The sequence below is a fragment of the Aquarana catesbeiana genome, linkage group LG04 (assembly GCF_042186555.1).
Source record: "Aquarana catesbeiana isolate 2022-GZ linkage group LG04, ASM4218655v1, whole genome shotgun sequence".
In the NCBI taxonomy this organism is placed as follows: domain Eukaryota; kingdom Metazoa; phylum Chordata; class Amphibia; order Anura; family Ranidae; genus Aquarana; species Aquarana catesbeiana.
The window spans coordinates 620,847,479-620,991,657 of record NC_133327.1 but is presented as its reverse complement, the minus strand read 5'-3'; the positions used below and the strand labels follow the sequence as shown (position 1 = coordinate 620,991,657).

The 144,179-nt window shown below is 43.5% G+C and overlaps 2 protein-coding genes across 2 annotated transcripts; one reads left to right on the top strand and one right to left on the bottom strand.

The window, feature by feature from the left end:
- Positions 1 to 39,344: 39,344 nt before the first annotated feature.
- On the bottom strand, positions 39,345 to 92,439 carry ACBD3 (acyl-CoA binding domain containing 3). The gene is made up of 8 exons (XM_073628308.1): positions 92,158 to 92,439; positions 63,811 to 63,952; positions 56,719 to 56,859; positions 56,359 to 56,517; positions 53,685 to 53,859; positions 52,898 to 53,096; positions 49,830 to 50,114; positions 39,345 to 40,467 (listed from the first exon to the last, which is right to left on the bottom strand). The coding sequence occupies exons 1-8, from the start codon at positions 92,366 to 92,368 to the stop codon at positions 40,256 to 40,258; spliced, it is 1,524 nt and encodes a 507-aa protein (XP_073484409.1). The 5' UTR covers positions 92,369 to 92,439; the 3' UTR covers positions 39,345 to 40,255.
- A 36,253-nt stretch (positions 92,440 to 128,692) lies between these two features.
- Positions 128,693 to 132,057, top strand: LOC141141295 (homeobox protein Mix.1-like). The gene is made up of 3 exons (XM_073628970.1): positions 128,693 to 128,831; positions 130,295 to 130,560; positions 131,374 to 132,057. The coding sequence occupies exons 1-3, from the start codon at positions 128,693 to 128,695 to the stop codon at positions 132,055 to 132,057; spliced, it is 1,089 nt and encodes a 362-aa protein (XP_073485071.1).
- The last annotated feature ends 12,122 nt before the right edge of the window (positions 132,058 to 144,179 follow it).

Genomic DNA, 144,179 nt, shown 5'->3' with positions numbered 1-144,179 from the left:
CAAAGCCCTCTTAACAATGAAAGGGTGCCCTCACTCCTAGGAGTGGGGGGGACATCTGTTACAGTTTGCATCTCCCTGGGTTACAGATGGCCCAGACGTGTGTTCAATCAGTGTTTTCAAAAGGGTACAAAATAAGTTCACACAGCTTTTTACTCAAATCAGCCAAAAACTGCAGGGCAAGGGCATTTAGATTTGCACATACCTGCAATCATCTTTTGTCCCAGGGAATATATGTACCAGTATCTCCACAAGACTGGTCCAAAAGATTCTATTCAAATCTGTTCACAGCACCAAAGCCAACAGAGATTGGGCTGAGTTTAATACCAGAATCCAATTTAAGTATTAAACTCTTAACAAATACCTTCAAACTCTAAAATGTTGCATGTAATCCACATGGTAATTGTTTTCCTGAGATGGGGAATAACTGACATCCATAGGCATCCAAGATACCTGTCTGCATATTCCCATCTGTCCACCTCATCAGCAATTTCTGCACTGTACAGTGGCAGACAGCCTCATCCAGTTTGCACTGCCCTTCTGCCTAAACTCTTCTCCCAAAGCATTCACAAAGGTCCTAGCCTCTCTTCTTGCCCTTCTCAGGACTTAGGGCCATCCAGGTGATTGATGTCTTGATTATCTTTCTCCTGAAGGACTATTCTCAGTTGTCAACAAACATTCATAGGTCAATTCAGATGCTCCAGGTTGGTAATTAATTAAAAAAAAAAAATCTACTCTTCAGTCTTCTCTTCTTGTGAAATATGTAAAGAGGGGAAATAGAGTGTAGTTTATTAAACTTGCAATAAGGTAACATGAATTACCTGGCATCCTTCCTGCCTTTACACATACATGAACTTAAATGACAAGGTTTATAAAGACATGGATGAGCGAATTTGGGGTGAAGGAACTTGACTGGTTTGCACAGTCCTGACCTCAACCCGATAGAACACCTTTGGGATGAATTAGAGCAGAGACTGAGAGCCAGGCCTCGTCCACATCAGTGCCTGACCTTACAAATGCGCTTCTGGAAGAATGGTCAAATATTCTCATTGACACACTCCTAAACCTTGTGGACAGTCTTCCCAGAAGAGTTGAAGCTGTTATAGCTGCAAAAGGGTGGGCCAACTCAATATTGAACTCTGCAGACTGGGATGCCATTAAACTTCATGTGCATGTAAAGGCAGGTGTCTCAATGGTAATATAGTGTATATCTGCAGAGTTGGGCAGGGATGTGGCTGGGCCAAATGGAGTGGATCAGGAAGTAGACATGTGCAATTCGTTTCATTCCAAATTTGTTTATTCGACTAAATCCGACAAATTTATTAATTCAGAAATATTCGGATTAACAAAAACTGTTTAACAAATTTTTACGAAAATTCGGAAATCGGAAAATTCATAAGAACTAAAACCCAAAAATCTGAAATAATTATTACTATCTATTAAATTCTAGGTATTGGAGTTCCCTTTCAAATTTGGCTGTTAGTGAACATAACGAATACGAATTTATCCAAAGTTACGAATTATACGAAATAAAAATGCTGCATCTAAACGAATGGAACGTATCAAATTAATAATAATAATAAAAACGTATTATTCATATTTATTGTTAATTTGTACAATAATTTAATAGTTAGTTATTATTTCGGATTTTCACATTTTCGTTCTTATTTTGGGATTTTCATTCTTTCGGATTTCCCAATTTACGATTTTTTGAATTTATTAGAAATAATGAATTTCGATCACAACAAATGACCCGAAAAACGAAAAAAAAAAAAAAGGAATGAAACGAAAACTAACATTTTTCTGCAGCGCACATGTCTAGCAGTAAGACAGCTGGGAAGATTGAAAAAAAACACACGCTCAGCTCAAACAGCGCAAAGCAGGGAAGCTTCTGGATCTTTGTAGCAACCAGTGATGTCACACATGGCATCTGTGGGGGACGTGTGATGTCACTGGTTGCTAAAGAGATACAGATGCTTCTCTGCTTTGCTTGTCACAGCTAGAGAAGACCAAACGCACGTTTATCTTCCCAGCCACCTTACGCTGCCTGGATCTGTAACTTGATATGCAGTTACTTCAAGTTACACAGTGAGTGCATATATACATATGATTTCATTGCAATTTTAATAAACTACACTTCGAAAGTGGCGCGCTCTCACTCTTCTTCTACACATGTCACAGGATCACCCAAGGTCCTTTTTTGAGAGGTGCAGCAGCTATACTAAGTGTTTTCTGTCATCTTCCAACACCATGGATATTCTTGGAAATATTAAGACTATCATTACTGGGGCAATTGAAGATCTATACTCATTTTTGCACCATCTTTTTTACCACATACTTTTCAGTCTTCTTTTCGCCGGGAATACTTAGGTCTTGTCCTGGACACATCCCAAGCAAAGGTTTTTCTTCCAGAAAAGAAAATTCTTTCACTTAAGAGCCCACTCTTGAGAATTAAGGTCAAAAATACATCGCACAACGAGATTCTTCATAAGTTCTAGGCCACATGGTAGCCTCTGTCAAGCCTGAACCATTTGCCCAATTTCATTCATGAACTCTCCGACACAACATCTTATCAACCTGGAACAAGCATGCATTCTCTCTCAACCTACCTATGCTCCTGTGCAGCCAGGCAAGGAATTCTGTAACTTGGTGGATCGCAACCTTAGCACTAACAATAGGGATGTTTTTCCTTACCTATCACTGGAAAGGTTTAACAACAGATTCCAGTCTTTCGGGCTGAGCAGTAGTGTTTCAGTCCCTCATGATCCAGGGAATATGGTCTCCTGTGGAAACCAAACTCCCCATCAAAATCCTGGAGCTCAGGGCAGTTTGGATGGCTCTGCAACACTAAAAGCCCCTTCTGCATGAACATCCAATCAGGATGCAGTCAGACACCAGGAGTCTTGTAGCCTTCAAGGAAGCAAGCAAAGTAATCTCATGGATGGAAACTCACTGTCCATCGATCTTTACGGCACATATCCCTGGAGTGGAAAGCGGACTACCTCAGCTGCCATCCACTGGGTCAAGGGGAATGGACCCTTCACCCCAACATCTTCAATAGAAATGGGGGATACTGGATGTAGACATCCTAGCCTCCAGATTCATCAACAAACTACCTCTGTTTGTGGCCAGGACCAAGGATCTTCTACCGCTGTCTCAGATGCCTTAATAGTTCACTATTCTCAGTTCAGGCTTATCTACGCCCTCCCTCCAGTGCAAAAAGATGGTGCAGGAAAGGAAAACAGTGATATCATTGCACTAAACAGACATATTTCTAGCAGGCGACCCCTGGCCTCTCCCCAGCAGATCTACTGCCTCAGGGCCTTCTGTTCCATCCTGCCTTTACTGGCCTTCTAACAATTAGTTATTAGGTCTTGACACAAATTGAGCCTTAAGTGCTCTAAAAGGTCATGTTTTAGCCTTGTCCAATCTTTCTCAAAGACCTCTGGCTCTGCACCCCTTTGTGAAAATGTTTATTCGAGGTGCATCTCACATCAAGCCCCCTTACAGCATCTTGTACTACCTTAGAATCCTAACCTGGTTCTCTGCAGAAATCACCCTTTGAACCCATCAGGGATATTCCCTTAGATGACTTCTCTTGCAAAGTGGCCTTTTTGGTTGCTATTATGCCTGTCAGAGAATTGGTGACTCTCTCTTGTAAGAAGCCTTCCCTCATCCTTCAAAATGACAAAAGTAGTTTTGTGTCCAAGACTGTCCTTTCTTTCTAAGGTGGCATCAGTCTTCCATCTCAATAAGGACATAGTTCTACCATTCTTCTGTCCTGCTCCAAAGCATCAAAAAGAAATCTCTCTTCATTGCCTAAACAGTCAGAGCCATTATACTCTACCTCAAAGCTACAGGTCTGATTAGGAAGACTGATTCCCTATTTGTCCTGTTCTCTGGACCTTGCAAGGGACACCCTGCTTTAAAGTCCACTATTGCTTAATGGATAAGAAATCTGACAGCTAACGCTTACATTCTCAATAACATTTCTTCCTATGCTTTTACATGCCCATTCCACCAGATCGGTGGGAGTATCCTGGACTATCATGCTTCTGTAGCCCAGATTTGTAATGCCTGCCAAGTGGCCCTCTGTTTATACCTATTCAATGTTCTACCAGCTGGATGTGCAATCTTCTGCAGATGCAGCTTTTGGCACAAGTTTCTTGCAGTGACACTCTGAAGTTGGGCCTCTTGACACAGCTGTGTTTGCCTAGTTGTTGCCTACCATTCCCATTCATTGCTCGGGAACATCCAGGTTTATGAATAGTTTGCCTGTGTCCAGTTCTGTATGATTAAGATAAGAGCCTTACCTGTAAATGCCATATCTTGAAGTACAGTACAGGACAGAGGCCATCCTCCCTTCCATTCATTGCATACTTTGCATTGCTTGCTATAAAACTGAGGACTGACAGAGTGGGGCAGGGTTACAGGGGAGAGGCCCACAGGTCCTGAAACTTAAGGTCTATCAATACTTTGCTTGTATCCTGTACTTTACTCCAAGATATGGAAGTTACAGGTAAGTCAAAATTCCTCTTTTCTATATTTGTTGTTGTTGAAGATTAGGTATGAGCTGTGCTTATTCTGAACAGTGTTCCAAACCGGCAAGGCGGCTCCTGATTCCTGAGCCAACGAGCTGTACTTAACCAATTTGTTTTGGTTCCACTCAGGTAAAGGCAACTTATCTCCAGCGCCTACACCATCAGGAACTAGGGCTGTTGGTGTCTCTTGGGATTTTCAGCCTCAAGCGTCTGCTTCCCAGATTTACAAGGCTGCCACCTGTTCCTCGATTTACATGTTCTCCTAGTCCTAGCACACAGATGTTCAAGCCTCGGCTGATGAAAGGTTCAGAGTTTTTTTTTGGGTTCTTTAACACCTGTTTTCTTGTGGGCCCATCAACAGTAAATCATTTCTTTACCTTAACCACTTCAGCCCCGGAAGGATTTACCCCCTTCCTGACCAGAGCACTTTTTACAATTTGGCACTGCGTCGCTTTAACTGCTAATTGCGCGGTCATGCAATGCTGTAACCAAACGAAATTTGCGTCCTTTTCTTCCCACAAATAGAGCTTTCTTTTGATGGTATTTGATCACCTCTGCCGTTTTTATTTTTTGCGCTATACACGGAAAAAGACAGAAAATTTTGAAAAAAAATGATATTTTCTACTTTTTGTTCTAAAAAAAATCCAATAAACTCAATTTTAGTCATACATTTAGGCCAAAATGTATTCGGCCACATGTCTTTGGTAAAAAAAATGTCAATAAGTGTATATTTATTGGTTTGCGCAAAAGTTATAGCGCCTACAATCTAGGGTACATTTTCTGGAATTTACACAGCCTTTAATTTATGACTGCCTATGTCGTTTCTTGAGGTGCTAAAATGGCAGGGCAGTACAAAACCCCCACAAATGACCCCATTTTGGAAAGTAGACACCCCAAGGAAATTGCTGAGAGGCATGTTGAGCCCATTGAATATTCATTTTTTTTGTCCCAAGTGATTGAATAATGACAAAAAAAAAAAAAAAATTACAAAAAGTTGTCACTAAATGATATATTGCTCACACAGGCCATGGGCATATGTGGAATTGCACCCCAAAATACATTTAGCTGCTTCTCCTGAGTATGGGGATACCACATGTGTGGGACTTTTTGGGAGCCTAGCCGCATACGGGGCCCCGAAAACCAATCACTGCCTTCAGGATTTCTAAGGGCGTACATTTTTGATTTTACTCCTCACTACCTATCACAGTTTTGAAGGCCATAAAATGCCCAGATGGCACAAACCCCCCCCAAATGACCCCATTTTGGAAAGTAGACACCCCAAGCTATTTGTTGAGAGGCATGTTGAGTCCATGGAATATTTTATATTTTGACACAAGTTGCGGGAAAGTGACAATTTATTTATTTATTTATTTTTTTTTGCACAAAGTTGTCACTAAATGATATATTGCTCACACAGGTCATGGGCATATGTGGAATTGCACCCCAAAATACATTCTGCTGCTTCTCTTGAGTACGGGGATACCACATGTGTGGGACTTTTTAGGAGCCTAGCCGCGTACGGGACCCCGAAAACCAATCACCGCCTTCAGGATTTCTAAGGGTGTACATTTTTGATTTCACTCTTCACTGCCTATCACAGTTTCGGAGGTCATGGAATGCCCAGGTGGCACAAACCCCCCCCAAATGACCCCATTTTGGAAAGTAGACACCCCAAGCTATTTGCTGAGAGGCATGGTGAGTATTTTGCAGCTCTCATTTGTTTTTGAAAATGAAGAAAGACAAAAAAAAAAATTTTTTTTTTCTTTTTTTAATTTTCAAAACTTTGTGACAAAAAGTGAGGTCTGCAAAATACTCACTATACCGCTCAGCAAATAGCTTTGGGTGTCTACTTTCCAAAATGGGGTCATTTGGGGGGGGTTTGTGCCACCTGGGCATTCCATGGCCTCCGAGACTGTGATAGGCAGTGAAGAGTGAAATCAAAAATTTACGCCCTTAGAAAGCCTGAAGGCGGTGCTTGGTTTTCGGGGTCCCATACGCGGCTAGGCTCCCAAAAAGTCTCACACATGTGGTATCCCCGTACTCAGGAGAAGCAACAGAATGTATTTTGGGGTGTAATTTCACATATTCCCATGGCATGTTTGAGCAATATATAATTTAGTGACAACTTTGTGCAAAAAAAAAAAAAAAATTTGTCTCTTTCCCGCAACTTGTGTCACAATATAAAATATTCCATGGACTCGACATGCCTCTCAGCAAATAGCTTGGGGTGTCTACTTTCCAAAATGGGGTCATTTGGGGGGGGTTTGAACTGTCCTGGCATTTTATGCACAACATTTAGAAGCTTATGTCACACATCACCCACTCTTCTAACCACTTGAAGACAAAGCCCTTTCTGACACTTTTTGATTACATGAAAAAATTATTTTTTTTTGCAAGAAAATTACTTTGAACCCCCACACATTATATATTTTTTTAAAGCAAATGCCCTACAGATTAAAATGGTGGGTGTTTAATTTTTTTTTTTCACACAGTATTTGCGCAGCGATTTTTCAAACGCATTTTTTGGGGAAAAAACACACTTTTTTACATTTTAATGCACTAAAACACACTATATTGCCCAAATGTTTGATGAAATAAAAAAGATGATCTTAGGCCGAGTACATGGATACCAAACATGACATGCTTTACAATTGCGCACAAACGTGCAGTGGCAACAAAATAAATACATTTTTAAAAGCCTTTAAAAGCCTTTACAGGTTACCACTTTAGATTTACAGAGGAGGTCTACTGCTAAAATTACTGCCCTCGATCTGACCGTCGCGGTGATACCTCACATGCATGGTGCAATTGCTGTTTACGTTTGACGCCAGACCGACGCGTTCGCCTTAGCGCGAGAGCAGGGGGGACAAGGGTTCTTTTTTTTTTTTTTTTTTTTTCTTTATTATTTTTTTGCTTTTTTATCTTATTTTAAAACTGTTCCTTTCATTTTTTTTTTTTTTTAATCATTTTTACTGTTATCTCAGGGAATGTAAATATCCCCTATGATAGCAATAGGTAGTGACAGGTACTCTTTTTTGAAAAAATTGGGGTCTATTAGACCCTAGATTTCTCCTCTGCCCTCAAAGCATCTGACCACACCAAGATCGGTGTGATAAAATGCTTCCCCAATTTCCCAATGGCGCTATTTACATCCGGCGAAATCTAAGTCATAAAATGCTCGTAGCTTCCGGTTTCTTAGGCCATAGAGATGTTTGGAGCCACTCTGGTCTCTGATCAGCTCTATGGTCAGCTGGCTGAATCACCGGCTGCATTCTCAGGTTCCCTGTTGAGACAGGAGAGCCAGAGAAAAACACGGAAGACGATGGGGGGGGGGGCATTCTCTCCCACTGCTTGTAAAAGCAGTCTAGAGGCTAATTAGCCGCTAGGATTGCTTTTACATGAAAGCCGACTGCTGGCTGAAAAGAATGATACCAAGATGATACCTAAACCTGCAAGCATCATTCTGGTATAACCACTCAAAGTCGTGAATGCTGTACCTGAAGACAAAAAAATGGTTAACAATAAAGCACAGTAAACGGTAAAGTATAAAAAATTGCATACCTGAAAAGCAAACATGATAAAACATAATAACAATAAAACATTGCAGAATAGAATACAGTAAAAAAGAGCAGAACAATAGAGAGAATAGAGAGAGAGAGAATAGAGAGAGAACAATAAAACGACAACTATTATTTTTATTTTATATTTTTGTTTGTGTTTTTTTTTTTTTTTTTTTACACTTTTTTTGTAACTGTGACTTTTATAACTGTAACCGGTTCCAGGTTCGGGTCTCTCAAAATGCGATGGCATCTTGGGAGACCCTGTGAAAGTGTGTCCTAGTCTGTGCAATGCTGTACCCTACGCTAATACTCAGCTAGTGAATGGTAGCGTTCAAAACATTCACCAATGCAAAGACCAGGATTGTCAGGACAGGAGGGACAATAATAGCGGGTGTCACGCCTATATCCGCGCTTGCTGCAGACACAACATCTTTTTTGGGGGGGTTCGTTGGGTAGGGGTACTCGGGAGGACATAAAGAAAATGCCTCTCATGCAGCCGACTGCATTTGGTTGGGGATGTGAATGGGGGAAGTACGGGCGCTGCAGAAGTGGTGGGTTCCCAATTAGGATTGGCGAATGCAGCAGGAAGGGCATTATGGGCACGATGGGCCTGTGTTTGTCTTCTTGGTGGCAGTGGGACACTATTTGTGCTTGCCACCTCACCAGCTTGAACTGCACTTATGGGACTCGCCACGTCACCAAGTGTTACTGCAGTGCTGGTTTGACTATGACTGGGGTGTACTAGGCCGCTGGCGCTTGCCAGTTCACCAAAACGCTACCAAAAAAACTGTTAACGATCGCAGGGATCAGGCCTGACTCTGCGAACGCTGCAGTTATGCGTTTAGTGTTTTGTAAGTGTCAGTGATCGATCAATACTGCACTTGGGTGGGCTGGGCTGGGCTGGGCCGGGCGGAGGGGCAAAACGCAGGTGCTAGCAGGTATCTGGGCTGATCCCACTAACACTGCGTTTTTGGGAACCCTAAACTGCTGGGGATGCCAGTATAGATCTGATCGGATCAGATATTGATGCGTTCAGATACTATACCACTAAGGGAGGTGTACGGTGCGTGCGTGGGTGTTAGCGCTACTGGCACTAACCTGACGCTGCCTGGGGCTGGTGCTTGCCAGTTCACCAAAACGCTACCAAAAAAACTGTTAGCGATCGCAGGGATCAGGCCTGACTCTGCGAACGCTGCAGTTATGCGTTTAGTGTTTTGTAAGTGTCAGTGATTGATCAATACTGCACTTGGGTGGGCTGGGCCGAGCCGGGCGGAGGGGCAAAACGCAGGTGCTAGCAGGTATCTGGGCTGATCCCGCTAACACTGTGTTTTTGGGAACCCTAAACTGCTGGGGACACTAGTATAGATCTGATCGGATCAGATATTGATCCGTACAGATACTATACCACTAAGGGAGGCGTATGCTGCGTGCGTGGGTGTTAGCGGTACTGGCGCTAATCTGACGTTGCCTGGGGCGACGCATATCACCGCCGGGCGATCAGGGGGCTAAATCTTTATTCGGTAATAAACGGCGGGTGCCCTGACACTATAAAAAATAAACAAACTAACCAGCGTCACCCGTAACGGTTATACAGTGATCAGTGGTGAAAGGGTTAACTAGGGGGCAATCAAGGGGTTAAAACATTTATTAGGTAGTATATGGGGGTCCCTGTCGCTATAAAACGCTGACGGCGAACCTAAATATTTACCTCACTAACTAGCGTCACCAGCGACACTAATACAGCGATCAGAAAAATGATCGCTTAGCGACACTGGTGACGGGGGGGTGATCAAGGGGTTAAAACTTTATTAGGGGGGTATCCTAGACCTAAAGGGGGCCTAACACTCACTGCCCTAACACTGTAACTGTCACAAACTGACACCAATACAGTAATCAGAAAAAAAAAAAAACCTGCTTGGTGTCAGTTTGTGACGGGGGGGGGGGTGATTGGGGGGGGGGATCGGGGGCGATCGGGGGGGGGATCGGGGTGTTTTGTGTGCCTGGCATGTTCTACTGTGTGTGTGTGTGTGTGTTGTGCACTCACATTGCAGTCTTCTCTCCTCGGCCCGGAACGGAAAATACCGAGCCGAGGAGAGATGACATCATTTCCTCTGCCTCTGTGTACAATACAGAGGCAGGGAAATGATCCCATTGGCTGGGAGCGATCGCGAGGGGGGGGCCACGAATGGATGGCCTCCCCCTCACCACCGATCGCCGGGGGAGATTTGCCGACCGCCGCAGGCACCGGGGGGGGGGGTCCGATCGGACCCCCCACCCGCGGGCAGGCAAGGACGTACCTGTAAGTCCTTTTGCCTGCCCGTGCCGCTCTGTCGACGTATATAGTCGTGCGGCGGTCGGCAAGTGGTTAATGAAGGGAATGCATTACACTAAAAAAAAAAACATTTTGGCTTTAGAACCACTTTACCAGTAAATTCATTGTCTTGGAGTACAGGACACAGCCCCCCCTCTTTGTCTTTACTCACTCCTTATTACATACTAAAACAGGAGTCTAATGGATTGGGTGGGGTTGTGTGTGCTCTTGGGAGACCAAGCAAGTTTTTTTGACAGTCTCCATCACCCCAAGTTAGCTGCATTTAACCCATGGTCTATGAATACAAGCCCAGGGTCCTGCACTGTGCTCCAAGATAAGGAATTTACAGGCAAGTCAAAATTCCGATTTTTTAAATTTACTAGTAAAAATCTGTTTTGAGGACAGGACAGAACACAGGGCCCTCCTCCCTGTTCTTAGGATCTCCCTATTGTTTTCTACCAAACAGACTAGCTGGAAGTGTGAGGGGTTATATGGGGGATGTCCCAGCAGCTTTATTTAATTTTTTTGCCAGTGTCCAATCACCTGAAGGTGGCTGCATAGAACCCAGTTGTAAAGAAAGAAGCCTGTGTCAAAAGAATACTATTTTTGCTTCGGTTCCTGAGAGGTAGTAAATGGGATGTAGATGAATCACTGAAAATTTTAAATTTCCTTAAGGTAATTAGATTTAGTTTGTTGAAGGTCCCAACCATGCACGCCATGGTGCTCATATTAAATATTGTATCATACAGGGACGTGCAGTCAGGTGAGGCAGAGCTATGAACATTAAAAAAAAAAAAAAAAAAATCGAGGATCATAGCTCGGCGACCTGAGGTCACAGAGACCTCAAATTTGGGGGGGGGGGGGGGGTTTAGGTGGCCTAAGTCCTAGCCTACCATTGGTAAAATTTGGGGCTCCTGCGACCTATGATTCCAGAGATACGGGGCTCCTTGCGCAGCTTGTCAGTGTGCCAACTTGTATTTAAACTGGCTGCTCTGTATGTAGCTTCTGTTTGCAGCAGACAGAGGATGAGCTCACAGTGCCTCTCCTCACTTCTTGTCAAGAGGCACGGAGCTCAATGGACAACTTGGAGTCTTGGACCAATGGTAAAGTACCATTAGCCCCAGCTGTCCAATAAAAATGCTGCAGTGGAGGCACGCCTCTCACTGCAGTGTCATAGAAGGGGCATGTGTCTAAAAGACAAATGCTCCCTTCCAGCCCAGCCCTCTTAACTACAAAGAAAAAACATGGGTTTATGGGTATAAGATTTACCCACAATCCCATGTTTTTCTCACACAGTTAAGAGGGAGAATGAGAATCTGCTGCTGTTGAAAAGGTACTATTATAATCAAGCTAAAACACATTATTATGCTATATGTTATAAGATTTTTTTTTTTTTTTTAATCTATTTACTGTGAAATTACTGGTTTGAGTTATAACTTCAAACTTCAGTAATTTGTCCGTTAAGCCAACTGCTTGAGTTCAGTTTTTGAAAATATAGTAAATTACCTTAAAAACAATATATAATAATTATTTGTATATTATTTATGGTAATTAACCCCTTGCCACTGAAGCCAATTCTGACACTTCTCTCCTACGCAATAAGCATAATTTTTTTGCTGGAACCCCCAAACATTATATATATAGTTTTTATTGTTTTAGCAGACCCCCCTAGGGAATAAAAGGGTGGTCGTTGTAACTTTTTATGCTACGCTGTATTTGCGCAGCAATTTTTCAAGCGCTTTTTTTTTTTCATGAATACAAAAAATTAAAAAAACACTAAAGATACCCCAATTTTTTTTTTATATAATGTGAAAGATGATGTTACACCAATTAAATGGATACCTAACACGTCACACTTTAAAATTGTGCACACTCATGGAATGGCGCCAAACTTCAGCACATAAAAATCTCCATAGGTGACACTTTAAATTTATTTTTACAGATTACATGTTTAGAGTTAGAGGAGGTCTAGTGCTAGAATTATTGCTCTCGCGCTAACGTTCGCGGTGTATGTAACCTGTGTGTATCTGACTCTGATTCTAGCCAGTGCCTCCCCAGCCACTGACCTCACCGCACGTCCCTGGTATCATAAATCAGAATGTTAGGTGAGAGTCTATTATTATTGTATATATAAATAGAGCAAAGGGTGCTTAAATCTGAACTTTAGCCAGACATTAATGCATCATTAAAGTGTTACTAAACCCACAACAGTAAAATCAGTCTTAATGCAGTAAAGCATGCTCGCTATACTCACTGTTGAACCTAAGGGGTTAATGCTCTGCATTGTGTAAAAAGGCTGTTTGATCCGGTTTTCTCTGATCCTCCCCTTCTTTCACAGTCCCCAATATATCTCCTGATATTTACAGAGCTAGGGGACAAGGTGTACATGCTCAGTTTGGCATGAAGTGCTAGAAGGTTTTTTTTCTCTCTTCTTGGGAAAGTGGATGTGAGCACAGGGCCAATCAGCCCTGTCCAAACAGAGGGTCAGGGATCCTTCTGCCTCATAGAACAGTCAGAATAGAATGAAAACTCCTCCTACAAGCTTTAACCAGACACTAGAAATCACAAGACTGATATATACTGCTGATGAGAAAAGGTATTTAATAATTTTTCCTGACGCCAACATGGCAGCATACTAGTGATAGAGCTCCGCCTCTTGACCACTCCCTCAGGACCAGTGAATAGCATAAATGAAAGGCCTAGTTAGGCCCCACCACATTCTTTTTTTCCTCATACCTTAATGCACCAGTGAAGAGTAAGCAGTACTATGTCCCCCCCCTCTGCCTCAGTGCAGCATCCGGCTGGGTTCAAGCCTCTCCCAGTGCGAAGTCCCTCTGCTCAGGCTGCTAACATGCACTATATAGTCTGGGAGCCCCTTCTGTGGGTCTTATTAGGGCCCCTGCAGTGTTTCCTCTTTAGGAACGAAATCTGCTTTTAAAATTGGTAACAACTGCAGCGCTTGTGGAATATGGGGGGCCAGCTAATCTTTATCTCTCTCTTATCCCCTTGTGCCATATAGGGTCGCCTGTAGCTTTTACCCATGTCTCCCTCTTTTGTCTTTCATTACCTTTCCCATTCCTTGCTGTCCTCTACAGGTGTTGCATGTGTGTGTAGGTATGTATGTATATGTGATATGGGTGTGTGTATATATATATATACACGTTTAAAAAAAAAACAAAAAAAAAACAGTATGTGGATGTGTGGGTATACATATGTGTGAGGGTGTATGTAAATACATGTATGTATTGTAGGGGATCAGAGGGGTGAAAGACCGGTTCAGACAGTTCAGTAAAATAAAAATGGCTTTATTCAGCAAAACAAACAGAAGAAAACGACAGGCTTGTCTTGTCACACAGGTGCAGAGATAGGGAAAGTTCAGTCTCTTTACCCAACAGGCTGATATATAGACAAAGTACATGGCTCTAGCAGAGCTACAGTCTCTGATATGGTTTTGCTCACCCCAGCAATGGATCCTCTCACACAACAGGCCGCTGTGTCTCTCTTTCTCTCCAAACACACTCCTCTGACATCTTCAGCTCAGCTGACAGTAAGCAGGGCTGAAGAAGTTCCTACCCTCTTTAATTAACCCCTTTTTTTCAGGGGGAACTTGGTGGAACTCAGTTCCACCACCTCTGGCTCAGACCCTTTGGTGCTTTGGTGCCTGCTCATTACAATCACTTGTAAACACAGAAGTGACAGCTCTGCACTCTGTGTGTAATGCAATTCTGATATTTAATGCCCCTTTAAGACCCTTCTACTGTGAAATATAACCACACCAACTATTTGATGTGATTTGGAGGGTGTGTGTGGGGGGAGGGGTTTTGGGGGGTTGTGGTTGAGTTCCATCACCTATTGTTTGAGAAAAACAGCCCTGTATATATATATGTGGGTATGTGTGTATATGTGTACATATGTAGATATGTATGTAGGTATATGTAGATAAATAAAAAAAAAAAGGAGAGTGGAATCCTTTCTCCTATATCTGCTCCTGCTCCTTCTGTCGCTTTTCAGCTATCCTCACCTCAGCTGGCCGTCCCATTTCTCCACAGATCAAGAGTCAGTTACTGCTCATATAAAGACCCTCAACAACTAGGGTGGGGACCACCGTATCCGTAAGTTTTCAGGAAAAAGAGTGCCCTCTCATGCGGATTGGCTTTGATCTGCTTCAGCCCCGCACGCCCACGCTCTCAAAAGAGCCGGGCCAAGGCAAGGTGGACGTTCTTCAGAGGAGCATAGCCCGGATGTCACTCCCACTCAGGAGAAGAGCTCCAAGAAAGACGTCTTTTCTCCTCTTCCCCAGAGCCAGTGCCCCAGCAAGCGAGTCCTGCAGGGCCTGTGGCGCAGTATCTATGCCCAGGAGGCTGGTGAGTAGACACTGCCTGGAGGAGTATGCAGGTAACAGGTAATGCCAAATGTCTTTATTATTGATAAGAATGGCACAAGATTCTGTTTTGAACTCGCCTTAATTACCTGAAGCAACTGTTACACTTGTATTGGAAACTGTTGGAGACTGTTGCCATAGGAGACCGCGTTCTTGTCCGTGCAGATGTGGCATCTTGCTGGATGCTTTTTCCCTGCATGGCTGTCCTCCTGTAGAAGTCTGGGAGTCTGCCGGGTTGGCGTTGCACAGACACATTTGGGTGCCCCAAGGAGAGTAGTAATGTAATGCACAGAGCGCTCTAGTGGGTGTGGCCAAATTGCCCTTGCTGCCATTATCACCCCTCAGTGAGGCCAAACAGCCGCCTACAGCGGCAACAGTTTTGTATATGACTATCTCGGTTACTTGGGGAGTCAAAGCTTGGTCTGGGTAATATGTCCGGGTCTCAGGTGGACTGAAATCCTGACACATGATTCAAAACCCGAACTGTCCGGGTGAATCCTGGACAGGTGGCACACCCTAGGTGTCTGGCGCCCGTAAATCTACTTTGCAGAGGCTGCCTGCTGGCTAAGTGGGTGGCAATTCTGTCTAGCAGCACTGGGGTGCTAATGCTTGTGTTGAAGTTTATATCTTCTCCCTGTGTGGGTTTCTCACCACAATCCAAAGATATGCACTACACCTACTATGCCTTATGACCCACTCTATGTGGAGGGATGCTGACAACTCATGGCTCTGGAGGTTCTCATTGGACTGAAGGGGGCCTGGGTCCTTGCTACATATATTACAGATGTAGCAGTCTGCTACTCAAGATATGGAGGCTGACCAGGAAGTCCCCCCTAGTTGCTTGTATAGCCACTGAAAGAGTACCCTGGTACCTTGGCGGCTAGGGAGGCCATATGGTTGAGACCCTGGGCTGCGTATTGCTTCCTAGAAACAAGAGTGGGGTAGAATGAAGGGGGTTCGAGAAAAATGCCCGTATAAACAGGATGTCAAAACTGTATACTCTGAACAAGCTAATGGTCAACCTGCTCCTACATACTGTAGCATCTGCAGATGCCGGCAGACCAGCAATAACCAGTCCATGTACTGGGTGAGTCTAACGGGAATGGTTTAATAATTATCAACCAGCTGTTGCACCTGCAGGACTCTAAGGAGAGTGGCAGGGTCTGCATCCCTTTAGACATGATTTCCTATTGGACGTATCTTGCCAAAAATGACATTTTTGTAGCAGTGGATGCCAAGGGTCTGGCTTGTTTCTTGGTGCCAGTCACACAAGTGCATGCCCAGACTCTTAAGGCAAGACCTAGAAGGCACGCTTCACGGGTGTCTAGACGGCATGTTGTTCAGAGTCTTGGATGAAGGTATCAGACACTCATGGTCACTTCGGGAGATTCCTCACTGCTCCTCTCTTCCACAAAGCTGCCAAGTCCACCACAACAGCGAGTGGGCTGCTACATTGCTTACAGAGACCTCAGAATCAAGAGGGTTTGCAAGTTTTCTACCCAATCCTGTTTGGAGTTCGCAGGAGTTGTTGGTTAGTGTCCAGTTGCAGATCAGAAGAGGTTGAACCCTGTGGGGCCCTCTTTGAGCTCTTTAAGATGGAGTCCATTAAACAGTATAACCACATGGCTGGAGGCTGTTGCTGGATCGCCAGGATGCCTGTCCTATCCTCACACCTTAGAGGGAAAGCAAAGCCAACTTTCTCCATCCCAATGGTTGGTGTACTCGGGGGTGCTCTGCTAGTGCCTCTGTTTTATTTTCATCAGAGGAAGTGGCGACAGTCAGGAACAAATTTCTGAGGACGAATACTTCTGCTTGTTTGATGGCTTCTCAGTGCCTCAGTCATCTGGGCACAACATCATCATGCATATAGATGATTCCTGGGGTGCATGGGCACCTGCGCAAATTTCATCTAGAATTCTTAGTGCTAGGGAGGAAACAGGATAGAACACAGTTAATAAGTGTTTCTCAGTATGAGTAGCGGTCCACGGTGATGGAAAGACCTTGAGGAAGTCTCAGTCTGTTAGGACCTTGTAGACTGGAGAATTGCTACGAATCATGTCTACAAGACAGCCAGGAAGATACACTGCGAGGGACTTTCGGTCAAGGCAAACAGCTTCCCAGCCAAGGAGGGTAATCTTGAACACGCTGGGGGTTCAAACAGCCCTTTTAGCACTTTGGCCTTACTACACAGAGTTAAGGAGGACCAATCTCCTTGCAGTTTAGCAACAGGGCAGCAGTCGCCTATATTCTGCTCCAGGATGAAAACTCGCAGCAATATGCTATTAGGAGGTGAAACCCATAACGCCTGGGATGGAAGATCACCAGCAAAATTTTGGAAGTAGTTTACCTCCCAGCGGATTTTTCTTTTGAACAAGTAGAAGCTTCCCAGAGCACAACGAGTGGGTCTACGTTCCAGGTCTTCTCTGAGCTGGTTCACAGGTGGGGCCTACCACAGACAGATGTCCTCGTTTCTCACAGTAATCACAAACTTTGGTCTAATTTTGTTTCCGTACCGCAAGGGGCAGATGCTCTGGTCTCTCCCTGGGACTGCAATCTAACCTATATATTTTCCCCCAACATTTCCCGTAAATAGATTCCTATTGAGGCTGTCAAGGGAGAACATCGTTATCATAGTCAGTCCTCCATATTGACCAGGAGGGCCTCGGTTTTCCCTGGCCATTCATTTCAGGGTACAGAAGACATTTCCCCTCCATAGCATACACAGACTGGGGCTGCAAGCAGGGGCACTAGAGGGGGAGGATGGGCAACTCTGGTTGCTCCAGTTTCACTCCAGAGTGATCTCTACTTTGTTGCGTGCAAGAAGACATTCTACTTACAACATCTAGACCTAATCAAGTCTGCTTTTTCTTGGTAGGGCGAGACATTGATCCTATTGTCCTTCCAGTCTCAGCTGTTCTATACTTCCTCCAGGCCTTAGCCCACACTCATGAGCTATGTGAGGATAGGCTATCTCGGCAGTAACACATTTAAATGGGCCACTAATCCTTCAGTTTGCACAACTTTTGAGGGTAGTCGTGAGGCGTCGGTCACCAAGAAAGAAAGATCTATAGGAGTTGCTGAATCTCATATCAGTTTGTTCCGACAGAGCAATGTTCGGTTCAGGCCATCACTTACAAGGCAGTATCAATTACAAGAAGTTTAAGCAGAAGGTTATCAGAGATTCAAGCTCTTGGAGCTTCAAAGTAATCTTGTAGATCAGCCTGCTAATTTAACAGACAGCTGGACATAGCCTAACTTTCCACAACATCACACAGGAAAGTCACACGTACTGTTCATTTTCAGAACTTTTAGGTAGTATCTGTCCACAATTGTCCCTTTTAGGTCATCTAAATAAACCTTCTGTCATTCTAGCTGGGTTAAGAGGTAAAGAGGGAAAGAGGTTACCGCCTGGATCCTAGCAGGCTTGGTTGTGCATATAGGACTAGGGGTCGCGAGCCTCCTTCAGTGGTGGCGGAAAAATCTACCAGAGCGGTTGAAGCCTCATAAGCAGCACATTCAAGAGAATCTATGGTGCCCATCTGTACAGGGGTAGTGTGGTCATTCCTACATTCCTATTCAAACTTGACGGAATAGACCCGGGGGACTTTATAGGAAGGACTATTCAGTCCTCTGTCTCATCCTAATTATAAGATTGGTTTGATAAGTAGATCCCACCCTGTCAGCTAGTTATTTATCACTAGTATGCTGCCATGTTGGCGTCAGGAAAACAGAAAATTGTATCAAATACTTACCGTAATTTTCCTTTCCTGACGCCAAACCATGGCAGCATACGGTCCCACCCTTATACGTTTCGGTATGTAGCTAATTACAGAGAATGGGGTGGGGCCTAACTAGGCCTTTCATTTATGCTATTCACTGGTCCTGAGGGAGTGGTCAAGAGGCGGAGCTCTATCACTAGTATGCTGCCATGGTTTGGCGTCAGGAAAGGAAAATAACGGTAAGTATTTGATACAATTTTCCGTTTTATTTACTAAAGGTAATTGCATTTCCATGTTCTGTGTACTATGGGATGCAGGGTCCTGGGTCTAGTAACATTTTAAATATAGTCTGTTTAAATCAGGGGTCTCAAACTGGCAGCCCTCCAGCTGTTGTGAAACTACAAGTCCCATCATCCCTCTGCCTGTGGGAGTCATGCTTTTAACTGTCAGCCTTGCAATGCCTCATGGGACTTGTAGTTTCGCAACAGCTGGAGGGCCACCAGTTTGAGACCCCTGGTTTAAATGAAAGCAAAGCACATGAATTAGACCTCTATCAGTCTCTTGCAATCCATCAGCTGTGCTGCAGTTTAAGCATAGGAGAGAGTGACAGATAGATGTGCTCAGAAGGGTGCTACTTCTATTCTCACTGTCCAGGATACAGGATTGGGAGGAGACCTGTAGGTGAAAAAGTGGAACTGTAGCAGTGAAAAAATCAAAGTCCCTTCCTGTTGCAGACAGAACTGTGCTATGTGACAGAGCTTTGCAAATCTCATAACTGGATGGAGAAAAATACATATCCTTTGACAGGTAAAACAGCTCTCATATATGTATTTACTATATGTATTTTTCAGTAACCTGTTTTGACAATAACATGAAGGCTGCCATTGCTGACATCTACTGAAAAATGCTAGTTGTCCGGCTGTCAGGCCTGTACTGGCCATAGGGACTACCGGGAGATTCCCGGTGGGCTGATGGCTCAGTGGGCCAGTCAGGTGCAGTCCTGGAGCCGCTCCTCTCTGACAGTGAGTGATCGCAATTTCACTCCTGTCAGGAGAAGCTTCCTTCCATTAGGCGTTATGCTCCCTCCAGCCTGCAGGGGGAGATAGACCAACGGCAGACTTTCCTTCCTCTCTCCCCTATCACTTGTTATCAAATGACTGGAGAGAGGAACGAGAAGCTGCCTTCAAAATGGTGAGTAGATGTGGGAGGGGGAGAAGAGGGAGGACACTGATGTGAAGGGCTGCTGATGGGGGCTCTCTGATGGGGACTGTGATGTGAAGTGAGCTGCTGGTGGGGACTGTGATGTGAAGTGAGCTGCTGGTGGGGACTGTGATGTGAAGTGAGCTGCTGGTGGGGACTGCTATGTGAAGGGAGCTGCTGGTGGGGACTCTGATGTGAAGGGAGCTGCTGGTGGGGACTCTGATGTGAAGGGAGCTGCTGGTGGGGACTCTGATGTGAAGGGAGCTGCTGGTGGGGACTCTGATGTGAAGGGAGCTGCTGGTGGGGACTCTGATGTGAAGGGAGCTGCTGGTGGGGACTCTGATGTGAAGGGAGCTGCTGGTGGGGACTCTGATGTGAAGGGAGCTGCTGGTGGGGACTCTGATGTGAAGGGAGCTGCTGGTGGGGACTCTGATGTGAAGGGAGCTGCTGGTGGGGACTCTGATGTGAAGGGAGCTGCTGGTGGGGACTCTGATGTGAAGGGAGCTGCTGGTGGGGACTCTGATGTGAAGGGAGCTGCTGGTGGGGACTCTGATGTGAAGGGAGCTGCTGGTGGGGACTCTGATGTGAAGGGAGCTGCTGGTGGGGACTCTGATGTGAAGGGAGCTGCTGGTGGGGACTCTGATGTGAAGGGAGCTGCTGGTGGGGACTCTGATGTGAAGGGAGCTGCTGGTGGGGACTCTGATGTGAAGGGAGCTGCTGACTGGGACACTCTGATGTAAGGGGGGCGCTGTTGGGGACACTCTGATGTAAGGAGGGCGCTGTCGGGGACACTCTGATGTAAGGAGGGCGCTGTCGGGGACACTCTGATGTAAGGAGGACGCTGTCTGGGACACTCTGATGTAAGGGGGACGCTGTCTGGGACACTCTGATGTAAGGGGACGCTGTCGGGGACACTCTGATGTAAGAGGGGCGCTGTCGGGGACACTCTGATGTAAGAGGGGCGCTGTTGGGGACACTCTGATGTAAGAGGGGCGCTGTTGGGGACACTCTGATGTAAGGGGGGCGCTGTTGGGGACACTCTGATGTAAGGGGGGCGCTGTTGGGGACACTCTGATGTAAGGGGGGCGCTGTTGGGGACACTCTGATGTAAGGGGGGCGCTGTTGGGGACACTCTGATGTAAGGGGGGCGCTGTTGGGGACACTCTGATGTAAGGGGGGCGCTGTTGGGGACACTCTGATGTAAGGGGGGCGCTGTTGGGGACACTCTGATGTAAGGGGGGCGCTGTTGGGGACACTCTGATGTAAGGGGGGCGCTGTTGGGGACACTCTGATGTAAGGGGGGCGCTGTTGGGGACACTCTGATGTAAGGGGGGCGCTGTTGGGGACACTCTGATGTAAGGGGGGCGCTGTTGGGGACACTCTGATGTAAGGGGGGCGCTGTTGGGGACACTCTGATGTAAGGGGGGCGCTGTTGGGGACACTCTGATGTAAGGGGGGCGCTGTTGGGGACACTCTGATGTAAGGGGGGCGCTGTTGGGGACACTCTGATGTAAGGGGGGCGCTGTTGGGGACACTCTGATGTAAGGGGGGCGCTGTTGGGGACACTCTGATGTAAGGGGGGCGCTGTTGGGGACACTCTGATGTAAGGGGGGCGCTGTTGGGGACACTCTGATGTAAGGGGGGCGCTGTTGGGGACACTCTGATGTAAGGGGGGCGCTGTTGGGGACACTCTGATGTAAGGGGGGCGCTGTTGGGGACACTCTGATGTAAGGGGGGCGCTGTTGGGGACACTCAAAATAAAGTGGGCCACTCATGAGGAAGTCCAGGGCCAAATTTTTGTCCCAGTCCAGCCCTGCCGGCTGTCATAATGAAACATCAATACTTCAGGCCACTGACATAAATCATGGAATGATAGCCATGCTTGATTTTTCTGATATACAGTACTGTGCAAAAGGTTTAGGCAGGTGTGAAGAAATGCTGTAAGGTAAGGTAATGCTTTTATAAAATATATTTTAATTGTTTATTTTTTATCAATTTACAAGATGCAAAGTGAGTGAACAGAAGAAAAATCTAAATCAAATCAATATTTGGTGTGACTATGCTTTGGCTTCAAACCAGCATCAATTCTTACATTTGCACAAAGTCTGGGATTTTGTAGGATTAGAGTCAGGTGTATGATTAACCAATTATACCAAGCAGGTGCTAATGATCATCAATTTCATATGTAGGTTGAAACAGTCATTAACTGAAACAGAAACAGCTGTGTAGTAGGCTTAAAACTGGGTGTAGAAATGCCAAACTCTGCTACTTTGGTTGAGGTTTCATGTCACAAGTCATACATCATGGCAAGACTGGGCACAGCAACAAGACACAAGGAAGTTATACTGCACCAGCAAGGTCTCTCCCAGGCAAGGATTGCGAAGCAGACTGGGGTTTCAAGATGTGCTGTTCAAGCTCTTTTGAAGAAACACAAAGAAACAGACAATGTTAAGGACCATAGATGCAGCGGTTGACCAAGGAAACTTGATGCAGCAGATAAAAAGACACATCATGCTTACCTCCCTTCCACATCGGAAGATGTCCAGCAGTGCCATCAGCACAAAACTGACGGAAATCAGCAGGACTCAGGAAGTCTGGCCAGAAGTGATCTTCATGGAGGAATTGTGGCCAAAAAGCCATACCTCTGATGTGGAAACAAGACTAAGCAACACAACTATGCATGAAAATATAGGAACTGGGGTGCAGAAAAATGACAGCAGGTGCTGTGGACTAATGGGTCAAAATTTGAAATATTTGGCTGTAGCAGGAGGCTGTTTGTTGGTGAAGGGCTGGAGAGGGGTATAATAATCAGTGTCTGCAGCCAACAGTGAAGCATGGCGGAGGTGTTTTGCAAGTTTGGGGCTGCATTTCTGCAAATGGAGTTGGAGACTTGGTCAGGGTCAATGGTGTCCTCAATGCTGAGAAATACAGGCAGATACTTATCCATCATGCCATGCCTTAAGGGAGGTGTGTGATTGGCCCCAAATGTATTCTGCAGCAGAACAATGACCCCAAACATACAGCCAATGTCATTAAAAACCATCTTCAGTGTAAAGAACAACAAGGTTATTTATCCTTCACAGCGCATATCAGATGCCTGATCGATTATTCGACTGGGGCCGGAGGGATTCCCCTTTATGTCCAAAATGCAAAGTGCAGAGGGGTGACTTTATACACATGATCTGGCGTTACCCGAAACGTACACAATATTGATCTGAGGTTATGCAAGTTATCTATAATTTAGTTCAAGTACCTATACCTTTCACTCCATTAGTGTGCCTATTGGGCACGATTGATACAGAAATGTATCCAAAGGGTATTTACATGATAATCAGGTTATTATACCTAGCTAAAAAGCTAATCGCCCGATTTTGAATGGCATCTACAGTGCCTACCACGACACAGTGGGTTGCCTATGTTAAAGTGGATGTAAACCCTCACATATACTCAGTGAAGTGAAGTGAACGGCCTCACATGATACACAAGGATGAAACAAATCTCCCTATATAACTTTTACATGCATATCTGCTGTCTTCATCTGTATATATCCTTTAGAAAGTGCTTTTTGTGTTAGGAGATTTTCTCTTCCTGTTCAACACTGCAGTGAAGACTAATACAGACAAGACAGCTAATTGGAGGAAAAGCACATACCCCCTCTCCTCATTGGCAAAGGAAGGAAGGAATGTGCAGAGCTCTATTCTTCGACGGCAAGCTGACTGCTAATCTATTTATAACAACCTCCTCCAACACACATCAGGCTACCATCTTGGAGGACTTGTCAAAAGTTATCAGGCTGATAACAGAGGGACTGAGCAGGAGACAGCTACGGGACATCGTGTTTTGAAGAGAGATAAGAAAACACTGCAAATATATGTGTCCAGCTCAAATTTCATGGATCGGGTTTACATCCACCTCAACTCCCTCTTACTTAGAGAACAACTAGCTTATTGCCATTAGAATGTGACAAGGAAGTTGAATCTTATTTAGCAGAATTGGTTAGATAACCCTAGTCTTGCTTCCCCACAGTTTGTGATGGACAGACTTTTACAACTTTAGAACCTACCAAGAGTTTCAGTGGTTTTGATTTGAGCTTTCCTTTTTCTTACATCCGAAAGTAGAAAAAACATGTCACCCTGTATAAAATGTCCACTACACTAACAAGCACTGGGTGTTTATGCGTTTTCTTTTTGTTTTAAAAAAAAATCTTATTTTGCACTGAATGTAATGTGACTGCTTTTATATTTTTGTACACTATACGTGATCGATGTTGCATTGTATGTTTTTTAAATGTACAGTCACTTTTTGACATTAATAAAAAAGTTTGGATTTAGAAATAAAAAAAAAAAAATGCACAAGGTGTCCTGGAATTATTGGTTTGGCCCCTACACAGCCCTGATCTCAATACCATCAAGTCTGTCTGAGATTACATGAAGGATGTGAAGCAGCCTATATCCATAGGTGTGTGGTTAGTTCTCCAAGATGTTCGAAACAATGTACCTGCTGAGTTCCTTCAAAAACTGTGTGCAAGTGTACCTAGAAGAACTGATGCTGTTTTGAAGGCAAAGGGAGGTCACACCAAATATTGACATAATTTGGATTTCTTTTCTGTTCATTTACTTTTCATTTTGTTAATAAGAAAAACTATTAACACTTATATTTCTCAAAGCATTCTTCATTGTCCTTCAAACCTGCCTAAAACTTCTGCAGTGTGTGAGTGCTTGTTCTAGGTCTATATCACATCAAAGCTCTGAAATCAGAGGGTCAAAAAAAGGGCAGTTAGCATTTTCAGAGACTGGCACGGGCAGCCCACTTGTCCCTCTCATGGCAAGTGGACTTTGCAGTTAACTTGTCACATTCATGAAAAAGTGTAAAAAGTAAAAACTGGGGAAGTGCTGCTTCAGGATCTTCAGATGTTGAGATTACCCTATACCCATGTCATAGTTTACCAACAACGGAGCCTCTGGCACATGACTGTTCAATGGCAGGTATAAGGCTTAGTGTTGACTTGCTGAAAAGTTGAGGCCTTGTATACAGTTCAAGCTCTTGCCATCCAGGTAATGCATATGCAAGATGTTTCTGTGCTAAGAGCAACAGCTCTCGGTCTCTGGTTGTGATCTGGAGCCACCAGCATGGGCTACATGACATTGTGACCATCGTGAGGGATAATCATGCTTTGTGTATTCTATGCATGAAGGTAAAAAACCTGTGCAGCAGCACACCCCCAAATACTTACCTGCACCCCATCCTGATCCTTGGCTTTCTGGGGACTCTCCCTTCTCATTGGCTTAGACAGCAGCGAGAGCCACTGGCTCCCATTGCGGTCAATCACAGCCAGGGAGGTGAGGGGGCGGGCCAAGTCATGTCTTTGGTGCCCCCATTGCAAGCTGCTTGCTCTGGGGGCACTTGGCAGGAGGGAGGGGCCAGGAGCGGCAGTGGTGGGGCCCAAGAATAGGAAGATCGGGGGTGCTCTGTGAAAAACCACTGCACAGACCAGGAAAGTATAACAGTTACTTTGCCTGCACTTTACCAGTAATGTTATTTTTATACATTTGATTTGGTGCAGAAAATGTCCCAAATACTTATAGTGCCTTGAAAATGTATTCATATCCTTTGAAAGTTTCCACATTTTGTCATGTTACAACCAAAAACGTAAATGTATTTTATTGGGATTTTATGTGATAGACCAACACAAAGTGACAGGAAAATGATAAATGGTTTTCAACATTTTTTACAAATGAATATGTGAAAAGTGTGGCATGCATTTGTATTCAGCTCCCCCTGAGTCAATACTTTGTAGAACCACCTTTACAGCTGCAAGTCTTTTGGGGATGTCTCTACCAGCTTTGCACATCTAGAGTGACATTTTTGCCCATTCTTCTTTCCAAAATAGCTCAAGCTCTGTCAGATTGGATGGGAAGCATCTGGGAGCAGCATTTTTCAAGTCTTGCCATAGATTCTCAATTGGATTTTGGTCTGGACTTTGACTTGGCCATTCTAACACATGAATATGCTTTGATCTAAACCATTCCACTGTAGCTTTGGCTGTATGTTTAGGTCAATGTCCTGCTGGAAGATGAATCTCCGCCCCAGTCTCAAGTCTTTTGCATAACAGGTTTTCTTCTAAGATTGCACTGTATTTAGCTCCATCCATCTTCCAATCAACTCTGACCAGCTTCCCTGTTCCTGCTGAAGAAAAGCATCCCCACACCATGATGTTGTCACCACCGCGTTTCATGGTGGGGATTGTGTGTTTAGGGTGATGTGCAGTGTTAGCGTAGTGTTTTGCTTTTAGGCCAAAAAAGTTCAATTTTGGTCTCATCTGACCAAAGCACCTTCTTCCACGTTTGCTGTCCTGCACATGGCTTCTCGTAAACTGCAAACGGAACTTCCTATGGCTTTTTTCTTGCCACTCTTCCATAAAAAATAGATTTGTGGAGTGCACGACTAATAGTCCTGTGGACAGATTCTCCCACTTGAGCTGTGGATCTCTGCAGCTCCTCAAGCGTTGCTGCTTCTTTGAATAATGCTCTCCTTGCTCGGCCTGTCAGTTTATGTTTGACGGCCATGTCTTGGTAGGTTTGCAGTTGTGCCATACTCATTCTATTTTCAGATGATGGATTGAACAGTGCTCCGTGAGATGTTCAAAGCTTGGGATATTTTTTTTATAACCTAACCCTGCTTTAAGCATCTTCACAACTTTGTCCCTGACCTGTCCGGTGTGTTCCTTGGCTTTCATGATGCTGTTCTCTAACAAACTTCTGAGGGTTTCACCGAACAGCTGTATGTATACGGAGATTAAATTACACACAGGTGGTCTCCGTTTACTAATTAGGTGACTTCTGAAGGCAATTAGTTCCACTAGATTTGGGTTAGGGGTATCAGAGTAAAGGGGGCTGAATACAAATGCACGCCAAACTTTTGAGCTACTCATTTGCAAAAAATCTTGCAAACCATTTATCATTTTCCTTCCACTTCACTTTGTGTTGGTCTAGCACATAAAATCCCAATAAAACATATTTACATTTTTGGTTGTGACTCGACAAAATGTGGAAAATTTCAAGGGTATGAATACTTTTTCAAGGCCTATAGTCACAATGTCTTACCCATTTTTGAGAGATCACCCACACATCACATACCCCTTAGCAAGAGGGACCATTCCAGCAAAAAGAATGAGGGCAAAAGACATACCCCTTCCATGGCACCTGTTATGTAAAAAATATAAAATACCTAAAAGTTGATTGGTTAAACCCAAAAGTGCTATTTTCACCACTATATTTTCTTTATACTGGCTTTTCAAATGAAACAAATGCAATAATATAGAGATAAATTGAAAGCTTTTATATAGTATAATCTATTTGGTAAATAGTGCTTTTTTTTAAAGGTCTACACATCAAACTGCAAAGGAGAATCATCTGAGGAGGACAAATAAATAACTAGATTTGTGTCCAAAAGAGGGATAGTCTCACCAAATTAGGTACAGTTAGAAACTTTGACCTCCTGTTCTGCCTGGACCCTTTCTGCAGCTCAAATTTACAGGTTTTTGTTTTTAAATTTGCACTATCATGCTTTATATATCTTTTTCACCCAAGGCCTGTGGCACTATTCCAGCAGACACCTTCCAGAAGGATGAGTCACAGTGTAACATATGTTTTAATATACTATCCCCAATTAGGATACAAGTGTGTGTCTCTTATGTTTGTGTAACGGTCAGAAAGAAACCAGTGTTAAAATGTTGCATTGCTTTAAGTATTCTCAATTTATTTCCCAAGCTCCCTCCAAGGTCAAAGTTATGTCCCTCCACGGAAAAGCTGAGTTTTCTCTGATCATTATTTACAGTTTTATGCCCCGGTGTGAACATCTGCTTTTGTATTTGAACACCTCCATTAAAAAGAAGCGTTCTGTTTTGTTTCAAGTATTCATTTTCCTCATTACTGAGCACTGTATCTGGTGGTATGGATCAGAGGTCATTGTCAGCAGTTGTTGCTAAGGGCTTATCTAGTAATAGAAAGCAGCCAGGGTAAAGTGGACTTTAAAAGGGGTTGTAAATAGAGGTCGACCGATATTTGTCGTTCTTTAATTAATCGGCATCGGCCGATTGTGCTGATAAAAAAGGCTGATTACAACTTCAGCGCGACTTGCAAATGACTTCTGTAATAGAAGTCAATGCAAGTTGCCTGAAGTCTTCTGTGAAGACTTCTATCCTCTCTGGGCAGCCTGCCAAGTCTGATAAAAGAAGCTAAAAAGAGACAATGTTTCCACTTGTCAATGAACTGAACTACATGTGGAGGAGATCTTAGTTTAACCATTTAAAGACTTAGCCTCGGTTCACACCAGAGGCGGCACGACTTGCAGGTCGCCTCACCGAGGCGATTCAGCTGCTAGCGGGGCGCTTATAAGCCAGCTAGTGCCCGAGGAAAGGGTTGACTGCGCCTGTGAAGCGCCGCTGCCGAAACGCTTTGCAGGCGCTTCGGCAGCAGTGCCCATTCATTTGAATGGGCAGGAATGGTGGAGGATCGGTATACAACGCTCCAAAGATGCTGCTTGCAGGACTTCATCATCCAGCGCATCGCCTCAGTGTGAAAGCACTCGGGCTTTCACACGGAGACTGCAGGGGAGCCGTTTTGCAGGCACTTTACAGGCACTATTTTTTTGCCTAAAAGCGCCCCATTGTGAAAGGGGGCTAACTGTTAGATTTTACGAGATGAAGAGGAAGAAAAAAAAAAAATAAATAAATTAAAAAAAAAAAAAAAATCGGCTTAACATATCGGCCCCCCAAAAATCGGCATCATATATCGGCCATTGGTCGCCGCAATTTCTAAATATCGGCATCGGTCAGAGAAAAACCCATATCGGTCGACCTCTAGTTGTAAACCCTCACAAATACCCAGTGAAGTGACAGGCCTCAGGTGATACACAGATATGAAACAAATCTCCTACATAAGTTATACTTGTCTATCTGCAGCCCTTTCTTCTATCTTCTATACATCTGTTCAAAGTGCTGAATTATAGAGCTTGTATGAGAGTTAAGGGGGTTGTAAACCTTTGTGTTTTTCCACCTTAATGCATCCTATGCATTAAGCTGAAAAAACACCTGTCAGTGACCAGCACCCCCCCGTTTTACTTACCTGAACCCTCAAACTTGACCTAGCAGGGACACGCCGTCTCTCTGCCTGGGGTTCTCAGCTCTTGATTGGCTAAACTGATAGCAGTGCAGCCATTGGCTCCCGTTGCTGTCAATCAAATCCAATGATGTGAGCGGCGGGGCCGAGTCCTGCATTCGGCCTCTATGGACGCTGAATGCTGGACTCAGGAGCGCGCCCGCAAGATAACCCCCTCGAGGAAGCGCTTCTCCGAGGGGGTTATCAGATGTGGGGAGGAGCCGTGAGAGACGCCGGGGGACCCCAGAAGACCAGGTTCGGGGCCACTCTGTGCAAAACAAGCTGCACAGTGGAGGCAAGTACAGTGGGGCAAAAATGAAGATGAAACGTGGATTGGGTCTTTCAGCATGACAATGATCCCAAACACACCGCCCGGGCAACGAAGAAGCGGCTTCATAAGAAGCATTTCAAGGTCCTGGAGTGCCAGTCTCCAGATCTCAACCCCATAGAAAACCTTTGGAGGGAGTTGAAAGTCCATGTTGCCCAGCGACAGCCCCAAAACATCACTGCTCTAGAGGAGATCTGCATGGAGGAATGGGCCAACATACCAGCAACAGTGTGTGACAACCTTGTGAAGACTTACAGAAAACGTTTGACCTCTGTCATTGCCAACAAAGGATATATAACAAAGTATTGAGATGAACTTTTGATATTGACCAAATACTTATTTTCCACCATAATTTGCAAATAAATTCTTTCAAAAATCAGACAACGTGATTGTCTGGATTTGTTTCCACATTTTGTCTCTCATAGTTGAGGTATACCTATGATGACAATCACAGGCTTCTCTCATCTTTTTAAGTTGCAGAACTTGCACAATTGGTGGATGACTAAATACTTTTTTGCCCCACTATGTGTTTGGTATTTTTTTTTTTAATGTACTTTTATAAATCACTTTAATGGAACAAAAAAAAGGGGGTGGAGAGCTGAAGTTACACTCCGCAGAGCTCAGTGAGGAGAGGTCTGAGAGCTGATTGGAGGGTGGACACACACGCACCCACCCCTTCACACAGCACACAGGAACAGAGCTGAGCCTGTCAATCAGCTGGCGGTCTCTCCCATTCTCTGCTTTGCAGGATATTATCAAAAGGTAAAAACTTACGTACTTATATTAGCTGTAGCTACGAATACATATACTTTTTTTTTTGACTGGATGCTAATCATGTCTAGCGTCTCAGAGTTCAGCTGTAAAAGTGTCATTACCCCACCCAAAAACAAGAAATGTATTCTTAGTGATTGAGGAACATAGTAAATCTTCACCTTCAGTTTACACGGCCACCTACAGAAGGAACGGACATTAGGCCCAGGTTAGCCTTCATCCCCTCCACCAGCATGCCTCAACAGAGCCTTTGGCCACCTCCAGCCATCCAACCACTACCAGCTGCCAGGGTTGTGATACCACGCCTTTTTCCAGACACAGTGGGGACAGTTTTGCTGCAACAGCTCTGGTGTTTTCCATGCCTTCTGAGGGTACCGATGTCCACAAATCCGGAATCCTGTTACCCTATGATTATAGAGTCTACCCAGAATCTGACTCCTCAGTTTAATAGGTAGGGCTGAGGTCCCTGCGACATTCCTTGATTCAGGAGCTGTATTCCAACCTGGTTACTGTTCTCTCTCCCAGGTAAAACATTTACTTTTTTTGGAACTAGTGAGTCCAAGTTTTGCACAGTATCCATCCAATCTACTATTCCTTCCTCTCCCTAGAGGGACTCTCTGACCTTCGTGGTTAGCCAGGACACATTTAGATCACTGTCCACTCTACAAGGATGGCGAGTGATATTTTACCTACTGTACATAACCATGATATGGAGACTCCATATACAGAACTCAATAAAATCTGAACAACTTCCACTGTGAAATCAAAAAGAAGAAAATTGATTTTTAATGCAGATAAACATTTTGTTTCATAAGAACTAAATTTACAGTGTATGTTAATCTTTCTGGTCAGACAACAGATGCAATATCAAAACACACAAAAGAATAGTAAAGATACAGAGAACTGTAACTTTAATTATATGGTTAAATATATTTATCTCAAGAAATGTCATTCTTTAAATTGCACTTGTACTGTATTATGGAACAGCTTGAAGGCAGCAAGACAGGAAAGTCACACCAAGGTGGGGGAGATTGACCTCAAGAGCAAAGAAAGATGAAGAATGTGGGAACATCAGTACTGGCATTCGGTTATACAAACTTTGCTTTGCCTCTCTGTGGATCCTATTTGCAGTATTCTGAATCCTGGAACTGAGAAGACAAAGGGGTTGATTTTCTAAAACTGGAGAGTGCAACATCTGGTGCAGCTGTGCATGGTAGTCAACCAGCTTCTAACTTCAGCTTGTTCAATTAAGCTTTGACAAAAAAAACCCAAAAAAAAACCTGGAAGCTGATTGGGCACCAGATTTTGCACTCTCCGGTTTATATTTTTCTGCCCCTATGGGAAAGATTTTCCTAGACTGAAAGCAAGGGACCCAAAAGGCAATTAAACACAATTTCCCAATCTATCCAAAAATGCGTTTTACTGGAACTTGGCCTTTAAGGATTATTTTTTATATTCTAACAAATTGGCTCGTTAGTAAACTTAGGGGTTGATTTACGAAAACTGGAGAGTGCAAAATCTGGTGCAGCTCTGCATGGTAGCCAATCAGCTTCTGACAAAAAAAAATATCTGGAAGCCGATTGGTTTCTATGCAGAACTGCATCAGAATTTGCACTCTCCAATTTTAGTAAATCAACCCCCCAAAGTGTACCTAAACTTAAAATAAAAATGTAATACATTGCAGCTGACCAGTCCTTGGATGAGGTTGCTGCATTAGTTATATTTTTCAAGGCCAATAATATTTTCAGAAAGTACAGAAAATGCTTGTTGATCTTACCAGTGTCCTTGTCACTTCCTGTTAGCTGAACAAATAGCAAAAGGTATGTTATTCCCAGGATTACCTGGTGAAAATAAAAGGAAAAAAAACCCAACAGAAAACAAATGCAGTCAACACATCTAAGCTGAAATATATTACAATTTTGTTCTTGGGTTTAGATATCCTTTAATGGGCTATTTAAATATTGCCACTTCTTTGCATCATCCTAATTCTCTGGTTTCCAGCCAGAGTTTAATCTTCATTTCATGTGTGTAAAAAATAAGGGTGGCTTTTTAAAAGTAACAAAATTATTATAATTTTTTAAACAAGTGGCAATCCAGAAACGTGTCATTCAATACTCTCCTTTGTGCCCAGGTTATCATGGACACACCTAGGCTAGTGTCATTATACACAGCCTAAGCTGCATTAGGGCTTTCACACACTAACCCGCACGGTAAAACACAGAATAATAAAACACACCTAAATGTCTGGTGTGAGGTCCGACAGGGGGCAGTGCGAGGCGAAATAGACTAAATTTTTCCACATTTTAACATACATCCAACCAAATTGTTTTCCATGTGCCCTAGCAGTGATCTGTGTTTTTCTTGTGCAGAAAAACACAGGTCACTGTCTATAGTGTGAACACATCTTAAAACAGCGCCCACATGTTAGGATGTAAGAACTTCTTAAACGCTAGAGGGGACCATGATGGCCACGTGACTGCATGGAATGAATGAGTCCTAATTTTTTCAAGGTCAGTATAAGGGTGAGAAATGGAAAAATGTAAGGAACAAGGAGATGAGCTTTAAAGTTGCATTAAACCCAAAGCAAACATTATATTGCAGCTTACCATTTCTTAGATGCGATGGCTGCATTCATTTTCATTTTTTTTGGCTCTTTCTTCTATTTTCAGCTGGTGATCCAGTCAGTGTGATTTTCAAAAGAATAAGCTCTCCAGCAGAATGTATCAGTTGCAAAGAGAAGACAAACCATTTACTACTGACTGGCCTGCTTACAATGAGTTTTTATTTATGTAAAACATTTATCCCAAAAGGAAAAAAAAAAACTGTTTGTTGTAACTGCTTATAAAGTGTTAGCGGGAGTTTGGCTTCAATTTGTTAGTGTATCTGAATTGGCTAGTAAATCTAACACTAACCCCCCCCCCCCAGACAAAGTCACTGTCCAAAGGTGCCCCCTTATACTTCTTCATCCAGAGTGGGGGCACTCTAATGCAGGTGGTGTGTTACTGGCCAGATCACCAGGTGAAAACAGAGGGGGGGGGGGGAAGACTATAAAAGTACTGCAGCCACCACATTTAAATGACTGGTAAGCTGCAATATATTACATTTTTGGTTTTGGGTTTAAAAGCACTTTATAAAAGATATACAGTTACAAGTTAAAGGTGTCATTGCTAACCAATATGCATTTTATAACAGCATCTAATGTGCCCTTATCTCATACTTTATTATGACACATGAAGGACAAGGTGGCTGTCACTGACTATCAGCTAGGTTACCAGATACATTTTTATTAAAAAAAAACGAATTGCAAATTTTAACTGAATTCAGCAGCATTGTCTATGATCAGCCATTCCTGATGTACTAGAAAGCCATATATGAGCACACCAACCTCCTAAATCACTGATATTTTTCTTTGTGCTAGCAGAGCTAGATACTACAAAAAGAAAAAAAAGGTACGGTTGGGCCATCAGTGCCAGGCAAAGATTGTGGAGGGTCCAACCCATCATTCTTATGGAGAGGTATCTGCCTGACTGTAATGAGCACTGAAATCAACATCCAAATTACAATCTGATTATACAATCTCCTTTAGATTTACCAAAACTATGTAATCTGAAAACCTACCTAAACTATCCAATCACTTTGCAACTCTTTTGGCCCGTACACACGATCGGAAAATCGTATGAAAAAATACTGCTTTTGACGCGATCATACAATAAACTGATTGTTAGTACACAGCTTTCAAATGTCGATCACGACAGTTCATCCAATATTATCTGATGGGACGAGCACAAAAATTTTCCTCATACGATACCAGATCGTACGATTTTCATACAATAAGTAAAGTTGTTCGAAAATACAACACAAATACACTACAGCACATTACATCACTTCCGAATTTTTATTCTGTCGTACAAGAATGTGTGTAACTCTAGTAAACGCTTAATTTTTGTTATGAGATTAGCATGCAAAAAATTAAATAAAAAAACGGATAACCATTCGTCCGATAATCTCATGTAACAGGCATTAAGGTAGTACCTTGCACTACATACTGATTGGTTGATCAAAAGGAGATTGTTTATTTAGATTGTAATACTGTGATCATTGTGGAGCCACAGACCCCATCTATCCAAGGTATCGCACAAAAGGAAAAAGGCTGCGCTACGGTCAGCACACACGGGAAATAAATCTGAATATAGAAGTTAAGTTCCAAAATCTAACTAGTACAAAGGATTGTTTAACCATCCAATACTGAGTGCGTGTAACCTTTCCAGGCCCTATTAGGGAAATCATTTTTCGGAAAGGGAGACAGAGCCAGACAACATGCATGTGTTTTGACCAAAAACAGAAAAAAGTGCACAAAAAAAGCAAAACACGAAATTCTACTCCAAGATCACCCCATAAACAAAATCTCTTGCAGGGGATCATTACAGGAAATAGAAAAAAAATTATTTATAACTATATCCAGTAACTACAGTATTTTGTGACAAAAACTAGGCAAAAATTACATGAACAGATTTGTCAAACTCATTCTATCAGACACGGAAAAATAAAGCCGTTATTGGAAGTACATAGTATAACAGCTTCTAGGATTGCACAATTCTATTAAACAAACAAGATATTAGTGCAATATGAAATCTGTATATTGTGCAGAGTGAGCAATCGGAGAGATCTACAGCAGAATTCCCCAATCCCGTCTTAAGTTCTTCTACAGCTGACCCATAAACAGGCAGGCTGGAGAAACAAAATTTTGATTTTTTACTTACAAGTACAATCAGTTTCCTGATGTACAGTACTGCTGGGCACAGGCTCCCATTCCCAGCTAACCTCAGTTTTGTAGCAAGCAACAGAAAGATCACAAGAATGGGAGGGGGGGTGTCTTGTATTCTACTCCAGAAAATTGATTTTACTACTATATCAAAAATCTGTTTTCCTAGTCGTACAGTACAGGACGCAGGCTCTTTAATAATTACAACTGAGATGTCCAAAAGCAGTCCAGCTGAGGGCTGGGCAACATGGCAAACAAGGCCTACATAACAGAACAGCTTAAGAAGCATTTGAAAGACTCAGAGCAGCCAAAAGCATCTTCTTGATCTTCTTGATGCTGCAACGTAGGCAGTAGAGAATCTGGAGTGAAACATCTCGGATCAAGCTGAACTGATACTACAGTGTCACCAAGGCATCCACTGCAAAGGCTATATCTTGTGACAAACCTGTCCAGTTTAAACCTTGACACCAGCTAGGTTGGAGAGCCTATTCTGGAACCATATACTGGCAAGAAAGATGGCCTACCAATCTTCCATGCATGTGAGTGGGATGTGAATGACGGGAAGGGCAGGAACTTGAACTTCTGCCCAAGAGAGGATCAAGTTCACTTTCCTTAGAGTGGTGTAATTTCTGGTGCCTCCTTGATAAAGTAGGCATTGACATTGTCCGACTTGATGCTCATCAGATGTCCTTGCAATAGAGGGGTCCTGCGTTGAAGGGACAATCGAATGGCCATGAGTTACAGAATGCTGATGGGAAGTGGAGTTTCCTCTGAGGACCATCAGCTTGTCTGGCTGGGAAGTAGTACAGAACACCTTCTTGGTTCAGGAACATTTATTGTGAGAACCTTCCATAACTATGAAGGAAAGGACTTGCCTAGCTCCAGTGCTGGGTTGGAAACAGTAGGGAGAGTCTGACCCTGGGTGTCAGACACTTGGGACTGTCAAAGAACCAAGTCTGTATGCCCCACGCTGCCAGGATGCTGAGTTGCACTGGTCTGAAATGAAACTGGGCTTCACGGTAAAGCCTTGACAGGAGACAACCTTCAAGCCCAGGTACTCCAATCTGTGAAATCGATCCCATTATGGCTTCCTCTGCACTAGGTACCTTTGGTGGATGCATGATAGTGCAATAGAGCCACTATAGGCTCAGTGAACAAAAATGGAGCCAGTTTTAAATTTAACCCTGGCAGTCCCAGTCATTTCACCGCCACCAGTAGGGGGCATGCGCAATGGGGAAGTAATTGGGACTAAGGGCACCCTGAGCTGAAGGTTTAAAGGGCTTCCGCCTTGTAGTCAGCACACCTCAGTAGACAGGATATAAAAGGAGATTAACCCTATCCTGGCTTCACTCTCTACAAAGGGGTACCACGGATCTTAGGAACAGGGCTCTACAACAGGCAAACTACAGGCCTGCACCTGTAAAGCACCCTTCACATGATGCACTATGTGCCAAGGGCAGCACCCACAGCAGGAGCAACATTACAGGCCCTCCTTGCATCTTCTACTAGGTGGGGACCCTGTACAGTTCCCCAAGGCTGTCAAGGAATCTACTGTTCCGAAAGCTGCGTGAAAAGTTAACTTAGCTATGGTGCAGCCAATTGACAGAAGAATCATCTTGAAATAGTGTCACCCACAGAAAAAAATCTCCAAACAAGAAGGTAAGCTTTCAGAGGGATGAGGTCCAGCACCTTAGGACACTTGCAAAAAAAAGTGGGGCTAACTGGCAGTGGAAGGAGGTTATACATGGGATATCCTTGCAGTGTCCAATTACCTAAAGGTAGCTTCATAGAACTATTTGCAATGACTTAAGAGCCTGTGTTCTGTACATCTAGGTAATGTTTTTAAACCACCTGGGGGTGCCAAATCTGTAGCAAAAAATCTTACACTCATTTAGCGCAGGTTCCAACCATCCACGTGAAAAATTAACAGTCAACATAGGAAAAATCACACACTCATTCCAATGTACAATCATAGCTTTTATCCCAGCTGTTTCTTCTTGAGCTACTAACAGACAAGAGATGATAGATACAATCTGACTGTCAAAAGATCATTTTGCAAACCTGCACATTCAAGGCTAAATGTGCATGTTTATGCCTGTTGGGTAAGGGAATCACTCATCCAACACCAATTGCAGGGTCAACAGTCTAAGAAGGATTGGTCAGGTGATGCCTGACAAAGCCAAAGGCTGCATACGACTAATTGGCTAGAATGGGCAAAACTGATCCCAAGTCTGTAGGCATCTTTATCCAAGCACATATTTTGGGGCAACTTATACACAGTCCAACTTTAAGCAGACAATATGTGAATGACCTATTCTTGGCTGCTGTTTGGCCTGTGTGTCAGAACTCAAAGACATTTTCCAGTGAAGGAACACTTATTTGGAGATTTGTAAGAGGAAACATAATAGGGGATATTTATCAAGCAAGTTAACAACACAATTAGGCACACATCAAGTTGCCTCATTAAGTCTGTGTGACAGTTCTTCAGTGCATTTGCGACCCCTCAAATCAGGATTCCTGGGCAACTAACGGAGACACATTCATACAGGTCTGCAAAAGATTTAGCAATGAACATGAGATTTTCTTTCGGACATGTCTATTAAAATACATAGGACTTTACAGGTGCCAATTATTGTACATATTTTATTATTATATAAATATTAAGAGAGTAATAGTAATTACAATTTCATTGCCATGTGGCATAAATACAATAAAATTGCTACAACATATAGTTTTCCTTTACAAAAATTGTTTACACAGTATGTGTACTGTTCTGCAAACAAGGGATAGCACACATGGTACAGTACGCACGTGTACTGGTAAAGTTACATAAATGTTAAAAGTCTGCAAAAAGCAAGAACATTTAGGAATGTATGCAATTCCTGACTTCCCGAGGTAGCCAATTGGGAAAGGCATTGAATGCAGCAACCTCTTCACCATATGAATCAAGTGCTTTAGATGCAAATTGGCTGTGAATATATATATATATATATTGAAGCAACGGAGATCAGACGTTGGCTATCAGGGGCAAACAATTGCTTCAGCAAGTGGCAAGGAATGCATCTTTTAATATTTATGTAATAATGTTTTTTTTTTTTTTTTAATTCAGTTTTTTTTGGCACCCAGAAAGTTCCATTGGAATAGACATTTTGGTTTTAAAATTACCAGGGATGTGGTGCCTATGGTCACCCATCAGACCAATCTAATTTAAATACTGAAAGATTTTCTCTGAACAGATGCACAATAAAGGAATGGTCAGGGGCATGTTTTATTCTGCCATAGTTTTACTTTAGACCAGTTAAAACAGGAATTTATGAATGAAACTGCACTTGCATGATTCCTGTTCATTATTGCCTGGCTGTGCAACAAATCAGCTGAACTGAGATCCAAAGCATCGATTAGTTCTCACCTCACCTGGACAACAGAACAAACCTCCCACTTTATATACAAGAGGGTGTGTTCTGTAGTACAACTGGAGAGAAATTGGCAGGGCTAATAACACTTCTTGGGATTTCAGTGCAGAAGAAAATATGCATGTATTTCAGAGATGTACTTTTTTTTTGCTCAGACATACCACTTAATAAGCCTGAAATATTCTACCTCTAAATCTTTGACTATAATTATACCATGAGATAAAAAAGCAGATCTAAACCCAAAAACAAAATATTAATATATTGCAGCATATCAGTCTTCATTGGTTTGTAGTTTTCTTCAGGCTTTTTCCCTATTCTTTCACCCGGTGAGCCTGCCAGTAACACATTTGCTCCTCAGGTCACTTACCGCACCTCAACTTTGGAAAAGCAGAATTGTCACCCTAGGCAGCTCTTATGAATTGAACTGCAAATGCCTCCCTCTCTCCTCATCTCCATTACATAGGAAGGAGGTGTCCTGTAGTTCACACAGGTAGCTGGAAAGGCAGGTAAGATGGTTTGACATTTCAGTATAGCTCATAGGTACAAGGCCATAGGATCCCTGGCAGGATTACCAGGTATTTTTCTATACTTACAGAAAATGTAAGTATAAAGGAAAACAAATACAGTGGAACCTGACTCAGTTTGCCAGTGTTGTCTCGCAAAACGAGCAGAATTCAAGCCAATGTGGTGTGCAGTACCGCATTTGGCCAGAGGTTTTGGGGCGCCAGTGACACTCGGAAAGGTTCATGCCGTCTGGAAATACTCGGAACCACTCGGAAATACTCGGGAAAACACTCGGTTCCAGAGTGTTTACGAGCCTTTCAAACTTCAGCCAAGCTGTCCCCGAGTATTTCCGAGGCTCTCCGGCCCCCCCCCCCCCACATCTGGCCACATGCGGTATTGCATGCAATAGAAGTCAATGCAGAACAAATTATCTACGTTTCCATTGACTTCTATGGGGAAACTCGCTTTGATATGCGAGTGCTTTGGATTACAAGCATTCTCCTGAAATGGATTATGCTCGCAATCCAAGGTTCCACTGTACAGCGACCTCAGCTAAGTACCAGCAAGCTGTAATATATACAATTTTGATCTTGGGTTTAGCCCTTACTTCAACAATTCTTTGGTTAAATCCAAAGCTATTCCAGGTGGGGGTTCCTCTTTCGGTCAAAACAGGTAGGTCTGAAAAAAAAATGACTCTAGTTCAAAATATTAGAGAATAATTATTATTACAAACCATAATTCATAGGATTAATATTAGATTCACAAGGTACAGGAGATAATTTCATTTGCGTACCAGAAAAAGTTTAGGAGCGCCAGATTATAAAACTCTTCTGACAAACCAACAAGATTGATATGGCAGGGAAATTTGCAGACAGGCTGTACAGTATTATACATCACTAGGAATAACAGAAGAGAAGGAAGGTCACAATCAATCATGCAGCAGACAGTCTGACCATTTTTATACCCGACCGTTTATATATCTCCAATATTAAATTATTAAGGATACCACTCATTCATAAAGAGAGAACCACTTCATTCCGCCATGTTTCACACAAGTCTTCAAGCCCAGGACCACCGTGAAATCAGAAGGGCAGCCACACTTTGTCCCATCGTCCAGAACCATCCCCGTTCAGTACAGAATTTTCAGAATAATTATAAGGGAAGCTTTGCTTGTCATTTGTGTCTTCACATAAGAGATGTTAACCACACCAACACCAGAAAGACAGGAATTCTTCATGAGTCAAAGAACTTTTTCATGGATACACGCTATGCCACTCCCACGCACAACTTCCTGTTTCTCCTCTGCAGATCAGAAAACTCCATAAAGGGCTTAATTTAAAACAAAAAAAAATAAAACTTGGTACAGGAGGATAACATTGAGTTGCCATTGTAGTTGAATTCCAACGTTTCAACCCTTTCACTGTCAGAGGCTTGATGGCAACGAAAGAAACAAACTGCGCTGGGCTGAGTTAGTGTTGCACTAAGCAGGTTCAGCCCCCAAATATCACAAGATGAGGAGAGATGGAGGGACAACACTGACTTGACGGGATCCAGCAAAAAGTGATCCACTCGCTGCCTTAGCCCTGCTGTTGGCCTCGGCCCTCCCTCATTTATCTGGTGTAGTACACTCTGTAGTAGACAGACTTTGACCTCCACAAGGAGTAAGAGTTGTCGAATTTCAGCAGGTAGACACCCCTGCCAGGGTACTGGTGACTTCCGGCATAAACTTCTTCATGACAATCCCGCCTGTATACCGGCACTATTTCATCAACCTGAGGCTTATTGGAATTCTTCTTGGTTTTCTCTTCACTGTTCGGGTTCTCTGTGTGAAGAGAAGAGTATTAACCCAGATACATTGATGTGAATATTTTGCTAAATTAACATTATAAAAGGCAAATTAATATGGACATCAAAAAAAGGTCAGATTTCCTAAATTACGTCTACAGTTTAAAAACAGAACAGTATACGAAAAACTTAACAGATAACCCTTTAAAAGTTGGGAAGGATTTTTCATACCCACTCACTCCCCCACATGGCAAAATTGGCAGCAGTCAAAGGGGTTTGGACTCTTTAGGATCAGTTCAGTGAGCTATAACATTTGCCAAAGTTGATTATTTTCAACTTTCAATGGTTGTGACTTCTCAAATTAATAGGATTTTTGACTTGCCATATAATCTTTTCCTTGGAGTCCATTAAAAAATAAAAATTAAAAATCATACTTGGGAAGATGGCTGCAGCACCGATCCCAGCTACAGCTGTCCCTCGTCGGCTGTAAGAGCTCTCTGCTCCATCCCTTCAGTGCTTACTGGAGTATTGGGCTGGGACGGGAGGAGCTGACTCAAGCTCTTATCGGCTCTCAGAGGCTGAGTCAGCCACCGGTTCAGGCTTCTAGGTGGATCCCGATCATCTGGTCAAGATCTTTTCAGAGCCTGGCCCGTGTCTGTGACGTCAGCAGGCTTTAGCCAACATCAGGGAGCTGAAAACGGGTCACAGGAGTGCAGAACTGTACTCCCGTGACCAACAGAAGTACAGCCAAAAGAGAAATCAGATCTACTGGGAATATCACCTGTGTTGGGATGAAAAGGTAAACCCGTATATGTGTTTCCACTAGGAGAAGCTGCTATCACACTAGTGCCCTCTAGTGGCACTCAAATATCACTACAGCTAAGATGAGTACTTTTACTTGTTCATTGGAGAAATGCCTCTCTGCACTGATGTTTAGTAAAGGGTCCCCTTACATTGCGCTCAGGAGGAGAGCTGACCCTTACATTGTTGGCGAGTGAAGAAATTACCACTTACATTTTGATTACATTTAGGGAAGGAATGCATTATTTAATTGAGGTCAAGAGGAAAAATGCCCCTTTTCAATGGGTGTCAGTGGGATGAATGCCCCTTTCAGTGGGGCAAGTGGTAAGACTACAGCTCTTAGATAGCTAAAAAGATCTCTGGTTCTGGCCATTGGATTGGGGGGAGGGTTTTAAAGTATAACTCGCGGATGTCAAGGCAAAAAAATGCAAAAAACATGCAGTATATATCTGCAATACATACACATTTCACCATGTTTTATAACTTTGAACACTCTGCAGGCACAGAAAAATGCAATAATTAGAAAATGGACCTAGAAAATGGAAAAGCTTTGGCTATACTTCTCCTTTAAGGGACACAGATGTCATCTATGGATGTCATGTATGGATTTCACGGTCATCTACAGGAGAACTGGACACTAGCAACAAAAAAGCTGTTAGACGGTATAAGGCAACTGGCACACTAAGCATCTAATCCCAGTTTTTTGTGTGCTCGGGAGACACAGGTGCATGGTTCAGCACTGCTCCCTGAAATCGGTCAAAGTCTATGAAATATGCTGTGGATAGACGGGGCTGAACGATGCACCGAGTGGTACTGGCATTTAAGAGCCTATGTCTACAGGGACATATGCCACGAATCTAGAATAACCGCATTCTGTGCATACATCCTTGAACGTATAGGGCCCTAGTAGGAGGGACCATACAACAGTTTGCAAAAAAAAGATTTTATTGGTACTCGAAAGAATCAGTGAGCCTGAAAAAATAAAAATAAAAAAAACACCACTGTAAAGGTAGACTAACAGCGCACTCCACATCTGTTAATGGAGCAAAATCTTCTTGAGGTGTATGGAACCAGGACAGAGAGATGGTAGAACAATGTCCTGGAGATTATTCAATAGATCAAAAATCCGCCTGTTCAGCAGGGACTGACGACATCTGTGAAATGGGAAGGATGAAAATATTTCATTAGATCAGCAGATGCAGTGCTAAGTGTATTTTGACAGCGTAGGAGTCCCTGCTGTCAGAATGCAATAGCACAGTGGGGAGAAATCTTCCATCTACCTTGGTTGTGGGGATGGGGGAATCCATTAGTTTTTCTTCAAGGCTTCAAACCATCCTTGTTTTTGTGTAGGACAGGGGTGCTCAACCTTTTGAGGAGCGAGGGCCACTTTATCGACTTGGTAACCGGTCATGGGCCACAATGAGCGTAAAAGGGGGGGATGGCAGGTCTGTGTCCAGTCTGCATATGTAGAGCAGACACGGATGCAACCTGCTCTACCCTAAGGGCCCTCCGACCCGCCCAGACAGAAGGGGACAGATGCCCCTTCTGTTTTTTTTTAAGGAGATCGGATTGCAGATAGGTGGGTGTAAATGGACACGAGTCCGTTTACATCTGCCACTCTATAGAGGTGAATGGAGAGTCCGTTTGAGTCCACCTGAAAAACAGACAGGCAGACCCGATCATGTGAAAGGGGCCTAAGGCTTTCACACTGATGCACAGCGGTTTACCTGCTCCTCAACTGACCTCAATCTTCACTTCCTCAGGATTCCTGCAGCTGGCTGGTACTGCCGGTGGGTACTGCTGACAGGTGCTGGTACTGCTGGTTTAAACTACTGGCTGGTACAGATGATTGGTACAGTGGTGGGTACTGGTACTGCTGACAGGTACTGGTACTGCTGGCTGGTACTGGTACTGCTGGCTGGTACTGGTGGCTGCTGTCCCAGATCACGGGTTCCTGTGTCCCAACCCCCATCCTCAAGCATAAGACCCCCTTCACACTGGGGCGGTTTGCAGGCGTTATTGCGCTAAAAATAGCGCCTGCAAACCGCCCCTAAACAGCCTCCGCTGTTTGTTCAGTGTGAAAGCCCGAGGGCTTTCACAGTGAAGCAGTGTGCTGGCAGGAGAAGAAAAAAATCTCCTGTCAGCCGCATCTTTGGAGCGGTGAAGGAGCGGTGTATTCACCGCTCCTGCCCATTGAAATCAATGGGACAGCGCGGCTATACCGCGGTAATACCGCGGCTATAGCCGCGCTATACGAGGGTTTTTAACCCTTTTTCAGCCGCCAGCGGGGGGTTAAAACCGCACCGCTAGCAGCCGAATACCGCGGTAAAGCGCTGTTTTACCGCCGACGCCCCCTACCGCCCCAGTGTGAAAGGGGCCTAATTGTGACAGACGCATGCAGCTGCAGTAGAGAGCAGAGCCGATGCTTCCTGTCACAGGCAGAGTACATTTCATATCATTCCGCCTGTGAAGGAGCCGGCGCTATACAGGAATCATAGGCTCTGCTTCCTCTAGCGGCGGCTCCGTTCTTCGCACTAATGCTCGGAGATGGCGTGTCAGGAACCCGTGATCTGGGCTTGCCGACCTGCTATCTCAGAGCAAGACATGGCGGGCCACATCGGAGGGCTCGGAGGGCGCCCCGGGCCACGGTTGAGCACCCCTGGTGTAGGACAAGAAAAAGTTCTCTACAATAGCAAGCCACTAACTCAGAAACTTGCCACAGAGGTGAAAGCAACATGGTTCTGAGACCTTGTTGAACAGTGTTGACAGTAAAATATCCTAGATAGGTCCAAACTGTGGTCATTGAGGAACTGAAAAAAACAGGTGACATAAACCCTGTACAAAGGTGGACACCAAGAAATGGGATGCAAGCAGTCCTCAAATAAGACATTACACAAGCCCAAATGTTGATCCTGACCACATTGGAAAAAGGTCAAGATGCGTTCCCTGGAGTAATTCCTGGGATGGAATTTCCAAGCCTCAAACTACAGAAAGTACACTTTTTAAGTGGAATGATAACCTCACGAGAAGTACATTTCCTAGCTTGTGGGAGTGTAAAAATAATCAAATCAGATAGTCCCCTATCTCTCAGAACCTTGACTTCAACAGGCAAGAGATTACAGAGTATCTTGCCAGGAGTCCGATGATGGATGCAGCCAAGGTAAAACACATGCTGTGGCTGCAGCGCAAAGCATAACCCCAGGTGAATGGGGCTGTGTTACAACTGCCCTGCAAACGTGTGTGAGTTGCACAAGCTGCAGCACATTGGTGATGCATTTAGGGAGTTACAACAGACATTGAGGTGGTGACATATCACCTCATCACTACCTCTCAAATGTCTCTGAAAAGCGATCAGAGTATGAATCACTTTTCAGAGGAGTGGCAGTCCTTCCCGCTATTATGAACAAGTCCTAAAAAGCAGTTCTGATCATACAGGATTAGGGGGTCAAGATTCAAAATAACGTACACACACAACAAGCATATAAATATACATACATGCACACAACACACACAGATAACCTTTTAAAAAAAAAAATCGGCAGTACTGTACCTGGAAACTCACTGCTGGGTACTGCACTGTACAGGGAGACGCAGAGTTTAGAAAGCAGGAACATCCCCCCCCTGTCATTGTTCTTTCCGAGCTTCTTCTGTGCCGAGCTACAATTCAGCGGAAGCTCGGTCTCATCTGAATGCCTTTTTCTAACAGGATGCTGCGGCACCCCAGTTGAGAAAGGCTGGGTCAAAGTATGGCTATGGCTAGAGGGTCCCTGCACCTGAAGACAAATGTGCTCAATTTGCTGCTGAACTTGGAAACCAAGAGGTCCACGTCTAGTGTTTTCCCCCTGCAACACGAGGCCAAGGATAACCTGGTCCAGGGTGTAGGGCCAGAAACTATGTTTGGGTTGCAACTGTCTGGAGTGGAATTGGGCACACAGGACAGGAAGAAGACCATAATCAAATCCATCAGCTTGAGAAAGGAGTGCGCACTGTACACATCCTCCCAGTGCGCATGCTCCGAAACGCTTTGTGAGCACGGCAGTGATGTCACTGCGCCCTGCACTGCGTTCCAGCTCTCTCCATCGGACCTGAGCTGCGTTCCAACCCTCAGTTTGGACTCCGCCTGAGCACCACAGCATCCTGCCGGTCAGGACATTCCACTCTATCTGGACATGGGGAACATGGATCACACATACAGCACAGACTGTTGACAGCGTGGCCCACTGGACCCATATGTGCCTACAAACCGTAATCTCTATGTAAGTTTTTAATGTACTTTGTCAATTAAATTTTGCAGTCCATACTCAGAGGCGCCTGTATTTCGCTTACACACGTTTGGAGTTCACTTCCTCTTCCCCTGCAAGGCTGCCCTGACACAGTGGACTGATTTGCTACAGAGCCAATTAGCTCAAAGGACGCTTTATGGGCTGGTGTTATATTTAAAACACACATTAGGCTGCGCCACTACCCCATGTATTTCCCCTTGTTAAGCAGAGAGGATGGAGGCTCCTTTAATGTAGAGTCCAAACAGAGGAGTGGAGAGTCAGAAGGTTGTTCTGCAGAAACAATTCTCTAGACTGAGCAATATCTAAAAGACCTAGATACTCCAAGCAATGAATTGTTTCCAGCACTGCCTTCTGGAGGTTCAAGATTGAAACAAATCTCTGTAGAGTTTGAACAATTTGTTGGACATTTGACTGAAAAAGTCTTTTTCCCGACTGTTCTCTCAAGAGGTTGTCCAGAAACGCCACAGTTGATATACCCAGCTAATGAAGGAAATTAAGCACAGGGGCATGTGCCCTGACAAGTATGCTTTAAATCCAGATGGGGACGTATGATCTCTTTGACCTTGGGGATCTTGAGTAGGTTGGAGAAGAAACCATGATCTTGCTGGATTAGCAAAAATTTGAGACATGGGTGGACCTTGTTGACACCATCTGGTTTTTTTTTTTTTTTCAGTTGGCTCTTCTTGAGGGAGACAGGTGGAAAACTGTTGGCCAATCAGATGCTGTCACTGTTCCGGTATTCAGACAGCCAGTTTCCAGCTTTCAGCATACAACAGCTGGCATGGGAGATTTCTCCATCTACACTGTTTTAGCATGGGTGGGTGAATCTATTTAGATTTTCTCTTGTTCAGCATGTGTATGACTAGCTTTAGTAAACACCTCCACCATAGGCCATTGCTCAGAAAAATGCTTGGGAGGAGAGAACAATTAGTCAGGATCAGACCAGCTACCATACAAAACTGGTTGCAGGAACGAGCGTACTAGAAATTTTCACAGCTTGGGAATGTTTAAGTGAGCCCAGACTGGGGACCTTTAAGAGCGCAGACCCATGTTGCGCCAGTGCTAAACACATATATATGCATTGCAATAATAAGAACAAATATGGTTCCTTAAAGCCTAAAACAGCCCATAGATTAGTCATTTTTTTTGTTCAAGCAGCAGGCTGAAAAAAAAAAAAAAAAAAAATTCCCCCATTCACAGTAGATGGAGGAGAAACTGAAGCATGATGGGAGTAGAAGGGGTCATGCAAACAAAATTTTTTGTAGCCAGTGTCCAATGCTCCTGTAGATGGGGGTATGACCCCATACATCTCAGAAATCCTGACTCTGTCCCTTAATGAACAATAAGCAAATAGTAGTGTAAAAACTGATAACAAAAGCAAACAAGCAGAACAAGACATTATAGCTGAAGTGCATACATTTCACCCGGTTAAGGGAGTTGTAATTCTGTCCAGCTGCTCCTGAGATTTACACCGCCATGCCAAGCAGCACAAACTGGGTTAGTGAACTGTCACTTCTTTACTGCAGTACGGCAGTACAGCCTGGTCATCCCCCTGCGCAATCTGTTCTCTCCTACAGTTTGCATGTTTCTTATCAGTTAGGATCCTAGTTCTGCCCTCCCTATTCCCAGATTAAGTGCTACTGTCTAGGGGATTGCAAGAGGCTCATACCAAATCAAATTAGTGTGCTTACACTAGCACCATCTAAAGCAGTGGTCTCCAAACTGCAGCCCTTTGCTTGCTTTTATCCGGCCATAGGGGCACTAGTCCCCCCCACTGTCAACAACAGTGGGGCATAGTTCCTCCCACAGACACCGAGGACGGGGCAACCATTCCTCCCACAGACACCGAGGACGGGGCAACCATTCCTCCCACAGACACCGAGGACGGGGCAACCATTCCTCCCACAGACACCGAGGACGGGGCAACCATTCCTCCCACAGACACCGAGGACGGGGCAACCATTCCTCCCACAGACACCGAGGACGGGGCAACCATTCCTCCCACAGACACCGAAGACGGGGCAACCATTCCTCCCACAGACACCAAGGACGGGGCAACCATTCCTCCCACAGACACCAAGGACGGGGCAACCATTCCTCCCACAGACACCAAGGACGGGGCAACCATTCCTCCCACAGACACCAAGGACGGGGCAACCATTCCTCCCACAGACACCAAGGACGGGGCAACCATTCCTCCCACAGACACCAAGGACGGGGCAACCATTCCTCCCACAGACACCAAGGACGGGGCAACCATTCCTCCCACAGACACCAAGGACGGGGCAACCATTCCTCCCACAGACACCAAGGACGGGGCAACCATTCCTCCCACAGACACCAAGGACGGGGCAACCATTCCTCCCACAGACACCAAGGACGGGGCAACCATTCCTCCCACAGACACCAAGGACGGGGCAACCATTCCTCCCACAGACACCAAGGACGGGGCAACCATTCCTCCCACAGACACCAAGGACGGGGCAACCATTCCTCCCACAGACACCAAGGACGGGGCAACCATTCCTCCCACAGACACCAAGGACGGGGCAACCATTCCTCCCACAGACACCAAGGACGGGGCAACCATTCCTCCCACAGACACCAAGGACGGGGCAACCATTCCTCCCACAGACACCAAGGACGGGGCACCCATTCCTCCCACAGACACCAAGGACGGGGCACCCATTCCTCCCACAGACAGCAAGGACGGGGCACCCATTCCTCCCACAGACACCAAGGACGGGGCACCCATTCCTCCCACAGACACCAAGGACGGGGCACCCATTCCTCCCACAGACACCAACGATGGGGCAAACATTCCTCCCACAGACACCAACGATGGGGCACCCATTCCTCCCACAGACACCAACGATGGGGCACCCATTCCTCCCACAGACACCAACGATGGGGCACCCATTCCTCCCACAGACACCAAGGATGGGGCACCCATTCCTCCCACAGACACCAAGGACGGGGCACCCATTCCTCCCACAGACACCAAGGATGGGGCAACCATTCCTCCCACAGACACCAAGGACGGGGCACCCATTCCTCCCACAGACACCAAGGATGGGGCAACCATTCCTCCCACAGACACCAACGATGGGGCAACCATTCCTCCCACAGACACCAACGATGGGGCAACCATTCCTCCCACAGACACCAACGATGGGGCAACCATTCCTCCCACAGACACCAACGATGGGGCAACCATTCCTCCCACAGACACCAACGATGGGGCAACCATTCCTCCCACAGACACCAACGATGGGGCAACCATTCCTCCCACAGACACCAACGATGGGGCAACCATTCCTCCCACAGACACCAACGATGGGGCAACCATTCCTCCCACAGACACCAACGATGGGGCAACCATTCCTCCCACAGACACCAACGATGGGGCAACCATTCCTCCCACAGACACCAGCGATGGGGCAACCATTCCTCCCACAGACACCAGCGATGGGGCAACCATTCCTCCCACAGACACCAGCGATGGGGCAACCATTCCTCCCACAGACACCAGCGATGGGGCAACCATTCCTCCCACAGACACCAACGATGGGGCAACCATTCCTCCCACAGACACCAACGATGGGGCAACCATTCCTCCCACAGACACCAACGATGGGGCAACCATTCCTCCCACAGACACCAACGATGGGGCAACCATTCCTCCCACAGACACCAACGATGGGAGCACATTCCTCCCACTGACACCAATGATGGGGGCACCATTCCTCCCACTGACATCAATGATGGGGGCACCATTCCTCCCACTGACATCAATGATGGGGGCAACCATTCCTCCCATTGGCACCAATGATAAGGGCACCATTCCTCCCACTGTCACCAATGATGGGGGCACCATTCCTCCCACTGACAGCAATGATGGGGGCACCATTCCTCCCATTGATACAATGATGGGGCACTATTTCTCCCACTGATACCAATGATGAGGCACTATTCCTCCTCCAATACCAATGATGAGGCATTGTTTACTCCCACTGACTCCAGGACATTTTCTGCTCCCACTGGCCACAGTCTGACCCCTCTAATGTATGAAGGACAGTAACCTGGCCCTTTGTTAAAGTTTGGAGACCCCTGATCCACCCACTGACACCAATGATGGTGCACTATTCCTCCCACTGATATTAATGATGGGACACCACTCCTCCCACTGATATCAATGATGGGGCATTTGTCTATACAGGCTAAAACAGACAAACACAAAGCTCCGCAGGCTCTTTGTAAGACTCAAGTTATAGCAGGAGAAACAACAACAGATTTGATTGACCTTCTAACCAACCTTCATCCTCCTCCTCATCCTCGCTGGATTCGCTGACGTGAACGCTGACCACTGTGTTCGGGGTGTCTGTCCATTCAAAGTAAACCCCAAAACCAATGTCAAAATTATCTGTGGCAAACTCCCAGAAGAGGTAGGATCCCTCTTCGTGTGTGGGGACTCTGACTGTCACCACCTCCCCTCGTCCTACAGTGATCACTGAATCCGCATCCTGACGGATCTTCTCCTTGAAATCTTTAATCTGAGGTCGGGTCCACATGGAGGGAGCCGCTATCACCGGCGTGTTCTCTGCAGAAGAAAATTCCATATCATTTAGCTGCAGACCTTCAATTCACTGTACCTCTTTAGAGAACATGCTTTGCCATGAGTGTGGTTTTAAAAGGTACAGATGTAGTGTACATTTAATGAAAAAAAGGAATTTAGACCTGAACTGTTTAGGTGATTTATAGTAACTAATTTAGGCTACTAGAATCATCTGGGGGGAAAAAAGGCACCCTGTGCTTTAAGCTACACAAGTTACATAGAGTACTACTGATTAAATCAAATAGGATTGCATAATGTTGTAATTGCATGCAATTATTGGCTAGTAGGTGGTACATGGGTGGCTTTCACCATAGGGAGGTATTGGTTCCACTGGTAAGCAAACCATGGCTAGCACTTAGGGCCAGTTCACACCAGATGCAGTTCCGTGTGCTTTTTTTCTGCACTAAAAATTCATGAAGTGTTTTCCATGTATTCCAGTGGCTCTAGTTCACACCAATGCAGTCAGTTCCAGGTCAGTTTCCGGTGCAGAAACTGACTGGAACTCACTGCACTGGTGTGAACTAGAGCCAGTGGAATACATGGAAAACAATGCATGCATTTTTACAGCCAGTTCCCACCACAAAAACGCACTCTGGATACGCTCCAGATCAGTTTTTGCTTACAGTTCACACCACGCGCAGTTCCAACGCAGTTGCGTTTTTGATACAATTTGCTATGTTCCAGTACAATTCTATACAGAAAAAATGCAGCACGCTCTACTTTTTTTTTTTTCTGCACCGGAAACTGACTGCACTGGTGTGAACTAGAGCCATTGGAATACATGGAAAACACTGTGCATGCATTTTTAGTGCAGAAAATAAGTGTACGGAACTGCATCTGGTGTGAACTAGCACTTAATCACAGGTAATTAGAAGGCTATTAGAACCACAACTGACAATCAAAAACACCTGTGTAGCTTAGCTATTAGGCTCAGTTCACATATGTCTGGGGACAGTTTGATTGCGATTTTTCAAAGGAGTCAGGTGCAGTTTTGTTCACTGGTTCAGGTGCGAATATGTTAAGTGTATCACACTTGAAATCTCACCGAGACCGGACCTAAAATTGTACAGGACTCTCTTGAAAAAACGCACTGCGGCCAGCCAGCCGCTCTATAGAAAGCTGATTTTGTTCACATGTCATGTGAATCGTATGGTGTTCAAAACGGATCCAATTCACATATATGTGAACCCAGCCTTGAATATTGAGAAATATATGTAAAGGTTTACATTTTAAACGCAGAACTCCAGGAATTCAGTCACTTGTAACCACTTCAAGACCAGGACTTTTCTGACTCTGTTTACATGTAAAAATCTGTATTTTTTGCTAAAAAATTACTTCGAGCCACCAAAAATTATTAATTTTTTTAGCAGAAGCCCTAGAGAGAGTAAAATGGATGGGTTCTGCAATTTTTTAGGTCACGGAGTATTTGCGTAGCGTTTTTTTTTTAAACACAATTTTTTGGGGAAGAAAAAGCACTTAATGCACGCAAACACAAAAGATGCAATTTTTTTTTGTAAAATATAAAAGATGGTGTTACACCGAGTAAATAGATACCCAACACGTCATGCTTTAAAATTGTGCATGCTTGTGGAATGAAGCCAAGCTACATTATTTGAAAATCTCCATAGGCAAAGCTTTAAAAGCCCTTACAGGTTACCAGTTTAGAGTTACAGAGGTGGTCTGGTGCTAAAATTATTGCTCTCGCTCTGATGTTCACAGCAATACCTCACATATGTGGCATGATCGCAGTTTATGCATGCATGCGAGGCCAGCGCATATGCTCGCCTTTGCGCATGATTGAATGGGGACACTTTAACCGCTTTCCATCCAGTGACATATCAGTATGTCGCTGCAGCGATGACCAAGGTATCAGTGTTTCCAGCCAGTGATTCCGAAACCGGCAAAAGTAATTCGAGTGTGCATTTGGGGAGCCCAGTAAGCATCCTGTTCCAGAGACACAGAGGAGGGAACGGATGTTTTCTTCCCAATGTCTGTTTACCGGCCATTGTCCGCTTAGAAAAACTTTGGATCAAACCAATCCAAGTTTGAACCAATGCTTTCAAGGGCAGAGGAGACTATTGGACCCCAGATGTCTCAGTTAAAAGGACCTGTCACTGCATGTTATCATAAGAGATGCTTACGTTTCTTGTGATAGCAATAAAAGTGATTTAAAAAAAAAAGAAAAAAAATTAAACAGTGTAAAAGGCGGTCTTCAAGTGGTTAAATAGTACCGGCTCATAAAAAGTTAAGTCCAACAAGGTGTATGCCACCTTGTAGACTTCTCTCTTTAATTTACAATATACCGTCTTTGAGCATCGGGAGTACAGTTATTGCTATACTCTCGGTGCTCTGACAGGAGTGATGCAGCTTTCTCACACAGTAGCATCATTTCCCGCCCCAGCCCTCTGCTGTCCATTCACAGAAGGCTTTGTATTTTGTAAATAGATTCACATAATACATAGCAGTCTGTGATTGGGCAATAGAAAAAAGGGGCTGTCAGAGCAGCTGCTTGCGTCTGGAGTGCCAGAACGTACAGTGATAGCTGTAAATTGGTAATAAAACAGCATACACCTCGTTGGATTTAACCCATTATAAGGTAACACATTTTAAAAAGGGACTGAATTCTTGGAGTTTTTGTTCTCATTGGGGAGACCTCTTGCACTTCCAGTCCTTGTAATGCCTATCACCAGGCAGCAAAAAAACTGTCAAAAAATGTCAACGTGCATTTAAATACAGAAGTTGCCTGGCTGAGAAATCTCATCTCTCACCTTTTGGCCCATTCTCTAGGATTTCTTCCAAGGGATCAGGTTCCATTTCTGTCTCAGTGCCGTCTATGTGGGGGTGACTCTGACCATTCACAGAGGGGGATTCTCCGGTTGCCATTGCACTTCCTGAGCTGGCTTTAATGGGAGAGTTCACTGGGGAACCACTTCCAGCTGCCACCTCCTGTTGTTTCTGTAGTGCAGCCTGCAGGAGAGGATTAGATTACCAAAATAAAAACTAAATGCCACAGGGTCACACAAATATCCTGGCTGCTAGATTATTTTGCATGGGTGAGGCCCATATTTATATCCTGCATCTCCCGCCACCTGGTACTAGTGGCAATGATAGGGCAGATTGACTTCAAAAGATAAAGGCTGTTTTTGCAGGCAGATATTAGGGATACCCTTGTTAATGTGTTACTGAGAGATATGTGCTAAAAGCACAGACACCAGATGGCCATTAGTAGTATCTCTCAGGGATTACTTTCTTTTTGATTATTCACCATATTCCCTCTTTGCTAGAACGGGAATGCTGGGCTGTAGGGCCTTCCTGTTTCCTTCCTGAGCTCAACATAGAAAAAAGAGACACAAAAAAGGTGCAGCTTGGACATCCTGACACATGACTGACAGTAAAGAAAAGCAATGAAATAACAGCAAACATCATTCCTAACAGGTAGAGCTTTGCTATTATCATAATCAGAAGACTGTAGATTACCCATGCCCAATCCCGATTGATCCAATTTAGAGATGTCTTTGCTGTTGTGTTTGTGAATGACAGGACCTGGTGACATACCTGTTGCTGTGCCAGTTGAACTTGGTAGAGCTGTTGCATGTACTGTTGGTAGTGCTGTTCTTGCAGCTGTCGGATAAGGATTTGTTGCTGCTCGAAGTTTCCAGGGTACTGCTGTGCTGCATACTGCTGAAACTGAACAGCTGTCTGCGAGTTCAGAGCTGCCATGATTTGCTGCCTGTGAGGCCAAAAAATAAAAAGTTACACTTACTGCTCCCAGGCCCCTTAGTGCCTTTGTGTTTGGAGAATTTTTCCATCAGAAGTCTATAGCCCTTTCTTTCTCAGTATGGGCTACACTATGGCGGAGATTTATTATAACTAGAGAGTGCAAAATCTGGTGCAGCTGTACATAGAATCCTATCAGCTTTCAGGTTGTTTTATCAAAGCTTAAACAAGATGAAGTTAGAAGTGGATTGGCTACCATGCACAGCTGCACCAGATTTTGAACTTTCCAGTTTTAGTAAATTAACCCCTTTATGTGATACAGAGCCAATTTAATTGAATATAGAACATAATCCTTAAAGGCCAAGTTCCGGTAAACAAATGTTTTTGAATAGAGATGAAAATGTGTTATTTGCCATTTGGGTCCTATGCTTTCAGTCCAGAAAAGCAAGGATGTGAAATCTTTCCTATAGGCGCAGAAACAAAGATACATTTATTAGCAGAGTGAGGAAGGGTCTTTCCAGTCACTGTGGCAACGAATTCCAATTTTATTTTCACAGGTGTCACCAGAACAGTAAGTGAGGGGAAAAAACTCCCAATAGAGACACAGAAAATAAAATCCTGACTAAACTGTTCACCTTTCCACAATCATTTAAAAAAAAAATGCAAATTTGACTGAGTTTGGATTAAAGTGACAAAGGGGCTCAGGCTCCCATACCACCTCCACATTTACTACGGTAGTAGCTGCATTTCACTTGTACCCAACGCAAAATCAGAACACCAGAATATAAACAGTAGCAAACAGGGCCCACAAACAAATACCAAATAGACAAATATCCAAGTCATTCAAAATAACAGCTGCTGTTTATAGCATTTCCAATTCCTTTCAGTAGCTGCAATATATTTCCTGGGTTTTTAAAACTGACTGGGGTTTCTTTCAATTCCAAAAAAGTTGGGACGGTGTGTAAAATCTACGTAAAAACAGAATGCAATGAATTACAAATCTCAAAAACCCATATTTTATTCACAATAGAAAACATCAAATGCTTAAACTGAGAAAATGTACTACTCTAAGAAAATAATTAATGTAATTTTGAAATTGATGGCAGCAGCAGTCTCAAAAAAGTTGGGGCAGGGCAACAAAAAGCTGGCAAAGTAAGGGATACCAACAAGGAAGAGCTGGAAAAACATTTTGCAACTAATTAGGATAATTGGCAAAAGGTCAGCTACATGCTTGGGTATAAAAAGAGTATCTTAGAGAGTGTTTCATAAGTAAAAAAAAAAAAAAAAGGAAAAGCTGCGTCTAAAAATTGTCGAATAATTTCAGAATAATCAGAATAATGTATCTCGACATAAAATTGGGAAGACTTTAAATATATCCTCTACAGTACATTATATGATCAAAAGTTTCCAAGATAGCTGAAGAAATCTGTGTACTGGCACTGCGCTAAAAACAGGGACAATTCTGTGATGGACATCACTACATCAGGAATACTTAAAAAAAAAAATCACAGACACCTCCTGTTAGCAGGGTGACACTTCCACTGGTCGGATCCTCTCTCCAGAGGCAGGAGAGCTCAAGGGGGAGGCGAGGACACTGGTACCCAATAAGATATTGAGCAGGGACAAATGTTACTCTGCAGAATGGCTTAGGAAGAGGTGTTCAGAATCCAGGCTGAGGAGTAAGGAAAGTGTTCGGTGCACTTAGCAGAGGATATCAATGTTCGCATGGTAACCCCCATGAGAGTGGGATAAGGTTTTTGCCGGCCAAACACGAGAGTGGGAGGCCTCAACAGCTGGTGAGTTTAAAATTCACAAGGGAGTGGAATCACGGCACTGAGGTGTGGTGGACATTTAATCACAGCATTGTGGATTGGAGACACCCTCACTTTTGGAACTTTCTTTTTATTTTTTCACACCATATGTAGACTATATTAGATATATTTTTTCACGTTTATATTTACCTCGTACAGTTTTTGCATCCATTTTTTTTTTCTTCATTTGTGCAGCCCAGATCTTCAGGGGCTTTTTAAGCTGGTATCACGATACCAGTTTTACAGAGTTATCACGAGGTGTTATTTTTATATTTGTCAGTTTTCACATTTTTGGCATTTCCAGTTATTTGTGTGTCAGATCATCTTTGTTCATTCATCCACTTGGTTACATTATCACATTGTACTAGGTGTTCTGTGTTATATACATAGTTTTTTACGTATGTTCATTGCATCAACAGTTGGTGCTTATTTGTGTGGTCACTGCAACTCACCCCACACGTATTTATAGGATTCACTTCATTGTGATTCAGTGCACTTCTATATCACTCTACGTTATAAGGGTGTAAGCTAGAGCTTGTCTATTTCTCATTATTAGGGGGGTAGCGCCACTATTTCATCTACATTATTGAGGGGTGGATTCAGATTTTCTAAAAAAATCACTGTCTGTGAACACAGTTCGGCACGCTGACGTGCCGAAAAAATGAGCGGCGTTTTAGCGCCAACGGGCAGTAGTTTCTTACTTCTGCTGCTCCATGCGGAATCGCTCATCCTCAGCACGCATCCTCTCCTCCTCCTCTCTCCGCAGTCTCTCCTCTTCCTCCCTTCTCCGCTTCTCTTCTTCTCTAAGCAGGCGTTGTCGTTCCTCTTCTTCCCGCCTCCTGCGCTCTTCCTCTTCTCTCCTACAAGGAAAGATAAGTTTTAGTTTGGTCAGTACTATGACTACCTCAGCAAGCCATAAAGGAGCAAAAAGAGTTTTGCAACTGTATCAATAAGTCAGTAGAACATTTTTTTTTACCCCTAGAAGGGGAATAAACAATAAAAAGGTAGAATGACCAGAATATTTTCTGCGAAGGTTGCTGCCATTTTGGTGGGAGGTTTACCTCTTTCTCTCCTGCTCTTCTTTCTCTATTTTATGTGACGTAACATATGTGGAGAACAGGTGGCAACATCGGTTCAGCAGCCCCACAAACTCAGTCATAGCTTCCTGTCTGCTTATATTGCCAAGGGCAGCCCATTCTTTCCTACATAAAAACACAACACAAAAGATTTGTCATACATTTATACCAGCTAAAATTGACACAGGGATTATCTAGGACAGTATGTAATAGGTAGGAATTGCTGGGTGTATTTGGAGTTTAGCACATTCTGGCTGGTAAAAATTAAACTGACAATGTTGACATGGAAACAGAGTCTTTTAGCCACCTTTAACAGTTAGAATGTTATAAAAAAAAAAAACAAAAAGAAAAAACACAACATTAAAAACCCTTGTCAGTTTATTTTCTGCTTTCTCTCATTGGGGAAATTTTCCTTCACTCGCAGTCCTAAAAATGCAACAGCAAGGTAAAGGAAATCTCTACAAAGTGAGTTGAAATTCCCTCTTAGTTGTCAACTGAATAGGTATACCCGGAAGATTTACCATCTACTTTTGTTTTGGGCACAGTTCGAAAATGTTGGTTTTCCGGTAACTTTATGTACTGGACACGATGGTCAGCAGGATGAATATACTTAGTTGGCACACAGACAGCAAACATTTTTTTTTGAGCTTTGAATTCTTATTTTGGAGTACAGTACACAGGATATGTATTTTGTAGACCATGGACTATATGCAGATTACCTTCAAGTGACTGCACACTGGAAAAAAAACTTGCTAGGCCACCCCTAGTGCACACTACTAAGGATGAGCTCAGGTGTGTTCGCAACTTGCACATGCAGAGCCCGCCAGGAAGTCGGCACTGCACATCGCTAATCACAGGCAGGGAGACATTTCTGGATCTCTGCAGCTGCGGATCAGGAAAATGTTTCACTGCCTGTGATTAGCGCTGTGCAGTGCTGACTTCCATGCATGTGCGAACACACCTGAGCTCATCCTTACTCCTAACCACACCCACTACAAGTTTTTTTTTTTTTTTTTTTTTTGCTACAAAACAGCAGTGATCAAGTGATCAAGACACAGAGAGGAGGGCTTGTGTCCTGTACCGTACTTTTAAGATAAGGAATTTACAATTTGATGTGAAAATAGGCATCTTATAGGTCTACTCCATGGCAGAAATTCCCCTAGTCTGAGAAAAGCAATGAGAGATCAAATGTTGCCTGAAGAAATAAGTTTAGAGATTTTAGGTCCAGTATTAGGTGGATGCCTCCATTTGCTTTTGGGACTGTGAAAAGGTTTTATTAGAAACCTTTCTTCTAAAAGGAAATGATAAATGCATTCCTTGTGCCTGAAGATGGTGCAAAGCAGTCATCACATCTACCTTCTTTTTGTCTGAAGACAGCAGATTGGAAGTTAAAAAGCGGAGAGGGAGCTGGGAAACTATTTTGTAATCCATTGAAATGACAGTTGAGACATCGCAGACCTGTGTCCGGTCCAATGTCCAGACTGGCGCAAATTGGTTCTGCTGCTGTCAATTAAATCCAAAGACGTGGGCGCCGGGGTCGAGTCCTGCCTTCTGTGTCAATAGATGCAGAAGCAGGACTCGGGAGAGCGCCCGCACGGGTGTCCCGAAGGAGAGCGCTTCTCCGACGGGGCACTTGAGAAGAGGAGGATTGGAGCCACTCTGTGCAAAACCAACTGAACAGTGGAGGCAAGTATGACATGTTTGTTATTTAGAGAAAAAAAAAAAAAAACACAAGGGTTTAGTAACCCTTTAAATTATTGCTATATAGCTGGTATCCTGGAATCGGTATAAAGAATCCAAAATGCTGGTGGTAAACTGTAGCCCCACTTGCGGTAATAGTTACCACAGGTGCATCAATGGCAATACAATATACAGCACTGTGTTCTAAGTGCGAGCCAAGACCTTCCTGTCTCACACCCAGAACAAAATAGCATTGGTCTGAGTGATGCTCAGCCATTCATAGAAACTTTGTATTCTATCAATACAAAGCTTCCAGTGGAAGCAGATCCTCTTTTAGGCTCCAGTAACAGCTAGGCGATTTGAATCACGTGCAGAACCGTCAAGACACGGGACACGTATGCAATGCCATGACTTCATAATGGCATCCCAATCAAAGTGCGATTTTGCCACGACTATTGCATAAGCAATCGCAGCAAAATTGTAAAGTATGTTGCTAAAAAAAAGGAGCTTCTTTTGAGCGACAGCATTGCATGTTGCGATTTGCCACAAATGCAGCACGATTTATCATGTGGCGAAATCGCACAGCTGTTGAGGTGCCATTAAGAAGTAATGGCTTCACAAACACGTCCCACATTTTGCTACAATTGGAACTTGCGGGCAGAATCGTGGCAATTCCACCCTCGATTCAAATTGCCTAGGTGTGAATGGAGCCTCAATGGTGTGTCTCAACCCACTTTGTCTGAACAGCTTGTCTGGTAAAGCAAGTTGAAAAAAATAGACTTACTGGCTGGATCATCAGGTGGAGGAAAAAAAAAAAAAAAAAAACTAGGAAAACTCCTAGGCTAGCACAGCCAGCACATTTAAGAATTTGGAAGTTGCAATTTAATAAATGTTTTGCTTTTGGGTTTAATACTGCATTAAAGGTTACCAATTAGAACCTCTGCAGTCATCCCTCCTCCTTGGCTACATCTTTTGAAATAGGAAACCAACCAGGGGAATCACGTGTGCCATTTTAAAAGACGATTTTGTTGTATTTGGTACAACTAAGGCTGGCCACATAGTAAATTTCTTTCCTGCAATCACAGGTTGCAGGAAAGAAATTCGCTCGATTTCTCCATCAATGCACACAGTGTTAATTCGGGAATCCTTCCAGCCGGGCCATTGTCTTCTCCAGGCAGGGGAAGTCACTGGGAAAACACAGTGATTATCGCTAGAGGCTATGGCAGCCACTTGTGATAATCACAAGCGAATTTGTCAGGCTGGTTGTACCCAAATTGATTTATCAACTTGGTACATTCAGCCTACCCATTAATGGTTTGAATCTCAGCCGGTTCAGCAGGACCATGTATGGCCGGTCTTTTTTATTCCATTTAGTGAAAAGAATGGTTCCTCAACTTCCACATTAATATAGATAAAAAAGATAACTTTATTGGAAATGCAACTAAATTATAAAAATTCAAAACCATACGTGGCCAATCAAAAATGGGGAAACAACCCCCAAAGGAATCAGACGTGATTAACCCCTTCATGATGGAAGGTAATACAAATATTAAAGTGATTGTAAAGGGTCTTAAAAAAAAAAAAAAAAAAAAAAACACGTTATACTTACCTCCTCTGTGCAGTTGGTTTTGCACAGAGCAGCCTGGATCCTCCTCTTCTCGAGTCCCCCTTTGCTCCTCCCTCCTTTGAGTGCCCCTGTGCCAGCAGCTTGCTACAGGGGTCACCCGAGCCGTCAGAGCTCCGTGTTTCCATTCAGACATGGAGACCCGACCTGGCCCTGCCCCCTCTCTCCCCTGATTGGCTAATTGACTGACAGCTGTGGGAGCCAATGGTGCCACTGCTCTGTCTCAGCCAAACAGGAGGAGTGTACTGGATGGCTGAGGGGATTGTGGACATCACTGGAGAGAGAAGGAGCTCAGGTAGGTAATTGGGGGGTGCTGAGGGGGCTGCTACACACAGAAGGTTTTTTTTATCTTAATGCACAGAATGCATTAGGATAAAAAAAAAAAAGTCTGCCTTTACAACTCCTTTAATGCCTGAAAACAATTTTGCAACTTTGGCATGTGTAAGTAAAACTGTACATATCGCAATATTCCCAGCTAAAGTATGTCTGTTTTGTTTTTTTCAGGACAAATTGGCCTTTTGTTTGATGGCAAATGGTAATGGATATCTCCTAATTTTTATTTTTATCATCAAAGGAAAAATAATACAAAAAACAAAAAAATTAAACATTTTTTAAAATGTAGCTGTATATTTTATGCCATTACCATAACCTACCACCAAAGAACAACCCAAAATAAATTCTTCTGCTGCTGAAATTTGCAGCAATACCACATGTGTATATTATTTTAACCTACCTAAAAACACACTAATACTAAATTAAAAAAAGACCCTCATTCCACTACAAAGCTGATTACTACCTTTACGACCCACCAACAGACGATTCGAAATCTCATTAATGCAAATTGGCACTTCCTCTCCGAGGACCCCATAGTATCGAAATATGTAGCCAATGTACCACAGATCACATATAGAAAATCAAGGTCCATTAGGGACACGCTAGTACATAGCCATTTACAACCTGTAACACCAATATTGGGAGCAGAAGGTGGAAACGGTACGTTCAAATGTGGACAATGCGAGGTATGTCCATGGATCAGAGAAGGCACAGGTTGCCCCCTCCCAAGAGGAGGCTTCCATAGATCAAAAGGGTACGCAGATTGCTCCACAACAGGCATCGTATATCTTGCCACGTGCCGTTGCGGTGCCTTCTATATTGGCAAAACTAAACGCCCCTTTGCAAAAAGAATCCAGGACCACCTATACTACCTTGATGCTGGACTCCTGTATACTCCCATCTGTAAGCACGTTGGCCTTCACCATAGCTTTGATCCTAGCTACATCTCGTTCTTTGCTCTAGAGGTTATTTCTAACACTGAGAGGGGAGGAGACGTAGACAAACGGATACTCCAGAGAGAGGCAAGATGGATTTTTGGCCAACAGGCCACGTATCCACCAGGCCTCAACACAGCCCTTTCCTACAAATCATTTCTGTAATATAAATATTGCGAATCTTATGTGGCACATTTGTTCCTTCTTCCAACCCCCTCCTATTTCCCCCCCCCCCCTTTTTTTTTTTTTTTTCAAATCAACTAATGGCGGCCATAAATCTGACTCATGCATACCTGTTTGGTCTTGAGGGGAACGATCCCTGCATGGGTTACCAGTATATAGCAATTGTAAATGGCTGATAGATTTTTATCCATGCATACCTGTTTGGTCTAGAGGGGAAAGATCCCTGCATGGGTTAATATCATGCCTAACTTAGTAAGACATCTAATATTCTATACCTCTAGCATATTTCAAAAAATCCTTTCAATATATATAGTCATAAGCGGGACTATATTTGAACTTAGCACTCCATCTGCTGGACAAATCTGATACTGCACCGCTGCTCCTGCCTTAGATAGGGGGATTCGGACGCCCCCGCGCTACGGGGCGGAGCTTCCTATATCTGCCCTGTTTGCCCTTACTGTGTCACTCTAGTGTGGGCATTGCGCGCGCACCCTCTGACGTGCTTACGTCTGACGTGGTGCGCGCGCGTCACACGCGGGGACGTCCGGACCGGAAGTGACGCCGGAGGTCATCATTGACCTTTTCACTTCCGGTGGGACCTTGCCAATAGATGGAGCCGCCACTGTGTCTACAGACGCAGTCGGCTTCACTCCATCCACGCTGACAGGAGGATCTTATGTGTCTGCGGAGCCCTTATCACTTAGCCCTACAGGTAAACTATCAAATGGAACTTATGTTTTAAACCACTTATGGGTTTTATAATATATATTTCATTTCTGTTTTCTCTTTCATGTATCCTTGTAAATCATAAAGCTTATTATATTTTGCTATAATTACAAGCAGGGTTAGATTGCATGGCAACCCCTTGCAAGGATATATTAGACCATGGATTGAAACTCTCAATTACGCATAAATTATAGAGTTAAATAGACCCTCACCTCTAAGTTTTATTGGCGGTATTTACTGCTAATTAATACTGTTTTGGTGCAATTGACTATATGCTACTATAACTACCCCATTAAACATACTAAGTAGACATTGTATATAATCTATCTGGACTGGGTATCTGATTGGCTTACCTATCTTCCCATCTTACCCCTTACACATTAGATTCCAGTCTGGCTAGTGCATGGTCCAGTCCTTCTATTGGCATTATCTGGTTGGGATCTGGCACCCTCGGATTTTCTGTGGCAGTAGGTGCGGTGGACGATATCTGGCAATGGTGGCTTGTGCTATTTGGTTTTAGACTTGTACCAGTAGGTGAGACTATTAGATTGATTACTTTGACTTAATGTCATTTATCCTTTGGCACATTTGAATATGTATGATCATTATATAATTACATATTTATCTGTTATTTACATAGTTTAGAATAACCAATGATGCCGACGTATGCCCTGATGAAGCAATGAAACGGTTGCGAAACATGTTGGCAAATAGGCATGAATGAAATTTGAACACAATATCGGATGGTTATACTGGTCGTTTATATGCATTTTGATTTGTTCTGTGTATCCCCCTTTTTATTATTATTCAATAAAAATTTAATATTTTAAATACTCTTATCTTTGATGCCTACTGGAAATAGACGTATTATCTTCCACAAAAATCCCATTAATTTTTTGATAGAATTCCCATTTTCATTATATTAAAAATAGTTTTATTTATTTATTTTTTTTAATCCTACCTAAAATGAATTGACCCCGACCTTTGAGTCTAACCTAGATCAAACCCTGATCTAGTCATTTTATATCTTTTTTTTTTTTTTTTTTTAATGATGTAGAGAATTTGTCGAACATGAGTGTTCTCTCCAATCTGCACACCAATGTCATTTTTTACGAATCACATGTACAGTATGCACTAACATCTATACATCTTTGGTTAAAAGGAACAACACTTCTCATTTTGTCCCATATGCATACACGTCACAGTAAGACCACGACCACTATCACTGAAAAAAGAATTGAATGCAGGAAGAACAGTAAATGTATGGAATGTCATCTTGCTGAGACAAAATGTCAAGTGTTCATGGTAACATTGCTCCTCCACAGCAGCCCTGGCTATCAGGTGTCTACAGCATACACTATCACTAAACTGAAGAGTCATGCCCCTTTCATTGTCTTTGTCATTATATACCATTCACCCAGCAAGGCCAGGTTGCAAGATCTGGCAGTTTCATGCCAGCGGTTTAGGAGCAACCAAATAATGCAATACTATAAAATGGGGTATTTTACACGGACCAATCAAACAAGGTTAATAAATACCGAGTAGGCAGTATATGGAAGTAACTGGAAAACCAGACATAAAATGCATCAGACTTGCCTTCTGTCATTGCCGAGGACATCGAAGAAGCCAACTTCAGGGCAGGTGTCTGGGTTGTAAGGCCCCAGGAGAACCTGTTTGTGAAGAGCCACCAGCTTCAGCTTCTCTTCATAGGTTGGGTGGAAAGCCTTCCCATCCTTTTCTGTTAAAAAAAAAAAAAAGGGTTATTGTGGTTAATGTAATACAAATATACAGGAAGCCTATACAGCCTTCCAACCTACAATGAAAGTTAGCTGGTGTGGACACACGGTCATTTATTCATGTAAGGATGAATATACACAATGAACATACAGAAGTGATAAGCAATGCATACTGAAGCCTTTTTTTTGTAAAATCCAGCTCGCCTATGTACCACTATACTATTAATGGACCACGGCTGCAGAAATATACAAGCTTTGATTTTGAGAACAAGGCCTAACCTTAGCCCTTGCTATATTTCTTAGAAAGCTTCAGCGACACCCTCCTATATAGACAGGGGAACCAGTAAGACATGGGAAGGATTTTACCAGCTGACCTCATTAGAAAACCTTCACCCATCTACTAAGTTTTCACAGCACCCCTAGCATTTCTCCATGCATGCTTTTGCCTGGCTTCTCCAGGGTCCCTTCAGACGGGCTGTACAATCAGATTGTATAGTGTATGGGCACATTTGTAAAATTATATAAAACCTAAAATTACCTAGTTGCTCTTTCAGTGTCATCAATTGTTAACGGCACACCAAACAGAAGCAAACACACATTTTGCCACATGAAAAAACAGGTGACAAATGCAGTAAAAAATGTGCAACTCGCACCATGCCAAAATATTCCATGCGCTACTTTGCCAGGTGTAGTGCAGGCCACTGAAGTCAATGGGGTGCCCTATGTGTGCCACTGGAAAAACTAGCTGAAAAGCATGCGCTCCCACTACTCCAGGTATGAAAATGTGCATTGCCCTTGTGTTGTCATTACATGTTAAAGGCACCCCAAGAGCGGCAAACGCACCAAAAACTGCGGTAACACACCAAACTCCGTTCAAAATAAGTTCTGTAACCTCTCTGGGGCGATTGTTGCAGGTAGGGCAGCCCATTCAAGTGAATGGGCTGCCCTATGCGTCTCAAGTGAAAATGCTCCAAAACACCCAAAACAAACACCTGCAAAAAATGGGAGTTTTTGCTAAGTGGAGATGTGAACGGGGCGTGACAATCGAGTGTCTCCCTCCACTTCCTTCTATGTACTTGTATAAAGATGACCATACATAATCACTGTACAGTTTCCTTTAGATTTACCAGAACTATGCAATAGAAGGACCCATCTGACCAATCCATTCAATTTGCATCAAATTAGACAGACCCTTGTGCTACATGGCTGATGGGAGATCTAAAGGAGATTGTACAATCAGCCACGGCTTCATGTCTGAATGGGGACACATAGCAGTGGCGCAGCTTGGGTGCCTCCAGAGCAAGCTGCTTGCTCTGGGGACACTCAGCAGGAGGGAGGGGAGAGGAGCGCCATCGAGGGACATGACTCTGAGCTCACACGCAGATGCATACGCAAGTCACGCCCACATACATATATGGTGTTCAAATCACACGTCAGGTATCACCGCGATCGTTAGAGCGAGAACAATACTTCTAGTGCAAGACTTCCTCTGTAACTCTAAACATGTAACCTGTAAAAAATTTGAAACTGTCGCCAATGGAGATTTTTATGTACCGTAGTTTTCTGCCATTCCACGTGCGTGCGCAATTTTAAAGCACGACATGTTAGGCATCTATTTACTCAGCATATTATCATCTTATACATTATACAAAAAAAAGGGGCTAACTTTGTTTTGTTTAATTCAAAAAAGGGAATTTTTTCCCCAACAAATTGCGTTTGCAAGACCGCTGCACAAATACAGTAGGCATAACATATGCCTGGATTGCCATTTTATTCTCTAGGGTCTCTGCTAAAAAAAATATATATAATGTTTGGGGGGGTTCCAAGTCATTTTCTAGCAAAAAATACTAACTTAAAATTGTAAGCAAAAACTTCCAGAAAAGGCCTGGTCTTAAAGTGGTTAAAGCTCAACTGCAGCTTTTGTCTTCTGGTTCCATCGATGCAGCGGTATTTATTCTGATTTTGCTCCACACTGTGCCTCTAAAGTCCTATGAATCACATGCCCAAAAGTGTAGGGTTGAGTGGCGTCCTGCATCAAAAAATTATTTCATCAGCTACCGGGCTGTCATAAAACTTCTGGTCAGCTGGCAGGCATTACCAATGGCAGTATGCATGTCAATAGCACTAATTACACATGTCTCCGAGCAGCACACAGATGCTGCTTGTATAGAGCTGTTGTCTGCCCTCACTATCAAAAGAAGCTATAATACCAACTAAGGGAAATGGAATATTAGATGCATCCATTTAAAAGCATAAGTTCACCTTTGTAATAAAAAATAAATAAAATAAAATAATAAATGCACATCTTGCAGATAAAAAGTGTGCATTTTTTTATTTTATTAGGAGCCTGCAAAGCACTGCACCCACAATCAGCTGATCACAGTTGCAATGCAGGGCTCCTGCAGACTGTCAGTGTAAGCGGTCTGCTCGTACCCTCTATGGGCAGGCAGTTACACACTGATAGGAAGAATCAATGAACTACCTAGAGAGCTCAACACCCTGGTAGTTCACTAAGAGCTACAAGCCAACAGCCACAGAGGCTGTGGGTACTTGTACTTCTGACATATACAGGACTCTGTGAATGGATGACACAGCTGGGTGGGCTGAGCCTTGCTGTCACAGCGGGGGATTGGGGGGTGCAGGGGCTACTGCCACAGTAACATGATAAACCCTGAATACAGGTGTAACACGTTACAAAAGGTGAACTTATTCTTTAAGGCTGGGTTCACACATATGCGAATTGGATGTGGGTTTCCCCGCATTCAATTCGCATGACAGGCAAGTGTGACCAGCTCTCAATGGAGCCAGTTCACACATGTCCAGGGCGGCCGCAGTCCAGATTGAAAAAGGGTCCAGTGCATCTTCAGGCCAAAATTCGAATCCGAAATCACACCTAAACCGGTGTACAGGAACACACCGGACCCCAGGCATGAAACTACGGCCACACATGTGTGAACCCATAAGCAGTTCATGGCAAAAACAAGTGCTACACAACTGAAAGAGGTTTGGAAGCTAAACTTAGAGGCAAGGAAACACTAAAAATATTACTGCAGACCAAATGGAAAACTATTTGCATGCAATACATCAGAACACAGTAACAAAAGATGGATAGCATAGATCTCTGTCACACAGCAAAAGGAATACAAGCACAGATCCCACCTCCACATCTAGGCAGCAGTATATAGGGTGTAAACACTCTATTGTCCAATGGGACATATTAAAATAATACTCAAGGGAAATTACAAATTTGGCAAAACACTTTGCACAAGAGGCTGTGAACTAAACACATATCATGTGGCCAGAAGATGTTCAAGGAGCAGTGATGAACAATTGCCATACAGTGGCAAGAAAATATATGTGAACCCCTTGGACTTAACGGATTTTTCTGCAGTAATCTGCCATAAAATGTGATCCGATACTCATTTTAGTCACAATAGACAAACACAATGTGCTCAAAGTGGTTGTAAACCCTTACAAACCACTTTTACCTACAGGTAAGCCTAAACTAAGGCTTACCTGTAGGTACTGGAAATATCTCCTAAACCTGTACGGATATTAACCATATATGCTTGCGACGACAACATGGGTGCATGCACACTGAAGTAAGGGGACGATCGTGCCGTTTCTATAGTGCCCATGCCGTGACAGTCGGCTCCAGCGCGCATGCGGGAGTGACGTCATGCGACTCCAGCCAGTAACAGAGCCAAGTCAACGGTCCCGAAAAGAAGAGGGGTGAAGATGGATGCGGGGACTTCGCAGGCTTCGTTTGCAGGTAAGAGGCACATAATGGGCTAGTATGCGATGCATACTAGCCCATTATGCTTTTACTTTGTAGGGAGCAAAGAAGAAGTATAACCCACAGGTTTAGGAGATATTCATTTTACCTACAGGCATGCCTTATTGTAGGCAAAAATCACCAAGCGGGGTATACAACCGCTTTAAATCCAAAAGCAAACTTTTATTATTCTGCATTGCAGCTTACCAATTCTAGATATGATGGCTGCGTTTTTTGTTTGTTTTTTTTTTTCAGGCTCTCTTCATTTTCAACTGGTGATCAAGCCAGCAAGTCTGTTTTTCAAAAGGACAGGTTCTCCTCCAGATGCATCAGTTTACATGGATGAGACAAACTATTCAACATTGGCAGGAGTGCTTACAAAGATCATCTTTTCTTTATTCCTTAATTCAAAAGGAAAAAACATCTGCTGCAACCGATTAGAAGTGCGAGCTGGAGTTTTGCTTCAGTTTGTTAATGCATTTAAATTTGCTACTACATTTAACACTAACCCCCCCCCCCCCCCCCGACCGACAATGCTGCTGTGTGCTGTGTTCATTCATCCAGAGTGGAGAAATTTAATACAGGTGGTGTGTTACTGGCTAGAACACCAGGTGAAAACAGGGGGCAAACAGCCTAAAAAAGAAAACTGATGCAGCCACCACAGCTAACGATTGGTAAGCTGTAATACATTACATTTTTGGTTTTAGGTTTAAGGCTGGGTTCACACTGGTCCGACAAACGCTCTGACATTGGGAGCTCATGTCGCATGACGTGTGAAATTTAATGTTTCCCTATGGGAGCCGTCCTAACTGGTCCGACACAAGTCGTTCCGACTTTAGAAATGCTCCCTGTACTACTTTGGTCCGACTTTGATCCTACTTCAGCCTATTGACTATCATTGAAGTCGGATCAAAGTCGGATTGCCGTCTTGCATGATCCGACTTTGGCACGCGACTTGTGCTCAGATGTTCTTGAGGGGGAACTCCGCGCCAAATTTTAAATAAAAAACCGGCATGGGTTCCCCCTCCAAGAGCATACCAGGCCCTTGGGTCTGGTATGGATCTTGAGGGGAACCCCCTACGCCGATAAAGGCGGCGTGGGGGTCCCCCCCAATCCATACCAGACCCTTATCCGAGCAAGCAGCCCGGCCGGACAGGAATGGGGGTGGGGACGAGCGAGCGCCCCCCCCCTCCTGAACCGTACCAGGCCGCATGCCCTCAACATGGGGGGTTGGTGCTTTGGGGGAGGGGGCGCGCTGCGGCCCCCCACCCCAAAGCACCTTGTCCCCATGTTGATGAGGACAAGGGCCTCTTCCCGACAACCCTGGCCGTTGGTTGTCGGGGTCTGCGGGCGGGGGGCTTATCGGAATCCGGGAGCCCCCTTTAATAAGGGAGCCCCCAGATCCCGGCCCCCCACCCTATGTGAATGAGTATGGGGTACAGCGTACCCCTACCCATTCACCTAGGAAAAGTGTCAATTTAAAAAAAAACACTACACAGATTTTTAAAGCATTTTATTAGACAGCTCCGGGGGTCTTCTTCCGACTTCGGGGGTCTCTCCGGTTCTTCTCCACGCTCTCCGGATCTTCTGCCGGGCTCCTCCGCTCTCTTCTGCTCTTTTGCCGCTCTTTTGCTAAAGCGGAGGAGCCCGGTCTTCAATCTTCTGCCTTCTGCCTTCTGCCCTCTTCTCCTGATGTTGACACGACGCTCTCCCCGGCTGGAATGCTCTCTGTGCGCTCTGCTCTGACTTATATAGGCGGTGACCCCGCCCCCTTATGTCGTCACAGTCCCTGGGCATGCTGGGACTGTGACGGCATAAGGGGGCGTGGTCATCGGGTGATGACCACGCCCCCTAAAACGTCACAGTCCCAGCATGCCCAGGGACTGTGACGACATAAGGGGGCGGGGTCACCGCCTATATAAGTCAGAGCAGAGCGCACAGAGAGCATTCTAGCCCCAGAGAGCGTCGTGTCAACATCAGGAGAAGAGGGCAGAAGGCAGAAGGCAGAAGATTGAAGACCGGGCTCCTCCGCTTTAGCAAAAGAGCGGCAAAAGAGCAGAAGAGAGCGGAGGAGCCCGGCAGAAGATCCGGAGAGCGTGGAGAAGAACCGGAGAGACCCCAGAAGTCGGAAGAAGACCCCCGGAGCTGTCTAATAAAATGCTTTAAAAATCTGTGTAGTGTTTTTTTTTAAATTGACACTTTTTTCCTAGGTGAATGGGTAGGGGTACGCTGTACCCCATACTCATTCACATAGGGTGGGGGGCCGGGATCTGGGGGCTCCCTTATTAAAGGGGGCTCCCGGATTCCGATAAGCCCCCCGCCCGCAGACCCCGACAACCAACGGCCAGGGTTGTCGGGAAGAGGCCCTTGTCCTCATCAACATGGGGACAAGGTGCTTTGGGGTGGGGGGGCCGCAGCGCGCCCCCTCCCCCAAGGCACCACCCCCCATGTAGAGGGCATGCGGCCTGGTACGGTTCAGGAGGGGGGGGGGGCGCTCGCTCGTCCCCACCCCCATTCCTGTCCGGCCGGGCTGCGTGCTCGGATAAGGGTCTGGTATGGATTGGGGGCGACCCCCCACGCCGTTTTTTCGGCGTAGGGGGTTCCCCTCAAGGTCCATACCAGACCCAAGGGCCTGGTATGCCTCTGGAGGGGGAACCCATGCCGGTTTTTCATTTAAAATTTGGCGCGGAGTTCCCCCCTAAAGATTCATACCAAACACAGTGCCGGCATTGGCGGGGATCCAAGTCGGATCCCCGTTCATTGAAAGTCGGACACATGCCGGCTTCATGTCGCAGGGCAAAGTCGGATCCAAAGTAGGACGGCTGTCGTGTCGCACCAGTGTGAACCCAGCCTAATACCGCTTTATTGAAATGTGTTTGGGTGTCTGGTTTAGAGCTACATTGATTGACAAAAGACACTCAAACATTTTAAGATTGCTGTTCATAAGAAGCATCAGCTGATGTGAACCATGCCTTGTAAAAAAGGAGCTCTCTGAAGACATACGGTCCAGAGTAATTGATATGCATAAGGCTGGAAAGGGATACAAAGCAATCTCAAATGTTGAGTTTGGTACTTTGGCTATTCATCCTAGAAGTTGGCACCCAGCCAAGATGACTCCCAAAGGCACAACACAGAATCCTCAATGAAGTAAAGAAGAATCCATGAGTAACAGCTAAACGTTCAAAGAAATCTCCAAACTATGGCCCCCCAGCTGTTGCAGAACTACACGATGTCTTATGAGGCATTGTAAACCTCTAACATTCACAGAAATTACTATGCATGATGGGAATTGTAGTTCCTGAGCAACTGGAGGGCCGTAGTTTGGAGACCCTTGAGCTAAAGGCTTGAATACATCACTAGAACTGGCAAACATCCCTGTTCATGAGTCTACCATATATAAGTCCATGGCAGAACACCACGGAGGAAGCTGTTGCGCTCTCTCTACTAAGAAAAATGTTTGGAGGACTGAAGAAACAAAAATTTAATTGTTCAACTATGTGTGATATATTTGTGAAAAGTTGTGCAGGTTTGATCCAGAGCTACTGAAAGCGCTCGCTTTTAGTCATTGCTGCCAATGGAGGTTCGATCAGCGATTGCCTCCAAAGGTTCACTTACTTTTTCTTCCAGCACTAAGACTGTTTAATGGGTGTGTTTAATAAAGACATACAAAATTAGAATTTTTTTGTGTGTTATCAACTTAAAGCAGAGTTCCACACAAAAATGGAACTTCCGCTTTAGGTGCAGGTGACCCCCTGACATGCCACATTTGGCATGTCATTTTTTTGGAGGGCGGATACCCTCTTTTTAGAGGTATCCAGCTCCCACTTCCTCCCAGGGCTCCGCAGCACTGGAAGGAAGATTACCTCTCCCCCATCCCTCCCTGCAATCTTCTGGGACACGTCACAAGTCCCAGAATATTGTCTGGCCATTCACAGTGCAGCTCACGCATGCGCAGTGCATGCCCGGATGTGAAGTCACAGCTGGGTGCCCACAGTAAGAATGCTGGCGCTGTGGAGAGGGAGAGAGAAGGGTGAAAGGAGCGGGGCTTTGTATGCCCGCATCGCTGGACTGTGGGACAGGTGAGTGTCCGAATATTAAAAGTCAGCAGCTACACTTTTTGTAGCTGCTAACTTTTAATTTTTTTTTCGGGAGAACTCCGCTTTAAGCACATTGTGTTTGTCTATTATTGTGACTTAGATGAGGATCAGATCACTTTTTATGGCAAATTACTGCAGAAAACCAGTTAACTCCAAGAGTTGACATACCGTACTTTTTCTTGCTACTGTATTTAGATTTCCTTTATAGAACTGGCACTTCACTTGTTGCCTGGTATTGAACTTTCATTGCAGGACAGAAAGCAGAGTCAAGGCAACAAATCCTATCTTTAGAATGACCTTCACCCTTCCTCTGGGGACGCTGAGTAGTATTGCCTTTCCCATGAATTTAATTAATGCAGCCAGTAATAAAATGACTTCTCACTGGCTGCAGAAATTAGCCTGATCCCCTGACATTTTATTATTTCTGCAGTTCATGCCATCAGCTGCTCAGTGCAATGAAACTGAAAAGTACAAAGATCTATAAAAGATGAAACCCCACTGCTGCAGGAGTCGTGGCTTGGGGACACCGAACGCACACAATGTGCTGAATGCACTGCAGACATTCAACAGTTACTGGCCAGACTATCACACAACCATATCAAGAATATGAGAGGAAGAAGGTGCTTAAAGGGGTTGTAAAGGTTGTTTTTTTTTTTAAACAAACATGGTATACTCATCTCCTCTGTGCAAGGGTTTTGCACAGAGTGGCCCCGACCCTCCTCTTCTGGGGTCGCCCAGTGGTGCCCCTGGCTCCTCCCTGCATCGAGTGCCTCCTCAGAGATGCCCTTTCCAAGGGGGCACTCATGCGGGCGCGCTCCCCAGTCCGGCTGCTGCGTCCATTGACACAGACAGCAGGACTCTTCCCTGCCCCGTGTCAATGGATTTAATTGACAGCAGCGGGAGCCAATAGCTCCCGCTGCTATCAATCTGTCCAATGAGGACCTGAGACAGCGGCTGGAGCTGCCAGGCTCGTTCTCGTCGCTGGAAAGATCAAGTTCAGGTAAGTAAAAAGGGGGCTTTGGGGGGCTGCTGCACCCCAGGAGTTTTTTCATCTTAATGCATTATGCTGAAAAACCTCAAGGGTTTAAAACTACTGTGTATAGAGCAGGCATGTCAAACTCAAATGAAACAGTGGGCTGCTAAAGGTGTCAAATTAAGGCCAATTTGCTAAAGGATTTAAAAGAGAAGCATGAGTTTGTGGGGTTATCCTCCATCATACTTACCTAGGTGGATGCAGCATTGGTCCGATGCTGCATCGGTTCCCTGGCACCTCTACACTGAGAACCGAGCAATCGAACGTCGCTGATGGCTCAGTTCTCACAGCGCCCCGAGCAGAGAGCTGCTGTCAATCAGCATCTCTCTGCTCTGCTCCTCCACGCTCACTGGATTGCTGAACTGTGGAGGGGCAGGGAGCGGCCATCTCAGTGGCTCGCTAAGACAGCTATCAGCACAGGCACCTGGCGGATCCCGACTTCCATTGTCATGATGACGCGGTGCCTGGGCTGATACTTGTGACGTCAGCAGAGTGCGGACTTCAGTCGGCTCTGCTGAAAACGGGTCACAGGAGTGCAAAACAAATTGCACTCCTGTGACCAATAGGAGAAGCCCAGCCAAACGAGCTTAGGCTGCACTTCAAGAATATTCACTAAAACAAAATGAAGATTGACAGCAATTATCAAATCACGTGCACTTGAAATAAACAGAAATTTACTTTTCATGATTGGATCATTTAAAGGGGTTGTAAAGGCAGAAGGTTTTTTTATCTTAATGCATTCTATATATCAAGATAAAAAGCCTTCTGCACAGCAGCCCCCCCCCCACCCCCCACACTTACCTGAGCCCCCTATCTACCTAGAGATTCAACGAGTCCCTCGGCTGTCCGGGACTCTCCCTCCTGATTGGCTGAGACACAACAGCAGCGGCGCCATGGGCTCCCGCTGCTGTCAAAGTGAGTTAGCCAATCAGGAATGGCGGGGCTAAACCGCGGCTCCGTGTCTTAATGGACACACAGAGCTGCTGCTCAGGTGCCCCCATAGCAAGCTGCTTGCTGTGGGGGCACTCGACAGGAGGGAGGGGCCAGGAGCGCTGGCGGGGACCCGAGAAGAGGAGGATCTGGGCTGCTCTGTGCAAAACCACTACCCAGAGCAGGTGAGCATAACATGTTTATTTTTAAAGAAAAAAAAACAAAAAAACACAAGACTAGTATCACTTTAAGGACTTTTTCATACATGCATTGAAAATAGGCAGTTGGGTCGCATTTGTAACCCTTCCGGGATGCCTATCAATGTCACACAGAATTGTTACAATAGGGAGCAGATGGGTATGTTCACGCTGCAGCGATAGTGCTGTTGCAAACACAAAAAATAACACTGCCTGCAGAGTTTGGCAGGCGTTGACGCTTTGTAACTGTCTCCATTCACTCATATTTAACAGCACCACAACTGCACCCTTTAAACTCACTGTAAACACGCCTATGGCGTTTACAGTACAGTTGCAAATTGTCAAAAAGTGATCATTTCCCATTTTAGCCTTGCAAAAAAAAAAAAAAAACATCCTAAATGCTCATTAACACTATAGGTGCATTAATGTGCTTTTAGGCAGCTTTAACATTTAACACAAGTGTAAAAAAAAGTCCTAGCTTTCAGTAAATCAGCTTTATTAGGTCTACAGCACTTTACAGGAAAAAAAAAGAAATAAAGAAGAATGAAAACACTAAGTACTTATATTAATACTTGCAACTTACAGCACTTTATCGCAGAGAAAGGGGTCACAAAACATTTCCCGAAGTACCGAGCTGCCAAACTATGTAAGGAAGCGTAATCTTCATCAAATGGAGAACGCGCACATTATTGAAGACTTACATTTGATTGTGCTCTCCCCCAGCAGTGTGAGGTCCACGCTCCATGCTCGCCATCTATGCCCAGTCTTCCTCCAGGTGCGGAGTTTCTATCATAGATGCCAAGATTATACACTGCATTGCACATGAGCAGTTGTCAGTGCATAATAAACAGAAGAAAAAAAAAAAAGCAAGGGCAAGAGGATTTATGTGCAGAGTCTCTTTTGCTATAAAACTCTACCTGCTATTCGTTTTTTCAATTTCAGTTTCGTTTTAAAATATCTCACTGCAGCTTCTAATGAGATGCGAGTGGATGGAGCTTCAGAAGCCCCTATTCTGGGAATGTGTTTACCAATGTTCTTAAAACTCCTGGAGTCACAGCAATCCACATTCACTGCCAACACAACAGCTGCTTATGTCACCTCATAGTGTGAGTCAAGGAAGACATGTCATAATTATCAGACAACTCCCTCCAGCAGAATTTTGTGGTACACAAAAAAATGACAAGTTCTCCTATGTAAGAAACAGATGGATGAAGAGTAGAAAGAAACATGTCAATAAAGGGGGCCTGGTCAACAAGTGTAATCCTCTGGTGCCAGGCATGCTTTGTTGCACACAGTGCAGAAGCAGAGACACTTGGCTTAGCAAAGGCAATGTAAACACTTACAGGCGGCCTGGACTGGAGGAAAGGCTCAGTTCTAAGTATGTCCCTAGCATACCACAGATCACAGGCGTGCTAGAGATAGCGCAATGTGTACAAAACACCCAAAGCAGACAGCTGTCTTCTAGACCAGGGGAATTATAAACTAAACAGGCTCCCTTTCATGTAAATGTTATGCTCTATAAAAGTTACTTTTACAAGCAGAAGCATTATAGAACCTTCCCAACTGACAATAATAGGAGTCAGTGAGAAAAGAGAGGGCATATTCAAAATAGGTGGTTGGGCTACAGCATTTAGATGCAGTCAAAGTTTGCATCTGTGAAATATCTGCATGCAAGTTGGCGATTCACTGTATCCAGTTTGTGTGCAACCAGAATCACTGTCCCTGGATGCAAAGTGTCTGCATCTAGGGCTTGTCAGAGTGCCTAATTATGTAATGACATGATTGTTGATTACATGCAAACAACTGCAGTGCTGGCCATTGATCTGTACTGGGTGCAAATCTGGCCTCACTGCTACTAGCCGCAGCTCTACACACAGAGCGTGCATAGAGGTCATTTTCTCCACCAGCAAGAATCACAGGTTTATCTGGTTGATCCCCAATACAGGGAGTGACTTTTCTAACTTATTTTCAAAGAATCACTAAATTCCGAAAACTTATCTTAGTTATGGCTAGAGTAAGAAATGAATAAAACCCTTCAGGATTTTTTTTTTTTTTTGCCATTGTAGAGGTTTCCCGTCAATTACTGGCTGTTTTTTCAGGTTGTTCTTCCTGAAAAAGTTGTCATCAGGATGTGTCTGAGGGACTGAATCGTTGTACGAGTAATGATTTTTAAGCCCCTACACACGATCAGAATATCGCATAAAAAATACAGCTTTCGAAGTGATCGTATGATAATCTGATCGTTCGTACACAGCCGTTGTTTGAAATTTTCCAAAGGGACAAACACGAAAATTTTTCTCATGCAATACCATATCGCACAATTTTTGTTTAATCAGCACAGTTTTCACCCGAAAATACAATACAAATACACTACAACACATTACATCACTTCCGAATTTTTATTCGGTTATATGAAAATTTTCGCTCTTTAGTAACCTATTTGTTTTCGATATGAAGATTAGCATCCAAAAAAAAAATGGACGATCATTCGTCTGATAATCTCATCGTGTGTACTAGGCTTTACTCCAAGAAGTGCAGTCTACTAGAAGTGGAAGCTTCCATTGTACCCTCACAGGTTCATTTTAACTGCTGTGCATGAACTGTCCAAGAAGTACTACCATGGCTGCATACCCTCATGTAAGAGATCACCTTAGGCCTCATGCACACGAGACGCTGGTGCAAACTCTGCTGAACAGGTTTTTAAAAGCTGAAACCAGCGTTTAGAAATGCCTGTTTTGCCGAGTTTGCATGCCGCGTTTGCGTCTAGAAGCGTCTGCAGAGCAGAGAATGACATTTTGTGACCCAACTTTGGGGCCACTTAGTGCTAGGAACCCTAACAGAGTGGAACTAGCACTACAACATATCCAAACTTGGGGTTCCTAGCACTAAGTGGCCCCGAGATATGGGGCCCCAAAGTCAGGTCGCAAAATGTCAAGCACTTCTGCAGCAGAGAATGCAATTTTGTGGCCCGACTTTGGGGCCCCATATCTCGGGGCTACTTGGTGCTAGGAACCCCAAATTTGGATATGTTATATTGTTAGTTCAACTGTGTTAGCACTCCAAATTTGGGGTCCCTATCACCAAGTGGCCCCAAGATATGGGGCCCCAAATTAAGGTCACAAAATGTCAAGCACTTCTGCAGCAGAGAATGGCATTTTGTGGCCCGACTTTGGGGTCCCATATCTCAGGGCTACTTGGTTTAGCCGCGTTTGGCGTCTGAAACGTGGAAAACTTTAGCGCCTGAATCCATTTTTTGCTTCTGGAAAAACGAGGTTAAACGCAACTGCCTAAAAACACCAAAAAACGAGACTGTGTACATGGACACATAGGATAACATTGAATGGGTTCAGGGGCAGTTGAAAAAAGTGTCCAACTGCCTCTGAACACGAGTTTAACAGCGTCTCGTGTGCATGAGGCCTAACTGTCCTTTCATGCGGCAACCTTGAGTGAGGATACCTGAATCTGCTTTGTTAAAAAGAAAGCCAGCAACTACAATGCAATATTTCAGTAACACGTGGAATCCATTGGGCTGAATACCTCAACACAAAAGTCCCTGAGAAATAAGAAACTGTTTTAAAGTGTTTGTTACGCTAAAAAAAAAAGGGATAAAAAAATAAATAAAAATGGATCCTGTTCCCTTAAAGCAAGTTATACAGCACAGTGCTTGTGCTGTGTAATTTTTGCCCCTTTTATCACCTGAAATACCTGGTTGATCCTGCCTGGTTCTGCCATTCCCTTTGTAAATTGACCACGGTTTATGATGGCTGCTGAACCCTGACACCGTGGTCAGTTTACGTGCCTCTGTCACGGATGCAATGTTCAGGCCTTAGTGGCCAATCCCCAGGCCTGAACACAGACACATAAGGGAGCAGAGAAACTCATTAACCCTGTATAAGCTATGACACTGACATGGTGCATATATAGGGATTAGACTCAGGGCTCTTGCAGAAAAACAATGTCCCGGTGGGGTCTGAGAGCCTTGAAAGGACAAAGTAGAAGATTCTCTATAAATTATGCCTGCAGTGTTAAAACTGGATTTTGCCGCTTCTCATCTAAGACGTGATGGTCCCTGGTGTTTGTTAATCTGGAGTGATTAATTTCTTCAATGAACAGCTAAAGTGGTCTGCAGTATTTCTTACAAAAGGGGTAAAGAAGGCCAAAACCCCTAAGCATTCCATCACTCCAAATACAAATTATGCCAAAAGAAAAAAAAAAACCTTCCATTCTGCCAAAAGGTGTCCTGGGGTTGTAACTGCATGAACAGATATGGAAACAAAAGCAGAATCTTCAAGATGAATTGCCTCTGGATAGTGAAGCAGGGCAGCCAGCCAGAAAGCAGCTGTCACCCTTTTAGAATCAGTCTCCATTTACACACGCTGGCCTTGGCTGTAGCACATCTAGGTTAATAAGATGTGCCCTGAGCACCGATACATACAGAGCTGAAACCTGCCTATTTATCATGCAGGCTGCTTCAGGGAGGACACAAAGAAGACTACTGAAAGACCTGTAAAAATGCACATGACTTCCACTATGAATTGGAGGATGGTTATAATTATAAATACATCCAGACCTTAGAGGAAAATATCTCCCCGGCAAAACTGTTTGTTTGCCTGGAGGTCATGTCAATCCAATGGCAGGTCAGTGACTTAAAACTACTGATTTCAGAATTTGCCAGGCAACTAGCATGTTAGGAGTCTAGTGATGGTGCCTACATATTAGTCTTCACTACATGATCCCTTTAAGGCTGGGTTCACACTGTTGTGAATTGGATGTGGGGTTCCCTGCATTCAATTCGCATTTCAGGAGATTGTGAGCTGCTCTCTATGTAGCCGGTTCACACATCTTTGCAGCGGCTCCGGTGCAAATTGTACAGGAGTCCTGTGTGTCTTTTGGTCCATTTCAAGTCCAAATTCAGCCAAAAATACAGGCTGAAATCTGACCTTAAATGGTGAATGGAGACGCACCGGTCCCCTGCTATTCCAGCAGTTAGTACAGCGCCATCCCTACACCCATTACTAACTGCTGGAATAGCTTGGTGCCGGCTTATGGGCACCTGGAAATGTGAGTGTAATATCTTCTTTTAAACTTAGCACTAATAAAACAGTTTTTACATACTGCGCAATGATCGTTGTCTGTTTCTCATGAGGAGGACATGGTCTATAAATAGCGCATTGAGGTCAGCAAAGATACGGAGTATGTGGAGTGGTTATCCCTACTAAATGAACCAAAGGCGCAGTTTTAAGCGGCTAATCCAGGTGGTGGTGTTCCTGTCACGAAAGTGGTAGAGGGGTCACGAAGCGTCACGGATAATATATGTTACAGATATCTTGGCAACTATTGCACACTGCACTTTGCACATGAATTTGGACATTATAGTCTGGTCATAAATGTCACATACCAATTTTTGTATCTATTTATGTTGAAATTTATGTAAAATACACCCAGTAGGGTGGGTAATTGGGGCTCTATTGCATGTAATATAGGATTCTGGGGGGAATAATGATTGTGTAAGCATAGAATCTAACAGAGTGGTATATCTTAAGTAAAGTAGCGCATTGAACACATATATATATTTTTTAATAGAGGAACGTGTGCACAAAAAAAAAAAAAAAAATGAAAGTCAAAACCTATAGCTACTTCATGGGATCTGCTGAAGATTTTAAACAGGACCGAGGTTAAGGAATAAATTATTAGGTTGGTTCACAGCAAAAAGCAGTGCAGAAAGGATACAAACCGTGCACATTTTCCACACTGTGCTCAGAATGCACATTGTTACCGACAGCCGTTTGCAGGCACCAAATTGCATAGTACCACAGTGGCATGCAATTTAGTGTTGTGCATTTTTTAAAAGTTGCACATGCACTGCTTTTACTGTGTTCTGGTGCAATTTTCAGCCCTTTCAATAAAAAAAAAAAAAATCACACAGGACGGCAGACCATGGATTTAGGTGTGAACCAGTCCTTAGTCATAGCATGTTCCTACTACAAAAAAAAAAAAAAAACTTCCTCTGGCTCCTAGCTATATATGCATATAGTGTCTGCAGTACAGAAGCTGCCATCTTAGCCTCTGTTTAAATTTGCAGTTGTCATAGGGCTGAACAAGTGATCAGTTATGACACCAGCCATTTGATGGCTTGACAGTTTGGTTGAGATCCAAAGCAACTGTAAAAGTTATCATTCATGGTACGCCTTGAATGAAATTGTTTTCAAAAACAGATAAATCAATGAGTCTATTTCTGCTTTAAAGTATAACGAAAGGCAAAACTTTTTTGCAGTTTTGGATGAAGTGGAGAGGTATCAGAATGCCTGTGAGTTTTTGTTGCTGTCTATGCCCCTGTTAAGGCCACTTTCACACTGAGGCTCTTTACAGGTGTTTTAGCGCAAAAAATATTGCCTGTAAATCGCCTCCCCAGCGTGAAAGACCGAGTGCTTTCACACTGGGGCGGTGCGCTTGCAGGACGGAAAAATAAATAAATAAAAAAACAGTCCTGCAAGCAGCATCTTTTGGGGTGGTGCGGGAGCGGCGTATACACTGCTCCCACATCACCCATTGAAATCAATGGGCAGCGCTTTGGCAACAATGCTTTTAACCCCTTCTTTGTGCCGGTAAAAACGCTGCTAAAACAAATGGCGCTTTATTGCAAGCGCGGGGCGGTCTTCAGTGTGAAAGTGGCCTAAGGTTACTTTCACACTGGGGCGGTGCTGGCGTTAGCAGCTCTTTTCGGCCACTTTTAACCCCCACTAGCGGCCGAAGGGTTAATAGCACCCGTGTTGCGGCACTTTGGCAGCGCTGCCTATTCATTTCAATGGGCAGGGCGTTTTGGAAGCGGTGTATGCACCGCTCCCGCACCGCCCCAAAGACGCTGCTTTCAGGATATTTTTTCCCGTCCTGCAAGTGCTTTGCCCCAGTGTGAAAGCACTCAGGCTTTTACACTGGGGTGGCTTGAGAGGCGATTTACAGTCGCTATTTTTAGCGATAAAACACCTGAAAAGTGCCCCAGTGTGAAAGGGGTCTAAAGAGATCCACCCTCTCTATTTGTCTGTTTACCGTTAGCATCGTAAGTAAAAGAAAATCCCAAATTTGGAGTTGTCCTCAGAAAAGTAATAGAGGGGAAATCTTCCAATAGTGACACTAGTTCTGGTAACCTGGGGGCCCCAAAGGAATTCCCTTAAATTAGAGAGATTTTCTCTCACTTCCTGTTTGGCTATGGGACAGGAAGTGAAGAGAAATCTCTACAACAAGACACAGATGGCAAAAAATAAAAATCTTTATACTTCAAATGAGCTGACTGGATTGCCTAGTTTGGTTTCCTCCAAGCCAACTTCAAAATCTAGGTATATATAAAAAAAAAAAGAAGAATTACACAAAAGACATTGAGCGGTCACAAACTATATCCTAGAAATAAAAATCTGCCATATAACAACTGCAGACACACTATCACAAGCGGATGTACTGACATGTGGAAGATAAATTCAACTGTCACTAACTACTGATAACTCACAGCAGATAGGTTAACTATAAGACCTCATGCACACTAGAGTGTTTTTCTGCTGCTCCTAGGAGCACTTGGAATTGTTTTTTTCCCCCTGCCTTTAACCCCCATGCATGAAAGCCTACGTGTCCATGCAGACATTTAGATGCAGGAAAAAAAAAAAATGAATAAAAAATTCCAGTGCGTCCAGGAGGAGCAGAGTTTTGGCAAAAAAAAAAAAACAAAAAAAAAAAAAAAAAAAAAACAGTTGACGCGCCTAAACGCATATTTAGCGTTGGAAAGGTAATTAATTTCAATGGGCAGAATAAATTATTATTCTGGCCAAGGAAATTAATGCCCAAGTGTTTCACACGCCTAAACGCGTTACACAAGTTTACAAGCAACAAGTGTTTTTTCTGCCAAAACTCTGCTGCCAGCAGGAAAGGCGTCCAAGAGGGTTTAGCAAAACGTCTTGTGTGCATGAGGCCTAATACAAATATAGCAAACACTGATGGAGGCAAATTGGACCTACATAACAGTACCACAAAACGCATCAGGTATAATCAATGACATGTTTAATAGGTGCTGAATATCAGAGAGCTAATCCAAAATTGCCAATCATCTGAATTTCCTATTTTAAACTGTCCTAACAGTGCAGACATACCTTTCACATAAAGCCAAGTGTCCTGTTTTTAGGCTGGATTCACACTTTTGCGCTGCGGTTTGGGAACAGCACAGGCGTATCCAGGGTTTTCATGTGCTTTTCCCGCAGGCCCACAGACTTCTATTGGGTCGCACGTTTTTGCTGCTTTTTCTGAAAGTGGACCAAAAGTCCTACATGCTGTATCTTTGGTGAACTTTCAGAAAAAGCAAAAAAATTGCACAACCTAATAGAAGTCTATTACGCTGTGGCCAAACCACAGATTATACCAGTGTGAAGCCGGCCTTAAAGTAGAACTTTATTCAGAAAATTAAGTCCTGCTAGATCACTTCAGGTTGGCCCCTTTTCCAGGTATATGTGAAACATTAAAAATAAGTGTCTATACTGTTTAAAACCTGCTCTGCACATGTTCAGTTACGCTCCATTTTTAGGCACTGTTGAGTTTGTAGAGGCCGATCTGCTGACAGCCCTCCTTTACAGCCAAGGAAGCTGCTTCTGTTTGATCTGCAACTGACATGGTACTGCACATGTGATCAGTTATGACAGCAATAATGATTTACAGTTGGGTTGAGGACACAAGCAAACGTGACAGCAATTCTGGCAATCCAGGAATGTAACTTTTTTAAACTGTTAAATCGACGGGTTTAGTGCCGCTTTATAATTTACTGCTGTTCAGGGGCTCTGCGCTTCAGTGAAATGGCAGCCTTCAGCAAGAAGAAACAGGAGCAACGTTGGAGGCAATTTACAGCACACACTAATTTTAGTAGCATAATTATTAATGTGGAATGTATGATGATCCCTGCTAAAGAAATGTTTTTATCAAGTTGTTATGGATAAAGTTCCGCTTTACGTTGCATTATTTCCTTCTCAGAGGAGTGCAGTGTTGGATCAGTTGGTCGATGTAAGACCACACAGAGGCCGTCCTCTCCACTGGCTGAAAGCAGAGCTGATACCTGTGGGCTGCTGAAGGCACATAAAACTTTCAGTTAATAGCCTTCTCCTTTCTTCCATTCAATTTAGTTCACACCTGGGCGGCTTTTTAGTCGCAATACTTAAGCGGGATTTCAAAGCTGGACATCAGTGTGATTTGCACTGCTGATTTCATTGCAGTTTGGGACTTCTTTTAACAGAGGTCTATGCAAGTTGCAATAAAACCGGGGGCGTGGCCTGGAGCGGCATGGAATAGGACGCTGAACAACAGAGCTCTGCCGGCCATTGATCCTTTCAGAGCATCCTGAGACCGCAAAAAAGCAACCATAAACCCACAAATCAACGCCGCTGAACCGGAAACCTACCAGGAATATGTCGCCGCCAAAGAAAGCAACCTCAGCGGCTGTAAAACTTGGACAATTCCAGGACACAGACACCCCGAGCCAAGATGGCACCGCCACGCAGGGAGAGGAGCCTTCTGTCGGGACGGACACAGCAAGGGTGTTGGAGGCAATCCCTTCATGCCAAGAAGCCATCACAGCATGCCAGACCACCCTTACAGCGTGGATCGAGGAGGTTAAGGTGGACATTTCACTAGTCAGGCAAGATTTTCAGAGACTCAAGGGCAGGGTCACTGAGGCTGAGACCAGGCTGAGTAATGTGGAGGACTCCCTCCCCCCATTGCAGAACTCCAAGACGGAGCTGCAGCACCAAGTCAGCTATTACAGAAGCAAGATGACATCGAGAACCGGCTCAGACACTGCAACCTTAGATTTGTTGGACTCCCTGAGGGGGTAGAAGGAAAAGACCCCCCCACGTTTCTGGAAACTGTACTCTGTGACACTTACGGGAGAGAATCGTTCTCGCCAACGTTCGTGGTCGAACGTGCACATCGCCTGTCGGGCAGGCTACAACCACCAGGAGCGCCCCCTCGCACGTTAATAGCAAAATTTTTAAACTACAGAGATAGAGATGCCATACTCCGTCTCAGTAGAGTGAAGGGTAATATTCCCCTAGGAAACAAAATGGTTGCCGTCTTCCCGGACTTTTCAGCGGAAGTGCAGCGAAGAAGGGGCACATTCATGGAAGTTAAGAGGAGCCTCCGCATTAAGAATATCAAGTACACAATGCTTTTCCCAGCTCGGCTCCGCGTGGTGGGAGAGGACAGGGCTCATTTCTTTGAGGATCCTGAAGCTGCTATCGCATGGCTGGAGCAAAGAGAAGCCCAAAGATAAGTAGCTATAATACTTCTTTTCGGCCCAGAGTCACCCCATGGCCCCTCGGGGTCCCCCTCATGACTATACCCCGGACAGTCCCACAGAAGCATTTAAAGATGGAAACTATAAATAAGCCCATGGGCTGTGCAGACAGCCTTGTGTAACCCACGACTCTGAGGGGTCGAGCGATTGATTTGTACTGGCCTGGTTTGATTCTAACTGTCCCCTCTGCGCAGACATGCTCTGATGGACAGTATAGTCGCACACCCTCATACGAGGCTTTGGCAGGCTGGAGTTCGAGAGACTTCCATACAAGTATTACCAACATAATTTTGCACGATAGCCTTCTTCCCAACCTCTGTCTTGGTGGAACATTTTATAGATATATGCCCCTAAATTAGAAATATACGGTCCCCATATCTAGCTGGCGGAGTGAGTATCTGACTTGGAACACTCACCATGTGACGTGAGTCGAGTCCTGTAATGTGCAACGGTACACAGCGTATCTTCGCCCCACTTATCAAAGTTCACCACCTGACATGGAACACACAGATTATGGCTATGCTGTATATACCCTTTAAGGTTCCTGAACTTATTATTACTTTGGATACAGTGACTGCCTCAAAAATATTGGTATGGTATAACCTTTTTTCCACAGGTTGGGCATTGTTTATGCCATGTTGGCAGTTCGGGATAAATGCTCGCACCAGTTCTGGAAGGTGCAGGGCAGGGTGGGGGGGTCGGGGGTTTAAGAATCTTACAAGATGTACTGTATTGCCCTACGTCAATTGCATGTTTCCATTATTATAATAGTCCTATGGTGTTATTGGTAACGGCTCCTCGATACAAAATTTGTGCTAGGGTGCTGATAACTATGGGGTGCCTGAGTCCTGGAGTTCATTACTATCCTCACATCCCCAAACGTCCAACCTGAAATTTATTACGTGGAATATCCGCGGCATTAGACACCCCATAAAGAGATCAGCTGTGTTTTCACTGCTTAAGAAACAGAGAGCGGATGTAGTAGCTCAAGTGGAAACGCACACTGAGGGTCTTGCACACAAAGTGCTTAAGCGGCCATGGATTGAGTGGGCATTCCATTCAACGCACACCATGCTCTCAAGGGGGGTATCGATCTTAATAGCCAAAAATACTCATTTCAAACTCCAGGATTCGGTGATTGACCCTCAGGGTAAATATATTTTCTTAAAGGCTAAGCTGCATGGGGATTTGATTCTCCTTATGGCATTTTATGTCCCGCCTCCATTTAATTCTGCTGTTATTGCTGATGGGTTTGATTTTATGACTCTACATCCTAATATTCCGGCTATATGGCTAGGTGATTTTAATAACGTTCTAGATCCTGCCTTAGATAGATTCAGCAGCTCATCAGCCGAACCAGTGTCATCACATCCTACAAGGTTCGCCAGACTCTTAACAGATTTAAGTCCCAATAAAACCGGCAAAAAGTAGTGCGGGAACCTTTCATAATTACGTAGCAGCGATATGAATAGTTTCATTGCTGGCAATGGGGCGCGACTTGTCATGTGATTTGAAACTGTCAAATTGCATGACAAGTTGCACCAATGTGAACAGAGGCTTACTAAAGGCAAAAACTTTGTTCACTTTTCAAGAGCAGTTGCACACATTGTCCCCAGAGCTTAAAGTGTTTGCTACCCCAAAAAAGAAAAAAAAAAAAAAAAAAAAAAAACAGATCCTGTTCGCTTAAAGCATGAATGCTTGTGCTGTGTAATTTGGCCCCTTCTAACACCTAAAATACCTGGTTGATCCTGCCTTCCCCCATGTAAACTGACCACGGTTTATCATGGCTGCTGAGCCCTGACATGGTCAGGTCAGTCAGTTTACATGCCTCCCTCATCCGCAGCTCTCCTCTCTGCTCTCCCCAGGCCTCCCCTCTTGCTGCTAGCATGACTACACTAAAAACATACCATCCACTCTGTAAAATAACATGTGCCCATGTGTCTGTGTTATATAAAATAATGCAGATTATACCTTATATCAGAGAGTCTCCCGGCACTCACATGACTCCTCGGCTGACAGCTATAGCATCAGAGAACAATGGGGTGGCCCCTAAAGGTCACACATCTAGGTGTCTTGGAGTGGTAGAGTGGTAACCTCAGCCTGGACTCCAACCAGGCCGCCAACACATTTCACGCCCCCCCGGAGCTTAGTCATGGGGAATTCCCAGGTAACAGCTATAGCGGGCGGGGCCGAGCACTCCTGTTGACATCAGCCGGGGAGAAGAGAGAGCCGGGGAGTCACATGAGCCCAGGGAGAGGCTCTGATATAAGGTATAATCAGCATTTTTTTAATATATAAACACAGACACAGGGGCACATAATGTTATTTTACAAAGGGGATGGTAAGTTTATAGTGTAGTTATGATAGGAGCAGGAGGGGAAGGCTGGGGAGTAGAAAGGACATGGGAAAGCAGAGAGGAGAGACAGCGGAGGCACGTAAACTGACCATTGGTGTCAGGGCTCAGCAGCCATGACAAACCATAGTCAGTTTACAGGGGGAAGGGCAGAACCAGGCAGGATCACTCAGGTATTTTAGGTGATAGAAGAGGCCAAATTACACAGCACAAGCACTGTGCGGTATAACATGCTTTAAAGGGAACAGGATCTATTTTTTTTTTTCGTGTAACAAACAATTTAATAAATGTGGTGACGTTTTACTTTGTAAAGAATACCCAATAAGGTGCAAGGAAAAAAAAAACAAAAAAAAAAAAAAAAGAGCTTCACCACATTCACTAAGCTCTGGGGAAAATGTGTGCAACTGCACTTGCAAAGTACAGTCTAATTATCTTTAGCAAATTAACCCCCTTATGTTTGACCGTTTTAAAAATAAATCCTTTTAAAAGGTGCCTTAAAGTGTATGTGCTGACAAAAACTTTTTCTAGTTTTGGATAGAGTGAGAAAAGATTGACCTCCAGATGAGTTTTTACTTCTGGGTCTTCGTTACCTAGATTTTTCCTCACTTCTTGTTACGATGACCTGTTTCACCAGACAGGAAATGAAGGAAAATCTGCAACAGGAATACAGACTGACAAGGATTTTAGGTTTCCTCTACCCTACAAATGAAAAATATTTATATTTCTGTTGCTGATCTCCCCCCCCCCCCCCTTCCTGTCTGGCAAAACACTGTCAGGAAGACAGGAAGTAAGGATAAATCTCTCTAACAGAACCCCACAAACCAATAAAAATAGAGGTTCCATAAACCTAAATAAAAAATATTCAAACCTTAGCAATTCTTCTTTAACCCCTTGGCGCTGGCCTTTAAGGGGTTTGCTATGCCAGGAGGCAGGGTGGGGCTTATGGCCACATGACCGCTGTGATTGGAAAAGTCCCAATTGCAAACGGCGATCAGAAACTTTTGCGTGAGCCGATGGTCACTGTGCCAGGAGTGCGCAAGGCGTGTGCTCTCGGGACAGCACTGCTGGCGCTATTGCACGCCAATATGCTGCCGCTCCACACCACAGCTGCTGAGAGGCAGAATATTTGCATGCGCTCGACACCAAGAGGTTAAAGTGGAGTCAAACTCCACTTTTGAACTTGTACCTACAGGTAAGCCTATAATAAGGCTTACCTGTACCTATAATAAGGCTTACCTGTAGGTACAGCGAATATCTCCTAAACTTGAACTGTTTAGGAGATATTCACCAGCGCATCTGCTCTGAAGGGACGGCATACACGTGTTATACCTTCAGAGCTCAGTCCTGAAGCCAAGGGCTCCCTAGCGCATGCGCGGGAGTGACGTCATCGTGGCTCCACCCTTTCACACAGCCACAGCCCGCAAACCCAAAAGAAAGACCAGGAATCCCTGACAGCACTGCGTGGGAGGGATCCGCTTTACAGGTGTCATAATGTGTCAGTATGTTGTGCATACTAGCAGATTATGACTTAATCCTGCAGGGGGGCCTGCTAAATATTTATTTCAGTGGCGGTTTACTACCACTTTAACAGGTATTTGTCACAAAGTAAAATCTACTCTACGCATGCAACGATTATAAAAGGAAACTTGACTATAAAGTCATTATGCAAGCATTCTTAAAACCAAACTGGAAAGGTAACAATATGAACATAAAGGATTAAAATATTCAGATCCATTTGTTATTCTGCTGTCTGTGTCTCCACTCAGGAAATTCAGCATTTTGGGTCCTGGATGCCATGGTTACCGCAGCTGAAATGATGGAAAAATCACAAATTTTGATTTTTCACCGGAACAGGAAGAGAGGGGAAATCTTTCAACAGAGGCAGCTGACAAGAAGGGATTCCCCTCACTTTAGAGAGATTTTCTCTGACAATCTGTTATGTCTATAGGACAGAATGTGAAAGGTGAGTTTCCCAACCAATGGGACACAGACAGGGTAAAAAAAAAACCAAAAAACTAAATATATATATATATATATATATATATATATATATATATATATATATATATATAAACCACACACATATCAATCACTTAAAAGCTACATTCATTGTAATAGTAATGACACTAATGTATTGTTGAAAATGTCACCGATGAGCTGGACAAGGTGTGCTGGAATGAGGAAGGAAGTCTAATGAATAAGTGTGACATCATCAAACTGTACAGATATATATATATATATATATATATATATATACACACATACACACACACACACACAGCTATTATAGGAAGACACTGTACAGATATATACACACAGCTATTATAGGAAGACACTGTACAGATATATACACACACACAGCTATTATAGGAAGACACTGTACAGATATATACACACACACAGCTATTATAGGAAGACACTGTACAGATATATACACACACCGCTATTATAGGAAGACACTGTACAGATATATACACACACCGCTATTATAGGAAGACACTGTACAGATATATACACACACACACAGCTATTATAGGAAGACACTGTACAGATATATACACACAGCTATTATAGGAAGACACTGTACAGATATATACACACACACAGCTATTATAGGAAGACACTGTACAGATATATACACACACACAGCTATTATAGGAAGACACTGTACAGATATATACACACACTGCTATTATAGGAAGACACTGTACAGATATATACACACACCGCTATTATAGGAAGACACTGTACAGATATATACACACACACACAGCTATTATAGGAAGACACTGTACAGATATATACACACACCGCTATTATAGGAAGACACTGTACAGATATATACACACACACACCGCTATTATAGGAAGACACTGTACAGATATATACACACACACACCGCTATTATAGGAAGACACTGTACAGATATATACACACACCGCTATTATAGGAAGACACTGTACAGTGGCAGTCATAGGTATAGCTCTGCTGCTGCTGATTTCTTTGTGGCTTCAATAGTTAAAGCTGAATTCCTTTCCTTCAGTCTTGCACAGACTCCTCTCCTGTACTGCAAGTGGTTACTCTAATTTCACTGCAGGCTGTAAGCTTCCCCCAAAGCTGCAGCAAGTCAGATAGAACCCCCCTCATTTTCTGGCTGTAAGACGTCCAGCATCATTTATCTCTTTCCTCTCCAGCCTTACGATCCCTTGCCTGTCCCTTTCATTCACTGGATTTCAGTTCTTGCAGCAGGGCCCAAGGGCTCTATAGAAGAGTACTGGAATATTTTTAGGAAGCTATGTACAGCACCCTGCTGGCTCCTCCCATCTGCAATGATTTGCTTGCACTGCATATAGAAGCACAAAGACCCAGTAATGATGTCACTGGGTCTAAAAAAAAGTTATCCAATTAAATAAAAAATGAAAACATTTTACCTAAAAATGTCATTAGCATGTTGATGAGGGGAGAGAGGAACCAGGAAAGGTAAAGTATAGATTACATTTCAGCTTTAAAGACACTTTTTAGTAATGGACAATCATACACGGTATGCCATCCAATCAGATGAGTACAGCAGGATATCACTGCATTTCTCGGTTCTCCTATAGCAGACAGATAAGGGAAGGATCGGCATGTGGAATTATAAACACATCCTGCTCTGATTTCTCTACCCATAACCAATAGAGTTCATTCTCTGCAGGTACTATGATAATAAAGTACTATCACTATAACACAGTCAATGAAATCCTCACACACAGCACAAGTCAGTGTCAATGGGACACCGGGAGACACTTTATTTACAATGGGGCCATGCAGTAGAGGGGGAATGTTACTTGGGTACCATGGGGATAAAATAATCAAAGAAGCATGAGGCTCCACAAAGCAAATATTTGTCCCTATGGTGCAAGGCCGTACCGGAACCCCACAGTACAGTCATCACATGGGGGCCCATAGAGTATAATGCAATACAAGGGCCCCATAGTAAAGTCACCAGCATAAATGCCCTGTGATGACAGCAGTAGTGGATTGGATACATTTGGATAATATGGGCACCCTTAATATATACTGCAGCACAGGGGCCCCATTAACAGTCAAAAATATTCAGAAACTTAGTACATACCACAGTACAGGGGCCCATCTAGTAATGAGGTGGGGGCCGCATAATACTGACAGCTATATAAAGGCCACATAGTAAAGATGGCAATACAGAAATCACACATTACAGTCAGATGATATAGAGACTCCCAGTGTAATGATATATGGGGGCCCATGGTGTACATACAGGGGCCCCACAGTACAGTCAGAGGATATGTAGACTCCCAGTGCAATGATATATGGGGGCCCATGGTGTACATACAGGGGCCCCACAGTACAGTAAGATGATTTGAAGACTCACAGTGCAATGATATATGGGGGCCCATGGTGTACATACAGGGGCCCCACAGTACAGTCAGAGGATATGTAGACTCCCAGTGCAATGATATATGGGGGCCCATGGTGTACATACAGGGGCCCCACAGTACAGTAAGATGATTTGAAGACTCACAGTGCAATGATATATGGGGGCCCATGGTGTACATACAGGGGCCCCACAGTACAGTCAGAGGATATGTAGACTCCCAGTGCAATGATATATGGGGGCCCATGGTGTACATACAGGGGCCCCACAGTACAGTAAGATGATTTGAAGACTCACAGTGCAATGATATATGGGGGCCCATGGTGTACATACAGGGGCCCCACAGTACAATAAGATTAAGTTGACTCGCTGTGCAATGATATATGAGGCCAAGCAACACAGGGACCCCACAGTACATTCAGATGCTATAGGGACCCATAGTGCAAAGTAGCACAGGGACCCTACAGTCACATGATATGGGGACCCAAGGTGCTAAGCAATACAGGAGCCACACAGTACATTCAGAAGACATGGGGACCGATATGTATCATTGCACTGAGGACACATCGTGCATAGTAGCACAAGGGCCCCATAGTCACATGATATGGGGACCCATACTGCAATGATACACAAAGATCCATAGTGCAAAGTAGTACAGGGGTCTCACAATGCATACAAATGATACAGGGCCCCATACTGCAATGATATATGCTGACCCATAGTGGTACAGGGGCCCCCAGTCACATTATATGGGGACTCACAGTGTAAAGCAATGCAGGGAGTGCCACAGTCAGATGATATGGGGCCCCATCATGTGTAGTAGTACAGGGGTCCCAAAATACATTCAGATGATATGGGGGCCTCATACTGCAATGATATATGGGGACCCATAGTACATAGTAGTTCAGGGGCCCCATCATGAAAAGTAGTACAAGGGCCCCACTGTCACATGATATGAGGTCCCATAGTGCAAAGCAGTACAGGGGTCCAATAACACACTCAGGTGATAAGGGGGTCCTATAATGCAAAGCTGTTTTGGTAGTAGAGAGGCCCCACATACACACAGCAGTAGTGGGCCCTCAGGGGCCACTCCTCAGGTACCTCTCACCTTTGAAGAATTTCAGTGCCAGGGTGTAGAGCTCCTCCAGGCTGAACCCCCATCGCTGCTCCATGCTGAGCTGTCCGGCCTCCTCGTCCTCCTCCGCCGTCGCCTCCTCCTCTCCATCCGCCCCCTGTGGCGGCTCTTCCTCTTGGTCGGGGCTCAGTGTCAGCCCGTCTATGGAGACCTCCAGCCTCTCTACACCGCTCACCACCGCCATCCTGTCCCGGCCACGTCCCGACTTCCGGCTCCCAGACACGGGGGCGCGCACGTCACCTCCGCCAGCCAGCCAGTCACCTCACGCCTGAGCGCATGCGCGGACAGCTGGGCGTGGAGCGCGCGGCGCTTCCTCGCCCTTCCGAGCTGTCGCCAGTGACGGGCGCGCGCCCCCGCCTCCTGCCACAGTGACAGCCAATGGAGGAGTGACAACTGGCCGCGGTTGCTGGGGACACAGACAGGCCGAGCCCCTGTGTGCCTGGTTGCTGTGGACACCTCCTGGCCGCACTCCTCTGTCTTCACTCGGCCTGGTGTCCAGGGACAGCCCCCAGTCCTTGTCCCTGACTTTAGTAGGGATGAGTGCATTTTACAGTTTTTATTCTCCAAAAACTTCCCTGTAAATCTGGAGATTTGTGGCACAATGGTGGTGCACTGGGCATGAATGGCTCCTAAGGGGTATCTTTTCTAGTTGTGTCAAATAATGCCCCCTCCTCAGTCTTATTGTTTTATAATTTATAAAAGTGAAAAATAAAGTAAATTACAGTGCCTTAAAAAAGTATTCATACCCCTTGAATATTTCCACATTTTTCATGTTACAACCAAAAACTTAAATGGATTTTATCTGATAGACCAACACAAAGTGGCACATAATTGTGAAGTGGAAGGAAAATGATAAATGGTTCTTAAATTTTTTTACAAATAAATATGTGAAAAGTGTGTTGTGCATTTGTACTCCGCCCCCCTGAGTCAATACTTTGTAGAACCACCTTTCACTGCAATTACAGCTACAAGTCTTTTTGGGGATGTCTTTACCAGCTTTGCACATCTAGAGTGACATTTTTGCCCATTCTTCCTTGCAAAATATCTCAAGCTCTGTCTGATTGGATGGAGAGTGTCTGTGAACAGCAATTTTCAAGTCTTGTCACAGATTCTTAATTGGATTTAGGTCTGGACTTTGGGCCATTCTAACACATGAATATGCTTTGATCTAAACCATTCCATTGTAGCCCTGGCTGTATGTTTAGGGTTGTTGTCCTGCTGGAAGGTGAACCTCCGCCCCAGTCTCAAGTCTTTTGCAGACTCCAACAGGTTTTCTTCTAAGATTGCCCTGTATTTGGCTCCATCCATCTTCCCATCAACTCTGACCACCTTCCCTGTCCCTGCTGAAGAAAAGCATCCCCACAACATTATGCTGCTTCACCATGTTTCACGGTGAGGATGGTGTGTTCAGGGTGATGTGCAGTTAGTTTTTCACCACACATAACGTTTTGCTTTTAGGCCAAAAAGTTCAATTTTGGTCTCATCTGACCAGAGCCCCTTCTTCCACATGTTTGCTGTGTCCCCTACATCGCTTCTCCCAAACTGCAAACAGGACTTCTTATGGTTTTCTTTCTACAATGGCTTACTTCTTGCCACTCTTCCATAAAGACCAGATTTGTGAAGTGCACAACTAATAGTTGTCCTGTGGACAGATTCTCCCACCTGAGCTGTGGATCTCTGCAGCTGCTTCAGAGTTACCATGGGCCTCTTGGCTGCTTCTCTGATTAATGCTCTCCTTGCCCGGCCTGTCAGTTTAGATGGACGGTCATGTCTTGGTAGGTTTGCAGTTGTGCCATATTCTTTCTATTTTTGGATAATGGATTGAACAGTGCTCCGTGAGATGTTCAAAGCTTGGGATATTTTTTAATAACCTAACCCTGCTTTAAACTTCTCCACAACTTTATCCCTGACCTGTCTGGTGTGTTCCTTGGTCTTCATGATGCTGTTTGTTCACTAAGGTTCTCTAACAAATCTCTGAGGGCTTCACAGAACAGCTGCAATAATACTGAGATTAAATTACACACATGGACTTACTAATTAAGTGTCTTCTGAAGGCAATTGGTTCCACTAGATTTTAGTTAATTGTATCAGAGAAAGTGGGGCTCAATACAAATGCACACCACACTTTTCACATATTTATTTGTAAAAAAAATTGAAAACCATTTATAATTTTCCTTCCACTTCACAATTATGTGCCACTTTGTGTTGGTCTATCACATAAAATCCCAATAAAATACATTTACGTTTATGGCTGTAACATGAGAAAATGTGGAACATTTTAAGGGGTGTAAATACTTTTTCAAGGCACTGTATAGGCGACCCTTAAATGCAACTATGTTTTTTTGGAAAGGTGAACTATGCCTTTAACCTCAGCAACCTGCAGTGTGTGTGTGTGTGTGTGTGTGTGTGTGTGTGTGTGTGCGTGCGTGCGTGCGTGCGTGCGTGCGTGCGTGTGTGTTAATAGTACTGACACCAATGCTGGGGGTTATTATTGCATGCAGTGACATCAGTGCTGGGGTTATTACTGTGTCCAATATTGGGGGTTATTATTGCTTCCACTGACACAAATACTTGGGTTATTATTGCATCGACTGACATCAATACGGGGGGTTATTATTGCATGTAGCTACACCGTTGCTGGAGTTTTATTGCATCCACTGACACCAATGTTGGAAGTTATTATTGCACTCACTAGTGCCAATTCTGGAGGTATTATGGCATCAATTGACACAAGTGCTGGGGTTATTATTGCATCCAATGTTGGGGGTTATTATTACATCCACTGAGACCAATGCTAGGGGTTATTTTTGCATCCACTGACACCAATGTTGGTGGTTATTATTGCACTCACTTGTGCCAATTCTGGGGTTATTATAGTGTGCATTGACACCAATGCTGAAGGTTATTTTTCCATCCACTGACACCAATGCTGGCGGTTATTATTGCATCCACTGACACCAGTGCTGGTGGTTATTATTGCATCCACTGACACCAATGCTGAGGGTTATTATTGCATCCAATGCCACAAATTCTGGGGTTTTATTGCATCCACTGACACCAATGTTGATGGTTATTATTGCACTCACTTGTGCCAATTCTTGGTTTATTATTGTGTCCAATGACACCAATGCTGGAGGTTATTTTTCCATCCACTGACACCAATGCGGAGGCTTATTATTGCATCCAATGGCACCAATGCTGGGGTTTTATTGCATCCACTGACACCAAGGTTGGGGGTTATTGCACTCACTGTCACCAATTCTGGCGTTATTATTGTGTCCATTGACACCAGTACTGGTGTTAATATTGTGTCCACTGACACTAATGTTGGGGGTTATTATTGTGTCCACTGACACTAATGTTGGGGGTTATTATCAATACCTGTATGTTTCTGCATTGCAAAAAAAACTGTGTCAAAAAATAAGATCACCCTGGAGTGTCTACTTTTCAAAAAGAGGTCATTTTGGGAGAGGAGGGTTGTACTGTACTGGCATTTTTTTCTTTTGCCATGTTTTATAACAAAAAGTAAGGCAAACAGGTTTTTATTTTCAAAATTTTCTTTGCATATTAAAAAAACAAAACAGCAGTTGGTAAAGGATAGGTTCACCCTTTGGACCTTTTTACACGTTACACATATATTTAGGATGTAACATGCTCCAGGTCTGCGATGTGCTGCCATTAAATTTATTTTTATTTTTATTATTTATACAAATAAAGTATCCAACAAAGCAGTGCATGATATAACAGCAGCAACGTCTCATAACAAGAGGGGGACATACAGAGAATGTACACAATATACAGAGTGCAAGAGTACCGAATAAGTGTCATATACTGTACTGCACGTCAGTAAGGAAGGTGTTTTCCGAATATGGGGGGTCTAGCTAATGGAGTTATCAAACCCAAAGGTGGGGAGAATAACCTGAGGCTGCCATTTCATTTTAATGACACTCCAACTCACTTTTTCAACACACCTGCATTGTAACAAGCTGCAAATCATGGCAATGCCCAGCAGTGGGTTGTGTTACAAAAAACTGTCATGTTTAATTTTGGACACCCTTGGGTGCATTGGCTGCCCATTCATAATGAACATACTGTATATAAATTAAATGTGTGCTAAAACATCTGTGAATCACATATTAGCTTCAATACACAAGGCCATATTGCTGTTCTCCAGGATATAAAAGACACAACGCTCTGTATTTAATAATTTAATATATTTATTCAAAATGTAAGCAGTGTAAGTACCTGCATTTGACTCAGTATCAGCCTCTTGCGCAGTCCCTGTATAGCAGAGCTCAGACTGCAAAAGGAAGAAGCAGCAGAAGGAGACTTTTATGTCTGTTGATGTGCAAGGAGCATGCTGACAGAAGTAGCAACCAGAGTGATAGAGAGATGAGCTCATTGGTCAGCTGCTTCTCCTTTCACTGTCCAGTCACAGGGTGGGGAAGAGACCTGTGTGTGAAAGCTGTGTTTATCTCAGGATAGAATGGACAGAAATACAAAATCCTTTGGCAGGTAAAACAAATTCCTGGTGTGCATTTCATCCATGTGTTTAGCTGTTTGCCTGGAGATCAGAATTAACAAAAAGATAAAGATCTTTATTTCAGCTATGTGTCTGTATTTTTCAAATCTCATTGAAATCAGCTAACTGTCACTTTTGTACAGGATCATTAACTCAGTGTTTCTCAACTCCAGTCCTTAAGGCGCACCAACAGGTCATGTTTTCAGGATTTCCATTATTTTGCACAGATGATTTGATCAGTTTTCACTGCCTTAGTAATTACCACAGCCGTTTCATCTAATGGAAATCCTGAAAACATGACCTGTTGGTGCGCCTTGAGGACTGGAGTTGAGAAACACTGCATTAACTGGATGTAGTGTTGTGATTGGATCCTAGAGCACCAAAACATATGTATGATGCATTTTTGGCATGTTTATGGGGCATTTGTAACTGGCTATAAAAGGGACCATTTATACCAGGTGTGTTGGCATTCCACTGGGCAACCTTGTCTAGCTCGGTCCCAGCTTAAAGCATTTTATTATTAAAATAACAAACATGTTATACTTACAAGCTCTGTGCAATGGTTTTGCACAGAGCAGCCCCGATCCTCCTCTTCTTGGCTCCTCCCCCGACGCTGAGTGCCCTCACAGCAAGCCACTTGCTAGGGGGCAGACCTTTGTGCTCTCTCCTGAGCTCTGCTCGGCCCTGCCCCGCCCCCTTGTTACTGGCTGCGATTGACAGCAACAGGAGCCAATGGCTCCCACTGCTGTATATGAGCCAATGAGGAGTAAGAGAGCCAAGAGAGCCTCAACTCTTGTGCACAACGCTGGATTGAGATCAGGCTCAGGTATGTGTTTAGAGGGGGCTGAAGGGGAAGCTGCATGCAGAAGGTTTTTTACCTTACTACATAGAATGCACTAAGGTAAAAAGAAAAAATGACTGCCTTTACAACCACTTTAAGACAAGGTACAAGCCTTCACAAGCCTTGGCCCCTGCTGCTGGCAATTAAATCCTGTAAGGAGGGAGCGGGGGGCAGGGCCAAGTCTATGGACACACGCAGCCCAGCTCTGGAGCAAGCCCGCAGGAGTACCCCCATAGCAAGTGGCTTGCTATGGGGGCAACACAGAAGAGGAGGAGCCAAGCGTACTGCTTGCCTATTAAAAGCTGACCCCACTAGGCATGAGAACACACTGTGGTCAGTTCTCTAGCTGTGCTGAGAAGTCAGCCTGCAATTTTCCAATGATTTGATTTGTCCTGACACCCCTCCTCCCTGCACAGCAATTCACTGTGAAGTTCAGTGTGCTGCTGTTTCTCCTCCCTTAGGTCTTATGCAGTTGAAAATATAGGGAATGTGATCACTTTTTAAGAAAAAAAAGGTGTTTATAATGTTTTTTTTTATATCTATACACAAATGTTTTGCTTTTCATCAAACAGAATGAGTTGTTTTATAAGGTGAGGGTTTTTGGCTTGTTTTCAATTGGAACAAATAGTGGCAGCATGGTGGAATGATTCAGATTTTATTTGTGGTCGTAATAAGAGGGAGAGAGGTTATATCCCACAATCCGAAGCTGCTTTGCCAAACACCAGACATATGTTGAGAGGAATGTTGTTTTCCTAAAACTGTAATGAGTTTATGCTATTTGTCATTTTAGCTTTATTTATTTCAGCCATCCATTCCTTCTATCAAAATTACATTATTTTGCCATTAATACATTTCCTGTTCTAGGGGGACAATGATAACTCACTGTATCTATGGAAGAGCTGCGCTTTCACCCTAGGTTTCTCTCCTAACGTACACACAAATACCACGCACTCTCCTCATATTTATTAGGGATGGAGAATTAACAGGTATTTTTCTGTACCTGCAAAAAATGTACTTAGCCTGTAAAAAACAATGCAGCCTTTTATCTGAGGACTGGTAAATTGCAATATAATACTTTTTTTAATTCTGTTCAGATATCCGTTAAATTCGTGTCAGTACCAGTGGACACCAGCAGAGGGAGGCAAAGCACCATAGCTTATAGCATCACTTTCAGCTGCCTGAACAAAACTTCCAATGCAGTGGTGATCAAAGGACAACTGTACCTTTAGTTAAAGCCAGCCTCCAGGTAGGGTTGTTATTGCATAGTTATATAGGTCCAGTGTGAACAATGTTATTATGCATAATTCCATTTCCGTGAGACCGCTGTGGAAGCGGAGAATCGCTGTAGTAGTCGGTGCTACTACAGTTATCACCATAATCTTCCAGATCCTGTGGCAAGCAGCTGCCCTTTTGCACAGTGAAGAAAGGGGGTTGCTTTTTCAACATGGTTGTCATTCACAGAATGTCTTGTATTCTTTTCTTTTTTTCTTTTCAGTGAATGCAGGCCGTTGTCTGATTCGATGAGATGTGGGGCAGTGTGACAGTTATGGAATATTCATACTCTCATTGGATCACACTGGACCAATGTAATTATGCACTAAAAACTATAACTGAAGTTCAGCTTTAACCACTTACAGACCGGAAGATTTTCTCCCTTAACAACTAGGTCATTTTTTGCGATACGGCACTGTGTCACTATAACAGACAATTGTGCGGTGGAGCGTCAATATACCCAAACAAAATTGACATCCCTTTTTCCCCACAAATAAAGCTTTCCTTTGGTGGTATTTGATCACCTCTGCAGTTTTTATTTTTTGTGCTATAAACAAAAAAAGAGCGACAATTTTGGAAAAAAAAAAACTATATTTTTTTACTAGTAATGGCGGCAATCTGCAATTTTTAGCGGGACTGCAACATTGCGGCAGACAGATCAGACAATTTTGACACTTTTTTGGGACTATGACACTTATACAGCGATCAGAGCTAAAAATAGCCACTGATTACTGTATAAATGTCACTTGCAGGGAAGGGGTTAAACACTAGGGGGAGATCAAGGGGTTAAGTGTGTTCCCTGGGAGTGTTTCTAACTGTTTGGGGGCTGACTGGAGGAGGAGAAAGATCGTTGTTCCTAATCACTAGGAACAGCAGATCTCTCTCTAACTCCCCTGTCAGAACGGGAATCTGTCTGTTTACATTGACAGATCCCCGTTCTGGCTCTCGTTTCCGCGATCGCGGGTGGCCAGCGGACATCGCGGCCACACGCATCGGGTCCCTGGCCGTACAGCAGGTGCACGCGCGCCTGCTACGGCTCCTTAAAGGAGCTGACATACACCTATGGCGATTTGCAGGAACGTGCCGACCAATTAATGCAGTATTAAACCCAAAAGCAGTATTACATTGCAGCTTACCAATTCTTAGATGTGATAGCTGCATTCGTTTCCTTTTTAGGCTTCCTTTCCTTTGTTTTCATCTGGTGATCCGGCCAGTAAGTCTGTTGTTTTTGAAAAGAACAAGCTCTCTTCCAGATGTATCATTTTACAGGGACGAGACAAACCATTTACCACTGGCAGAGGTACTTGCAATGATCAACCGTTAATTATTTAGTGTGTGTAAAACCTTTATTCCAACAAGAAAAAACTGTTGGCTGTAACTGCCAGGGCCGGATATTCCACTAGGCACATTAGGCATTGTGTGTAAAACTGACAGACACCTGCGCTGCCGCCAGATTGCGCTTCAAAGTTCTCTGCCTATAGGCTCCTGAGATGTAAATCCAGCCCTGGTGACTGCTTATAAAGTGTTAGCTGCGGTTTGTCTTCAAAACTGCTGTCCAAATCTGCCCATTGTCTCCTTCATTCAGAGTGGGGGGCGCTCTAATACAGGAGGTGTGTTTCTGGCCAGATCACCAGGTGAAAACAAGGCCTAAAAAGAAAAACGAATGCAGCTACCACATCTAATGATTGGTAATCTGCAGTATATTATATTTTTGGTTTTGGGTTTAATACTGCTTTAAAGTGTGTAAAATACTAACAATAAACTTCTCTTATTTGCTCCTTTTGGTTTGTTATTTTACCATTGGAAGCGTTTTGTTATATCTATTTGGCAAGGGAACAAAAAACCTCTGTTGATCAGACATTTAGATCTGTGCTGAGCCCTCTGTACTCTTCATTTCATAGAGCTCCCTTTGTTCTTATCTTAGACTACAGAATGATTAGCCTTTATGCTGTATACTAGTGGGAGTAGTGGAGTAGTTTAGCAAAAGACACTGGACATAGCTGACACCAATCAGTCCAAAATGCTGTGTTGTCAGTCTTTAACAGGAGACTTAGGAGCTGCGCACGTTTCTGGCAGGACAACATGTATTTTTCTGTACTGCCCCTAAAAATCCCCCCTAAACTAAACCCACCCAACGCCAAACCCCTCCATGATTGATGCCAGCCAAACAATGGGACCCAGTTGATGGGACAATGGGACCAAGTACAGGTTTTATCTGTCCTCACACTGGGACCAGCCCTCTGTGGCTTATACACATCATACGTGTTGTTCAACTGGGTCCCATTGTTTGGCATCAATCACGGATGGGTTCAGAGTTGGGTGAGTCTAGTTAAGGGGGGATTTTTACAGGAGGGGGTACTTCGGGGATGTTTTCTGCGGGGGATGGGTACCCTGCATGGGGAAAAGGGAGGGGCGATTTGTGGAATGCTACAGACCGATACTAGTATGTATAATGTTTTTATATTTTCTATATGATCCATATAATAGCAGTAGCCACAAGAAGATGTCAGTTCCAAGTTTTTGGTTTACTTGGTAAACTTGGTTTACCCACCCCCCACCCCCCAACACCCCCGTTTTCGAATTATTGCATTTTTCTGCACCCGCAGAGTGGTTAAAGGTATAAACATGGTGAAATGTGTATGTATTGCAGAGATATACTGTCTGATGGTGTCTGCATAGCCAGAGCCAGTGGCATCACATCAATGATGTGTCTGTAAGAGCTGCAGTCTTACCACTGGCCCCACTGAAAGAGGCCATAGGCGTGCACAGGGGGTGTGCCGGGTGTGCTTGGGCACACTCTAATCACTCCATGTGGCGCAGATTCCCCCTGCTGATTTTTCACCATAACCCCCCAGGGTTCCTAAAAAATTGTAAAAAAATAATAAAAAAATAAAATAATGAAAATAAAAAACTACTGACACCCTCCACTGCCATACTGACACCAACTGCTGCCCTACTGACAAGTCCACTGCTCTACTGACACCATCCACTGCCCCACTAACATGGTTCATGTATTAATGCATTTGGGGTGCACACTAATGCAATAGGCTGCGCAGACCTATGAGAGGGACATTCATCCCATGACACCCAATGAAAAGGGCATTCTTCTCTCTGACCCCAATTAAATGATCAGGAGTAAACGAAGTTATCTGGATAGCCGCACACCGGACGAGATAACAAGGGCCTTAATTGATAAAAACTGGATCATGGAATACACAGGACACTACAGCAGGAATGTACAGGAATCAGCTGACGCGTTTCACACTTATGCCAAGTGCTTACTCATAGCTCAGCTGTTTACTCCGGCTCGTCTTAGCATCAGCCAGCACCTGGGGCTATTTTCCTTTGGAGGATCAGAATCTTTTCATCTGTCTACCAACCTAGACCTACCTGAGCGGTGGAGTGTTCTTTGCCTCAATTAAATGATGCATGATTTCCTTAGATGTAATCAAAATGTAAGGGGTAATTTCTCCACTCACCAGAGGTGGGGGACTCGAGTCACCTGTTTGAGGACTTGCGACTTGCTTGACAAAATTAAATAAATGACTCGACTTGACTTTGACTTGCCACTAATGACTTGCAACTTGACTTTGACTTGGGCTATTTGACTTGCAATGACTTGCAATGACTTGGCACCACCAGTGCTGTGTCAAGAAAAAAGCACTAAGCAGTTTTGTTAATGTTGAAAATGAAACAAAACCTTTCCTGAAAACTGACTTTTAACTAATTTTAAGGATGGAAATGGGGTAGATCAGTATTTTGACTTAATTTGTGACTTGACCAAAATAAATGACTTGACTTGACTTGCTTGACTTCTAGCAGGGACTTGACTTGCTTGCTTTTCGCCACAGTAACTTGGGACTTGCTTATGACTTGAAGGTTAAGACTTGAGACTTGCTTGTGACTTGCACATGTGTGACTTACCCCCATGTCTGCCACTCACCTCTCCTCCTGACTGCAATGTAAGGGGACCCTTTACTAAACATCAGTGCAGGGAGGCATTTCTCCAATGAACAAGTAAAAGTATTTGTCTTAGCTGTAGTGATATTTGAGTGCCACTAGAGGGCAGTAGTGTCACATCAGCTTCTCCTAGTGGAAACACATATCACAGGTTTACCTTTTCATCCCAACACAGGTGATATTCCCAATAGATTGGATTTCGCCAATGACCACCAATGTAGTGAAATCTGTCTACATTTCTTTTTCTTTTCTGATCATTCATTTGCTTTCATTTTAATTTGTGATTAGTACTTCAAAATATTTTCATCACACAGAGCAGGGGGGGTCTAGAAAATGATCCGCCCTGGGTATCAAGTACTCCTGGTACACCAGCTCATGTGCCATAAGCTGCAGATATAATCATTATAACAGAGGTTCTCTAAGTCCTGAACATGTATTCAAAAGTTCCTCTGGAGTAAATAGGAAATCCTGATCTGTTTTTGCAACTTTTTAGTGTACCGTTAAAGTAGATTTAAGCCCAGGCCTATATAAATGACATACAGTCAGCTAAAGCACTGTGTATTTAAAATATGCAATTTTTTTAAATACAATTCTTGTTTAACCTTTTTTCTTCTGCTGCCTCTCAGTGTCGGGGGTCTCCTGCAGCCTGTTTGCAGCCACTTCAGTTTGCTGACAACAATACGCTTTGCCTGCATAATGGGTGTTCTAACAGCCACTTGTAGTCTCTAAAAGAGGCCTGTGTAACGGTGACGATGCAGCAGCACAACGGGGAGACAGGGAGTGTTGTCATCCTATAACAGGAAGCCCCTAAACAAGCATTTTTGGTGACATTTAAAGTTGCATTAACATGCTAAATTATTTCTGAAATGTTTATTGCTCAGACCAGAAGTCGGAGGAACAGCACTAAGAGCCAATCAGATCTCTGCTGCACTCACATGTGCTGCCAGGGAACATTCAGAGAGGAGGAGAGGGCAGAGTGAGCAGGCTTCAGGACTTATCGGGGGGGTGCTGCTCATTCATTGTCCGGTCATCATGTTGTGGAAGGGGAAGTGACCCCACCACTAAATCAAAAGAACAGAATTACAAATCCTTTTGCACATAAGATACTTTATAGATGTGAATGTTCAATTGTACATTTAGCTCTTTGCCTGGAGTTCAGCATTCAGGTAACATAAACACCTTTACAAGGCGAATATACCTTTATATACAGATCTATCTTGTGTATTCCACATGGGGCTGGGAGGGCAGCTGTCTGCGCTCAGGAGATGCCTGGGACAGGTTCAGTCTTCACTGTAAAGGTGTGAAATAAAACCATCCAGATCAAAGAGCCTTAATGGAAACTCCCATAATACACATCAGTGGTGCAATCCACATCCAGTGGTCATTGTCTGGGACCTGATGATGTCACTCAGTCTGATATATTGTAACCCATTCATTGCTGGACTGCGAAAGGCCTATTTGCATGGTCATCAGAATGAATATAGTCTAATATGACCTGACCACTCAGCTCAGGGCATTAGGAGCGTACTGATCAATCTGCCCCTATAGTAGCCCAATGTTTCGCAAGGGTTAATGATATTGAACGGATGGAAGACCTGACTGCTACCATTCAGGATAAATCAGAGGAACATAACACATTGCAGCTTGATGAAAACAGACGTTCCTTAGCCCCTAGGTGGAACTTCCCTCTCCCCTATCTCTCATCAAACCGCCCCCCCCCCCCCCCCTATTTTGTTTTTTTCTCTCTCTCTTCTCTCTGTCTTCCTCTTTTTCATTATAACTCAAAAATTTGGTATGTCTTGCCCCTAATGGGACACCCCACATTAAACTTCCCCCATGTTCTCATATCTGTTCTTCAAGAACATAGGGACCCCTCCCTATGGCAGTGCGGGCGAGTGTGTCACCTGCCTAAGAGGAACCTTAGACTTGTGTTTCATAGGTACCAGGACTGCTCGATTATTTACGGATTTATCCTCTGGAAATTACCTGATGTGACCCTATCATGGGTAGGATGCATCCAGATACTGGTCACCTACATGTTATTTTGTATTGTAAATTTATTCTGTGAAGTTATCTATTCATTGGGTATGTCACATACCGCTAAAAAAAAAAAAAAATTAAAAAAAAGAGTGTACTGATCTGTACAGATCAATGCTCAGAGCACATCAGTCCCCAAGGATACCCTTATTGCCTATTTGAAGGAGTATGCACCAAACAGGTAGATCAAAACCCAGCCACAGAGAGGTAGACCAAATCTCTGGTGTAGCTCCTAGTAGCCCCATTGGTACAACATTTACAGTATCTCACAAAAGTGAGTACACCCCTCACATTTTTGTAAATATTTTATTATATCTTTTCATGTGACAACACTAAAGAAATGACACTTTGCTACAATGTAAAGTAGTGAGTGTACAGCTTGTATAACTGTGTAAATTTGCTGTCCCCTCAAAATAACTGAACACCCAGCCATTAATGTCTAAACCGCTGGCAACAAAAGTGAGTACACCCCTAAGTGAAAATGTCCAAAATGGGCCCAAATTGTCAATATTTTGTTCACCAGAGCTTCACAGGCTGCCACTGGAGTCCTCTCCCACTCATCCATGACGACATCACGGAGCTGGTGGATGTTAGAGACCTTGCTCTCCTCCACCTTCTGTTTGAGGATGCCCCACAGATGCTCAATAGGGTTTAGGTCTGGAGACATGCTTGGTCAGTCCATCACTTTTACCCTCAGCTTCTTTAGCAAGACAGTGGTCATCTTGGAGGTGTGTTTGGGGTCGTTATCATGTTGGAATTCTGACCTGCAGCCCAGTCACCAAAGGGAGGGGATCATGCTCTGCTTCAGTATGTCACAGAACATGTTGGTATTCATGGTTCCATAAATGAACTGTAGCTCCCCAGTGCCGGCAGCACTCATGCAGCCCCAGACCATGACACTCCCACCACCATACTTGACTGTGCTTGACTGCAGGCAGGGCCATTTGAAGGAATTTGGGGGCCCCAAGCAAAATGGACATGGAGATACCCCCCCGCACGCACACACGCACGCAAAGTCTACAGGAATCACAGCATAGCGATACAGTTTAAGTTCACCAACACTTTATATAAATAAAAAAGGTTTACAGTGCAAATACTGCTGTTGCATATAATCCAGGATAAGGGATAACATCTTGTACAGTGGACACAGTATATCTAACGATATCTAATGAGGAGAGCAAAAAAAGAAAGGTTTACCATAGCTTTACCATAGAAACAATTACCATAGCTTTCTTTCCATTTTCTTTCTTTACCATCCCATTTCCATCTTATTGCTTCTTTTTTGAATCAGGTAATATGTATTAAAGCTTTTTGCAAAAATTTACAAAGCAGAGAAAAGACTCTACAGTAGAGTCACCAGAGTCACCAGAGTCTCTCCCCCCGTTTGCTGGGGGCAGTGGCAGCGTTTGGGTACAGTGAGGCAGCGCTTGATGGGTGCAGTGGCTGCGTTTGGGTACAGTGAGGTAGCGCTTGATGCATGCAGTGGCTGTGTTTGATGGGTGCAGTGGCAGCGTTTGGGTACAGTGAGGCAGCGTTTGATGGGTGCAGTGGCTGCGTTTGCTGGGTGCAGTGGCAGCGTTTGGGTACAGTGAGGCAGCGTTTGATGGGTGCAGTGGCAGCGTTTGCTGGGTGCAGTGGCTGCGTTTGGGTACAGTGAGGCAGCGTTTGCTGGGTGCAGTGGCAGCGTATTTGATGGCAGAACAATGTACTGTACTTGGACTCAGTGCTATGCCCGGGGGCCCACCCTCCTCTCCAAGCTCCGCTCTATCTCCCCCTCCCTCAACTCTCCGCCTCCGCCCGCCCCCTCGAGTCCATAATTTTTCTGGACCCTGGACATACATAAGATTTGCGCATGCGCGATTCGGGGCGTGTTAGTGGGTGGGCGGGGCTGTTTCTGACGTTTAACCATCTCTCCGCCTCTGCCCGCCCGCTCAAGAGCATAATATTTCTAGACCGCGGCTAGCTCCCGTGCATGCTCGATCAAGGGCTGTGAAATTGCACATGCGCGGTAAAGCCCCACCTTCAGCTGTTTGAGTGACGGAGCTGCACAGGAAGTGACGCAGTCGAGATTCTGCATGGGTCGCAGAAATTTTTACAACACCAGCAGCGCGGCTGGGGCCCCACGCAAGTTCGGGGCCCCAAGCAATTGCTTGTTTTGCCTGTCCTGTCGCGACGGGCCTGACTGCAGGCAAGACACACTTGTCTTTGTACTCCTCACCTGGTTGCGGCCACACACGCTTGACACCATCTGAACCATATAAGTTTATCTTGGTCTCATCAGATCACAGGACATGGTTCCAGTAATCCATGTCCTTAGTCTGCTTCTCTTCAGCAAACTGTTTGCAGGCTTTCTTGTGCATCATCTTTAGAAGAGGCTTCCTTTTGGGATGACAGCCATGCAGACCAGTGTGCGGCGTATGGTCTGAGCACTGACCCCCCACCCCTTCAACCTCTGCAGCAATGCTGGCAGCACTCATACGTCTATTTCCCAAAGACAACCTCTGGATATGACGCTGAGCACGTGCACTCAACTTCTTTGGTCGACCATGGTGAGGCCTGTTCTGAGTGGAACCTGTCCTGTTAAACTGCTGTATGGTCTTGGCCACCATGCTGCAGCTCAGTTTCAAGGTCTTGGCAATCTTCTTATAGCTTAGGCCAGTGATGGCAAACCTTTTTTGAGCCTGAGTGCCCAAACTGCAACACAAAACCAACTTATTTATTTCAAGTGCTAACACTGCAATTAGCGAGAGAGGACTGAGAGTGCTGAGAGCGAGAGGGCTGAGAGAGGTTTGAGAGAGACAGAGGGGGCTGAGAGAGAGGGGGCTGAGAGGGCAGAGAGAGAGAGGGAGAGGGCTGAGAGAGGTTTGAGAGAGACAGAGGGGGCTGAGAGAGAGGGGGCTGAGAGGGCAGAGAGAGAGAGGGAGAGGGCTGAGAGAGAGGGGGCTGAGAGGGCAGAGAGAGAGAGGGAGAGGGCTGAGAGAGAGGGGGCTGAGAGGGCAGAGAGAGGGAGGGAGAGGGCTGAGAGAGAGGGAGAGAAGGGGCAGAGTGAGAGAGAGGGGGACACAGAGATAGGGGGCTGAGAGGAGAGTGAGGGAGGAGATGAGAGAGAGACCGCTAGCTCTGTCCCTATCTGCAGTCCCTGCTCTGTCCACCTGTCCCAGTTTTTGCAGGTAGTCAGTGTATGATCATGCTCAGTACCTTCCATGCCAGTCTGTCCTTGATCCGTGGGAACTCTCTGCTCTGTTCCATATAGCAGCTCCCTCGCAGCCTGCGCCTCCCACCTGTCCTCGTCTTCCGGGACACCAGTCAGCCTGTTTTTTGGACCTCACTGTTGAAGAGGACGTTTGAGTAGTCCAGGCTCCGGAAGGCGTCGGGGATGCTGCGCCGCCTGCTCGTGGGTCAAGGAGGCGGTGAAGCTCTTCTCTCCCTCGCGTGCTTTTAGGCCTGTAAACTTCCCCGTAGAGGCTACGGAACCGCCCACTCGTGCACATAGATTCCTGCACCACACTGCTGCTTTCTGCCGCGCTCTCACTGCCACAACCCTGGAGTCTCTCGCGTGTCCACAGAAATGGCTCTGCGTGCCATGGGTTCGCCATCACTGGCCTAGGCCATCTTTATGTAGAGCAACAATTTTTTTTTTCAAATCCTCAGAGAGTTCTTTGCCATGAGGTGACATGTTGAACTTCCAGTGACCACTATGAGAGAGTGAGAGCGATAACACCACATTTAACAAACCTGATCCCCATTCACACCTGAGACCTTGTAACACTAATGAGTCACATGACACCAGGGAGGGAAAATGGCTAATTGGGCCCAATTTGGACATTTTAACTTTGACTTTGTTGCCAGCGGTTTAGACATTAATGGCTGTGTGTTGAGTTATTTTGAGGGGACAGCAAATTTACACTGTTATACAAGCTGTACACTGTGCGTGATTTTTCCCAGCTCATGTCGTGGTTCGTGAGTCTGTGTGATCGATTACCCGAGTGTTGCAGCTTCTCCGTTCAAGGTCTTCATCGGCAGTTCTCGCTAGCTGTCACAGTAAGATTTGTCCCTTTTTTTTTTACCAGTATATATAATGGATTGAACCACTGAAGGAAAAAATTATTATCAATAATTGCCTTCAAAAAGTTGCCAACATCCCGAGTTAGTGGAAAAAATAAGACCCTTGGGTTAGGGAACTTATATACCCCCCAATATAATGGGACTTTGTAGGCGAACCATACAGTGGATTAGATAAAAAGTGTTTTATTTATTTGAAAAATCATAAAAACATGATACATTTAGCAATGGATCTCAACAAGAATATTATTTATACAATAAAATTTGCTATCCTGTAATAATTTATGTATACTTCCATTCATAATAAAGTATTTTCTCTAGAAGCCTGACATGTTTCAGGACGATGTCCCTTCTTCAGAGGCGTATTGCAGAGAGAAAAAGTCGCATGCATAGGAGATACATTCTGAAATAACAAATGAAAATAATTTGCACAGAGGTAACAATATGAACCATAAAAGGTTTAATGACCTAACAACCCACCATGTCCACCATACATACCAACAAGAAGTTTTCAAGAAAGAAAGATACATATATGACTGCACACCAACATGCAGTTTGGTATAGGGTAGCAGATTATATCTATTTAAATGAAAAGCGCACTGGTTGTCGGCTGATCAGCCAGTGTAAGATAATGGCTATGCGTCGGCTTCAGAGATGGCCTCGCAAAGGCCCCCCAAAAAGGGAGGACAACCCCGTTGGATCCCAAGTGCCCTTTAAAGAGGAAAGGAAAATAGACTTATAAGTAATTTTCTTAAAAGACCATAAATTTGCATATATCCTATATATATTTTGATTATCCATTCACCCAAAAAGAAGGGGAACCTTTTTTTCCTTTATACAAAGAGTGTAAGGACCATAGAGTATAGCTAATATTTCAGTATTTCAGGATCATACTCTCTGAAATGTAAAGGAGAAGGCATACTGACAGGCCTGCTGGATATAGGGGATAATTAATGGGCCCTTTTTAAATGAAGAGGAAAATTAGATTGCTTGATTAATCACATCAGTGAGCCGTTAGTCAGATAAATATAGAGCAGGCAAGTGAGAAAAGTATGACAAAGTATGCTTAATTTTATCTCATAAAAAGGTTCTTTACAGAGAAGTAAAACATCCAGTTCAGAGGGAAGGAGATTCTAGTTTTACTTACTTATTAGATACAGGGATGGTGCATAGGCAGCTGGAGCAGAGAGCGTCCTGAAGCTTAGGTGGTGGGATAGCACACTGGGCAGGACGCCAAGACGCGGCTTAAATAGCCGCCGGTGCCTGCGCAGTGAGATTCCAAACGGAGGTGTCAGCAGAGGAAGGGTATTTTTTTTTTTACCATACACAATGTTGTGATTCGTTGTGTCGCCTATCCCGCAAACTTGAACTAATTCGTATTTTTGTAAGCCTCTGAGTCATTGTCAGTCATGTTCCGACATTATGAGGCACAGGCTTTGTCGGTTCATAGGTTTCCTTAGCCTTGTGTATTCATCTTGCAAACATACGACTCATTCGTGGGTTCGTAAGCCTCCGAATCATTGTCGGTCATTGTCCGACATCACTCGCCCCAGGCTTCGCTGATTCGTAGGTTCCTCACACCTTACCCACCTTGCAAACTTAAGACTCATTCGTAGTTTTGCAAGCCTCCGAGTTATTGTTTGTCGTTGTCCATCATCACTTGGCCCAGGCGTCGCTGATTCTTAGCTTATCTTCTAAAGCATTGTTCGTTACTTCCACAGTTCACACACAGGCACCCCGCAGGGCCAATGCACCATTACACTGCATTCAGCTTAGTTCATAGGCCTTGCAGTAGTTGGCAAGTCAATTCCATATACTCCACAACAGACCGATTCAAATCCCAGTCGCATCAGCAACACAGCGATTTGAATCCTTGGCACAATCCAACACATTCTGTCGTTTACACACACCACAGCTTCCACAGCTCGGCTTACCTCTCGAGGACCCTGCCACAAGCACCCAGTCGCTACTCATACCACTCATCCATATGTTTGCAATCACTCGCAACTCATGCGATACTCCAGGTTTGTAATCTGACACAAGTCAGCACACTTCATTCTCATTACGGACATACGATCACCACACACGATTCGCATGGCCATGGTTCATCCCCACACACGTTTCAATTTCTCTGCTTTCTTTGTTTTTTCGCCTCCCTCATAAGGCTCCTTTTTGCAACACGTTATTGCAACTTGTCTCCAGTGGGACACGACCTTGGCCACTCATTGTCTCCAGTAGCACATGTTCATGGCTGCTCATGTTCTCTTATCTGTCTTTTATCCCTTAGGTCAGTTGAGTTCAGTTTGTTCCATCCTGCACAAAGGTTGGATGTTTTTCTCACAGGTAAAAAAAAGAAGGGAATGGGCATCACATACGCACATACACGGGGGGGCTGGATTAGGGGTCACTTTTGAGGGGCAGGGCTGGGTTAGGGGTCACTTACATGCCAGGTTTAAAACCTGGACCTCCATGTCACCTTTTCCACAGGTTCCCGGTCGTCTGAGTATTCTCGGCCACAACCAGGACTTTCGCAACCAAGGCATTGAGTCAGGTGTGTAGTACATGGGTTCCACCCTAACATCACCCTGCAGCACCCTTTTCACCTCATTGACTTCACATACGCGATTTGGGCTGCTCGTCTGGCGTTTAGCTACTGTCACATTCCTTTCTCCACTAATTATTTTCTGAAGGTCACCGCCTTCACCTTGCGCAGACACGGTTGCTAAACAGTTTGCTTGTAGACAAAGCAAGCTTTAGCATTCCGACCATACGTCATGTACTACAAACGCAACATTCCTACTTAGGCCACAACCAGACTTCAGGTTCTCGCCCCAGCACGCCCTGGGGCTCTGGTTTCACAGGTCTGTGCATGACAAAAACCAGGCACCCGAACTATTGGTTATATGGCCAGTCACCTCCTGGCCCGCACCCTTGAGTTTTCCAAATTTCCACTCCCTCAGTGTTCGCCGGAACGCATTGTTTTTCTTCACTATGCCTGTCGCTCTTTTTCTGTTCTTCACGACCTTGTTCTTACCTGTTCTTGTGTACTCTGACTCTTCTCTTCCTTTCTTACCTTTCTGACTCTTCTTAACACCCCCCCCCCTCTTTGTCTTATAGCAGGAGTCAACAGCGAGGACCTTGCCTCCACCTCACTGTCACCCTCCGCGGGTTCAGAGTACGGCAGTGCTCAGTCCCTGAAGAGCTGGACCATCCCCAAACTTATATCAGAACTACGGCGTAGAGACATGCCCTACCTGGAGCAGCCAGGAAGGCCGAGCTGTTCAGGCTGTTGTTCCCACCACCAGGAGCAGCTGGACCTGGCACTCAGCAGGCGTCTCTTTAATCTATTGCCTCGGCTCTCGCCCAGCTGCACACCATGGTCGATACCTTGACCACGGCCGTCTCTGATGTCCAGGCGAGAGTGGGAGTCCTGGAAGTGCGCCTAGCAGCGACCCCCCTGGGCACGGTTGCAGCTCCATAGCACTCCCACCCACAGGTACGATGGACGGCAGGACATAAAGTTGGCCTCTCTCCTCATCTCGGTCCATGACGTGTCCGAGAACAAGTCCTATGCCTGGGGGGACGTCTCAGTGGTAGAGAGGTCCAAGGATCCTAGACTCAACTGCAAGTTGTCCATCACTGAGTTTGTGTTAGCGTTTGGCCTGTTCAGAGATGTCCTATGCATAGCCAGTCCCGGCACGAAGGAAGAGCTGGATTTGTACCTCCATGCCGCTGTTGACTTGGGGTACAAGTACGGGGCTTCGCCTTCTATGACTACCATCAGTCATTCACAGCTAAGGCGGCAGACAAACTTTCTCAGTTCCAAGCCAGCACTATTTGGATTTTCATGGATACCAACCTCTTCTGCCGCCACTTTGCGGGCTTACGTTCCCCGCTCTGCTCCGTTTGCCAGTCCTCCACTCACGCGGTGAACTGGTGTTCCAACACAGACTCCAGATGCTCCCTGACCATTCCCTCCACCTCTAGTGCCGGCCAGGGCATGCTTGCCCCCATTCAGCATCTCCAGGTGGACAAGCTGGGGTGGCCTGTCCAGTCGCTGGGGAAAGTACAGATCTGTAACAACTTTAACTATGCTACCTGCAACTTCAGTCAATGCCAACTGCTTCACATCTGCATCATCTGCCACAGAGCACATCCCCAGATCGCATGCACCCTCAAAAACCCCAATGCTTCATGACTAAGCCAAGAGGATGTACAGTGGTTGGGGTTCTACCTCTCCTCTCACTCTTCTCCCTCGCTTGAACTCTTCCTGGTGCGCGGATTCACATTCAGGTTCCACACCGTGCTCATCACCCTACCCCATACCACCCACAAGTGCAGAAATCTTCTCTCAGCCTCCACCGACGAGCAAGCCATAGACACTCTGCTGCAGACTGAACTGGACCGGGGTTCATCATTGATTCCTTTTCTGTGTCGCCTTTTTTGCACTTGGAGAGTCATTCTTCCCACATTCCTAGTTTAAACTCATTAATTCCATCTGGAGAGTTCTCCCTCAAATATGCGTCTGTTGACCTAGCCATACAGTCCATCATTAGCATAAGCACGGGCGCATGACTATCCAAAGCGGACATTTCGGACGCCTTCAAAATGTTGCCCATCAAGCCGTCCTTGTGGCAATGGTAAGACATCAAATGGAAAGGCTCGTACTACTTTGCCACTAAACTAACTTTCAGCTCCAAAGACCAGTCCGTGGCTTTTCGACACTTTCGCTCAATCCCTCACCTGGATCCTGTCTCACCAAGCGAGTGGCAGAAAGTCATCCACTACCTTGACTTCCTGCTGATTGAACTGCCCGGCAAGCCCCCCCTCAGATTTGGACAAGTTAAGAGTAATGTTTGGCAACTGTTGGCAAGGCACTGTTTTGATGTTTAATTTTAAAAGCAGCGGTCTTGTGTCAGATTATCAAACGTGTGAGATCAGCAGGCTTGCCGCTGCTTTTAAAATTCAACATCAAAACAGTGTCACAGACTTCTAAATACTGTGTTTCATGATATAAGCTCAGGTTAGTGGTAAAAATAAGTGTGAAATGCAAGATTTTGGAGGGTGTAAAAAGATGTCCGCTTGGCGACTTCAGACTGTAGGCTTAGTGTGGCCGAGTGCGGTGTGTACCAAGATGGCAGCGACGGAACGTCACTCATGTTACGAAATCTGACGGGTCGCCTGACAGAACACCTGCCTTGTGAACTACAGAGGTGCTGAGAGAGGCAGTCTTAGGGGGTGGAGTCAGTATGGCAATGACTGCTTGCAATGCAGCAAAGTACTATGGGACATCTAGTCCTTAAAATGTAAAAGTAAACAACAAAGGAGAAGCTGCAAAGCATGCAGGGAATCCAGAACGTTGTGGAAAGAAATTGTGGGCAGACTAGCAGCACTTACAGCATGAAAGGAGATTATTTCAGTAAGCTTATATTGGATTGTCAGAAGTATTGTTTTTATTGTTATTACAATGCTGATGTTATAAAATAAAATGAATGCTGTGACCATAGATCTCCTTTAAAGTGGTTTATACCCCTGTAGTTGATTTTTACCTACAGGTAAGCCTATAATAAGCTAGTAAGCCTATAATAAGGCTTACCTGTAGGTAAAATAATTATCTCCTAAACCTGTACTATTTAGGAGATATTCACCTCGCATGCAGCCGCTGATGTCAGGGACGCATGCACTCTGAAGGTCAGGCTGAAGGTTCGGCGGATGCTGCCGCACCTTGCCGGAAAGAAGACTCCCGCGCGCATGCGCAGGAGTGACATCATCGAGGCTTCGGCCACTCAAAGCACCGGAGCTGCGAACCCGGAAGACACGACGAGAGGAAAATGTTAGCTCCATTGGCGGTGAACGGGATCCGATGCTGACGCGTCATTTGAAGGTAAGTATTTCATAATGAGCTAGTATGCAGTGCATACTAGCTCATTATGCCTTTGCCTTACAGGTTTTTTTTTTTTTTTTTTGTGCAGGTACATTATACAACCGCCTTAACTGCAGCAGAGAAAAATCGTGTCTTCTGTCCAGCCAGACATGGCTATATTATGTGGGGAATTGCTCTCATTTTGTAGAGATCTCCCCTCATTTCCCATTGCATCTCTGGAACATGAAATGAAGATAAATCCCCTCAATGGGACACTGACAGCAAAAATAACTTAAGAGGGGTTTTAATCCTTCCATACCTTATCCAAAAAAATATCTATACATATGCCTTATAAGCTGATCATGTTTACAACAAGTATCTAACATTTGCATAATTAAAACATTTAAAGAATATCTTAACCCAGTTACTAATTTCCCCTGTTAAAGACATTTTGAATTATTTTAATATATATTTTTTCTATATAGCTTTAATTAAAATAATACCTGGTTATCCTTCCAAACATTTCCTTCATTTGGGATTTCGTGTTATAGGGTTACAACTGTCTCTTGATTGTGTCTCTACATTGTCACTCTGTCATGTGAACTTCTGGTCAAAAGTACAGGTAGGCGTGTGTATTTTCATACATACACAACACTCATGAAGCTGTACACATGCCAAATATATTTTTTATCATTTTTTTTTTTCTCTTCTCACACATGTTTTTTCACTTTGCATTTTTTCACTTTTTCACTTTCTTTTCACTGTTTTTACACATATTTTTTTCACTTTCACACATTTTTTTTTTCTCAGAACACCACACTTACAATCATCCCCACACATGTGGAATGTGTTGCAGCAATCGGGCATGCTATGTGGAGGTTTTTTTTGGCTGGGGTGGGGTTCCTGGCCTCAGCTCCGGAACAGACAAACATTTGGGGTCCCATGCTCCTCGATGCCAGCCAAGCACAGTGCTCCAGCTGACCTGTGAGTATAGATCTCTTTCCCCATGAGGTCTTTTCTCCCTCTAAAGGGGTAGAATATATTTGCTAACATTACATATTTATTTATATTTACAGTTTACTTCTGTACCCAACTCCTGATGAATGGCATGTAGCCATGAAACGCGTCAAGTTTCCATGGGGTGCTTAGACAAGTCTGCCTTATTACTTACTTACTGGCCCATATATACTTTTCATACATCCAAAATTCATTGAGTACTATGTAATTATCAATGTGTATGTGTACCTATCTTATAGCAGCTCTTTTGCATATGATTTACCAATGCCTGCCAACATGAAACCTCTTGTAGTACATTTATTAACAAATGCTATCTTTTATGTTTTTATGTGTTGCCAAGCTAATGTATATGTATCCATTATGTTTATGCCATTGTGCATGTATATATATGAAAATACTTTTATACTATTGTTACAAATAAAAAATAAAAAAATATACTCTACCTCCACAAGTCAATTGCCACATTTAAAGTCCCATACTCCCTTTAAAGTACAGGTAGGCTTGCCAACACAATTTGCACAGGCATGGTCCACCCTTGTCACTGAAGCAAATTCATGCAGATATGAAGTGTTTGAAAGAGGAGGGAGGAGATCAGCAGAACTGAGTTGGACAAAAGGGGGAAAAAATGCATTCTATGGAAAAAAAAAACACGACAATTGCTCATTATACACAGTACTTTGGTAAACTAAATGCTATCAGGTTGGGGTTTGGATTTACCTAAAGAAGAACTTTGGTCCTCTTGTAAAAATTAAGTCAGCAGCTACAAATACTTAATTTTTAACAGACATTTACCAGCCCAGGAGTCCAGCGCTGAGTTCACTGGAGACGATCCTTCGCTGTGTTTCCGATCCTTGATGCCACCATCTTGGATGTGGGAGCTGGCTGTGACACGCTTTCAGACTGATCCCGCAGCCTCCTGAGATGTGTGATGGGGCAGGCCAAGTTTACATTGCGGAAGTGAGATTAGGTACCTCTCAAAAAAGAGATACTCGCTCCCAGAAAAAAAAAAGATGAGCCAAACTTTCACTTTTAATTGAAGGTCCACTTTAAACAGGCCTTTTTATCCACTAACACGTCCTGCAGCTCCCATTGGGGGGGGGGGGGGGGGTTCAGCAACAGATGCTGATTGACAAGCTATAGGTTAGTGAATCAGCAGTGCAAATGCTGATAGCATCACGCCCTGCAAAATTGTCTCATTCAGCTGTAGTGCAAGCAGGCACGGTGTACATGAGAGTGGCAACTCTACTCTGAGTTCAGGAGCAGTGCAGCATCAATGTCATATCATTGTACGAAGCTGCATAAGGTGGATTTCATTGGCAGGATCAACAGGTATTTGTGGGACTTTGCAACTGTAGGTACAGATGCACTTATATTTAAGTGCTGCAGAACATACACTATAGTGCCAAAAGTATTGTGACGCCTGCCTTTAAACGCACATGAACTTTAATGGCATCCCAGTCTTAGTCCGTAGGGTTCAATATTGAGTTGGCCCACCCTTCGCAGCTATAACAGCTTCAACTCTTCTGGGAAGGCTGTCCACAAGGTTTAAAGTTCATGTGTGTGTAAAGGCAGGTGTCCCAATACTTTTGATAATATAGTGTATCTTTTAAAGGGTGGCCATAGTTCTACTTTAAAAAAAAAAAAAAAAACATTTAGGTCTATCACTGTTGTCATAAAAAACTGACTAATTAAAGCATATTACCAAATGTGTTAAAACCAATCCATCTTCATTTTGGGCCCTGTTATCTTATTCCTTTACAATGATGAACAACATCCTCTACAAAACCCTCCAGAGGTCTTTGTATTGTTTTGAAATCTCCTGCTTGTCTGAATAGCTCTGCATTGGAGAAACAGTGAAAGAGACTATGCAATGTACTATCACCTAATAAAAGCCCCCAAACAATGTCCTTTATATACAAAAGTACAATGGAAGAAGAAATGCATAAAATAGTAGCGTTATGTCAAACAATGACAGGCCATGAACTGTGTCCTTTAAATGGCAAAGAGCAATAATCATGATTATTTCCCAGTGCAAAATCTGGTGCAGCTCTGCATGGTAGCCAATCAGCTTCTAATTTTAGCTTTTTCTATTAAGCTTAGACAAAGAAAAATGGAAGCTGATTGGTTTCTATGCAGAGCTGCACCAGAATTTCACTCTCCAGTTTTAGTAAATCAACCCCATAGTATTATACTAGATACATTATACCACATGATACAAAACATTATAGTGAATACAAGATACTATAGAATATACAGCATTATACTAGATGCATGGCAGTATATAATAAACAATATTATACTAGATACAAGGTACTTTATAATACACAAATTTACACTAGAAATAAGGTACTATTGTACAGTGCATATGGAAAGTATTCACAGTGCTTCACGTTTTCCACATTTTGTTATGTTACAGCCTTATTCCAAAATGGATTAAATTAATTATTTTCCTCAAAATTCTACAATCAATACCCCATAATGAAAAAATGAAAGAAGTTTGCTTGAAATCTTTGCAAGTTTATTGAAAATAAAAAACAAAAAAACACATGTACATAAGTATTCACAGCCCTTGCTCAATATTTTACTGAAGCACCTTTGGCACCAATTACAGTCTCAAGTCTTTCTGAGAGTATGATGCTACAAGCTTGGCACACCTATTTTTGGACAGTTTCTCCCATTGTTCTTTGCAGGACCTCTCAAGCTCCATCAGGTTGGATAGGGGAGCTTCGGTGTACAGCCATTTTCAGATCTCTCCAGAGATGTTCAATCGGGTTCAAGTCTGGGCTCTGGCTGGGTTCCTCAAGGACATTCACAGAGTTATCCCTTTGTTATCTTGGCTGTGTGCCTAGGGTTGTTGTCCTGTTGGAAGATGAACCTTCACCCCAGTCTGAGGTCCAGGGCGCTCTGGAGCAAATTTTCATCAAGGATGTCCCTGTACATTGCTGCATTCATCTTTTCCTTGATCCTGACTAGTCTCCCAGCTCCTGCCGCTGAAAAACATCCCCACAGCATGATGCTGCCACCACCATGCATCACTGTAGGGAAGGTATTGGCCAGGTAATGAGCGGTGTCTGGTTTCCTCCAGACATGACGCTTGCCATTCAGGCCAAAGAGTTCAATCTTTGTTTCATCATACCAAAGAATTTTGTTTCTCATGGTCTGAGAGTCCTTCAGGTATCTTTTGGCAAACTCCAGGCAGGCTGTCATGTGCCATTTACTGAGGAGTGTCTTCTGTCTGGCCACTCTAACATACAGGCCTGATTGGTGGGGTTCTGTTCTTCTGGAAGGTTCTCTTCTCTCCACAGAGAAATGCTGGAGCTCTGTCAGAGTAACCATCGGGTCCTTGGTCACCTCCCTGACTAAGGCCCTTCTCCCCCAAGTGCTAAGTTTGGCTGGGCGGTCCGCTCTAGGAAAAGTCCTGGTGGTTCAAAACTTCTTCTATTTACGGATGATGAAGGCCACTGTGCTCATTGGGACCTTCAATGCTGCAGAAATGTTTCTGTACCCTTCCCCAGATCTGTGCCTCATAACAATCCTGTCTCGGAGGTCTACAGACAATTCATTGGACTTCATGGCTTGATTTGTGCTCTGACATGCACTGTTAACTGTGGGTGGGGCCTATATAGACAGGTGTGTGTAGAAACATCTCAAGGATGATCAGTGGAAACAGGATGCACCTGAGCTCAATTTTGAGTGTCATGGCAAAGGCCACGAATACTTAAGCAGGCCATATATGGTCGAATTTAGAATGAATTTTCTTTTCAAGATCAGAAAGTTTGTTTTTTTGTGTGATCCGATGATGCCACCATTGATTTTCGAAATTCGGCCGACCAAGCCTTCAATTTCACCTCATGTTGCTACAGAAAAGAATTTTCATGGGCGGGAATCTTCTTTTCTCTCCGTAAATTTTCTTTTCTTATTACATTTCCCGCACGATTCTCCCATCATTGATTAGAAAATCGTTCGTTTTTCAAAAAATTTCCAACATGTCCGATTCCTCAAATTTGATTGCCGCATGAAAATCGGCCATTGTTGCAGTCCACTAATGGTGCGAAATTTGTAAGAAAATTCTTTCGAAATTCAAACCATGTATGGCCGGCATTAAATGATTCAGATCATCAAACATTATTATTATGTATTACACAAAGATAACCTGAGTAAATCCAAGATACAGTTTTTAAATTATTATTTCATTTATTATGGGAAAAAAGCTGTTCAAACTTGCCTGGCCCTATTTGAAAAAGTAATTGCCCTCTCCCATGCTGAATCATGAATGAACTGTGATTAACCACAATTTTTTGGAAAGCTGAGTTAAATTTAACTTGCCACACCCAGGCCTGATTACTGCCAGACCTGTTGAATCAAAAAAAGCATTTAAATAGAAGCTGTCTGACAAAGTGAAGCACGCTAAAAGATCTCAAAAAGCAACACATCATGCAGTGATCTAAAGAAATTCAAGAACAGATGAGAAACAAAGTCAATGACATGTATCAGTCTTTAAAGGTTTACAAAGCCATTTCTAAGGCTTTGGGACACCAGCGAACCACGATGAGAGCCATTATCCACAAATGGAGAAAACTTGAAACAGTGGTGAACCTTACCAGCAGTGGCCCGGCCAACCAAAATGACTCCAAGAGCACAACGATGACTCATCCAGTTGGTGCCTCAGCCTCAGGTAAGATCAGTGTTCATGATTTAACAATAAGAAAGAGACTGGGCAAAAATGTCATCCATGGGAGAGCTCCAAGGCCAAAGCCAATGCTGACAAAAAAGAACACAAAGGCTCATATCACATTTACCAAAAAACATCTCAATTATCCCCAAGACTTTTAGGCAAATATTCTGTGGACTGATGAGACCTGGACGACTTACCATAATTGATGGAGCCATTAATTCTGAGCTCTACCAGAAAATCCTAAAGGAGAATGTCCGGCCATCAGTTTGTGACCTCAAGCTCAAGTGCAGTTGGGTTATGCAGCAGGACAATGATCCGAAACACAAAAGCAAGTCCACATCCAAATGGTTCAAACAAAGCAAAATGTACGTTTTGGAGTGGCTTAGTCAAAGCCCGGACTTAAATCCAATTGAGATGCTGTATCGTGACCTTACACAAGCCATTCATGCTGGAAAACCCTCCAATGTGGCTGAATTAAAACAATTCTGCAAAGAAGCATGGGCCAAAATTGCTCCATAACAATGTGAGAGACTCATTGCCAGTTATTGAAAACACTTGATTGCAGTTGTTGCCGCCAAGGGTGGCATAACCAGTTCTTAGTTTTAGGGGGCAATTACTTTTTCACATGAAGTCAGGCAGGTTTGGACAACTTTTTTGCCTTAATAAATGAAACCATCATTTAAAAACTGCATTTTGTATTTACTCAGGTTATCTTTGTGTAATAATAAAATTTGTTTGATGATATGAGTCATTTAAGTGTGACAAATATGCAAAAAAATAAAAAATCAGAAAGGGGGCAAATACTTTTCACGGCATTGTATATATTTGCCAACATAAAGGTAACAAGCAATTTCAAATCCCATTGATTTGTTGCTCCATAATTCATAGTCCAAACTTGGCCTTGTTAAATTATGATACGTACACAGCATATTATAGTGGAATGATATTGCATCAGATCTCTTGTGATAAATCACATCTCAAACGTTTATGGCATTGTTACCAAAAAATATTTGTTGTTTGTAACACACATATAGAGCATTCTTACCGGTCTGCCTGACTAACTGACTGGTTAAAAACGTTCTATGCTTACAACTGTACGACTTTGGAGAATTACTCTGGAAATATATAAATACTGTGGGTGATTTGTGGACAAACTGGCTGAATGTTAAGCTGCCCATAAATTAATAGTTTTTTTTTTTGGTCAGCCAGCAGGCTAAAAATAAGAAAAAAATGGATTCCCCTATCCACAGAAGCAAGATAGATAGAGCAATCCTCCATGTTGTGCCATTGTATTCTGACAGCAGGACTCCTCCACTGTCAAAATACACAAATCAGCGGCTGCAGCCACTGATTGACAAACGTTTTCCAATGTTCCCGTTTGTCAGGATTCGATTGTTAGATTGACTTCTGTCAAGCAGAAACAGCCATAGATGGATCAAAATTCGGCATGTCCCTGTGGAACTGGTCAAACTTCGATCCCTCTATGGCCAGCTTATGTTTATGGTAGGGATGTAATAATCACATATGTTTCTATACAATTTAAAGTCGTAGACGTAGACTTAGCTGTATCACTGTATTCATGAATAATAGTAAATCTTCTGGACAAGTTTGGACATGATAACATTTTTGTAAAGCATTGCTATTTGAAGAGTCTTTTTGAGGTTTTTCAGTGTTTTAAGGGATTACTACATGTGCTTTTTGGTAAAATGTAAAGAAAATAAAATAAATGAAATATTATACCGATACTAGTATGTAAATGTAGTTATATAAGATAGCTCCCAACTGTCCCTGATTTTGAGGGACTGTCCCTGATTTGGAACAAAGTCCCTCTGTCCCTCTTTCTCCCTCATTTGTTCCTTATTTTAGTCTAATCTATATAGTTGTATATAAAATGCACTATTTATCTTTCAAAAAGTATACACAGTGCTTAACTTTTCATCCATTTTCTAAATTGCTGCATTTGTAATTTTCAGAAACCAGTAATAAGGAATAGTAGTGGTAAAAAAAAAAAAAAAGAAGCATATGTGGGTTTAATTTATCCTTTTTTTTAATATATGATTCTCCTTTAATGCCGCATACACACAAGCGGACTTTTTGACCAGACTGGTCCGATGGTCTATCCGACGGACTTTCGGCGGACTTCTAACGGACTTTCCCAACGAACGGACTTGCCTGCACACGATCACACCAAAGTCCGACAGATTTGTAAGTGATGACGTACACCAGACTAAAATAAGGAAGTTGATAGCCAGTAGCTAATAGCTGCCCTAACGTCGGTTTTCATCCGTCGGACTAGCATACAGACAAGTGGACTTTTCGATAGGAACTGGGTCCGGCGGAGTTCCGACGTAAGAAATTGAAACATATTCCAAATCTAAAGTCCGTCAGATTTTCGACCGAAAAAGTCCGCTGCAGGTCCGATGAAGCTCACACACGGTTGAATTGTCCGCCGGAATTGGTCCGTCGGACCAGTCCGGTCGAAAAGTCCGCTCGTGTGTACGCGGCATAAGGGAGCGTGGTAGGGGGTGTGTCCTATGCCTACATACTTTTGCTAATAGGTGTCCCTCGTTCCCATCTCAAAAAGTTGGGAGGTATGATATAACCCATGGGGAGATCTCCATTTTTTGGATACATCTTTTGCCTGAGTGATACATTATACAAGATATTATATTCTATACACTATTTTACTATATACAAGGTATTATATGTTATACTAGATATTATATATTATACAGTATTATACTAGATACTAGATTTTTATATATTATACAGCATTATACTAGATAGTTTTTTCTATGCAGCATTATACTAGATACAATGTATCATATTCTATACAGCATTATACTAGATACTAGATATTATATTTTATACAGTATTATACTAGATACTATACTCTAGCGAGAGCATTGCACTAGATACAAGATATTGTATACTATGCAGTATTATACCAAATGCATGGTACTGTATAATATACAGCATTTTACAGGATAGTATATATTATAGAGTATTATTTTATATGCAATGCACTATATGATGAACACCATTATACTAAATACAAGATTTTATATGCTATACAGTATTATACTAGATACAAGATACTTTAAAATATACAGCATTGCACTAAATATAAGATACTATATAATATACTGCATTAAAATAGATACAGGATACTATATAATATACAATATTTTACAAGATACTATATAAATAGAATATTATCTTTACTTATTATACTTATACAAAATATATTGATACTATATACACATTCCGAGCTTCCCAGAAAAACTGTTATTATGTTTTAAAGACAAATTCCAAATCTCATTATCCTCTGTAAACTCATTTAGTGTCAGAAGCAGCCAACAGGAGCATGGGCGTTATCCCGGTCTATTTTGACCAGCCAGACAAAGCTGTAGGATTATGTATTGTATGGTTTGAGATGAATGGTGACAATAGGTGGGCCCCCTCAGCTGCCTTCACACCTTGTACAATGTATGGATGTTTTGGAGACAGGCACACCCCCTGAGCAGTGTCTGTGTCTGATTACCCATATTTTCTATTATCTTAGCTGCTCCTACTGTACATCTGGTGACAACTATGATACTAATGAATATTATACTAATGAATAATATCAAATAAAAGTTTATCTAATGAGATGATGCAAACTGAAAGTAAAAGAGACTGACAAAGTACAGCAACCGGGAGGCTATAGCAATGAAAGACACATTTTTATTGGTTATTGTGGCTCGTTACAGTTTGGACATTGCATTTTTAGACGGTCACTGTGCCTAAAGCTGATATTTTTAATTTTTGGTAGATGTTGCAGAGTTAAACCCCTAACATAGGGGTTGATTTACTATTTACTATTTATATTTATGGTTCACTCAGAATCTAGTGCAGCTATGCATGGTAACCAATCAGCTTCTAACTTCAGCTTGTTCAATTAAGCTTTGGCAATAAAACCTGGAAGGTGATTGGTTTCTATGTAGAGTGGCACCAGATTTTTCACTATTCATTTTTAGTAAATAACCTCTTCTTTCTCTCGGGGACTCTATTGATTAGGTCCCTGTGTTGAGTTCCCAGGTCTGCACACCTGCTGTGCCAATTATAAGGGGTTCCCACCATCCCTGCTGGATTGAGGCCACCACACATGTCTCAATTTTCACTTGTTCAGTCCGTAGGCTAAAGCTAAACAAGAGAATATCAGTTGGTTCCACCATCCAATCTAACAGGATGCCTGAATACAGAGGTACTGCTGACAGGATGCAGTCACTTTTGGCCGATAACTTTCTACCCGGCTCAGTCGTTCTTAAATTGACTTTTGTCAAGCCAGACGGTGCTTGCAGTGCCACGCATGGCTCGAATTAAGTGAATCGGACAAAATTTGAGCCATCTATGGGGGCATTTATGGCTGAGAGAGTACCCAAGACATACAAAACAGAGGTTGACCATACCTATTCTATAACTATTACATTTTGGTGGACCAGCCCTTTAAGAGTAGCTAGAGTATAGCTTTAACACAGTAGAAATGCTACCTGTCTGTCTCAGTGATTAAATTATTTACAGTATCTCACAAATGTGAGTACACCCCTCACATTTTGTAATTTTTTTTATATCTTTTCATGTAACAAAACTGAAGAAATGACACTTTGCTACAATGTAAAGTAGTGAGTGTACAGCTTGTATAACAGTGTAAATTTGCTGTCCCCTCAAAATAACTCAACACACAGCCATTAATGTCTAAACCGTTGGCAATAAAAGTGAGTACACCTCTAAGTTAAAATGTCCAAAATGGGCCCAAAGTGTCAATATTTTGTGTGGCCACCATTATTTTCCAGCACTGCCTTAACTTCTTGGACATGGAGTTCACCAAAGCTTCACAGGTTGCCACTGGAGTCCTCTTCTACTCCTCCGTGGCAACATCATGGAGCTGGTGGATGTTAGAGACATGGCGCTCCTCCATCTTCTGTTTGAGGATGCCCCACAGATGCTCTTCAACAAACTGTTTGTGGGCTTTCTTGTGCTTAATCTTTAGAAGAGGCTTCCTTCTGGGATGACAGCCATGCAGTCCAATTTGATGTAGTGTGCGGCGTATGGTCCGAGCACTGACAGGCTGGCCCCCCATCCCTTCAACCTCTGCAGCAATGCTGGCAGCACTCATACGTCTATTTCCCAAAGACAACCTCTGGATATGACGCTGAGCACGTGCACTCAACTTCTTTGGTCGACCATGGTGAGGCCTGTTCTGAGTGGAACCTGTCCCGTTAAACTGCTGTATGGTCTTGGCCACCGTGCTGCAGCTCAGTTTCAGGGTCTTGGAAATCTTCTTATAGCCTAGGCCATCTTTATGTAGAGTAACAATTCTTTTTTTCAGATCCTGAGTTCTTTGCCATGAGGTGCCATGTTGAACTTCGAGTGACCAGTATGAGAGAGTGAGAGCGATAACATCAAATTTAACACACCTGCTCCCCATTCACACCTGAGACCTTGTAAAACTAATGAGTCACATGATATTGGGGAGGGAAAATGGCTAATTGGGCCCAATTTGGACATTTTTACTTAGGGGTGTACTCACTTTTGTTGCCAGCGGTTTAGACATTAATGGCGATGTGTTGAGTTATTTTGAGGGGGCAGCAAATTTACACTGTTATACAAGCTGTACACTGACTACTTTACATTGTAGCAAAGTGTCATTTCTTTAGTGTTGTCACATGAAAAGATATAATAAAAAAATTACAAAAATGTGAGGGGTGTACTCACTTTTGTGAGATACTGTAAGTACTTTACAACTCCCCGAGTTTACCATGGTACAAGAATGCAGGAGTTCTGACATTTTTGTGACTTTACTTACTGTATGCTTAATGTTCAGGATCAGGGGTTGATTTATTAAAACTGGGGAGTGCAAAATCTGGTGCAGCTGTGCATGGTAGCCAATCAGCTTCTAACCTCAGCTTGTGCAATTAAGCTTTGACAATAAAAAACTGGAAGCTGATTGGTTTCTGTGCAGACCTACACCTGATTTTGCACCCTCCAGTTTTAGTAAATCAACTTAGTGTCTTAGAAAGTATTAAAGCCAGAAACAGACAGTAAACTAGCATTTTCAGAAGCAGGTCAGCTGTGGTATGATAAGACTTGTAGTTTAATGCCTAGTACACACGATCAGAAAATCAGATGAAAGATACCGCTTTCAAAGCGAACGTACGATAATCTGATCGTTAGTACACAGCTTTTCGAGAGCCAATCATGACAGTTCATTCGAAATTATCTGAATGGACAAACACGAAATAATTTTGTACGATACCAGATTGTACAATTTTCATTTAATCAGTACAGCATTCGTCAAAAAAAAAATCGGAAGAGCAAGACCACGCATGCTCAGGATTTAAATAATACATTACAAAACAATACAACACATTACATTACTCCTGAAGCTGTATTCTGTTGTAATTTTTGTAACTTTAGTAAACTCTTTATTTTCAATATGAGACTAGCATGCAAAAAAAAACAGGTGATCATTCATCTAATTCTCATTGTGTGTATGAGGCTTTTGAGACCCTTCCTGCTCCAGAGCAGACTTGACAATACATGACACATAGAGGGGGAAGGGAGACAGGCTGGTTATTTAACGGGATAAAGATATGACTTGTAAATAAATGTTTATATCTTTACATACAGTATCAGTACTCAGGAGCTGCAGCCAATCACCACAGTAGTAAGGAATTCAATCTATGGTTAAAAGAAAATAACTGATGTATCCAACGCTCTGCCATAGACAGTACTCAGCCTGGTACAATACACCCCTAGGGGCCATATACTCCAAAGCTGGATAGGAAAAAAAAAAAGGAAATTCGTACAAGAATTGAAATGTCCTTTTGATCAAACATTCGATGGCCCAAGCATTGTATTGGAATTTTTCCTGCAAATATCAAACATTTTCAAATCGTTTTCAACATTAAACATCCTTTTTTACAGATCGACCATTACCATACTGCTCATGCACATTTTTTTTTTAGAACAACTGACCTACAAATGCTTAGAAAATCATTTGATTGATCAAAAAAAATTCCAACATGTTTGTTCATTTAAAAAAAAAAAAAATATATAGTTTCCATCCATTATTGTAATGCTTGCTCACTATCTCACTTGGTATCTACTATTTACTACTTCAGTTGTTCTTCCCTCCTGACATTTGATGGTTACTATTTGAAAATGTATCAATACATTGTATTTACCTATGCACTAACATGGGTTACGTTTGTATTTTGTAAAAATGTTAATTAAAACGTATTGAACGTGAAATGCAAAAAATTAACTGTCGCAGTAATCACACTAACCATACGAAAACTGAACGTTCGCTCTACTGACTCAATTTTAGATTTTCCTTCTATGTATGGCCAGATTTACTGTAAGAGGTTTACCCAACATACTGAAGGGCAATGGACAAATAGATGGGTATTAGATAGATGGGCAGTAAAGCAATAGATAGATAGACACAGGGGTTTCCTCCCATACTCCAAATACATGCTAGTAGGTCAATTGGCTCCTATATAAATTAGCCCTAATACATGTATATAAAGTATGTAAGTATGTGAAATAGGGACCTTAGATTGTAAGCTTCTTGAGGGCAGGGGCTGATGTGAAAGTATAATATATGTAAAGGTCTGCATGAATTGTTGGCACTATATAAATACGTAACACTTAATGTATACGTAATAAATAAATACATATATATATATATATATATATATATATATACATGTGTATGTATGTATATGTATGTATGATAGATACATAGTATTGTACCTTATACTATACCACCCTCCACCTTATTGCACTCTAATAGCCTCTCATGCGTGGTTTAGTATTTTAATGGTCCCAGATTTGCTTCTAATTGATGTAAGCTGTATACAGTTTGTACGGTGTATATAGATCAGGTTTCTGAATGTTCTATGAGGATGTGCTGGGCTCATGAAGTGTGCCTTCACCCCAGAGATGTGTATTCCATCCTATTTTGTCCTCAGCCCTGCAGGAAATAATGACTGGTTTCTCTAACCTGAGGACAATAGTGTCTACCTGCTTGCCACCTATCTTCACACCCCTCAAGGCATATTTCACACCTCCATTACTTTGATCAATCTGGTTGGCCCTCTGTGTATTTAAAAGAGAGCAGAGAGCAAGGGAGCAGACATAGTGCCCAGTCCACAGGAAAGCATAGCATAGTTTAGAGGAAAGCAAGGAGGAAAGGATAAAACCAGCTGGAAGATGGCTGGATACACTCAGGACACTGAGGATTACTTCCCAGATTGCTTTTCATCCAGCCCCAACCACATGACCTTCACGGAACCCCAGACCCAGTATGGTGATCTCAATCTGGTCTCCTTTCAGTCAGCCTGTGGAAAGGGTAAGTATTTTCACTATTCAACCAACGCACAATGATGGAGGTCTCTGTGTATCTGGACTAGGTGGAATTAGGTCTCAGGTGGCTATTCCAGTTTTTATTATTTTTAAATAATGTGTATACTTGTGTTGGACATCTTATGTTTCTCTAGGAGCTTCCAGGCTAGAAGTCTTAGCAATACCATTCCAGATGCTGGTTTCATAGAAGAAAATAAGTTGTAAGTTTTGAGTCATTCCAGAAAAAGCTTATAGATTATTTAATAGCTCTGGATGGTGGAACTTGAGGGACTTCTAGTTTATAGGATACCTGTAAGCCACAATTCACCTGAGTTTAAGATGTAGAGTGACACTGATTACAAGTACCAAAATATTATTATTATTCAGATTTGTGTGTTTAAAATTTGTTCAAGTTTTACATAGAGCAGGGAAGGGTTAGAACCTCTGCCAGATTTTTAATGCTGTCTTTGTCCTCTCTGTTTGTCCTGGTGATAACAGAAGGCGGTGGGTAATCCAAACATTTACAGTTGTTACTGGAAGAGGGATAGAGGGGCAACCTGTTCCTGTTACTACTGTCTGTCAGGAATTCAGGAATTCCCTCACTTTAAAGAGATTTCTTCTCACTTCCTGTTGTGTCTCTGGGACAAAAGAGAAGAGTAATCTCCCCAAAAGAACATAGCAGCAAAAAAAAAAAACTACTGGGGTTTTAACTGTTCCCTAAAATCTATCTATCTATCTATCTATCTATCTATCTATCTATCTATCTATCTATCTATCTATCTATCTATCTATCTGAAAATGTAGTAATAATAATAATAGCATTGTGCTTAACAATTCCTGAAGGAGTTTTATTTCTGTCTTATATTTATTCATCAGCTTACAGCTTACAAAGGTTACACCTATAATAGTATTAAAGTCTAGTCTACCTCATATTGCTTGGGGATTCTATTGGCATGATTTATGTCCACTATAGTTCCTAATATTCTTCCTACCCTTCTTAAAATGTGTTGGCATTGCTCTGTTGGCATTTTTCTGCCACATGTTCCTTTAAATATAATGCCACAGGGAGAGCAGTTGACCGTCTTAATTGCTGTAGCGGGTGTCGAAACCTTACAACTAGAGTCCCTGGGACATAGGAGAAACTGGTAAAGGAGACCTCTTTCTGAACGCACTAGAGATCTCTGGCTTTAGTGCCTTCTAATCCACTCACCTGGACATGCAGACAGTGAAGAAGCTCTGATTTGTACACTCGTTCCAGGCCAGAAAGTACTGAAGCTATTAGATCTTTTTTTCTTCTTAATTGGTGCTCCAAAATTGTTGTTTGTGGTTGCTCACCATTCATGCGAGTGTTGTTAACTCTGGGCACCCATCATCCATGTTCTGTGGGTATCAGTTTGTGTTTTGCTATGAAGCATCTGTATATACTGCTAGTAATGAGATAATAAAAGCATAATTCTTTTTTTGTTACAGAAGAGATAACGGAACAGGCCATCAGCAACCAAACTTCCACCCATGCCTCAACATCGAAGAAGAATGTGAAGCGTAATAAGCAGGTGGTTGTCACTTCACCCACAGTTATGGAACAAGCAGCTATATCACAGCGCAGGAAGAGAACGGTGTACAGCCAGGAGCAGTTGGACATCTTGGAGGAGTTCTTCCAGAGAAACATGTACCCAGATATCCATCACCGAGAAGAATTGGCCAAACTAATTTATACCCCTGAGTCCAGGATCCAGGTATGTGGATGACAATCATCATTGGGGATATTTTTTGCACAGATGCACAGCAACCCTCCATTTAATTATTTGTGTGATAAAAGTTTTTCAATGTTTCCCTTTTCTAGTGTTCTAAAGTTTTCTCTTTTACTTCTCCCAAAGTACAATATCCTTACTTGATGCACTTCCTGTTTCAAATGCTCTGTCTTTTTGCTGATACTCCTATCCTTTTAATTGTTCAATTATTACCTTATGCTTTCCTCCTTTACCTGTTCTACTTCATAGCCTGATGAACTTCCCAAAGTGATCTTGGCTATCACACCTTTACCTGTCCCATTGCCCTTTCACCTTTCTTTTTGATTATTCTCCCCTTTACCTGTTCTAATATTTCTTTACTTGTTCATAAGCATCTTGCCTTCATCTTTTCTAATGGTTTCTCATTTAGTGTCATACTTTTTCACCTGTTCTGAAGTTCTCACATTTATTTGGTCCTGATGCTGTCTTTATTTTATTGTGGTCTAACTGCACCTGCCTCTCTCCCAATGGTGGCAGTATTAGTCTACTGCCACCTCCATACATTAGTGGTGTTTTACCATGCTGTATGCAATATCTCTGTATTACGCTTAATGGGAAACCCCTAGGGCTTTAGCAACCTTTTCTCAAGGGCACCCTCACCGGTTTTCTTTTTTAAGTGAAAGACTTAAATAAAGGAATATGTAACTTTATTATCTTAGGAAAGTAACTACAATCCAAAAAATGGTCAGTTCTCTGGCTTGTTGTGTTACTTTGCATAATTAATTTTTATTCACCAGTTTTATTTTTTGTTTTTGACAGGTGTGGTTCCAAAACAGGAGAGGAAAGGCCAGACGTGATAAAAGCAAATCCACTTATTTCACAAATGCAAACATGAGCTACTCCAACATCCGGCAACCAGAGAATATCTATTCTACAACATCAACACTGAAGCATCCAATGATTGCCTCTGAACAACCACAGGTCATGGCTCACCAACAACAGCCTATGATGAATTTATCACAAGATTTGTATAACCAAGCTCCAGAGTCTACCTCCTACTCCCATCATTCCTGTCCTGTTACCCGGGACAGGTTTATGATGCACCAGGCCCCACCCAACATGTATCTGCAACAAAATTCACACTCTAACAACCAACAGCACTTGTACAAAAACATGGCCCCCATCATGAGCCCCAAGGCAATGGACTTAAGCAGAAGACCCTATAGGCTGTCTACAGAGTCGGACTATATGATGGACTTTAATAGCTACCCACCCAACAAGACCATTACACCAGAGATGAGTGTCAACATCCCACCAATCCCACCATCTACAGCTGCAAGGAACCACGGTGAAGTCAATCCTTTTACCAGGCCAACAACATATTCAGTGTCAATCGTGCATGATGACTACTACGTGAAAGGTTCTGAATCCGATTCCGGTGTCAGTGAGAAGTCTCCAGATTGTGTCTCCGATTCTAAAGAAAGCATCTCTTCTGTCCTCTAGCCTGTAAATGGGTAAACAACACCAATAGTTGAAAGCAGTGGCGGGACGAGGTCATCCAAAGCCCAGGGCAAACCTGCCAAATTGCGCCCCCCCCCCCCCAATGAAAAATATTGCCACTTTACTATATTACTTTTATAGCACAAACCCCCAAAATCCCCCTTCTAGCACAAATCCTCTTCTACCATCCCTCTTCTTCCCAACACAAATCCCCCTAAATAGCCACTCCTAGCACACTTCCCAAATTTGCCCTCCTAGAACAATTCTTACCCTCTGCCGCCCCCCCCCCCCCCAAACTCCCCTTCTCAACACGAATCCCCCCCCCCAGCCTTCTTGTGGTGCCCCTCTACCTTACATGATACCAGAGTGCCCAGGGTAGCCGCCCCTCCAGCCCACCCCTTGTCCCAGCCCTGGTTGTAAGACCTGGAGGGAGCCATTTTTGTTTGTACTGCTCTTAGGAAATATCTGATGCCACACTGCCACAGCATAAAACATCCAATTAAACGTATTTGTTTAAAGTGTAAGTAAACCCCCCTATAGTTTTCAGCCAAGGAACCTGCCATCTTTGCCTCTGTTTAATCTACAACTGCCATGATGCTGCACATGTGATCAGTTATGACACCAGCCATTGGATGGTTTGACAGTTTGGTTGAGAGCACAACCAATGGGAGTGTTACATTTCTGGCACTTGCCAGAAATGAAACAGTTTTATGGATGGGTTTACTTCCACTTTAAGTAGGGAGAATAGGCTGCAAAATCAGGCTCACTTCTGCGAAACCAATAAGCTTCTAACCTCAGCTTGTTCAAATAAGCCATAAAACCTGGAAGCTGATTGGTTTCTATGGGGAAGTGAGCCTGATTTTCCACTCTTCAGCTTTAGTAAATAAACCCCTCTGTTTCTTGTATGAAGTTTTTGCTTGGCGGAAGTTTAGGAATTTATCCTTGAGCTACAAGTAACTTTAAGGCCCCTTTCACACGATCGGACCGTTCAGGTCCACCTGTCAGTTTTGACGGCGGACCTGAACGGGCGCTCCATGTTAGCCTATGGAGCGATGGATGTCAGCGGAGACATGTCCGCTGACATCCGACCCGGTCCGATCTGCAAAAAGCAGACGGATGGCCCTACGTCCAGGTCTGTCGCTGGCGGATCAGATCGGGTGAGATCTGATGAAAATGGACATGTTGTCCGTTTTCATCTGATCCCTCCACAGGCAGCAGCGGCGCCTGCCAAGCCCCTCCCCACTCAGTGAGCAGAGAGGGACCTGTCATCCGCCGGCTCAGCGGAGATCAACGAAGAGATCTCCCGCTGAGCCGGCGGACCGAGGCGGACTCCATGGAAGTGGTGTCCGTCTCGTGTGAATGAGGCCTTAGGCATGCACAATTGTACTTTATGCTTATGCAGAAAGAAAAAAAAAATTCATACTTTACCATTTTGCTTGATTATATATTCTTACTGGGTAAACCATTGCAATAACTTTAAACATTTACATATTTTGTTTTGTCTATATGAGTTTTCTTTTCAATAAAGCATTTAAAACAAAGTTCTGTTTGCACATTATTGCTGAACAGATTTCTGATTGTTATGTTACAACAAACAAAATTGTACAGCAGGCCATAGCAGCCAATCAAAAATTAAATTACTTTAGTTATTGTGTTCTTTACAGATGAAAGATCAATTCTGATTGGTTTCTGTAGTCTATCTGGAGTCTTCTTTATTATTACCTTATTAAACTCAACCATTTTATAACCCCAATTCCAAAAACGTTGGTAAAATTTACATAAGAAAAACAGATTGCAATGATTTGCAAATCTCATAAATTAATATTCTATTCTAAATTAATATTCTATTCACAATAGAAAATAGAAAACATCAAATTTTTAAACTGAGTAAATGTATGTTTAAAAAAAAAAAAAATAAAGTAATTTTAAAATTGATGGCAGCAACAAAAAAGTTAGGACAGGGCAACAAAAAGAAGGCGAAGTAAGTGGTATTAAAAAGGAAGAACTGGAAGAACATTTTGCAACTCATTTGGTTAATTGGTAACAGGTCAGTAACGTGATTGGGTATAAACAGGGCATCTTAGAGAGTGAGTGTCTCCAAGGTTCACCAATCTGTGAAAAACCGCATCTAAAAATTGTTGAACAATTTCATAATAGTCTTCCTCAATGTAAAATTGAAGAGACTTCTAAAAGATGATTACATTTGTGTTGCCTGTGGAAGTTATGGTTTATTAATATGAACAGCAGCATGGTGGACATATCAAGAAGAAAGCGTTCCCATCTTTCTTTATGTATGCAGATTTAGACCATACATGTTCAGCTCCAGTTAGCTGCATGCCAACAAGGTAAACACATCCATACATTCTACTGAATGCAAGAGACCTCTACCCAATTAAAAGTCTTGTAACTAAGCACAATTACCTTTCAGAAGTTCAGCAGCAGTCACACACACAATGCTCCAGGATGTTTGGCCTTTCATAGTCACCTGATGAGGATTAGTGACCTGATAACAGTTGGGAAAAGTTATTTTGTTTAGTTGCCCAAATCTAGTCCTCAGGGCCACTAACAGAAAATGATTTTCACTTCTCTGTATTAACTCCCAGCTAAAATATTAGGAGATTATAGATGAATGTTAAAATTTACAGTTTTACATTTTATATCCATTGGAAACTTTGATTTTGCAGTGCATATTTTAACAGAAAGTAACCATTTTTTCGTTACTTTGCTAAAATATAGACGCATGTGGTGCTCTGGCTAGTTGCGTTGGGGTACCATTTAAAATAAGTGTCACCCCAAAGCACTGCATTTAGTTTTGTGCATTAAAGCGGAGTTCTGCTTAAAAAAAAAAAATAAAAGTCAGCAGCTACAAATACTGCAGCTGCTGACTTTTAATAATCGGACACTTACCTGTCCCAGGGCCCAGCGATGCAGGGGAACTAAGCCACGCTTGTCTCTCCCTCCTCTCTGCGGTGCTGGCATAGTCACTGTGGGCGCCCGGCAGTGGCTTCACACCCAGGTACACGCTGTGCATGCGCGAGCCACGTAGCGCGCCGTGACATCATCTGGGACCTGTGACGTGTCCCAGATGATTGCCGAGATGGAGGGGGGAGAGGTGATCTCCCTTCCAGTGCCGCGGTTGCGTCAGGAGGAAGTGGGAGCTGGAACCCTCTAAAAAGAGGGTAACCGCTCCCCCCCCAAAAAAATGACATGCCAAATGTGGCATGTCAGGGGGTCTCCTTCCCTTAAAGCGGAAGTTCCATTTTTGGGTGGAACTCCGCTTTAAAGTGCGTTGCGGTAATGCTCAGTAAAACACATATTTTCTACTTCACTCTCAATGAGCCCAAAGGGGGAAATGTTAAAGAGCAAACTATAGAGGTTTGGCTTAAATTCCACTTTTTAATATAATATACTGTATTAATTAGGGATGCATCAAATGGGTTTTTTGGTGCCGAAACCGAAAATAAATCTTCCTTGATCCCGAAAACCGAAACGGATACCGAAACATCACCTATACCGAAAGTGACTGTTTTTAAAACTATTTTTATACAGGAGATGGTCAGAGACTGGGGACATGGTACAGGAGATGGTCAGAGACTGGGGACATGGTACAGGAGATGGTCAGAGACTGGGGACATGGTACAGGAGATGGTCAGAGACTGGGGATATGGTACAGGAGATTGTCAGAGACTAGGGACACGGTACAGGAGATTGTCAGTGACTGCAGACACATTACAGGAGATGGTCAGAGACTGGGGACATGGTACAGGAGATGGTCAGAGACTGGGGACATGGTACAGGAGATGGTCAGAGACTGCAGACATGATACAGTAGATTGTCAGAGACTGCAGACACATTACAGGAGATGGTCAGAGACTGGGGACATGGTACAGGAGATGGTCAGAGACTGCGGACATGGTAGAGGAGATGGTCAGAGACTGCGGACAGGGTACAGGAGATGTTCAGAGACTGGGGACATGGTACAGGAGATGGTCAGAGACTGCGGACATGGTACAGGAGATGGTCAGAGACTGCGGACATGATACAAGAGATCAATGCAGCCTCACCAGTGCCCGTCATGCAGCCTGCATTTGCCCCTCAGATGCAGCCCGCGTTTGCCCCTCAGTTGCAGCCCACATGTGCCCATAAGATGCAGCCTGCCTGTGCCTATGAGATGCAGCCTCACCTGTGCCCATCATGCAGCTTGCCAGTGCCCGTCATGCAGCCTGCCAGTGCCCGTCATGTAGCCTGCCAGTGCCCGTCATGTAGTCTGCCAGTGCCCGTCATGGAGCCTGCCAGTGCCCATCATGCAGCTTGGCAGTGCCCATCATATAGCCTGTCAGTGCCCGTCATGCAGCTTGCCAGTTCCCGAATCAGAGCGGCGATCTCAGTGTGTCACGGAGCTGCATTTAAATTGCCCGGGTCGCAGTAACGATGTCCCGCCTCCTGTAATCACGTCATACTGATTCAATGTCCCACCATTGGATCAGTGTGCCGTCTGTCACAGGAGGCGGGCCATTGTTACTGCGGTCTGTGTAGCTAAGCTCCATGACACAACAGAGATCGCGGCCAGGAGGGAGGGAGGGGAGGGGAGGAGGAGAAGAGAGGAGAGGACTGTGGCGCGCCGCGCCAGAAGGACACCCTCGTAATGGGCAGCACCAGGGACGGGGCCCCGCCCAGGCCCCGCACCCATTTTCAGCGCAGTTATCGGCGAGATTTCCTTTTCAGCATTTTGCCGAAAAGGCCATTTTCGGCCAATATGTTTCTGCGCCTGAAAATTCGGTGCATCACTAGTATTAATATATATTTTTTGTATTTATATAACATTTTTATATTACAAATAGACACTGAAAGGAATTATTTCTTCATACCTGTAGGCTGCCATAGTGTTGCTAACTTTTCCTTTGGAGAAAACTAGCTTCTGGATCATCAAGTTGATCCACTGGTCTCAATACTTTGAATCACTGTCCCAGAACATATATGCAAGTAAGGGCCTTCTGACCTGCACACTTTTTCCAGGTCAGTGACTCAGAAGTACTGAAGAACGAGGTCAGCAATGGCAGTCCATATATTTTCCTTATGATATACTGCATGTTCATACATTTACTAGGATAACTTTAACTGCTTTGCTGACAAAAAGGATGTTCTACTTCCAGATGAACTTTGACAACTGCATGCGCATAAGACTAGTTATGATTTTTCTTGGCTGGGAGCAAATTCAACTCAAAATTCGCTCATTAACATTAGATTCAACAAAAAATCTCTGTCCTTGTCCTTTGATATTTTTTGCTTGTCTTAACATGGTTTCCTTTGGGTCACATTCACATCTGTGCATTTTATTGAAAAATGCAAAATGCACCTGGAATATACAAACTGCAATCTGCATAGGTTTCAACCAGGCCTAAATCTTAGGCTGCACACACAGATGCTTGAACCACAAAAAGGATGTTATTTAACAACTTAGACTGGACTTACAGCTATAGAATTTAGTTTGAACATTTGGACAAGAATGCATAAAAATTACTCGTCCAATCATTCGATGGTGGCTTTATGGACTCTGTTTCATAGAACAGACATTCTACTTCTAGATTAAAGGTCCATAACACATGATCAGAAAATATTCTAAAAAATACAGATTTTGAAGCGATTGTACGAAAATCTGATCGTTGGTACACAGCTTTCGTGCAAAATTTTCTGAAGGGACAAACACGAAAACATTTCTTTATGATTTTTGTTCAATCAGTACAGTTTTTGTCCAGAAATACAATACAATTTTATTTTGTCGTACGAGAATTTTCGTATTTAAGTAACCTTTTCATTTTCAAGCAAAAAAAAAAAAGGATGATCATTAGTTCGATAATCTCATTGTGTGTACTTGGCCTAACTTTGAGAAGTGCATGCGCATCAGACTACTAATGATTTTTTTTCAGCTAGGAGCAAATGCAACTCAAAATTCGTTCATTACCATTAGATTCAACAAAACATTTCCATCCTTGTCCTTTTTTTGCTTGCCTCATTGTTGAATTGTGCCTTTTAGCTCTTTGATAATTGAATTAACATTCTGAAAACAACAACTCTATAGGTGTGAGGCCAGTATAAATCTCAGGCTACACACACAGATGATTGAGTCAGAGAAGTAAGCCACTGTTCACACCAAATGCGGCTTTGAGATTGGGCTACTTTAACGCGATTTCAAAGCCACACATCAGTGCAATTTGCATTGCCGATTTCATTGCGGCTTGCGATTTCATACAACTGAAGTCTATGCTAGTCCCAATGAAATTGGCAAAAAAGTAGCGCAGGAACTATTTTTAAAATTGCGCTACTGTAATTCGCACCTGTTGAGACAGTGCCATTAGGTGCGAATTCAGGTGCGATTTGTAAATTGCATGTCACACCTGAAGTTGCACCGGTGTTAACGAGGGCTAATACTAGATCCCTCTGATCTGTTGCTGCTGTGCTCTCTCTTTAGAAGTCATTCGTCTTTTTGAATGCTTAGATACCCTGCATTAAAACGTTTATTTGCAAAACAAAGATTTATATAAACTGGAAAAATAAGAAAAATAATATGTATAACACATGTCTTTAATCTCCTATAAAGTTTAATATCCAACATTAAATCTAACATGAAATACTCACTTTAGCTAGGCATAGTGTCATATCCAACATATAAAAAGTTATGAATAGTTTATAGATTGCCTGTTCTGCCCATCACTTAGTCAATAGCCAGTTCACACCTCTCATTTCCCCTCGCAGACTCACTGGCACCTGAAGACTGTGGGGAGTGTGCCATGCTATCAGCATATCAATAGACTCAGTGTATAGCCAGGTATAGCCAGGTTGGAGGTGGGAAAACAAACACCCATGCCCACTAACTTATAAAAAGGGCCATAATGCCAAAATTACATAATGGGAAAAATAACAGCTTATGTAAAAGAGATTTTAAAAACCTCAATAGATACATATGTAAATATTCCAGGAAATGATTAGGAGACATTAAACACCAAGCTAGCAAAGAGGGGGGACCTCTTTTCAGCACACCCCAGTATAGGTAACCTGATGTTACACATTGTATTGTGATATCACAGTTGCCTTTATGAGGTGCAATGTTAGTTAATGTTACAATCAGAATTATGATGTGATTGTGGCTACTATGAATTAAGGCCCGATATTATGACACCATGTACTATCACAAATCGTATTATGATGCCAAGTCATTACTGTAATGTCACAATTAAAACTGAGCAAAAAATTGTCATGTATGTTTGTTATACTCAGAATTATGGTAACAATTACTGCAAAGCACACTTGGGTCATTCAGTAGAAGACCCTACAGAATATTAATAAAAGTTCCATTTGTGTCTGGGGTATGTTGGTAATTTAAGGTGAAGCTATAATGCATCTTCTGAGTAGGAAGTATGATTTGATATTATTTAGCAATATTTAAGAAAAAAAAAAGTTATGAGTGCTAATGCAAGAATCTTTTGTACAAAAGATTGTTCATCCCAGGAATCGGCCACAAATCTACCTGGATCAACTTTTTGTTTTTAATCAAGTGCTAATAGCACATGTAGCACCCTCTACTTTAGGTAGGTGGTAGTAGTAGGATTTTGGTCAGTACAGGTAAATTTAATCAGGCCTAGCTGGAAGCTAGGCCTGTTTGTTTTGATCTGTGTGGGCTGGGAGTGGCTTAGAGTAGGCTGGTAACTCACAGATAGCATCATCTTTCGGTTACCTCCCTTCTGCTTCTAGAGGCTTCTAGAAGGAAGGAGGGGAAGAGAAGTGGAGCTGCCTGGGGTGTTCTAAGGAGCCCTGGCCAATCCTCAACCTGGACTGGCAGGGGGCAGGCCTCCTTAACCACTTACGGACCGCCACACGCCGATATACGTCCTACCTTTGAAGAGGAATATCGTTGTTATGGCAGCAGCTAGCTCTTTTTTTTTTTATTGCATTTTAGTGTAAATATGAGATCTGAGGTCTTTTTGACCCCAGATCTCATATTTAAGAGGTCCTGTCATGCTTTTTTTCTATTACAAAGGATGTTTACATTCCTTGTAATAGGAATAAAAGTGACACAATTTAAAAAAAAAAAAAACAGTATAAAAATAAAAAATAAAAGGTAAAATAAATAAGAAAAAAAAAGTTTTTTTAAACGTGCCCCGTCCCGCCGAGCTCGCGTGCAGTAGCGAACGCATACGTGAGTAGCACCCGCATATGAAAACGGTGTTCAAACCACACTTGTGAGGTATCGCCGTGATTTGTAAAGCGAGAGCAATAATTCTAGCCCTAGATCCCCACTGTAACTCAAAACATGCAACCTGTAGAATTCTTTAAACGTCGCCTATGGAGATTTTTAAGGGTAAAAGTTTGTCGCCATTCTACGAGCGGGCACAATTTTGAAGCGTGACATGTTGGGTATCAATTTACTCAGCGTAACATTATCCTTCACAATATAAAAATAAACTGGGCTAACTTTACTGATGTCTTATTTTTTAATTTAAAAAAGTGCAATTTTTCCAAAAAATGTGCGCTTGTAAGACCGCTGCCTAAATACGGTGTGACAGAAATTATTGCAATGACCTCCATTTTATTCTCTAGGTGTTAAAAAAAATGTATAATGTTTGGGGGCTCTAAGTCATTTTCTAGCAAAAAAACCTGTTTTTAACTTGGAAACAACAAATCTCAAAAAGAGGCTCGGTCCTTAAGTGTTTAAATACCTAGAGTCAGGGGTGGAAGAACTGGGAGATGTAGTATTAGCTGTCATGTCCTTTGAGGAAGCTCCAGAGTCGGGGGGGGGGGATGACCTTGGGCCTGGAGCTTGGGAATGTATGGGACCCGTGTACAAACCACAGGGGTGTTCTGACCAGGAGCAGGAGAGGACAGTGGAAGGTACTGCCAGGCAAAGTCTCCAGAATGGATCCACCAGGTGGCAGCGAGTGTCAGGCACAGTCGGGAGAGCTGGAGAGGCATGCCGGAGCGGACTGGCAGTGTCTGAGATGGATGTAGATAGAGCCAGCGGGAGAGACTGTGATGCCATGGGCAGTGGTGTCGGGCAGCTGCAGCCAGGAGGGCTGGCAGGGCCTGAAGAGGACTGGCTGGGATCAGTAGTCCACCAAGGACATTAGCATTTAACCAATTTAACCTTTTCTGGCTACACCACAGGAGCCCGCAGTGTCTGCCTGCAAAAGGCATTTCTACAAGGCCTGGCTGGAACCAGAGTCAGGCCTAACCATGTGCTAGCTGTGCCTGAGGAGAAGTAATGTGCTGGAGAGAGAGAGGAGGTAATAGTCTGCAAGCAAGTTTGTGCAGGAGGGGTGTGAAGTGTAAATATGTACAAGGAGTGTACATAGTTCTGTCCCAATGCAAATGTTTCTACTCAAATTCTGGGCATCTCGTAAATCCCCTAACCCCATCCAAGTTTAAGGGTCCTTTCACACGGGACGGACCTGTGATGATCCGCCCCGTGAACATCCGCTTGCTCAGTGGGGATCGCTCCGTTGATCCCCGCTGAGCCGGCGGATGACAGGGCGGTCCCTGCACCTGTGCAGGGACTGCCCTGTCAGATCTCCACTCTCCCCTATGGGGGAATCGGATGAACACTGACCGTCTGTCCGTGTTCATCTGATCCGTTCTGCAGACGGATAGAAAAATAGGATTTTCCTCCGTCTGCAGAATCGGACCATAGCGGGGACGGATGATATCAGGTGTCAGCGGATGCTCATCCGCTGACACCCACTACCTCATAGGGATGCATGTATGTCCATATTTCATCCGAAAACGGATGGATGAAATACGGACATGCGGTCTGCATGTGTGAAAGGGGCCTAACCCCTCAATAAAAACACAAACTATTCATTGTGTGCTTGAGAAAGTGAATGCCGGGCTGGACAGGGTGATAGACAACTAGATAGATACAACTTTCAGCAGCTAATATGGGGGGTACCGCTACACACACAAAAGATAATGGGTGCCAATATGAAGAATTGCAACATCAAAAACTAGTATAAGATATTAAATTGATTGCTATATATTTAAAAAACATGAATTAGTTAAAAAATATTAATATCACAAGCCTTGATCAGGCTGTTTTTCATACATTATAATAACTATACTCTGCAGGTATTCATATGTAAATATCACGATTTGCCCTAATTCCCCCCTGCCTTAAGCATTTTTACACTTCATTATTTAGCAGTTTACATGACAAAAACATTCCAATATTTTGTGCTGATAGAATGGGGTGGGGGATACTGGAAATAGCACGATGTATTTTGTGGTTAATGTGGCCCATTTCCGTTTCCGATTTTTTTTTTTTTTTTACAATTACATCACATTTAAATAATAATAATTACATTTACCAAAATATATAGCATATCAACATTCATCAAATATATACAGAATCATTTTATGCCCTAAGTTAATTGACTGTCCAAGTACCAAGTATTGAGGACCACCGACCTCCCCCTAATTAGAGCAAACTGAAACTTCATACATACATATAATGATTTAGACATACACGCACACACACACACACACACACACACACACACACACACACACACACACACACACACACACACACACACACACACACACACACACACACACACACACACACACACACACACACACACACACACACACACACACACACACACACACACACACACACACACTATATTGTCAAAAATATTGGGACACCTGCCTTTACACTCACATGAACTTTAATGGACTCCCAGTCTTAGTCTATAGTGTTCAATATTGAGTTGGCCCACCCTTTGCAGCTATAACAGCTTCAACTCTTCTGGGAAGGCTGTCCACAAGGTTTAGGAATGTGTCTATGGGAATGTTTGACCATTCTTCCAGAAGTGCGTTTGTGAGGTTAGGCACTGATGTGGACGAGAAAGCCTGGCTCGCAGTCTCCGCTGTAATCCATCCCAAAGGTGTTCTATAGGGTTGAGGTCAGGACTCTGTGCAGGCAAGTCAAGTTCCTCCACCTCAAACGCACTCCTAAACCCTGTGGTCAGCTTTCCCAGAACAGTTGAAGCTGTTATAGCTGCAAAGGGTGGGCCAACTCACTATTGAACACTATGGACTAAGACTGGGATGCAATTAAAGTCCATGTGGCTTGTGATATGAATATCTTTTTAACTAGTTAATGTTTTTTTAAGTATATAACAATACATTTAATGTTATCTTTTACTAGTTTTTGAAGTCATGATGTACTATATTGGCACTTTAAAAGTCCAATTTTTTCTACTATTTTTTGTACGATTTCCTTAGGGACATTGGTGGCTGATTAGTCAGTTAGAGTAATGTAGCGTACACACGGGCGGACTTTCCGACCTGACTGGTCCGACTGACCGAATCCGGCGGACAATCCGACCGTGTGTGGGCTGCATCGGACTTCCGACGGACCATTTCGGTCGCAAATCCGACGGACTTTAGATTTGAAACCTGCTTCAAATCTTTACGTCTAAAAAAATTAATAAAAACCAAGCGCTGATATGGATAGATATGTGTGATATAAATAAATTGTGCTTAAAAATAGATATATACCAATATAGTTAGTGCTATGATAAAATCAGTAAATTAAAGCTGCTATCAATATAGGGTGATCAGATAACCAAACAAATAGTGCTAAGTATAAAATTGATGCGCTTTAAATAGATAGTGCACAATATGCTGCTGCGACTAAGCTTAAATCCAGGAATAAAAAATGCATACATGTGAATAAAATAGATAAATAATTATGGTGCTAATACATGTGTTAAAATTGCCAAAATAAATCTTCAAATTGGTGATGTGACGGTGAATATAAATAAAATAATAATGACACTCTGAGTACAATGTCCAGGCAGAGATAAATAGTGGGGGAAAGTAAAAATAATTAACCACTTAACAACCGGCCCATAGCCAAATGACGGCTACAGGGCGGTTGCTTAACTCTGGGAGGGCGTCCAGGGACGTCCTCCCAGAATTCGGCTCACGCGCGCCCCCTAGGGCACGCACTCGAGAGCATCCGTGACCTGGACCGGCGCATCACGGATCCCGGTAAATGGTCGCTGATCGCGGCCGTTTACCATGTGATCGCGCCGTCAAATGACGAAGCGATCACATGTAAACAA

What these genes read in the sequence shown, in the direction of transcription:
- ACBD3 (XM_073628308.1), bottom strand. Translation starts at nt 92,368, where the DNA reads ATGGCGGTGGTGAGCGGTGTAGAGAGGCTGGAGGTCTCCATAGACGGG. An exon ending in GGCACTGAAATTCTTCAAAG is followed by an intron (nt 63,953 to 92,157) that starts GTGAGAGGTACC and finishes TTTTTTTAACAG; the next exon opens with AAAAGGATGGGAAGGCTTTC. An exon ending in TTCAACTGGCACAGCAACAG is followed by an intron (nt 53,097 to 53,684) that starts GTATGTCACCAG and finishes CCTCTCCTGCAG; the next exon opens with GCTGCACTACAGAAACAACA.
- LOC141141295 (XM_073628970.1), top strand. Translation starts at nt 128,693, where the DNA reads ATGGCTGGATACACTCAGGACACTGAGGATTACTTCCCAGATTGCTTT. An exon ending in TCAGTCAGCCTGTGGAAAGG is followed by an intron (nt 128,832 to 130,294) that starts GTAAGTATTTTC and finishes TTTTTGTTACAG; the next exon opens with AAGAGATAACGGAACAGGCC. An exon ending in CCCCTGAGTCCAGGATCCAG is followed by an intron (nt 130,561 to 131,373) that starts GTATGTGGATGA and finishes TGTTTTTGACAG; the next exon opens with GTGTGGTTCCAAAACAGGAG.